The sequence below is a fragment of the Centropristis striata genome, chromosome 9 (genome assembly GCF_030273125.1).
Source record: "Centropristis striata isolate RG_2023a ecotype Rhode Island chromosome 9, C.striata_1.0, whole genome shotgun sequence".
NCBI classification, from domain to species: domain Eukaryota; kingdom Metazoa; phylum Chordata; class Actinopteri; order Perciformes; family Serranidae; genus Centropristis; species Centropristis striata.
Window position 1 is genome coordinate 1963386 of NC_081525.1, and position 128504 is coordinate 2091889.

The 128504-nt window shown below is 38.1% G+C and overlaps 6 protein-coding genes and 1 non-coding gene across 8 annotated transcripts; 1 reads left to right on the top strand and 6 right to left on the bottom strand.

Moving 5' to 3' along the window:
* Positions 1 to 5870: 5870 nt before the first annotated feature.
* Positions 5871 to 8338, bottom strand: LOC131977768 (interferon-induced protein with tetratricopeptide repeats 2-like). Its single transcript, XM_059341196.1, has 2 exons — positions 8226 to 8338; positions 5871 to 7182 (listed from the first exon to the last, which is right to left on the bottom strand). The coding sequence occupies exons 1-2, from the start codon at positions 8336 to 8338 to the stop codon at positions 5871 to 5873; spliced, it is 1425 nt and encodes a 474-aa protein (XP_059197179.1).
* Positions 8339 to 13881: 5543 nt separating this feature from the next.
* On the bottom strand, positions 13882 to 16169 carry LOC131977769 (interferon-induced protein with tetratricopeptide repeats 1-like). The gene is made up of 3 exons (XM_059341197.1): positions 16154 to 16169; positions 15806 to 15932; positions 13882 to 15193 (listed from the first exon to the last, which is right to left on the bottom strand). The coding sequence occupies exons 1-3, from the start codon at positions 16167 to 16169 to the stop codon at positions 13882 to 13884; spliced, it is 1455 nt and encodes a 484-aa protein (XP_059197180.1).
* A 2429-nt stretch (positions 16170 to 18598) lies between these two features.
* On the bottom strand, positions 18599 to 25513 carry LOC131978122 (stonustoxin subunit beta-like). The gene is made up of 3 exons (XM_059341641.1): positions 25419 to 25513; positions 23872 to 23971; positions 18599 to 20579 (listed from the first exon to the last, which is right to left on the bottom strand). Exons 2-3 carry the CDS (start codon positions 23960 to 23962, stop codon positions 19141 to 19143), a joined length of 1530 nt encoding a protein of 509 aa, XP_059197624.1. The 5' UTR covers positions 23963 to 23971; positions 25419 to 25513; the 3' UTR covers positions 18599 to 19140.
* Positions 25514 to 27435: 1922 nt separating this feature from the next.
* On the bottom strand, positions 27436 to 64681 carry LOC131978124 (interferon-induced protein with tetratricopeptide repeats 1-like). 2 transcript variants are annotated; one of them, XM_059341644.1, is made up of 2 exons: positions 64550 to 64666; positions 27436 to 29376 (listed from the first exon to the last, which is right to left on the bottom strand). In XM_059341644.1, the coding sequence occupies exons 1-2, from the start codon at positions 64552 to 64554 to the stop codon at positions 28065 to 28067; spliced, it is 1317 nt and encodes a 438-aa protein (XP_059197627.1). In that variant the 5' UTR covers positions 64555 to 64666; the 3' UTR covers positions 27436 to 28064. The 2 variants fall into 2 exon arrangements, with proteins under 2 accessions (XP_059197627.1, XP_059197626.1); XM_059341643.1 differs by lacking the exon at positions 27436 to 29376 and adding an exon at positions 56727 to 58732 and having other exon boundaries at positions 64550 to 64681.
* An 829-nt stretch (positions 64682 to 65510) lies between these two features.
* Positions 65511 to 71138, bottom strand: LOC131978123 (interferon-induced protein with tetratricopeptide repeats 1-like). Its single transcript, XM_059341642.1, has 2 exons — positions 71003 to 71138; positions 65511 to 68267 (listed from the first exon to the last, which is right to left on the bottom strand). Exons 1-2 carry the CDS (start codon positions 71005 to 71007, stop codon positions 66947 to 66949), a joined length of 1326 nt encoding a protein of 441 aa, XP_059197625.1. The 5' UTR covers positions 71008 to 71138; the 3' UTR covers positions 65511 to 66946.
* A 4262-nt stretch (positions 71139 to 75400) lies between these two features.
* Positions 75401 to 96617, top strand: orc1 (origin recognition complex, subunit 1). The gene is made up of 18 exons (XM_059341640.1): positions 75401 to 75692; positions 76481 to 76608; positions 78749 to 78921; positions 79895 to 80333; positions 81088 to 81328; positions 82681 to 82791; positions 83848 to 83910; positions 84726 to 84836; positions 84922 to 85186; positions 88130 to 88236; positions 89136 to 89237; positions 91210 to 91381; positions 92073 to 92180; positions 92575 to 92724; positions 93203 to 93322; positions 93819 to 93997; positions 94084 to 94171; positions 96204 to 96617. The coding sequence occupies exons 1-18, from the start codon at positions 75598 to 75600 to the stop codon at positions 96396 to 96398; spliced, it is 2847 nt and encodes a 948-aa protein (XP_059197623.1). The 5' UTR covers positions 75401 to 75597; the 3' UTR covers positions 96399 to 96617.
* Positions 96618 to 101982: 5365 nt separating this feature from the next.
* Positions 101983 to 102180, bottom strand: LOC131978448 (U2 spliceosomal RNA). Its single transcript, XR_009394964.1, has one exon. It is a non-coding gene; the product is annotated as a U2 spliceosomal RNA (small nuclear RNA).
* Positions 102181 to 128504: the final 26324 nt, after the last annotated feature.

Sequence of the window (128504 nt, forward strand, 5' to 3'; positions counted from 1 at the left end):
CCGATCTGCTAACGGTAGCCAAGCAGCTAACGGTAGCCTAGCTGCTAACGGTAGCCAAGCTACTAACGGTAGCCAAGCTACTAATTGTAGCCAAGCTGCTAACGGTAGCCGAGCTGCTAATGGTAGCCAAGCTGCTAATGGTAGTCAAGCTGCTAATGGTAGTCAAGCTAACTGTAGTCAAGCTGCTAGAGGTGTGAATTAGCGTATTGGCCACACGATACGATTTTATCCCAATACCTGAGTCATGATACGTTATTATTGCGATTTTAAGATTTTATTTTGCAATATGGTGCAACCTCATTCCCAAAGCGTAATATACCGACGATTTGTCACACCCCTAGACGTATCATACTGACGCAAAGGGTACCCTTCCACGTCTGTGTGAAACGCTCTGGGTTCTCAATTGACTCCAATATAAACCTGCTCGCGGCGCTGAGAAACGCTTAGAGCAGAGGCTTACAGCCGTTTATTCACTCCAATAATATCCCAACCACGGCCCTCCATGACGCTGCGAGCGACAATCTGATTGGAGAACCGAGGACCCTGTGCACGGAAGTATTTTTCTCCCTATTTTAAGGATTTCTTTTAATGACATCGTCAACATTTCTCAACACAAACACATCAAAGTCTCACTGATAATTCAACAATAAAATAGCTTCATGTTGTGGCTCTCAGTATCATTTTTTCTCCTTCGATTCTGAGAAATAAACTTTTATTCGTTTGTTTTACGGGACTCCGCTGGCGGACATTTCTCTCATTTTTAGTGAAAAAAAAAAAATATTTTGACTTAGTTTCTGCATAAAAATGGATTTTGATTACATTTCTAGCGAGAAATATATGTTTTATTTTCTTAATATTCACTCAGTGAATGTACATAATCACTTTGTGGCGAAGATCTCGCCAGAAAAAGACGATCCGCTGTGTTTTATTTTGAAATCTGTTTTATTTTGTAATCTACCGCGATCATACCGGATGTGGTCCTATCCTCCCGGATGTGCTGTGCGGTCTCATTGAATCGCGCTTCACTGTAAATGGCCCCGACTCTGCTCTCCTGTTTTAGTTAAAATATCTTCATTAAACAAACATTGTTGTCTTTTTTTAGTATAGATAATATACATACAGTATAATTATTTATTAGACAGTGTGTGATATTCGATATATTGGGTAGAAATAGGTTTTCACAACCCTAATACGGAAGAACTACAAAACGAGAGGTCTAGGGAGTTGTAGTTTTTTTTATAAAACAGGTTTTCCCCTAAAATTGGAAGTTGGAAATACTTAATTAGTGGCTTTCCAGGGGTTTGAGGGGATGTCAATCACATTTTTGGCATCAGAATTTAAATATTGTCTTGTTCAATGGGGGATTTGTTATTTTTTCAGCATATCCTAAAGCCCCCCCACTCCCACCCCTTAGTGTCACCCATGTCAACACCTTTCTATAACAGTAGGTCTCATGTCTGTAACCCTTTTTGTCTCTTAGTTATAATCATTTAAATATGCCCCAGGGTTAAGGTTCAAAGGTCAATATCTCAAAGCAAGAATATTATAGAACCTTGAAATTGATATATGTTACTCTCCAGGCCAAGACCTTTTCTGGTGATGTATTTGGTTTAGCTCTATGACAAAGTTTTATTTTTTTCAAACCTTGGAAATCTGCCCTAACAGACTTAGATTCCCACAGCCCTTTGAGTGCTCTGAGTGCGAGATGTGAAAAAATTAAACTTTGTCATAGAGCTAAACCAAATACATCACCGGAAAGGTCTTGGCCTGGAGAGTAACATATATCAATTTCAAGGTTCTATAATATTCTTGCTTTAGGATATGCTGAAAAAATAACAAATCCCCCATTGAACAAGACAATATTTAAATTCACAGCGGATCGTCTTTTTCTGGCGAGATCTTCGCCACAAAGTGATTATGTACATTCACTGAGTGAATATTAAGAAAATAAAACATATATTTCTCGCTAGAAATGTAATCAAAATCCATTTTTATGCAGAAACAAAGTAAAAATATATATTTTTTTTTTTCACTAAAAATGAGAGAAATGTCCGCCAGCGGAATCCTGTAAAACAAACGAATAAAAGTTTATTTCTCAGAATCGAAGGAGAAAAAAATGATACTGAGAGCCACAACATGAAGCTATTTTATTGTTGAATTATCAGTGAGACTTTGATGTGTTTGTGTTGAAACGTAAATGTTGACGATGTCATTAAACGAAATCCTTATAATAGGGAGAAAAATACTTCCTCGCACAGGGTCCTCTGTTCTCCAATCAGATTGTCGCTCGCAGCGTCATGGAGGGCCGTGGTCGGGATATTATTGGAGTGAATAGACGGCTGTAGCCTCTGCTCTAAGCGTTTCTCAGCGCCGCGAGCGGGTTTATATTGGAGTCAATTGAGAACCCAGAGCGTTTCACACAGACGTGGAAGGGTACCCTTTGCGTCAGTATGATACGTCTAGGGGTGTGACAAATCGTCTGTATATTACGCTTTGGGAATGAGAACGGGTTGCATGGTGAGTATTGTGATAAGCTACATTACCAGTCAATATAGTTATAAAAAATGTAACTTTACCTCTTCTGTAAACATGCTGACTTCTTCACTCTTATTGACAGAGTACCGTTGTCTTTAGGGGCAGCACCAATAATAACACACGGAAATGCTTTGGGGTGCTAAAGGGGGAAAAGTTCAAATGCTGCCTGTTGCCACCATCCGTCCATCCATCATCCATCCATTCATCATTCATTGAGAGGTGGGGTCCACCTGGACAGGTCTCCAGACTATCACAGGGCCGACACATAGAGATAGACAACCATTCACACTCTCATTCACTCCTACGGGACATTTAGAGTCACCAGTTAAACCTAAGCTGCATGTCTTTGGACTGTAACTGAATGCATACAATGGTAAAACAAGTGAGTGAAAGATTTGGGATCATTGCAAAAACATCATTTATTATCAATCTGTAAGAATCTAGGTTGGTTGGATATATATGGTGTAATATGGTAATTACCATGCTCTCTGCCAATCAATATCTATTATCCCTAAAAGGTTTTCCTCTCAGAGAAATGTGGCTGCAGTGATGTTGGTCCAGGTGGACTCCTGTACCTTGTGACATCACTGTGGGTGTGGTTACCTTCCTCAGCACACCTGATCACACTGAGGTCCAAGAGAACTGTAGAGGCGGGGAATTCACAGATAAAGAAGCTGTTTAACCTGAAATGCACTTTGACTTTAGTTTCTCATGAAATGAAACCTACAGACACACACCTGGTGTTAAAAGCATAACTCATCAAATGTGTTTTTATCTTGAAGACATAATATGATGGCACATTTTTATAGTTGCATGTTCCCATCAAATGCAAATATTAAGATGCCAAGAGCTGGGCCAGCTGTTACCTGGACACACCTGCTTCATAACAGATCTGTCTAGCTGAAAAACAATTCTTCTAGACACAAAAAGCTCATATTCATAATTTCTCAACTGTTCACATATCTTAACAAGATGTTTTCATACAACTATGTGTTTAATGCTCATCGGTGTTGCCTTAAAATAAAATAAAAACTATGTTTTGCAGCAGTTTTAAAAAGTTATAGTTGAGCTTGAGTGGATCTGATGGAACAGTTTAATCCAAAACCTGAGTGGATAAAAAGCCTAAACTGTAAGCACACCTCAAGGAATGATTTACATCTAAAGTCTTCAATTCAATCTTAAAATACACTTTGACTTCTGTTTCCCAGGAACTGAAACCTGCAGACACACACCTGGGATCAAAATATCATCATCAAGGTGTTTATATTGATATTTAAAGTTAGAGACATTTCTTATTGAAGATATAATAAACTGCCACATTGAGTGAAGTATTCAAACCTAAATGCCACATTTACCCCCATCAAATAGAAATATTAAGGTGCCAAGAGCTGGGCCAGCTGTTACCTGGATACACCTGCATTATGACACTGCTGCCACCTACAGGTGTACCCAGGTTACTGTTTTCTGTTTAACTGACACAAAAAGCTCATATTCAATCATTTCTCACCTGTTCATGTATTGTAATGATATGTTTTCATACAACTATGTGTTTAATGATCATCTGTGTTGACATAAAATTAAAAAAAAATTGGCAGCAGCTTTTAAAAGTTGTAGTTTGATTAAAGTCCATCATTGTTTTGTGTGCAGCTGTGTAGAGTACATGAATTTACCCAACAAAACCAAACACTTGAAGATTGTAAGTGTACAAAATGTTTATTTAATGAAAGAAAATCACAGACACCGTTTCTACCAACATTCTTTCTATTGTAGATACAAATTGCCTCCCACACAGGGCACCAAATGTGTAATGGTAAAAGATTTATTTAGATCAATCTTGCTATCAAAAATTGACTAAATTAATATTCATACTTTAAATAAATTATAGTTCCTCGGGCCACCATCCCTTTTTCTTAGAAAGGGCAAAGATAGCAACATCATAGTAAATCAGTCTCATAAAGTTACTAAACTATCAATTTGGAACACTGATTTTACTATACTCACATTTAGTACTAGTTGAAGGAATTTGGAGTTCTTTTCATAGCAGACGTTGGCATATCACTCATTCATGTGCAACATTAAAAGGAACAGCGTGTTTAGTCCAAAAACATATTTATTCTACAACAAAGCAAACAAGCAAAGTACACAACTAACCTAAAAGACTATTTACAGTGATAATGTGTAAGAAAATACCTACTGGATCAACATTTTGAACCCATGAACACAATAAAAACATAAAATCTGAACACAATCCTGCTCAATGACGAATTTTAAATGTTGGTTCCAAATCTCACATCTAAGAGGTATAATATTTACCTACCTACCTTATCCTAAACATGTTTGTCTTTATTTCTTAATTGTCCCATTGTTGGGGTTTCCATATGCTTTTAACCTGAGCACCACTTGTGTGGGTCCAAAAAGTATTTATTCATAAAATGCAAAGTAAAGCAAAGGTCGAAGTACAGACGTCTACACAGTCTATTTACAAACAATCCATTACATCTGCAGATAATATTCAGCTTCGACATTATTTTAGTTATTACATAACCAACATCAGAGCTTACAACAAAGCAGGTTTCATATCAGGGCAGCAGGCAGGACTTTATCGAGTCCAAGTCAAGAGTTTTTAATGCTACTGTAGTAATTATGGTCTCATTACTCATTATTAACTCATACAGAATGGATAAAAATAATAATTTAACGGGATTAATCGTTCTTTGATTAACAAGATTACTCGACCTAATTAACCAAACGCATCCTGCTGGTTGTAACTGTGATAAACTGATTTGAGTTTAATTTTGTTGAAGAAAAACTGGTGTGAGCTGTGAGTTGTGTTTTTTAATTGAAAGAAATAACTGAACTTAAAGAGATATAGAACCTGTTGTGGATCTTGAGTTGGATTCCCTTTGGTTTTGTGGACTTTTGTGTCCAGACTGAGGAGGGATTCTGTTTTTCATTTCTGATCAAATACATGCTTTTGGTTTTGAAGCTGAACTTTGATCGTGTTATTCTTGTGTTGTTTATTGTGCAGGGTGTGTGTTTAACTGTAATTATGATATGCATGCATCCAAACCAACAAATCTAATCTAAGACTTAACTATGTTAAATGTCAGGAGAGAAACCTGGCTGGCACCCTCTAAAAAACAAACACAAATAAAAGAAAGCATTGAAGGCAAAGTGTTACTTTGTGCAACAATCTGATCGAAAACCATCAGAGAAAAACATTTTTTTTTCATGTGAATGTCATCAAATTTATGAATGTACTCATTTGAATAGTTTTGCTGATGCAATACCTAGATTCTTTTCTCCTGGATTTAGAACCGCTGTTGTTAAAAACACTAGTATGGCTCTGGCAGGTTTCTCAGAAACTCTGCTACTTTCGCTCTAGTTTCTCGGCTCCTGCTTTTGTCTCTAGTGTCCCTCAGAGCTTTGATGCTGTTCTTGCGAAAGTGTGATTGGTGCGGTATCTCTGCTGACTTCATGTTATATTCTATCGACCTGTTGTAATCTTTTAGTATGATGTACAGATATTTTGCATACCATGTGTACAGCATCTGTTTGTCTGCAGGGTCCAGGTCACTTTTTAACAGTTCCTGGTAGATCTGCTCAGCTTTAGCCAGACTGTTACTTGACTTTGCGTATATTTTTGCGAGGTCTAATTTCTTCCTGAGAGAAGAATGAGGGTAAAGAGAAATCACCTCCTTGTGGAGAGTGATTGCTCTGTCGATCACACTTTGCTCTGGGTCACTGTATCTGCACCAAAAAATCTTCTGTTTGTAGCAGAGGGCAGCACATTTCTTCAGATAACGCTCATCGGGATGTTTTTCCAGAGCCTCCTCTACCAAATCAATAGCCTCATCAACAGATAAACAGTATCTGTAAATGCTAAGTAATGGTCCAATACCGTTGTAGCAGCTGACAGGATTTCTCAAAACCTTTTTTGCTAACTCACGAGCTTCATCTTCAACCTTTTCTCCTTTTTTAGCACGTTGCTCAAAGTAGTATGCAGCGAGATACAAGTTCTCTGGATCCTGTTCCTTGGCGATTCTCATTTTCTCCAAGACCTCAGCCTTCAGCCCTGTGCTGCTGTACTTACAACTTTTTGCCAAACCCAAGACGTAGCTGGTCTTCCACGCCACCATGTCCGGCTGCATCCTGATGGCTCTCTGGAAGTAAACTGCAGCCAGATTCTTCACTGCAGTGAACTTCATCAGGGTCCAGGCTTTTTCAGCGTAGATCTCCGGATGGAGCTCGTCCTGGGATGGAGACGGGTATTTATTCATCAGGGCGTCGACCTTTGACAGGTAAGCCTCGCTCTCTGCTTCGTCCCCCAGGTGGTGGTGCAGCCAAGCCAGGTTCCCGTAGTTCACCACCAACCAGGGACCCTCGTCTGCGTTTCTCAGCTGGCAGAAGGCCTCTGCAGCCTTGTTGAAAAAGCTCTGGCTGTCTTCAATGAGGCCCACCTTGTACTGAATGAACCCCCGCAGGTTGTAAATGTGACCCAGCCAGCTGTTTCCCTCCTCGGTGCCGATGTCCTCCAGGTGGTCCCGCAGACCAAGAAGTTTGGACCTGCTGGGGTCCAGATCCCAGATGAAGTGGCACTGCAGGGCCTCCAGTTTGGACACCAGCGTAGTTTGACTCTGAGCAGCACTGATGGAGAATAAAATAACAACTATTAAAACATGGGTAACGTATTTAAATATACAAATATACAAATATTAGTTGGATGTGAGACAGATCAGTCAAACAAATCCTGGACTGTTTGTTTGTGTTGTTGTTTTATCTACTGTAGCAAATTGGAGTAGCAGTTGTTTTGTGATCCAACCCTGCTCTTTTTATCTGGCCTCAACTAGTAGTTCTGTTTAATTCTTTCCTGACTGCCAGTAGCAGTAACAAAGTGGACATGTCCTTGCGCTCTGTGCACGCAGGGATTCTGTATGAACAAAGTAGCGCAACTGACATAGACTACATGTGAGTCGAAAATATCATGAGGTAGCCCACAGCCGGCCTATTAGATCTTCTTGCCATTAGCCTGGAGTTTACCACTGGTTAATGACTCCATAGATCTGTATTTCAGTTCTGTGTTTTACACTAGGACCTTGGCTGCTATGCATAATGTGGAGGAACATGGTCTTGTTCATGTGCCTCCAGTGGACCAGTGTATTGCTCCACTGATTCTGTCACCAGATGAGGTAGTGAAGGATAAAGTCCATTGCCTGCTCTCAAACGCATTGGGAACTCCCTCTCTAATCTCCTCCTCCCCCAGTCCACAATGGTGCTGCCAGATCGTGAAGGGAAAGAGATGGCCAAACGATGCAGCTCTCCACTCCTTTGGGCTTAGGACCAGAGATTTAGGTTGGTTGATGTCAACCCTAGTGGTGACCCTACGTCAGGTATGGCTTGCGTAGGCGCCTCTGTCAGATGACTGCAGACATGCCTTGTGAAAGTTTTCTATTGTGCCTAGCCAGTTATTTGGGCCGGAGACAGAACGAGCATTGGAGGAAGGAACAATCCAGCCAGGCTTCAGAAGCCTGGGGACCCCGAGGTTGGGGTATGGGTGCCACAGCCTTTTCAAGGCCACATGTATCAGTTTTGCCAGGACCATTGGGGCCTCAGTGGAGGGGATACCCTATCAGACAATACTTCAGTGGTTTTTCATATCAACCATCAGGTTGTCAAAAGGTCAATGGAACCATGCTAATGTGGCTTCAGGATCTGCCCTGGCATCAGTTATTCTACCATTGGCACTGACGATGAACCAGAAGGTGGGTGTGTCTTTACTGGTGACACTGCTGGTGTGAACCATCTACTTTGTTACTGCTACTGACAGTCAGGAAGGAATGAAATGGAACAGAGGTTACGTATGTAACCATGGTTCTGTGAATTCCTGGGTTGCTGCCAGTCATGCCGACCATTTTTCTGAGGGGCGAAAAGTTCTGAAGAGGCTGTTTTGCTTAATACAAAACACAATGGCCCTCATTTATGAAACGAGCTCAGATCTGATCGTATATTTCGTCTTACGACAGGGTTCGCGTGTGATTTATCAAATGATCGTATCTCTCCAATCACAGCGTGACAATGATCGGCTGTGATAAATGTGGCGGCTCAAAACAAGCAAAATTTAAATACCACGCCCCAATATATATATATATAATATATTTATATATAACATATATAATATATACCGATTCAGAAGGCTCGCCTCCAGAGTTTACGACACCAAAGGACGCAATACGGCCAAAGAGAGTTTTTTTTTTTCATTTTCTTTTTTTGATTTACCTTTATTTGCAAAGTGCACCGACACAAATAACAACAGGAGGAAATAGACATTTTACAGAAATACGCAGTGACGGAGGTTTATGAAATAAAAGTACTTATAGTTATAAACTCAAACAAGTTCGGTGAAAATTTCACATTTGGAGCACAGACTTAAAAGTTTTCACAGCTTTTTGGTTGCAGCCAGGAGGTATTAGTAATTAGGGCCTTGGGGCAATCGCACCGAGCACTGGTCCCATACAGCAATAGCTGTAGGGCTCAGATCTGATCGTATATTTTCGTCTTACGACAGGGTTCTGGTCCCATACAGCAATAGCTGTAGGGACCAGTGCTGCACTACTGTTATACTGTGGATTTTTTCTTATTCCTCTTCCGGACGCAATTTCGTCCCGCTACTAGTCCTACAACTTGAAGAGTTGCAGGACAAATTATATATCAAAACGTGCGGTTTGATCGGGATTGGTGTGCTATTACTTTTCTCTACAGAATACGAATTTTTCGTGACGTAAGTCCCGAAAAACTGCCCAAAATTTTGCATTGAAATGAATGGGACGGGCGACAAAAATGAGCGAAAAAGAACAATAATTGGAGATTTTTAAACGTCTACTTCTCCGGCATAATTTCACCTAGAGACTCCATTTAAACTTTAAACAGTAGACACAAGTCTTGTGTATTGGTGTATTAATTTGCGTTTCGATAGGTCATATAGTTTTTTATCAATCCCTGTTCAATGACCATGATCATTTTTTGAGAAATTCTGAGATTATAATGGGTGTGTATTGCACGGAATGTTCGTGTCACAGTGTGTGATGTCATCGCTCAGAGTGTAGAGGGAGAGAAAAAATTGTCAAAAAATAAATTTGAAAACTGCGCTCCAGGCCGCAAATTCCACTCTACAGAAATAATTTATAGATAGAAATGTAGGAAAATTTGTCTTCTCACTCACAATCCTCTGGTAAAGCTGTCAGAGTTATAGTTTGTGCGTACGATGCACAGATTCGCCACCAAAACCACCAACAGCCTCATTGGCTCCCATATTAAAAACGCAGATTTCGGAGATTTTGGAAAAAGGGAAGATGGAACAGTTTTTTTAGATCGCTCTAACAAAGCTATTTTTTCATTTTTCTTTAAAAAAAAATCACATGTAGACGTTCAGGAAGAACTCGGGACGCTCAAAGTGAAGTCGGATCAGTGATAGGTATTATGGTTTTGCCAAAAATGCTTTCTGTTCGAGGCCAGAAATTTCAGTCCACCTCTGGCTGCTGTCACTCTTTCATTAACAGGTGGTGTCAGTTAATTCTGTTGATTGCTTTGATCTGATTGCCTTTGATCTTTGATTTGATTACAGTTACAGATACACACACACACACATGCGCGTAAGCACACTCCTCACACATGCATACACATGCTTCAAACACATGCATGCGCACACACACACACACACACACACACACACACACAGTAACTTTATGTGATTTTAATTACACACACACACACACACACACCGGCAGTAGCCCCCGTGGCCCTTTCAAAATTTCCCTAGAGGAAATTTTCTAGTTTTAAGATTATTATGGCACTGGCTGAAGGGGAAGAAGACAGAAACAAAAATTAAAGAAAGAAAGAAAGAAAGAAAGGACATTTAGAAAAACAAGAGGAATAAAATAATGGGGAATGAACAAGTGATTCAAGACATGAATGTATTTGTAGGATCTAAAAAGTTAATATTTCAGTCTCTAGTACATAATCAGATATGAAATAACTCACAGTCATTATCTCATTATAAACTCATACAGTGATTTAAATGTATAAGCAGCCTCTTACCTCATCATTCAGCTGTTTTCTAAATATCAGACCAGTTGTTGCTCCTGATGCTTTGAGTTCGCTGGTGTGAAGTCACAGATGTCCAACTTTTGCTTTTATGTAAATGATGTGATGTTGTTGGGCACCCAGCATTTGCATATATATGCCAACACCCTTTCTCTGGACATTTGTGTGGACATAGGTCCTATTAAGTAGTAATGGAAACCTGCAGCCACATATCTAACAGGAAAACTTAAACATGACTCATGGAAAGTTTTTATTGCTCATTAAGTTATAAAATAAAGCCACATTGAAGTCAAATTTTCAAGTCTAAGATGACAATGTGTCATACACTTTCCAATGAAATAGAAGTATTAAGCTGTTGTACATGATTTTTAACATACTTTTTCATATTTATGGACACCTTAAGCTGCAACTGCGTGCAATTGGGAGCCTAGTAATTGTTAAACATGTCATTAAGAAAAATACATTTTAAAATTCCTGTGGTAGTGGCTGAGGAGGAAGAATACAGAAACAAAGACATCAAGATACACAGAAGAGAAAAAAAAATAAGAAAAAGCAGGTAATGGAGAAAAAAAATGCATAAAATAAGTGTGAATGAACAAGTGATTCAAGACAACATGATGTATTTGTAGGATCAGAGAATTTAATATTTCTCCAGGACTTAATAATATATTACATAACTCAGTGACACTCATAATATTATATAATATTATATCATACAGTGATTGAAATGTTGAGCAGCTTCTCATCTCATTGTTTAGCTGTTTTCTAAATATTGGACCAGTTGTTGCTCCTGATGCTCTGAGTTCGCTGGTGTGAAGTCACAGGTAATAAATTATCTGACGTTGAGCAGCCAACATTTGCATCAATATGCAAACACCGTTTCTCTGGACAAGTCTGGTGTTCTGTTTCCCAGGAATGGAAACCTGCAGCCACATATCTAACAAGTAAACTTAAACACGACTCATCAACTGTTGTGATTAGTTAATTTAAAATGATAAACAGTTTTTATTGTTCCTAAAGCTATAAAATGAAGCCACAGTGAGTCAAATTTTCAAACCAAAACCATCAAATGATTTAATTTAATATTATTGTACAACTGAGACACAGCTTGACCTACTTTCTGTTGGTTGCATGTGACTTTAATATTCAGGTCATACTTTAATTTTCGACAACATTAAGAATCAGAGAGTTTTATTATTCTCACAGTAGAACATACAGTATTTCAAATACATGTTTTATACGGGCTTCACATAGAATACAGTAAAAATCACCACAGCAGAAATATAGCAGCCTAAACACTGTGGTTACGTTTATGTCTATTTGAATGAATCATGTTATTGACAGAATTATGTTGAATATATTTGAACATGGCCACAGTGGAAGTTATTTCTTGGGATCTCACATGGGGTCTACTGTAAAGAGCCAGAGCCCCCTCTGACCTCTCTCTTTCACCTCTGCTTGCCAATGTGACAACACCTCACCTAATCTTGATTTACATAGACATTACGTCTTACATGCAGATTAATTCTACCAACTTACTTGATTTGCTCACACTCTAATTCACACACAGTATACTTTAAATTGGCTTTCAACAGACATACAGCTTTGTAGAAGCTTACACAGCAACACATGGCCCATTGTCCTCTAAGGCAGGAAAGGCAATTCTTTACACCAACACCATGTTTATGGTTTTATGACTCTTTTTTCTGAAGACATGCGGTTTTGCCTTCCCCACAAACACACACATATACACACACATTTTCTCTGTTGCAACCTTACACCGTAAATAATCTTAGATTAGATCTTTATAATCTATAGATTCTGTGTTTTTATTTGCTTTGCTTTGTTTATTTAGAATAAATACCTTTTTGGAATATACATGCTGTCCATTTAATGTTGTTTAACGATATGTTAGCCTCTTGTATGAAAAGATTTCCAAATTCCTTCAACCAATACTAAATATGAATATGGTAATTTGATTATAATTATTATGTTAATTATTGATTAGCGTTCTAAATTGAAAGTTTAGTAACTTTATGAGACTGATTTAGGTGAATTGGCTCTTTTCTCTGTTTTACTGAATGGTGCACCAACTAGAGGTGGCTTAGAGTAAATCAAGTCATATAATCTATTATAATTAATTATTATTATTATTATTATTAATTATTATTATTATTTTTTGGCTTAATTAATTTTTTAACTTTTGAACTGTGTGACCAACACAAGTGTTGCTCAGGTTCACCCATACATATTTGATTTCCCCATGGGAGGGATGGCATTTATGGCAATGCCCTTTACAACATGAATGGTGTCCCATTGTGAGATATAATTTATTTGTAATTCTATGTTCCCAATATAAATGGTGCCCCGTTTAGAGGTATCCATACACATATTTTGGGACATTCTAATTTCCTTACATTATTGGTGCCCCGTGTGAGGCACAGTACAGTTGGCATTCATAATTAATATATCAGCATATTCACATTTGGTCCATGACAAAAAAAATGATTCTGATTCTAGACTTGCTAGAATTTTCTACATTTTACACCAGTAGTCTGCTACAGGAGTAGATCCATCATTCATCATCTTCATTAATTTGGTAAAAGCCATTAAAGAGATTTGTGTATTGGTAGTTACCACCTTTAAACCATTCATTGTGCTAAATTAGCCACTTGCTGTTGATAACTATCTGAGTTAAACCTCCTCTGTAGAAGTTTAAGAAGTTTGGTTCAGCATTTGAATACAGGGTATTCAATGCAACCAATATACACTATTATCTCTTTGTTTTAACGATGAAAAAAAAACAACAACAATTAATTAATTATTTATTACAGGGTTTGGGATGTTGCAGCCTTCTTCTCTTCTAATGTAAATAGTGGAGAAGAAAAGATGATAAACCTCCACATTTAAGTGGTTTTCAATGAAGACCCAATGGAAGCAAATAACCAACATTTATGTATTTCCCTGTGAATTTAACATTCTGGTTCATGCATACTGGCTAATGCTCACATTTATAAAAGCAAAATCAATCTGTTCCAGTGGAATCACCATCATTAGATTCACTTCCTGGGATAAAGTTAACCTCTAATTATTCGCTCTGAGTAAGGCCAAACTTTACCTCCTGCCACGCAGCTATCAGCAGCTCATTAACGCAATTTGCACAAATTTTCCTTTGTATGTAATTCATATGTAATTATACATTTTTCAGGGTAATGCAATACCTACAGTTTATTTCTGAATTTAGAATCAGTGCTGATAAAAACACTGTGGCTCCTGCAGGTTGCGCAGAAACTCCTGTATTTCTCTACGCATTCTGCCTTTAATCTTCTCCAGAACTCTAATGCTGCCGTCACGATAGAGGGACTGGTGTGGTATCTCGGCCGCCTTCATGTTATATCGCAGTGAACTTTCGAACTCGTCTCGATCAAAGTGTAAATACTTTGCGTAGTTGTAGTAAAGCATCTGTTTGTCTGCAGGTTCCAGGTCACGTTCTAACAGCTCCTGGTAGATCTGCTCAGCTTTAGCCAGACCATAACCTGACTTTGCGTATATGTTTGCAAGGTTTATTTTCATCAGAAGTGAAGAATGAGGATAAAGAGAAATCACCTCCTTGTGGAGAGTGATTGCTCTGTCTATCACGCTTTGCTTTGGCTTTCTTTGCTCTTTGCAAATGATCTTCCATTTGTAGCAGAGTGCAGCACATCTCTTCAGATAACACTCATCTGGATGTTTTTCCAGAGCCTCATCTACCAAATCAGTAGCCTCATCAACAGAAATAAAGTTTCTGTAAAGCCGAATTAATGCTTTAATACCACTGTAGCTGCTGACAGGATTTCTCAAAACCTTTTGTGCTAACTCACGAGCTTCATCGTCAACCTTTTCTCCTTTTTTAGCACGTTGCTCAAGGTAGTAAACAGCGAGGTACAAGTTCTCTGGATCTTGCTCCTTGGCGATTCTCATTTTCTCCAAGACCTCAGCCTCCAGCCCTGTGCTGTTGTACTTACAATTTTTGACCAACACCAAGAAGTAGCTGGAGTTCCACTCCACCATGTCCGGCTGCATCCTGATGGCTCTCTGGAAGTAATCAGCAGCCAGCTTTTTATCTGCGCTCAACTCCATCAGGGACCAGGCTTTTTCAGCGTAGATCTCCGGATGGAGCTCATCCTGGGATGGAGACGGGTATTTATTCATCAGGGCGTCGACCTTTGACAGGTAAGCCTCACTCTCTGCTTCGTCCCCCAGGTGGTGGTGCAGCCAAGCCAGGTTCCCGTAGTTCACCACCAACCAGGGACCCTCGTCTGCGTTTCTCAGCTGGCAGAAGGCCTCTGCAGCCTTGTTGAACAAACTCTTGGCATTTTCTATGTTTTTCATCTTGTATTCAACAAACCCCTGCAGGTTGTGAATGTGACCCAGCCACCTGTTTCCCTCCTCGGTGCCGATGTCCTTCAGTTGGTCCCGAAGACGGAGAAGTTTGGACTTGCTGGGCTCCAGATCCCAGGTGAAGTGGCACTGCAGGGTCTCCAGTTTGGACACCAGTGTAGTTTGACTCTGAGCAGCACTGATGGAGAATGAAATACAAAATATTAGTGGGATGTGAGACAGATCAGTCAAACAAATCCTGGACCTTGACTTAAAAGATATCAGAGAAAGAGAGTTTGTGTTGTTGTTTTACATGCAAATTAACTTTTGTAAGTCACATTCTACTTCATATCTACATCACCGACGTCCAACTGTCAAGTACGGTAGCACTTTGGAGTCGTTGTTGTTTTCAGATCCAACCCTGCTCTTTTTATCTGGCATAAACTTGTAGTTTGTTTCAATCCTTCCTGACTGCCAGTAGCAGTAACAAAGTGGACATGTCCTTGCGCTCTGTGCACGCAGGGATTCTGTATAAACAAAGTTACGCGACTGACATAGAATACATGTGAGTATATAAATATCATGAGGTAGCCTACAGCCGGCCTATTAGATCTTCTTGCCATTAGCCTGGAGTTTACCACTGGTTAATGACTCCATAGATCTGTATTTCAGTTCTGTGTTTTACACTAGGACCTTGGCTGCTATGCATAATGTGGAGGAACATGGTCTGGTTCATGTGCCTCCAGTGGACCAGTGTATTGCTCCACTGATTCTGTCACCAGATGAGGTAGTGAAGGATAAAGTCCATTGCCTGCTCTCAAACGCATTGGGAACTCCCTCTCTAATCTCCTCCTCCCCCAGTCCACAATGTAGGTACAAGTTCTCTGGATCCTGTTCCTTGGTGATTCTCATTTTCTCAAAGATGTCAGCCTCCACCCCTGTGGAAGAATGAGGGTAAAGACAAATCACCTCCTCATGGAGAGTGATTGCTGTGTTTGCTCTATGCAACTGTATCTGCACCAAAAGATCTTCTGTTTGTAGCAGAGTGCAGCACGACTCACTTATCTTCTTAAAGATATAATATGGTTCCACATTTTTATATCCGCACATTCCCGTCAAATAGAAATATTAAGGTGCCAAGAGCTGGGCCAGCTGTTACCTGGACACACCTGCATTACGACACTGCTGCCACCTACAGGTGTACCCAGGTTACTGTTTTCTGTTGAACTGACCCAAAAAGCTCATAATCAATCATTTCTCACCTGTTCATGTATCATAACGAGATGTTTTCATACAACTATGTGTTTAATGCTCATATGTGTTGACATAAAAGTTAAAAAATATTTGTCAGCAGCTTTAAAAGTTGTAGTTTGATTAAAGTCCATGAATTTACCCACCAAAACCAAAAACTTGAACATTGTCAGTGTACAAAATGATTATTTATTGAAAGAAAATCACAGGCACAGTTCAATATTCTTTCTATTGTAGATACAAATTGCCTCCCACAGGAAGCACCAAATGTGTAACGGTAAAAGCTTATTTAGATCAATCTTGCTATCAGAAATTGACTAAATTAATAATCATACTTTAAATAAATTAAAGTTATTCGGGGCACTATTCCCTTTTTCTTAGAAAGGGGAAAGATAGCAAACTCACGGTAAATCAGTCTCATAAAGTTGCTAAACTATCAATTTGGAACACTGATTTTTACCATACTCATATTTAGTATTGGTTGAAGGAATTTGGAGTTCTTTTCATAGCAGAGGTTGGCATATCACTCATTCATGTGCCACATTAAAAGCAACAGCGTGTTAAGTCCAAAAACATATTTATTAAAAAAAAAAAAGCAAACAAGCAAAGTACACAACTAACCTAAAAGACTATTTACAGTGAAAATGTGGAAGAAAAGATTATGTGTGTGTGTTTGTGTACAAAATACCAACCGAGGGCAGACAACGAACCAAATCAAAATGACGGAGCCCTTTTGTTCTTGGGGGAACAATAGACATGCTGACTTGAAAATCTGTGTTTTTAAAGGAAAGCCTGTTTAAAGTATGTTGTATGTGAATCAGTGTGTGAGCAAATCAGAGAAATTGGGGGGGTAACGTGTAACTTGTACTCCTTTCTTTGCTCACCTGGCTGCAGTTAATTACATTTTTATTTATTTAGTTTTAAAAGATGACCCTATTCACCTTTAGTGTCTCTCCTTAACAAACTTTATTTGCAGACAAACAAGAATTTGACGTTATATAGAGAATAGGAAAAAAAATGAAATAAAACAAATGGAGTAAATAAAGGAGAAAATTAGAATAAAAAAAAGGCATACCTCATTCTGCAATAAGTGCATTATACATTTTCAGTTTTATCACTAAGAGTTTTTATATAAATTCATGCATAAATCCAATTAAATTATTTTGGTTATTTTAAATGTATGTATGTAAAACTTAACACAAACAAATCATGTTCATAATATATAATGATACTTTTACAGTCAATATTAATCCTCTGACTCGTTTTACACAATATGTAATTAAAGAATGCATACAATGGTAAAACAAGCGTGTTAAAGATTCAGGATCATCTATCATCTACATTCATTATTGTTAGGTTTTTTTTTTGCAGAACAGATGAGAGGAGAGTAAAATCCTTTTAACTATTTATTGAAGACAGTAATGAAAGAGTGAATGATGTACATCGACCTTCTCTGTTCAGCTGTAACCACTTCCCAGAGAAGGATTCCTAACTTACTTTTACACAGAGTTTTATAATGTAAATGTGGGACTATCTGATTGGTCAAAACTGTTGGGGCAGCACCATGGTTTAGACTCGGCCCGCCCATTTTGTTGGCACGCAGGCTAGTCCTAGCCTCTTGGTGCTTCAGCTTCTGGTCACCGCCCTGTGGAAGGAAAAAAGCTAACAGCACACTTCTGTATCTTGTCTAGTGTTCGTCAGTGGCTGTCTCCACCTGGTCAGTGGCTGTCTCCACCTGGTCAGTGGCTTTCTCCACCTGGGCCTGTGGCCTTGAATTGGAGCACAAAGAGTGCTTCAGTTTTTTATCTACTTGCCCTCAAATAATGTGGCGAGGTGCCAAGCGTTATCAGTATATGTTCTTTCTTTTGATTCTCTTTATTTCTGTGTGCTGTGCCTGGCATGACCTTAAGTAAGAACGCTGCTAATACTTTTCTAAGCAGCGTTCTTACTAAAGGTCATAATACAGATTATTGCTATTTTAACAGCAGTTAGCTGTAACCACCTACAGAAAAGGATGCCTAATTTTACTTTTACACAGAGCTTTATAATATGAATGTGCGAATATCTAATTGGTCAAAACGGTTGGAGCAGCACCATGGTTTAGACTCGGCCCGCCCTTGATGACACGCGCAGGCTAGTCCTAGCCTCTTGGTGCTTCCGGTTAGCGCCTGTTGAAGAAATACAATCTATGCACATTTCTCCTTATCTGGCCCTTCTCTGACTGTACCTTGTGTTCCTCAGTGCTTTCCCCCTCAGAGCCCTAAACCTTGAAAATACCTACAAATGTGTCTATGTCCTATGAATCTGTCTCTGTGTTACATCTGCCTGCCCTCAAATATGTGCTTATGTACAAAGTATTATCAGTATGCCCTTTCTGTTGATACTCCTCATTCCTGTGTGCTGTGACTGGCAGATTAAATGTGTGTTTTATGCTTTGCTAAATACATTTCTAAGCAGCACTCTACTAAAGGTCATAATGCAGATAATTGCTCATTTTTATCGATCCCTAACATTGTCAGTCTCTAAGAATCTAGTTTGGTTGAATACATATGGTGTAACATTTGGATGTGCACTTCCCTCATCCTATTGACATTTCTGAGTTCTCCTCAATACGTCAAATATATGTTTGAAAAATTCACATGAAAGCAGATTTTTTTTGTGGCAGCTTCTACCAAGAATATCTCATTTATGTGTTGGGGGATTTTAGTTCTGCTGCACCTTAAACATTGAAGTTATTGTTAATTTAATGGCATGATAAGAATCAGGTTGTAGCTGCAGTAACTGTTGGATAGAAAACAATGTTCCTCTGATGATTTATTGAATCTGTGAACATCTCTACAACTCAAAAAGTGACTTTATTCTTTGCTTTATTAAACGACGCACAGTGCATGAAATCTATTCTGTCTGTGATGATGTCAGCATCAGATTGTTTTTGACCTGTACATTGGGATTTACCAACTCGCTGTCAATGTAATAGTTGATGGTTGCTCCTGTGTATGCCTCATTTGCAATGGCTGCTATGAAGCAATGATACTGATGCTGTGTTTTGATAAACTCTTGGATAAATCTGGCTTTCTTTCTCATCTTGGTGACAACTTCAGTTGAGTAGTACCACTGGTCTTCAGTTGTTGTGTCTGCATTTTTGCTTGGGTCCAAGTAGTGGGCCATCTCATCCAGGAAGGGGTCAGTATTCTTCAGGGAGGTGAAGACAAAGCACAGAACCTCGTTTCTACCTGGATCAAGAACCTCTCTGTCCAGCTCTGACTGACTCAGGACAATCTTTGCTCCCTCCATGATAGCAACACAGGATCTGATGACGTTGATTTCTCGCTCTTTGTGATCCAGCCACCTGCTCAGTTTCTCATGGCTGAATGGTGACTCGTCCTTGGCAATGAAGAGATCTCTTGTTGAGTTCTCTTCTTCTTTCCCTTCACGGGTGGAGGGAAGATTCTTTGCCAGGGCCTGCTTGAGGGTGATTGCATAATAAGCACATAACTTTTGGAAAGTGCTCAGCTGTTCTTGAATCGGAGGAAAATTCTTGACCTCGTCCAGAGAATCGCTGCATCTTATTTCTAGGTGCCTTATATCTTCAAGAGTATCATGCACCATGCTCACTAATTCAATGCTGATCTCCCTTGTCAGCTCAGCAGCTTCAGAGTATAAATATGTCAGCGGCATCAGCCAGACCTTCAGAGGAACACCATTCTCTCCATTTTTTCCAATTAGCTGCGGAAGTTGTGCGTAGGTCTTCACTGCATCTTCAAATGAGGCAGGGTTGCTTTCCAGAAGGAAGTCTCCGTGGAATTTGCAGGAGAATTTCTGAGTCAGGGCTTTTTCTTCATCAGTCAGCTTGATGTCAACCTTCCCACTAATACTGAATGAAGGGATCTTCTTTATCACAGCTTCCATGCTGCCATTGATGTCCTGAACGCTGCTGGTGTCTAGCTTCTGACTGTCAAACACAAAGAAAGCATTGGCCCCATAAAGGATGCCTGTGACTACATGTGTTGCAAAGCCCTTGTGAATCATGTCTAATTGTTGGGGTTGCTTGGTATCGAGGTCGATCATTGACAGCTGCTTGAAGTTGGTGGTAGCTTTGTACTGACAGGTCACTCTGCTCTGATTGTGGGATTTCTTCTGGTCATTCAGATACTTGGCAGATCCTCCAACTTCAATCAGTCCACTCAGGAAGCTGGCCTTCAGAGAAGCGTCAACATCCAGCAGAGTGGACTTGGAGTCAGTGTTGTCAGATGCAGAAATGTTAAACACACTGCTGTGCTGAGACCTTTCAACTGTGTTCTCTTCTACAGTTTTCTCATTCCACAATGAGAAACCTATGGGAATTGGAAAACACCAGTCGTCAATCACTCAAACAAATTTTATTTATTTATTTTATTTCTTACAACAACAACACAACATAGAGAAGAAAGGCACATGAGTAGGTAAAGTTATCAAAGATAATTATTTATTATTATTATTATTATTATTATTATTAAGGCAACTGACTTGGACACAGGAGACTGGGGTACGCATCCTGGTCAGGACAAAGGACATCCAGTGCGGGTCCTTTGGCAAGACTCCTAATGCTATACCAGCCTACCTCAATCATAACTGATCAGAGTAATGATAGAGTAATTCCAGCTCAGACGTCACCCAGGTCAACAAGGTCCGCATCAGTTGCTAGTGAACTAGGGCATATTGATGAAAAGTGGGCTACAGGAACAAGAAAAATGTTCTCGGCTTTCAACTTGCTCCTCTATCCTCCACCCCAGCCTCCCTCCACTCTGCTAACTCCTGACATGTTTGCCTCCTTTTTCACCGAAAAAGTTGCCGCCATCAGCAACCAGTTCTTTAAGCCTGACTAGCGACAGCTGCTGCCACCACCCAACTGGGCTTCTCTGGGCTGCAACTTGTACCCACAAGCTCTGCACGAAACTTGGGTGTCATGATTGACGACCAACTGATCTTCAAGGTTCATGTGTCCTCAATTGCCCGATCTTGTTGATTCTCCCTGTACAACATCAGGAAAATTAGACCATACCTGACCCAGCAATCAACACAACTCCTGGTTCAGGCCCTTGTGTTATCCCGTTTAGACTACTGCAACTCTCTAGTGGCAGTTCTTCCTGCTGCACCACCAAGCCTCTGCAGATGATCCGTCTGGTCTTCAACCAGCCCAGGAGAGCTCGTGTCATTCCACTCCTCATCTCTCTCTCTGGCTCCCGGTCACAGCAGCATCAAAATCAAAGCCTTGTCTCTTGCCTGCAAAATAGCAATGGACGCTTGTATCCAAAGTGACTTACAGGAAGAAAAAAAGCAAACAATCAAGGTATAGTGCAAAAAGAGCTATTAGTGCATTAATAAGTGCTAGTGACAATTCTTTAAGGAGTAGAATTATCGTGTGGTGCTAGGAGAGAAGATGATCTCTGAAGGTCTTCAGGAGTTTTTTAAAGGTAGAGAGGGACGCCCCTGCTCTGGTTGGAACTGGTAGTGTGTTCCACCAGCGGGGAACAAGAAATGCAAAGAGTCTGGATTGTCTTGGACCAACGAGGGCCAGAGCCAGGCGCCGTTCATTGGAAGAGCGCAGCGTTCGTGAGGTAGCATATGTCTGAATCAGGGCGTTCAGGTAGGTAGGAGCAGTACCAGAGACAACTTTGTAGGCAGCATTAGAGATTTGAATTTGATGCGGGCTGCAACAGGTAGCCAGTGGAGTTCAATGAGCAGCGGTGTGACATGTGACCTTTTTGGCTGGTTGTAGACCAGGCACGCCGCCGCGTTCTGGATCATCTGAAGCAGTTTTATTGTGCAGGCTGGCAGGCCTGTCAGGAGGGCGTTACAGTAGTCAAGTCTAGAGATGACAACAGCTTGTGTCAAGAGTTTAGTGGCATGTTGAGTTAGGTAAGGTCTGATTTTTCTGATGTTGTAAAGTGCAAAGCGGCATGACCGGGCAACTGAGGCGACATGACTGGAAAAGGTGAGTTGGTCATCAATCATCACCCCTAAGTTTCTCAGCACCTGGTTGGGGCAAGACACAGGAAGTCAGTGTTGATGTTGGTGTTGTGGTGTATTGTAGGTTTAGCAGGGAGGACCAGCAGTTCAGTTTTTGAAAGGTTCAGCTGGAGGTGATGTGCCTTCATCCGTGTGTTGATGTCAGAGAGGCATCAGAGACCCGAGCAGAGACCGATGGGTCATCAGGAGGAAATGACAGATAGAGCTGAGTGTCATCTGAATAGCAGTGATAGGAAAAGCCATGTGAGCGGATAATCCGACCCAGAGAGGTGGTGTAGGTAGCGAATAGCAGGGGTCCCATCACTGAGCCCTGGGGAACTCCTGTGGAGAGGCAATGCAAAGTAGACAACTATCCATGCCAGGATACACTGAATGAACGTCCTTTCAGGTAGGAATCAAACCAGGACAGAGCCAAGCCAGAGATGCCCATTTTAGAGAGAGTAGAGAGGAGGATGCGATGGTTAACTGTGTTGAACGCAGCTGACAAATCAAGCGGAATGAGAACTGAGGACTTTGCTGCAAACCCTCACAAACCCTCCCGTCCACTACGCTCCTGGAGTTAAAGACATCTGGCTCCTCCACCACTGAAGGCCTCTACGTCTCAAACAAGACTCTTCTCCTCTGTAGAGCCCCTATAGGTGGTGGAACCAACTTCCAAAGTCCATCCGTTCCGCTGAGTCCTTCTCAATCTTTAAGTCTGAAGAGTCTGAAGACCAACACTTTACTGAATACCTTCACTCTTGATCTACACTGACGACTATGACAAGTATCGCACTGACCGCTCTCACGACCTATAAAGCACTTGTGTCCTAATGGATTCGAATTTCTTTATATATTCTCAGGTTTCTATATGTATTCTCATGTTTTTAATATGTATTCTCAGGTTTCTTTATATATTCTCAGGTTTCTATATGTATTCTCATGTTTTTAATATATATTCTCATGTTTTTAACATATATTCTCATGTTTTCAATATATATTCTCAGGTTTCTATATATATTCTCATGTTTTTCAATATATATTCTCAGGTTTCTTAATATATTCTCAGGTTTAAATATATATGTTCTCATGTTTTCAATTTATATTCTCATGTTGTCAATATATATTCTCAGGTTTCTTTATATATTCTCCGGTTTAAATATATATATTCTCACGTTTTTAATATATATTCTCAGGTTTCTTTATATATTCTCAGGTTTCTATATATATTCTCATGTTTTTAATATATATTCTCAGGTTTCTTTATATATTCTCAGGTTTCTATATATATTCTCATGTTTTTAATGTATATTCTCAGGTTTTTTTATATATTCTCAGGTTTAAATATATATCTCCCTATCCAAAGAGTTGCTGCCTCTATCCTGCACCTGGCTGTTTATCCTACACACAGAGGCCCTGCTGCTCCAGTCAGCCCTTCCAGTTCTTGCTACCACTAGACTGCAGCTGCTTTATTTAATGTTTAGAAACACACAGCTTCAGTTTTTCCTTCCACAGCAGTGTAGGTTATTGTGGTATGCATGCATATTTTTCATAAGTTCCTGTGAGCAGAGCTGTGACAGGCAGATATATTTAGAGATGTTTTTTTTAAATAACAACGTAGTCAAAGTGAAGACTCACCTGGAACCAGTTGGTCTTTCCGAGCATCATAGAGCATCCCCAGGGTGAAAGGTCGACCGAGAGCTGCAGTTACCATGGTATCCGAGGCCATTTCTCCAACCTGTTGAGAGATGTGACCACACAGCCTTCAGTGTTTGATTTAAACTTGTGGTGCAGTTGTTGAGAGTTTATAACGCTTGGGGGTCAACTCTTCTTCGTCACACAAACAAAAAAACTGAAAACAACAACAGAAGAACAATCTGTGTATCATTCGTTTATTCATTTTCAATTGGCAATCAAAATCAAATAATGAAAAATTGACTGGTTATTTTGTTATTTGTTGTCTATTATTAAACAAAAACGAAAAAAATGCTTGCTTTTTCATATTCAATCTTAGGCTCAGACCAAAAATACGAAATGGAAAAACGGACACCGGGAATTAATTTGATTTTAATATTTATATTTTATATATATATATATATATATATATATATATATATATATATATATATATATATATATACATAATATTGGTCGAGTTTACGTGACCCGGAAGTTTGACTGTGGTCAAGTGAGTCGTCATTCGCTTCTCCGTAGTCAAACCAGCTGTCTATGTAACATAGTGCGCTCGTATTGTGATATTTACGGTAAATTCATTGAGACTGCTCAGAGTGAGCTGACATGAAGGATAAACACTTTACTGTCATTCTTTCTCACTTTTTTTCAGTATAAAACTCTTACCAGCAGAGAGGAGATGAAATATTAACTTTACATCAACACACCACGTGAAATAATTAAATTGCATCGCGCCGAAAATGTATTTGATGTGTCGACGTGCGCTTTTCAGAATAAAGTGTTACACAACCAGGCCAAAAAACAGATAAATATGGAAATAAGATTAATGTCATGACAGTTTCAATGAATTTACCATAAATATCACAATACGGGCGCACTACCTTATATATTATTATTACTATATATTATTATTATTATTATAATTATATAGGGACGGCTGGTTTGACTACGGAGAAGCGAATGACGGCTCACTGGACTGCAGTCAAACCTCCGGGTCACGTAAACCCGACCAATTAAATATTAAAATCAAATTAATTCCTGGTGCCCGTTTTTCCATTTCGTATTTTTGATCCGAGCCTAAAAACAAGCATTTTATTCGTTTTTTGTGTTATAATAAAAAAACAAATAACAAAATAACCAGTCAGTTTTTCATTAATTGATTTTTGATTGCCAATTGAAAATGGAAAGAACAAATGATACACGGATTAAGAATGTGTATTTTGTAGAGTTAACAAAGTGAGGATTTCCAAACAAGATGCCTTCAAGAAAAACTGGCGCAGTTACAGATGAGGAAGGTGAAGAGATAAAGAAATCACTCAATATTATGTCATATATAAAGTATTTAAAGTAAACATATACATAAAGTAGTACAGTTACAGCTACAGTTAATAACAGACACTCTGCTGCACTGAGACACATTAAACATTGTTCATACAGAACAACAACAGTAAAAATCAGTTTTTCTAACCTTTTCTGTTCTAGTTTGTCCTCACCTGGTGAAGTCGTGTAGATCAGCTGAGTGAGAGTCTTCTTACTTCCAACAAGGCTTCCAGTGAGGTCGTCTGTGAAACTGCAAGATTATTTTTATCCTGTTATATACTCTCTTCTACTGACTCCTCCCATTAAATGACACTAACCCTCAGGCCTGCAGCCACAATATAATGTCCTTATGTCAATAACAGGGAAATAATAAGACACGCAGTGGACTTTTGTCTTGTAAATTGTGTTATTTTTCTTGTAAATTTGTGTTTTTTTCTTGTAAATTTGTTGTTATTTTTCTTGTAAATTTGTGTTTTTTTCTTGTAAATTTGTTGTTTTTTTTCTTGTAAATTTGTGTTTTTTTCTTGTAAATGTGTTTTTTTCTTGTAAATTTGTTTTTTCTTGTAAATTTGTGTTTTTGTCTTATAAATGTGTTTTTTTTTCTTGTAAATTTTTTTTCTCATAAATGTGTTTTTTTCTTGTAAATTTGTTTTTTTCTTATAAATGTGTTTTTTTTCTTGTAAATTTGTGTTTTTTTCCTTGTAAATTGATGTTTGTTCCTTGTAAAGTTCTGTTATTTTTCTTATGATTATGTGAGTTTTTCCTCTGAATATTAATCACAAATTCAGACACATTTATTGCTTGGTGTGTGTGTGTGTGTGTGTGTGTGTGTGTGTGTGTGTAAATAGTTTCTGTTTAGTTAATGAGTGACTGCTGAAACAACAGACAGGTCTGAACCTGGGATAGAACGTGGACAGAGGGCATTCTGCAGACATACAGTATTGTTCGTAGTACTTATTTCTCGTAAATTTGTGAGTTTTTTTTCCTGTAAATTTCTGTTATTTTATATAGCGTTCATTTATTTTTTTTTAATTGCATGTTCTGTGTCTGTTGTTAACTGTTTGTTTGTAAAAATCTGCTTTTATCTGTTTCATATGCCGAGATGTATCACACTGACACACAGATAACATGAATACAGCCAGCACAACACGATTTACAGTAGTAAATATATGACGACTTGACACATTTACTGTGAAATTTGACTATAAAGGAAGTTAAGTGACATGCAGTTATTAAAGCAAGTTCAAGTTTGTGCAGAAAAACATTTATAGTAAAAACCAAACAAACTAATAATATTTGTAATTCTACATAAAATTACTTAATATTACTGTGTACAAGTGAGACACAGCTTGACGTAATTTAATTTTCAGGTCATACTTTAATTTACAACAACATTAAGAATCAGAGAGTTTTATTATCCTCACAGTAGAACATACAGTATTTCAAATACATGTTTAATACAGGCTTCACATGGAATAGAGTAAAAATCACCACAGCAGCAGGAATATATATAACAATATGCTAGCCACAGGGTATTCAATGCAACCAATATACACTATTATCTGAATTGAAAATAATAAAAAACAACAATGAAAAATTAATTATTACAGGGTTTAAGTAAGATGTCGCAGCCTTCTTCTCTTCTAATTTAAATACTGGAGAAGAAAAGATGATAAACCTCCATATTTAAGTGGTTTCCAATGAAGACCCAAAGGACACAAATAAGCAACATTTATGTATTTTTTGATGAATTTAACATTCTGGTTCATGCATACTGGATAATGTTCACATTTATAAAAGCGAAATCAATTTGTTCCAGTGGAATCGCCATCATTAGATTCACTTCCTGGGATAAAGTTAACCTCTAATTATTCGCACTGGATAAGGCCAAACTTTACTCCTGCCGTTCAGCGATCAGCAGCTCATTAACGCAATTTGCACAAATTTTGCGTTGTACGTTATCCATATGTTGTTATTCTTCTCTGGCTGTCTAAGGAGGCGGCCCCACTTTTTCCCCCCTCTCCCTCTGTGTGTTTTCCTGCTTCACTCCTCTTGTCTTGTCTTCTGTCTTACTTTGGAAGACTCTTTCTACACTGCTCTCAAAACTAAAAAAAACATGGATTTGATCAACTGGTCTCTCAATGCAATTGACACAATCTTCTCGACGAGAAGCCAGGATTCGGGGGAACCCTCTTGCCCTGACGGGACATTTGCAGCTGGCTACACGATGGACGAGTGGGAGAGTTGGCGTGCCGTGTGCCTGGCGGCTCTTTCCGTTGAGGATATTGAAGATCTCTATCTATTCGGAACCTTGATAACAGGGCTTTTGCTGATTGGATTAGGCTTTGCTCTGGTTTATCGAGATATACAGAAAACGGTGACAGCTGTCCAAAGCCCCATAAGGCTGTCAGAGATGATTGATACGATGGGCAGAGCTGTGGGAACTCAGACTGTGGTCACAAACCACACTTTGGATAAAATCAAGGAGCGACTGACGGCCCTGGAAAAGCCACAAGATCGATCCGGAGACCAGAATGGACATTATCAAGAAGATTAATAGCAGAAAATTGCTTCCACTTTCGCCTACAGCCCAAATCCCAATCTTATCTGGCCTCCCCCCATACAGCCCTGACTCAAGGTCTTTTGGACAAGTTCCCATGTTGAGTGCTGCAGCGAGACTCTCCCTGTTTTTATACGTTTTGGACGGGTTCATGGCAAATTTCGTTGTACTACAATGACAATAAAGGCTTCTGATTCTGATTCTGATTATACATTTTTGGGGGTAATGCAATACCTACAGTTTATTTCTGAATTTAGATTCAGTGCTGATAAAAACACTGTGGCTCCTGCAGGTTTTGCAGAAACTCCTGTATTTCTCGACGCATTCTGCCCTGAATCTTCTTCAGAGCTCTGATGCTGTTGTCACGATAGAGGGACTGGTGCGGTATCTCGGCCGCCTTCATGTGATAGCGCAGTGAACTTTGGAACTCGTCTCGATCAAAGCATAAATACTTTGCGTAGTTGTTGTAAAGCAGCTGTTTGTCTGCAGGTCCAAGGTTGATTTCTAACAGTTCCTGGTAGATCTGCTCAGCTTTAGTCAGACCGTAACCTGACTTTGCGTATATGTTTGCGAGGTCTATTTTTATCAGAAGGGAAGAATGAGGGCAGAGAGAAATCACCTCCTTGTGGAGAGTGATTGCTCTGTTGATCACACTTTGCTTTGGCTTTCTTTGCTCTTTGGAAATGATCTTCCATTTGTAGCAGAGTGCAGCACATCTCTTCAGATAACACTCATCTGGATGTTTTTCCAGAGCCTCCTCTATCAAATCAATAGCCTCGTCAAGACATAAATAGTTTCTGTAAACCCTAAGCAATGGGTTAATTCCATTGTAGCTGCTGACAGGATTTCTCAAAACCTTTTGTGCTAACTCACGAGCTTCATCTTCAACCTTTTCTCCTTTTTTAGCACGTTGCTCAAGGTAGTAAACAGCGAGGTACAAGTTCTCTGGATCTTGTTCCTTGGCGATTCTCATTTTCTCCAAGACCTCAGCCTCCACCCCTGTGCTGCAGTACTTAAAATCTTTCGCCAACCATAAGACGTAGCTGGAGTTCCACTCCACCCTGTCCGGCTGCATCCTGATGGCTCTCTGGAAGTAATCTGCAGCCAGCTTTTTATCTGCACTCAACTCCATCAGGGTCCAGGCCTTTTCAGCGTAGATCTCCGGATGGAGCTCGTCCTGGGATGGAGACGGGTATTTATTCATCAGGGCGTCGACCTTTGACAGGTAAGCCTCACTCTCTGCTTCGTCCCCCAGGTGGTGGTGCAGCCAAGCCAGGTTCCCGTAGTTCACCACCAACCAGGGACCCTCGTCTGCGTTTCTCAGCTGGCAGAAGGCCTCTGTAGCCTTGTTGAAGAAGCTCTGGGCATTTTCTATGTTTTTCATCTTGTATTCAACAAACCCCTGCAGGTTGTGAATGTGACCCAGCCAGCTGTTTCCCTCCTCGGTGCCGATGTTTTCCAGTTTGTCCTGGAGACGGTGAAGTTTGAACCTGCTGGCCTCCAGATCCCAGGTGAAGTGGCACTGCAGGGCCTCCAGTTTGGACACCAGTGTAGTTTGACTCTGAGCAGCACTGATGGAGAATAAAATAACAACTATTAAAACATACAGTAGTGTTCAGTATAATAGCAGTCCAATGTGACTAACCAGATTAATCCAGGTTTTTAGTATATTTTTTATTGCTACATGGCAAACAAGGTACCAGTAGGTGCAGAAGATTCTCAGTAAGACCCAGCATTGGTGATATGCAGCTCTTAAGACTGTGCACTTGGGCAATTAGTTGAAAGGGGTGTGTTCAAAAATATAGCAGTGTGGCATTCAATCAGTGAGGTCATCAATTTTGTGAAAAAACAGGTGTGAAAGCCTGAGGAAAATCGGTCGTTCAAGACATTGTTCAGAAGAACAGCGTACTTTGATTAAAAAGTTGATTGAAGAGGGGAAAGAGGTGCAAACAATTATAGGCTGTTCAGCTAAAATGATCTCCAATGCTTTAAAATGGAGAGAAAACCAGAGACACGTGGCAGAAAACGGAAGACAACCATCAAAATGGATGGAAGAATAAGCAGAATGGCAAAGGCTCAGCCAATGATCAGCTCCAGGATGATCAGAGACAGTCTGGAGTTACCTGGAAGTGCTGTGACAGTTAGAAGACGTCTGTGTGAAGCTAATCTATTGACAAGAATCCCCCGCAAAGTCCCTCTGTTAAAAAAAAGGCATGTGGAGAAGAAGTTACAATCTGCCAAAGAACACATCAACTGGCCTAAAGAGAAATGGAGGAACATTTTGTGGACTGATGAGAGTCAAGTTGTTCTTTTTGGGTCCGAGGGCCGCAGACAGTTTGTGAGACGAGCCCCAAACTCTGAATTCAACCCCAGAACACAGTGAAGACAGTGAAGCATCATGATATGTTTCATGTTTCTCTACTATGGTGTTGGGCCTATTTATCACATACCAGGGATCATGGATCAGTTTGCATTTGTCAAAATACTTGAAGAGGTCATGTTGCCTTATGCTGAAGAGGACATGTGCTTGAAATGGGTGTTTCAACAAGACAATGACCCCAAACACACTAGTAAACCAGCAAAACCTTGGTTCCAAACCAACAACATTGATGTTATGGAGTGGCCAGCCCAATCCAAGGACCTTAATCCAATTGAGAACTTGTGGGGTGACATCAGAGCTGTGGCTCAGTTGGTAGAGTGGGTTGATCCCTGACCGTCGCAGCCTACTTTACAAACTCAAAGCTATTTTGTACATGTTGAAGTATCCTTGAGCAAGATAGTGAACCCCACATTGCTCCCGATGCTGCGTTCATCGGTGTGTGAATGAATTCCCAATGGTGGCAGGTGGCACCGTTTAGGGTAGCCTCTGCCACCAGTATGAATGTGTGTGTGAAAGGGTGAATGAGCGCAGTCTGCAGTGTAAATCGCTTTGAGTGGTCGCAAAGCGACTAGAAGAGTGATATATAAGTGCAGGTCCATTTACCATTTACCATCAAAAATGCTGTTTCTGAAGCAAAACCAAGAAATGTAAATGAATTGATGAATGTTGTTAGACAATGTTGGAGTGGAATAACAGCTGAAAGATGCCACAAGTTGGTTGATTCCATGCCACACAGATGTGAAGCAGTTATAAAAAAAACTGTGGTCATACAACTAAATATTAGACTAGTGATACACAGGATTGAGAAATCCTAGAAACAAAAAAGTTTGTACAAAATAGTTTTGTTCCAGTGCACAGCCTTAAGAGCTGCATATCACCAATGCTGGGTCTTGTTGGTTTTCTGAGAATCTACTGCACCTACTGGTACCTTGTTTGCCATGTAGCAATAAAAACTAGAAAATGTCCTCCCCCCCGGTGTGTACTCTATGATAAGATTCTTCAGAGATTTCAAACTATGCCCTTGAACCTCAAAATGTGTGTGTGTGTGTGTGTGTGTGTGTGTGTGTGTGTGTGTGTGTGTGTGTGTGTGTGAAAAGTGTATCTGGAGGAGTGGGCGCGCGCTTATGCACGCATTTGTGTGTGTGTGTGTGTGGCGAAAATCACATAAAGTTACCTGTGTGTGTGTTTGAAGCATGTGTATTCATGTGTGAGGAGTGTGTGCGCTTACGCGCGCGCGCGTGTGTGTGTGTGTGTGTGTGTGTGTGTGTGTGTGTGTGCGCGTATCTGTAACTGTAATCACATCAAAGATCAAAGGCAATCAGATCAAAGCAATCAACAGAATTAACTGACACCTGTTCAGCAGAGGTGGACAGACTGGAATTTCTGGCCTCGAACAGAAAGCATTTTTGGCAAAACCATAATACCTATCATTGATCCAACTTCACTTTGAGCGTCCTGATTTCTTCCTGAACGTCTACATATGTTTGGTTTTTTTTCAGAAAAATGAAAAAATAGCTTTGTTAGAGCGATCTAAAAAAACTGTTCCATCTCCCTTTTTCCGAAATCTTTCTGCGTTTTTAATATGGGAGCCAATAAGGCTGTTGGTGCGTGTTGGTGGATCATCTGTGCGTCCTACGCCCAAACTATAACTGTGACAGCTTTACCAGAGGATTGTGAGGGAGAAGACTAATTTTCCTACGTTTCTATGTATAAATTATTTCTGTAGAGTGGAATTTAAAGTTTAAATGGAGTCTCAGTAGTGCAGCACTGGTCCCTACAGCTATTGCTGTATGGGACCAGTGCTTGGTGCGATTGCCCCAAGGCCCTAAATATACTAAAAACCTGGATTAATCTGGTTAGTCACATTGGACTGCTATTATATTGAACACTACTGTATCATCAGTAAAATAATATAATAAGCTCTCAAGTCTTCTATGTTTAGATAACTGTTCTTCTCATTAATTCAGTTCTCATTCTCATTCATTTTTACTTCCTTTTCCCAGAAAATGGAAACCTGCAGCCACATCTCTAACAAGAAAACTCAAACATGACTCATCGAATTGTAAAGTTTGTATTGTTCATGAAGCTATAAAATGAAGCCTCATTGAAATATAAATATATGTATTCAAACCTAAGATGCCACATGACACCATCCAATCAAATAGAAATATTAAAGTGTTGTTCATTGTTATAATCATATTTGTTTATGGACACGTTTAGCAACTGTGTGCCATTGGTAGCCTAGTAATAAATATAAATATAATAAAGTAATTACACATTTTAAAATTGCCGGTGGCAGTGGCTGAAGAGGAAAAAACAGAAATGAAGACATCAAGAATCACAGAAGAGAAAGTAAAGAAAAAGGAGGAAATGGAGAAAAAAAGGCATAAAATAATGGAGGATGAACAAGTGATTCAATACATTATTATGTATTTGTAGGATCTAAACCAGGGGTCTCAAACTCAAATTACCTTGGGGCCGCTGGAGGCAGTATCAAAATGACCAAAAAAAGACAAAAAATAAATAAAAAAAGACACAAAATTACAAAAAAAAGACAAAAAATGACCAAAAAAGACAAAAAATGACTGAAAAAACACTAAATTAATTTAAAAAAGACACAAAATTACAAAAGAAGACATAAAATGACCAAAAAATACAGTGTTGTCAAAAAAGACATACAATTATTTAAAAAATACACAAAATTACCAAAGAAGACACAAAATGGCAGAAAAAAACTAAATTACTTAAAAAATAAACAAAATGACCAAAAAAGACACAAAATTATTTTTAAAAATAAACAAAATTACCCAAAAAGACACAAAATTACCCAAAAAAAAGCCAAAAAAAGTACTGAAAAAAACACAGAATTACCAAAAAACACACAAAATTATTTAAAAAGACACAAAATTATTTTAAGAAAAAGACACAAAATGACTGAAAAAACACAGCATTACCAAAAAAGACACATCTTTTAAAAAGACATACAATTATTTTAAAAAGACACAAAATTACCAAAGAAGACACAAAATGGCAGAAAAAAACTAAATTACTTAAAAAATAAACAAAATGACCAAAAAAGACACAGAATTACCAAAAAAGACACAAAATTATTTAAAAAATAAACAAAATGACACATGAAAGACACAAAATGACCCAAAAAATACACAAAATTACAAAAAAAAGAGAATTTTTTTCAAAAAGACACAAAATTACCAAAAAGGAGACACAAAATTACCAAAGACGAAAAAAACTAAGTTCCCTAAAAAATGAACAAAATGACCAAAAAAGACACAAAATTATTTTAAAAAAGACACAAAATGACCAAAGAAATACACAAAATTACTAAAAAAGACAAATTATTTAAAGAAAGACACAAAATTATTAAAAAAGACACAACATCACCAAAAAAAGTAATTAAAGGGACCTTCCACACACAACACGGTAAAGTACCATTCATATAAAACTCACATTAAACTTTCATATCAAGGTGGGGGCCACAAAATATCACGAGGGCCACAATGGGCCCGCGGGCCGCCAGTTTGAGACCCATCATTTAAATATTTAATATTTCAGATTCTAGGACTAGCAAGAAATGAAATAACTCTGTGATAATCATTATTAACTCATACAGTGATTGAAATATATAAGTATCTTCTCACCTCATTGTTCAGCTGTTTTCTAAATGTTAGACCAGTTGTTGCTCCTGATGCTTTTGGTGTGAAGTCACAGATAATAATCGATCTGATGATGAGCAGCCAACATTCACATTTATATGGAAATGCAAATGCACTTTCTCTGGAAATGTGTGATTTGTTCTCATTTATTTTTGTGTTCTGTTTTTACTTCCTTTTCCCAGCAATGGAAACCTGCAGACAAATATCTAAAAAGAGAACTCAAACACGACTCAGGGGAATCAAGGGGCATTTCCCCAGAAAATATGTCATAAATTCAAACGGTGAGTCATGTTGAATTGATGTGAATATTTTAACGCTAAAAAACCCCAATTATAGTACCTTATATTGCACAGCAAAATGAATGTTAGATATGCAAAAGTGGAAATTTTGTTAAAGAATAACATCCTTTCCCTTCCCTTTTAACACAAAAGAGACCTGTGTTTGTTTTTAAACAAAGATTATTACTTTTACTTTAAATGCCTTTTGTTTTGTTCTGTTTTTTAAAGAAGTCTGTTAAAGAGGAAGTGATAGATTTGTGCTGACGGAGGTATTAATAAATGCATTATTATCTGAATGAAACATCTTTCTCCAGATGTTCAAATATCTAGTTGAGATGTTGCAAACCAAAGGCCATAGAATATTATTTTTATTATATTATTTTATTATTATGAGCACTTTGGGGCTTCCTTTGATGTGAAGTGCATTGTAAATAAAATTTATTTATTATTATTATTTTTATTATTATTTTTATTATTTTTATTTTTATTATTATTATTATTTTATCTTGATTTTACCAGAATATGTGGTAATTATGCTAATAACACAAATTGCCAAGCATGCAACTCTTATTGATCAGAATCAGAAGAACTTTATTTATCCCTTTATGTTAATGTGTATCACTGCAGTGGTATGAGGGGCCGTACAAGCCATAATTCATTCTGGTCCTCTCACACACATACATTCTCCTTACACATACATATATTTTCACTTTCACACACATACATTCTCCTTTCACATACATATATTTTCACTCTCACACACATACATTCTCCTCTCACATACATATATTTTCACTCTCACACACATACATACATTCTCCTTTCACATACATATATTTTCACTCTCACACACATACATACATTTTCCTTTCACATACATATATTTTCACTCACACATACATATATTTTCACTCTCATATTTATACATTTTCATATTATAAGTAATATACGTATGTAAAAGGAAAATGTATGTATGTGTGAGTGAAAATATATGTATGTGAAAGGAGAATGTATGTGTGTGAGAGGAGAATGTATGTGTGTGAGAGGAGAATGTATGTATGTGTGAGTAAAAGTATAGTGGAAACGGAAGGCAGCATTTATCGTCTACATACTCCGGTACAGTAGGTGGCGGTATACACCTAATAAGCAATGGTTGCAACCCGCCATAAAACCGAAGGAAGAGGAAGAAGAGGGTAATTTATCGCTCTGTGATTGGCTGAGAAGCTCAAGCAGAGTCACGTTCAGGTCAGGTCACAATCAGCATGGAGGGGGGAGATGAGACGCTGTATCTACACTGTAACAAATTGCTGTAAAAATACGGGCTATTTTGCACAGTAGTGTACCGTTTTCCATTAATACAGTTGAATACTGTAAATTCTGATGTTTTTGAGGAACAAAATATTAACGGCAAGCTCCTGTAAAATCTTACGGTAAAGAGCAGTATTATTTGTTTTTTGTTTTTTTACAGCAAGCTACCTTTAATCTTACGGTATAATACAGTATTTTCTTTCTTTTTCAGTTAACTTTAAATCAGACTTGATCTTCGGTCTGTTTAATAGTTCATCTGAGCAAAATAAAAAAAATAATGAAATTAAAGATAGGCCTACACATCAGTGTTTTTATTTGAGATTGAGGGCACAATAACAAGAAGATGAAGAATTAGTTTTCATCCGGACCCTTGAAAGCACCGAACTGGATCGAGCACTTGAGGCATCACCTGCTGCTATCCTCACCATTCTCCCCTCAACTGCGCAGTGGACCCTCATCCGTCCTGCCCCCGTGGCTTTCTTAAGAAGGTAAATATAATCTTGCAAAAGTCAGCATAATGCTAATGTGATTTTGTGTTTGATTAACATTTTATTGACTGTTTTTTGCCGTAAAGATTGAGTCAAAAGTATGTGCCGCACGCTAGCATACGTTACTCTCATTTAGCAACTATGTGGACAAAAGTTTAGCTTTCTGTTGAAGCACATTACTTAAGTTAGCATAAGTTGGCTTGGGCATTTGAGTTGTTGTCAGATCTAATTAAGGTGGGCTACAAGATTCTATTTTACCATTTGTTGTTTTACTTTTTCAAGTAAAACGGTTTATGGGAGTTTATAGGGAGAAGCTTGTTATGCAGGTTGATGCAAAAAGCTAAAAAGTAGCTTCAAATATGCACTAATGTAATATACAGCTAAGCTGTATATTACATTAGTGCAAGCTGGTCCACAAAAAGGCAACAACGGTGAATCCTCATGTGGCCACGCTGCTTTATGGATTTTGTACTGATACTGAAAATGTTCAGCTTTAATAAATGCCTAATGTTGTAAGGCCATCTCTTGTCTGAGCCATTTCTGTCATAGCTATTTTCATGTGTTATTATTATTATTATTATTATTATTATTATTATTTCAGGGGTTTTCATTTTTAAATGTAAAACGTTTAAATCAGTTTATATCACTGTGAAGATCACATTCTACAGTTTTACAGTAATAAGCTGTTAATGGAGAATACAGTAGGAACTGTAAAATAAAAGTATAATTGACAGTATAATACTGTAATGTTTATTTTCCATACAGCACAGTACTGTAATATTTTTACAGTACTAAACTGTCGTTGTAGATCACAGTAGGTACACTGTAGAATAACAGTTTCAAGCTGGCAACTTTAGCTGCCAGTATTTTACTGTAATTTAACAGGAAATTTTGTTACAGTGTAGGTCTGCCCTGATGTCCAGTCATAACAGGTGGAGGCAACAGAGCATAACTGTTGTCAGCCCTGGTTCTTTGTCTTTCATGGTTTCATGAGCAGTAAGCAAACACTGAAGACATCCATACAAGGACTCTAATGTATTGACTGCAACTCTATTTCTTGAATCTTCAACAAATCTTGAGATCGACAGAAATCCAGATAAGGTTTGAATGTGATCACGAAGTTGTCCATACAGCCTTTCATGAACAAAAGAATCTGTAGTTTCTCCTTGCAGTCGTTCAATACATTGTAAGACATTGTTAAAAAAATGTCTAATGTCATCTTCATTGCTACTTACTCCAAAAATTAAAAACTGCAACAAATAAGAAAACAGGAAAACTCTGAATAGCTTCATTGTAAACTTCTGCTATTTAATATCAAGTTAGGATAAGCTGAGTAAGTCTTGCGTATGCATTTCCTGGTTTGAGAGTGACTTCCTGCTCCAGGAGGAGGAGCTATATATGTGAGAAGTATATATGTGTATGTGAAAGGAGAATGTATGTATGTGAGAGTGAAATATATACGTATGTGTGTGAGAGTGAAAATATATGTATGTGAAAGGAGAATGTATGTATGTGAGAGTGAAATATATACGTATGTGTGAGGAGAATGTATGTATGTGTGTGAGGGTGAAAATATATGCATGTGTAAGGAGAATGTATGTGTGTGAGAGTGAAAATATATGTGTGTGAGAGGAGAATGTATGTGTGTGAGAGTGAAAATATATGTATGTGAAAGGAGAATGTATGTGTGTGAGAGTGAAAATATATGTATGTGAAAGGAGAATGTATGTGTGTGAGAGGACCAGAATGAATTATGGCTTGTACGGCCCCTCATACAGTGGCTCAGCCAAGAGAGAAAAATACAAATAAACAGGAGAGTAAATCTGAACTAGCAAATAGATAAATAAATACTAAACTATACAAGAATAATCAATGGAACTAACAACTAACTAATACCAACATGAATAAAATAATCACTGCATTTCATCTGTGAATACTTGTAGATATATAACTATATATCAACACAATGTTTCCATATTTATATACATATTTTATTATTATTAGGGCCACGGGGCAATCACACCGAGCTGCACTACTGTTATACTGTGGAATTTTTCTTCTTCCTCTTCTGGACGCAATTTCGTCCCGCTACTAGTAACTTATGTAATTACACACACGCATGCGCGCACACGCACACACACACACACACACACACACGTAACTTATGTGATTACACACACGCACGAGCACACACACACACACACACGTAACATATGTGATTACACACAAGCACACACACACACACACGTAACATATGTGATCGCACACACACACGTAACTTATGTAATTACACACACGCACGCGCACGCACACATACACACACGTAACTTTTGTGATTACACGCACGCACACACACACGCACGCACACACACACACACACACACACACGTAACTTATGTGATTACGCACACGCACACACATAACTTAATTGTTATACATCTCTGAAGAATCTCATCATAGTGTACACACACCGGCAGTAGCCCCCGTGGCCCTTTCAGAATTTCCCCAGAGGAAATTTTCTAGTTTTGTGTGCTTGCTTGCAAAAGCACACTAATTGTTATTCCTCGGGCTTATTTTGTGTGCTTGCTTGCAAAAGCACACTAACTACTATTCACCGGGACTATTTTTATTTTGTGTGCTTGCTTGCAAAAGCACACTAACTACTATTCACCGGGACTATTTTTATTATTATTTTGTGTGCTTGCTTGCAAAAGCACACTAACTACTATTCACCGGGCTTATTCTTATTCTTACGTTTCTTCCGTGTCATTTTTCGGTTGACTACTCCTCCCAGAGTTTTGGCCGCACATACACAAAAAAGGTATCAAACCGACCGGCTCGCCCATGACAAGTGTGCTATGACTTTTCTAAGGGTTTCGACATACGGTTTTCAAATTATTGGGAAAAAACACGTCAAAAAATCCCCCCAATGTAACCCTATGGAGAGTCTAGAGTGGGGAAGTCATCAAACAGAGTGTAGAGGGAGAGAAAGAATTGTCAAAAAATAAATTTGAAAACTGCGCTCCAGGCCGCAAATTTCACTCTACAGAAATAATTTATACATAGAAACGTAGGAAAATTAGTCTTCTCCCTCACAATCCTCTGGTAAAGCTGTCAGAGTTATAGTTTGGGCGCAGGACGCACAGATGCTCAAACAAAATGCACCAACTGCCGCATCGGCTCCCATATTAAAAATGAAGGAAGATTTCTCAAAAAAAAAATTTAACAGTTTTTTAAAATCGCTCTAACAAAGCTATTTTTTCATTTTTCTTAAAAAAAAACATATGGAGATGTTCAGGAAGAACTCAGGACGCTCAAAGTAAAGTCGGATCAATGATAGGTATTATGGTTTTGCCGAAAATGCTTTCTGTTCGAGGCCAGAATTTTCAGTTTGTCGACCTCTGTCTGCTCACTTTGGAACTGTCTCCATCGTCAGTTAATTTCAGTTGATTGCTCTGCTCTGATTGGTCGACTCCACCTGGCCACGTGGTTGCTTAGCTACCAAAGCCCCCCCCCTCCTCCAACACAGACATTCTAACTGATAACTGTCAGTTTACTCTAAGTAAACAGACATGGCTTTCTTCATAAAATACGAGACTTTATAACTTGACCATACGTTGTCCAATCTGCCTCAAACTTGTCATGCATGATGATGGTTCATCACTTTTCAGTTCTACATAACAATAATTCATAAATTCCCGCCCTTTTTATTAGCCACGCCCCCTTTTACTAACTAATGAACCGTTTGTCCTAGAAACTTGTATAAGATGTCAGATTACTCAGCATAGAGTCCGTTTAACTGGTGATTGATAATCCCGCCCCTTTTGATAAGCCACGCCCATTTTACTAACTTGTGAACCGTTTGTCCTACAGACTTGTATGAGGTATCTGTGAACTCAGGACAGAGTCACTGTTTGACTGTTGATTTGAGCCACGAGAATGATGGTCCAGAGGCAAGCACACAATCAAAATTTCTTTAGAAATTTTCTAGTTTTGTGTGCTTGCTTGCAAAAGCACACTAACTACTATTCACCGGGACTATTTTTATTTTGTGTGCTTGCAAAAGCACACTAACTACTATTCACCGGGACTATTTTTATTATTCTTCCGTTTCTTCCGTGTCATTTTTCGGTCGACTACTCCTCCCAGAGTTTTGGTCGCACATACACAAAAAAGGTATCAAACCGACCGGCTCGCCCATGACAAGTGTGCTATGACTTTTCTAAGGGTTTCGACAAACGGTTTTCAAATTATTGGGCAAAAACACGTCAAAAAATCCCCCCAATGTAACCCTATGGAGAGTCTAGAGTGGAGAAGTCATCAAACAGAGTGTAGAGGGAGAGAAAGAATTGTCAAAAAATAAATTTGAAAACTGCGCTCCAGGCCGCAAATTTCACTCTACAGAAATAATTTATACATAGAAACGTAGGAAAATTTGTCCTCTCACTCACAATCCTCTGGTAAAGCTGTCAGAGTTATAGTTTGGGCGTAGGACGCACAGATGCTCAAACAAAATGCACCAACTGCCGCATCGGCTCCCATATTAAAAATGAAGGAAGATTTCTCAAAAAAAAAATTTAACAGTTTTTTAAAATCGCTCTAACAAAGCTATTTTTTCATCTTTCTTAAAAAAAAACATATGTAGATGTTCAGGAAGAACTCAGGACGCTCAAAGTGAAGTCGGATCAATGACAGGTATTATGGTTTTGCCAAAAATGCTTTCTGTTCGAGGCCAGAAATTTCAGTTTGTCCACCTCTGTCTGCGGAACTTTCTCCAACAGCAGTTAATTTCAGTTGATTGCTCTGCTCTTATTGGTCGACTCCACCTGGCCACGTGGTTGCTTAGCTACCAAAGCCTCCCCCCTCCCCCCTCCCTCCTCCAACACAGACATTCTAACTGATAACTGTCAGTTTACTCTAAGTAAACAGACATGTTGTTCTTCATAAAACATGAGACCTTATAACTTGACCATACATTGTCCAATCTGCCTCAAACTTGTCAAGCATGATGATGGTTCATCACTGACCACTTATACATAACAATATTTCATAAATTCCCGCCCTTTTTGATTAGCCACGCCCCCTTTCATAACCAATGAACCGTTTGTCCTAGAAACTTGTATGAGGTGTCAGTGCACTCAGCAGAAAGTCCCTGTTTAATCCGTGCCCCTTTTGATAAGCCACGAGAGTCACGGTCCAGAGGCAAGCACACAATCAAAATTTCTTTAGAAATTTTCTAGTTTTGTGTGCTTGCTTGCAAAAGCACACTAACTACTCTTCACCGGGACTATTTTTATTTTTATTATTTTTAATCTTCCGTTTCTTCCGTGTCATTTTTCGGTCGACTACTCCTCCCAGAGTTTTGGTCGCACATACACAAAAAAGGTATCAAACCGACCGGCTCGCTCATGACAAGTGTGCTATGACTTTTATAAGGGTTTCGACAAACGGTTTTCAAATTATTGGGCAAAAACACGTCAAAAAATCCCCCCAATGTAACCCTATGGAGAGTCTAGAGTGGAGAAGTCATCAAACAGAGTGTAGAGGGAGAGAACGAATTGTCAAAAAATAAATTTGAAAACTGCGCTCCAGGCCGCAAATTTCACTCTACAGAAATAATTTATACATAGAAACGTAGGAAAATTTGTCCTCTCACTCACAATCCTCTGGTAAAGCTGTCAGAGTTATAGTTTTGGCGCAGGACGCACAGATGCTCAAACAAAATGCACCAACTGCCGCATCGGCTCCCATATTAAAAATGAAGGAAGATTTCTCAAAAAAAAATGTAACAGTTTTTTAAAATCGCTCTAACAAAGCTATTTTTTCATTTTTCTTAAAAAAAAATATATGTAGACGTTCAGGAAGAACTCAGGACGCTCAAAGTGAAGTCGGATCAATGATAGCTATTATGGTTTTGCCAAAAATGCTTTCTGTTCGAGGCCAGAATTTTCAGTTTGTCGACCTCTGTCTGCTCACTGTGAAGGAACTGTCAGTTAATTTCAGTTGATTGCTCTGCTCTGATTGGTCGACTCCACCTGGCCACCTGGTTGCTTAGCTACCAAAGCCTCCCCCCTCCCCCCTCCCTCCTCCAACACAGACATTCTAACTGATAACTGTCAGTTTACTCTAAGTAAACAGACTTCATAAAACATGAGACCTTATAACTTGACCATACATTGTCCAATCTTCCTCAAACTTGCCAAGCATGATGATGGTTCATCACTGACCACTTATACATAATAATGTTTCATAAATTCCTGCCCTTTTTGATTAGCCACGCCCCCTTTCATAACTAATGAACCGTTTGTCCTAGAAACTTGTATAAAGTGTCAGATTACTCGGCATGAAGTCCCTGTTTAACTGGTGATTGATAACTCCGCCCCTTTTGATTAGCCACGCCCCCTTTCATAACTAATGAACCGTTTGTCCTAGAGACTTGTATGAGGTGTCTGTGAACTCAGGACAGAGTCCCTGTTTAACTGCTGATTCAAGCCACGCCCCCTTTGAGTGACCACGCCCCCTTTTACTAACTTGTGAACCGTTTGTCCTACAGACTTGTATGAGGTATCTGTGAACTCAGGACAGAGTCACTGTTTGACTGTTGATTTGAGCCACGAGAATGATGGTCCAGAGGCAAGCACACAATCAAAATTTCTTTAGAAATTTTCTAGTTATTTTTAATCTTCCGTTTCTTCCGTGTCATTTTTCGGTCGACTACTCCTCCCAGAGTTTTGGCCGCACATACACAAAAAAGGTATCAAATCGACCGGCTCGCCCATGACAAGTGTGCTATGACTTTTCTAAGGGTTTCGACATACGGTTTTCAAATTATTGGGCAAAAACACGTCAAAAAATCCCCCCAATGTAACCCTATGGAGAGTCTAGAGTGGGGAAGTCATCAAACAGAGTGTAGAGGGAGAGAAAGAATTGTCAAAAAATAAATTTGAAAACTGCGCTCCAGGCCGCAAATTTCACTCTACAGAAATAATTTATACATAGAAACGTAGGAAAATTTGTCCTCTCACTCACAATCCTCTGGTAAAGCTGTCAGAGTTATAGTTTGGGCGCAGGACGCACAGATGCTCAAACAAAATGCACCAACTGCCGCATCGGCTCCCATATTAAAAATGAAGGAAGATTTCTCAAAAAAAAAATTTAACAGTTTTTTAAAATCGCTCTAACAAAGCTATTTTTTCATTTTTCTTAAAAAAAAAACATATGGAGATGTTCAGGAAGAACTCAGGACGCTCAAAGTGAAGTCGGATCAATGATACGTATTATGGTTTTGCCGAAAATGCTTTCTGTTCGAGGCCAGAATTTCAAGTTTGTCGACCTCTGTCTGCTCACTTTGATGGAACTGTCTCCATCGTCAGTTAATTTCAGTTGATTGCTCTGCTCTGATTGGTCGACTCCACCTGGCCACGTGGTTGCTTAGCTACCAAAGCCCCCCCCTCCTCCAACACAGACATTCTAACTGATAACTGTCAGTTTACTCTAAGTAAACAGACATGGCTTTCTTCATAAAACACGAGACCTTATAACTTGACCATACATTGTCCAATCTGCCTCAAACTTGTCATGCATGATGATGGTTCATCACTTTTCAGTTCTACATAACAATAATTCATAAATTCCCGCCCTTTTTATTAGCCACGCCCCCTTTTACTAACTAATGAACCGTTTGTCCTAGAAACTTGTATAAGATGTCAGATTACTCAGCATAGAGTCCGTTTAACTGGTGATTGATAACCCCGCCCCTTTTGATAAGCCACGAGAGTCACGGTCCAGAGGCAAGCACACAATCAAAATTTCTTTAGGAATTTTCTAGTTTTGTGTGCTTGCTTGCAAAAGCACACTAACTACTATTCACCGGGCTTATTTCTACTTTTTATTATTCTTCCGTTTCTTCCGTGTCATTTTTCGGTCGACTACTCCTCCCAGAGTTTTGCTCGCACATACACAAAAAAGGTATCAAATCGACCGGCTCGCCCATGACAAGTGTGCTATGACTTTTATAAGGGTTCCGACAAACGGTTTTCAAATTATTGGGCAAAAACACGTCAAAAAATCCCCCCAATGTAACCCTATGGAGAGTCTAGAGTGGGGATTTCATCAAACAGAGTGTAGAGAGAGAGAACGAATTGTCAAAAAATAAATTTGAAAACTGCGCTCCAGGCCGCAAATTTCACTCTACAGAAATAATTTATACATAGAAACGTAGGAAAATTTGTCCTCTCACTCACAATCCTCTGGTAAAGCTGTCAGAGTTATAGTTTGGGCGCAGGACGCACAGATGCACAAACAAAACACATCAACTGCCTCATTGGCTCCCATATTAAAAATGCAGGAAGATTTCTCCCCAAAATTTTTTTTACAGTTTTTTAAAATCGCTCTAACAAAGCTATTTTTTCATCTTTCTTTAAAAAAAATATATGTAGACGTTCAGGAAGAACTCAGGACGCTCAAAGTGCAGTCGGATCAATGATAGGTATTATGGTTTTGTCAAAAATGCTTTCTGTCCGAGGCCAGAAATTTCAATTTTTCCACCTCTGGCCACTCTTCCGGAACATTCCGTTGATTGCTCTGCTCTGATTGGTCGACCCCACCTGGCCATCGGGTTGCTTAGCTACCAAAGCCTCCCCCAGCCCCCCCCCCCCCCCTCCAACACAGACATTTTAACTGAAAACGGTTAACTCTAACTGTCACAGACATGGCATTTTTGAGACCTTATAACTTGACCATACATTGTCCAATCTGCCTCAAACTTGTTATGCATGATGATGGTTCATCACTGACCATTTCTACATAACAATATTTCATAAAGTCCCGCCCTTTTGATTAGCCACGCCCCCTTTCATAACCAATGAACCGTTTGTCCTAGAGACTTGTATGAGGTGTCTGTGAACTCAGGACAGAGTCCCTGTTCAACTGCTGATTGAAGCCACGCCCCCTTGAGTAGCCACGCCCCCTTTTACTAACTTTTGAACCGTTTGGCCTACAGACTTGGATGAGGTGTCTGTGAACTCAGGACAGAGTCCCTGTTTAAGTGCTGATTTAAGCAATGAGAGTCACGGTCCAGAGGCAAGCACACAATCAAAATTTCTTTAGAAATTTTCTAGTTTTTCTTCCGTTTCTTCCGTGTCATTTTTCGGTCGACTACTCCTCCCAGAGTTTTGCTCGCACATACACAAAAAAGGTATCAAATCGACCGGCTCACCCATGACAAGTGTGCTATGACTTTTATAAGGGTTCCGACAAACGGTTTTCAAATTATTGGGAAAAAACACGTCAAAAAATCCCCCCAATGTAACCCTATGGAGAGTCTAGAGTGGGGATGTAATCAAACAGAGTGTAGAGGGAGAGAACGAATTGTCAAAAAATAAATTTGAAAACTGCGCTCCAGGCCGCAAATTTCACTCTACAGAAATAATTTATACATAGAAACGTAGGAAAATTTGTCCTCTCACTCACAATCCTCTGGTAAAGCTGTCAGAGTTATAGTTTTGGCGCAGGACGCACAGATGCACAAACAAAACACATCAACTGCCTCATTGGCTCCCATATTAAAAATGCAGGAAGATTTCTCCCCAAAATTTTTTTTACAGTTTTTTAAAATCGCTCTAACAAAGCTATTTTTTCATCTTTCTTTAAAAAAAATATATGTAGACGTTCAGGAAGAACTCAGGACGCTCAAAGTGAAGTCGGATCAATGATAGCTATTATGGTTTTGCCAAAAATGCTTTCTGTTCGAGGCCAGAAATTTCAGTTTGTCCACCTCTGTCTGCTCACTGTGAAGGAACTGTCAGTTAATTTCAGTTGATTGCTCTGCTCTTATTGGTCGACTCCACCTGGCCACGTGGTTGCTTAGCTACCAAAGCCCCCCCTCCCCCCTCCCTCCTCCAACACAGACATTCTAACTGATAACTGTCAGGTTACTCTAAGTAAACAGACTTCATAAAACATGAGACCTTATAACTTGACCATACATTGTCCAATCTTCCTCAAACTTGCCAAGCATGATGATGGTTCATCACTGACCACTTATACATAATAATGTTTCATAAATTCCCGCCCTTTTTGATTAGCCACGCCCCCTTTCATAACTAATGAACCGTTTGTCCTAGAAACTTGTATAAAGTGTCAGATTACTCGGCATGAAGTCCCTGTTTAACTGGTGATTGATAACTCCGCCCCTTTTGATTAGCCACGCCCCCTTTCATAACTAATGAACCGTTTCTCCTAGATACTTGTATGAGGTGTCTGTGAACTCAGGACAGAGTCCCTGTTTAACTGCTGATTCAAGCCACGCCCCCTTTGAGTGACCACGCCCCCTTTTACTAACTTGTGAACCGTTTGTCCTACAGACTTGTATGAGGTATCTGTGAACTCAGGACAGAGTCACTGTTTGACTGTTGATTTGAGCCACGAGAATGATGGTCCAGAGGCAAGCACACAATCAAAATTTCTTTAGAAATTTTCTAGTTTTGTGTGCTTGCTTGCAAAAGCACACTAATTGTTATTCCGTGGGCTTATGTCTTATTATTATTCTTCCGTTTCTTCCGTGGTGTTTTTTCGGTCGACTACTCCTCCCAGAGTTTTGGTCGCACATACACAAAAAAGGTATCAAATCGACTGGCTCGCCCATGACAAGTGTGCTATGACTTTTATAAGGGTTTCGACAAACGGTTTTCAAATTATTGGGCAAAGACACGTCAAAAAATCCCCCCAATGTAACCCTATGGAGAGTCTAGAGCGGTGATGTCATCAAACAGAGTGTAGAGGGAGAGAAGGAATTGTCAAAAAATTAATTTGAAAACTGCGCTCCAGGCCGCAAATTTCACTCTACAGAAATAATTTATACATAGAAACGTAGGAAAATTTGTCCTCTCACTCACAATCCTCTGGTAAAGCTGTCAGAGTTATAGTTTTGGCGCAGGACGCACAGATGCACAAACAAAACGCACCAACTGCCGCATCGGCTCCCATATTAAAAATGCAGGAAGATTTCTCAAAAAAAAATTTTTAACAGTTTTTTAAAATCGCTCTAACGAAGCTATTTTTTCATTTTTCTTAAAAAAAAATATATGTAGACGTTGAGGAAGAACTCAGGACGCTCAAAGTGAAGTCGGATCAATGATAGGTATTATGGTTTTGCCAAAAATGCTTTCTGTTCGAGGCCAGAATTTTCAGTTTGTCCACCTCTGTCTGTGGAACTGTGTCCAACATCAGTTAATTTCAGTTGATTGCTCTGCTCTTATTGGTCGACTCCACCTGGCCACGTGGTTGCTTAGCTACCAAAGCCTCCCCCCTCCCCCCCCTCCCTCCTCCAACACAGACATTCTAACTGATAACTGTCAGTTTACTCTAAGTGAACAGACTTCATAAAACATGAGACCTTATAACTTGACCATACATTGTCCAATCTTCCTCAAACTTGCCAAGCATGATGATGGTTCATCACTGACCACTTATACATAACAATATTTCATAAATTCCCGCCCTTTTTGATTAGCCACGCCCCCTTTCATAACCAATGAACCGTTTGTCCTAGAAACTTGTATGAAGTGTCTGTGAACTCAGGATAGAGTCCCTGTTTAACTGCTGATTGATTACCCCGCCCCTTTTTGTTAGCCACGCCCCCTTTTACTAACTAGTGAACCGTTTGTCCTAGAGACTTGTCCGAGGTGTCAGTGTATTCAGCAGAAAGTCCCTGTTTAATCCGTGCCCCTTTTGATAAGCCACGAGAGTCACGGTCCAGAGGCAAGCACACAATCAAAATTTCTTTAGAAATTTTCTAGTTATTTTTAATCTTCCGTTTCTTCCGTGTCATTTTTCGGTCGACTACTCCTCCCAGAGTTTTGGTCGCACATTCACAAAAAAGGTATCAAATCGACCGGCTCGGCCATGACAAGTGTGCTATGACTTTTCTAAGGGTTTCGACAAACGGTTTTCAAATTATTGGGCAAAAACACGTCAAAAAATCCCCCCAATGTAACCCTATGGAGAGTCTAGAGCGGTGATGTCATCAAACAGAGTGTAGAGGGAGAGAAGGAATTGTCAAAAAATTAATTTGAAAACTGCACTCCAGGCCGCAAATTTCACTCTACAGAAATAATTTATACATAGAAACGTAGGGAAATTTGTCCTCTCACTCACAATCCTCTGGTAAAGCTGTCAGAGTTATAGTTTGGGCGCAGGATGCACAGATGCACAAACAAAACGCACCAACTGCCTCATTGGCTCCAATATTAAAAATGCAGGAAGATTTCTCCCCAAAAAAAATTTAACCGTTTTTTTAAATCGCTCTAACAAAGCTATTTTTTCATCTTTCTTAAAAAAAAATATATGTAGATGTTCAGGAAGAACTCAGGACGCTCAAAGTGAAGTCGGATCAATGATAGGTATTATGGTTTTGCCAAAAATGCTTTCTGTTCGAGGCCAGAAATTTCAGTTTGTCCACCTCTGTCTGCGGAACTTTCTCCAACAGCAGTTAATTTCAGTTGATTGCTCTGCTCTTATTGGTCGACTCCACCTGGCCACGTGGTTGCTTAGCTACCAAAGCCTCCCCCCTCCCCCCTCCCCTCCTCCAACACAGACATTCTAACTGATAACTGTCAGTTTACTCTAAGTAAACAGACTTCATAAAACATGAGACCTTATAACTTGACCATACATTGTCCAATCTTCCTCAAACTTGTCAAGCATGATGATGGTTCATCACTGACCACTTATACATAACAATATTTCATAAATTCCCGCCCTTTTTGATTAGCCACGCCCCCTTTCATAACCAATGAACCGTTTGTCCTAGAGACTTGTATGAGGTGTGAGTGTACTCAGCAGAAAGTCCCTGTTTAATCCCTGCCCCTTTTGATAAGCCACGAGAGTCACGGTCCAGAGGCAAGCACACAATCAAAATTTCTTTAGGAATTTTCTAGTTTTGTGTGCTTGCTTGCAAAAGCACACTAATTGTTATTCCGTGGGCTTATGTCTCTTTATTATTATTCTTCCGTTTCTTCCGTGGTGTTTTTTCGGTCGACTACTCCTCCCAGAGTTTTGGTCACACATATACAAAAAAGGTATCAAATCGACCGGCTCGCCCATGACAAGTGTGCTATGACTTTTATAAGGGTTTCGACAAACGGTTTTCAAATTATTGGGCAAAAACACGTCAAAAAATCCCCCCAATGTAACCCTATGGAGACTCTAGAGTGGTGATGCCATCAAACAGAGTGTAGAGGGAGAGAAAGAATTGTCAAAAAATAAATTTGAAAACTGCGCTCCAGGCCGCAAATTTCACTCTACAGAAATAATTTATACATAGAAACGTAGGAAAATTTGTCCTCTCACTCACAATCCTCTGGTAAAGCTGTCAGAGTTATAGTTTTGGCGCAGGACACACAGATGCACAAACAAAACGCACCAACTGCCTCATTGGCTCCCATATTAAAAACGCAGGAAAATTTCATAAAAAAGTAGATGTAAGTGTTTTTTTAAATCGCTCTAACAAAGCTATTTTTTCATTTTTCTTAAAAAAAAATATATGTAGACGTTGAGGAAGAACTCAGGACGCTCAAAGTGAAGTCAGATCAATGATAGGTATTATGGTTTTGCCAAAAATGCTTTCTGTTCGAGGCCAGAATTTTCAGTTTGTCCACCTCTGTCTGCGGAAGCAGCAGTTAATTTCAGTTGATTGCTCTGCTCTGATTGGTCGACTCCACCTGGCCACGTGGTTGCTTAGCTACCAAAGCCTCCCCCCTCCCCCCTCCCCTCCTCCAACACAGACATTCTAACTGATAACTGTCAGTTTACTCTAAGTAAACAGACATGTTGTTCTTCATAAAACATGAGACCTTATAACTTGACCATACATTGTCCAATCTTCCTCAAACTTGTCAAGCATGATGATGGTTCATCACTGACCACTTATACATAACAATATTTCATAAATTCCCGCCCTTTTTGATTAGCCACGCCCCCTTTCATAACCAATGAACCGTTTGTCCTAGAGACTTGTATGAGGTGTCAGTGTACTCAGCAGAAAGTCCCTGTTTAATCCCTGCCCCTTTTGATAAGCCACGAGAGTCACGGTCCAGAGGCAAGCACACAATCAAAATTTCTTTAGAAATTTTCTAGTTATTCTTCCGTTTCTTCCGTGTCATTTTTCGGTCGACTACTCCTCCCAGAGTTTTGGCCGCACATACACGAAAAAGGTATCAAATCGACCGGCTCGCCCATGACAAGTGTGCTATGACTTTTATAAGGGTTTCGACAAACGGTTTTCAAATTATTGGGCAAAAACACGTCAAAAAATCCCCCCAATGTAACCCTATGGAGAGTCTAGAGTGGAGAAGTCATCAAACAGAGTGTAGAGGGAGAGAAAGAATTGTCAAAAAATAAATTTGAAAACTGCGCTCCAGGCCGCAAATTTCACTCTACAGAAATAATTTATACATAGAAACGTAGGAAAATTTGTCCTCTCACTCACAATCCTCTGGTAAAGCTGTCAGAGTTATAGTTTGGGCGCAGGACGCACAGATGCTCAAACAAAATGCACCAACTGCCGCATCGGCTCCCATATTAAAAATGAAGGAAGATTTCTCAAAAAAAAAATTTAACAGTTTTTTAAAATCGCTCTAACAAAGCTATTTTTTCATTTTTCTTAAAAAAAACAACATATGTAGACGTTCAGGAAGAACTCAGGACGCTCAAAGTGAAGTCAGATCAATGATAGGTATTATGGTTTTGCCGAAAATGCTTTCTGTTCGAGGCCAGAATTTCAAGTTTGTCAACCTCTGTCTGCTCACTTTGATGGAACTGTCTCCATCGTCAGTTAATTTCAGTTGATTGCTCTGCTCTGATTGGTCGACTCCACCTGGCCATGTGGTTGCTTAGCTACCAAAGCCCCCCCCCCCCCCCTCCTCCAACACAGACATTCTAACTGATAACTGTCAGTTTACTCTAAGTAAACAAACATGGCGTTTTCTTCATAAAACACGAGACCTTATAACTTGACCATACATTGTCCAATCTGCCTCAAACTTGTCATGCATGATGATGGTTCATCACTTTTCAGTTCTACATAACAATAATTCATAAATTCCCGCCCTTTTTATTAGCCACGCCCCCTTTTACTAACTAATGAATCGTTTGTCCTAGAAACTTGTATAAGATGTCAGATTACTCAGCATAGAGTCCCTGTTTAATCCGTGCCCCTTTTGATAAGCCACGAGAGTCACGGTCCAGAGGCAAGCACACAATCAAAATTTCTTTAGGAATTTTCTAGTTATTCTTCCGTTTCTTCCGTGTCATTTTTCGGTCGACTACTCCTCCCAGAGTTCTGGTTGCACATACACAAAAAAGGTATCAAATCGACCGGCTTGCCCATGACAAGTGTGCTATGACTTTTATAAGGTTTTCGACAAACGGTTTTCAAATTATTGGGCAAAAACACGTCAAAAAATCCCCCCAATGTAACCCTATGGAGAGTCTAGAGTGGAGAAGTCATCAAACAGAGTGTAGAGGGAGAGAAAGAATTGTCAAAAAATAAATTTGAAAACTGCGCTCCAGGCCGCAAATTTCACTCTACAGAAATAATTTATACATAGAAACATAGGAAAATTAGTCTTCTCACTCACAATCCTCTGGTAAAGCTGTCAGAGTTATAGTTTAGGCGCAGGATGCACAGATGCTCAAACAAAATGCACCAACTGCCGCATCGGCTCCCATATTAAAAATGAAGGAAGATTTCTCAAAAAAAAAATTTAACAGTTTTTTAAAATCGCTCTAACAAAGCTATTTTTTCATTTTTTTTTTTTTCATATGTAGATGTTCAGGAAGAACTCAGGACGCTCAAAGTGAAGTCGGATCAATGATAGGTATTATGGTTTTGCCGAAAATGCTTTCTGTTCGAGGCCAGAATTTCAAGTTTGTCGACCTCTGTCTGCACACTTTGATGGAACTGTCTCCATCGTCAGTTAATTTCAGTTGATTGCTCTGCTCTGATTGGTCGACTCCACCTGGCCACGTGGTTGCTTAGCTACCAAAGCCCCCCCCTCCTCCAACACAGACATTCTAACTGATAACTGTCAGTTTACTCTAAGTAAACAGACATGGCTTTCTTCATAAAACACGAGACCTTATAACTTGACCATACATTGTCCAATCTGCCTCAAACTTGTCATGCATGATGATGGTTCATCACTTTTCAGTTCTACATAACAATAATTCATAAATTCCCGCCCTTTTTATTAGCCACGCCCCCTTTTACTAACTCATGAACCGTTTGTCCTAGAAACTTGTATAAGATGTCAGATTACTCAGCATAGAGTCCCTGTTTAACTGGTGATTGATAACCCCGCCCCTTTGATAAGCCACGCCCATTTTACTAACTAGTGAACCGTTTGTCCTAGAGACTTGTATGAGGTGTGATTGTACTCAGCAGAAAGTCCCTGTTTAATCCCTGCCCCTTTTGATAAGCCACGAGAGTCACGGTCCAGAGGCAAGCACACAATCAAAATTTCTTTAGGAATTTTCTAGTTATTGCTATTATATTATATTATATTATATTATATTATATTATATTATATTATAGTGGCACTGTTGGGAAAGAATAAAGGGCCTGAAACTGCAGCACATTCACATTTATATGTAAATACAAAAGCACTTTCTCTGGAAATGTGTGATTAGTTCTCATTCATTCTTGTGTTCTGTTAAAAAGAGAACTCAAACATGACTCATAAATGTGTGAGAAGGGGAATCCTGCCAATCCAGGACCACAAGGGGCATTTCAGGCAACTCTCATGTCACGCAAAGTCTGTTAATTCTGTTGAGCATGTCTAGTTAAAATCACTCATGTCTAGTCTTGGTGTTCACTTCCTGTTTTATGTTGTACTCACCTTTCCCCTCTCGTTTCAGCCTCTTGACTTCCTTCCATTGTGTGATTTTCCCTCCACTGTGATTAGCTGTGTCCCAAAGTCAAGGAAGGATCCTCAAACGGCTGAATTTGAAGGATTCTACGTCATCGACTGTCCCAATCAAGTTCAAGTTCAAGTTCCTTTATTTGTACCCAGAGGAAGACTTTATTTGCAGTATGGAGTCCTGATACACACACACAAAAGAGGCACATATCACACATCATTCAACATATTCATATTTATTCTGCACTGGAATTCTACTCCTTAATACATACTCCTTCTTTAGACACTTTATTTTTTATTGTATTTTAATTGTATTTTTATATGTTATTGGTTGAAGTATGCCTAGGTTGTTCTTTTTATTTAATTGTGTTGTTATTGTCTCTGTGTGTAATGCTGCTGCTACACTATAATGGGATAAATAAAGTATATCTATCTATCTATCCATCCATCCATCCATCCATCCATCCTTCCTTCCTTCCATCCATCCATCCATCCATCCATCCATCCATCCTTCCTTCCTTCCTTCCTTCCATCCATCCATCCATCCATCCATCCATCCATCCATCCTTCCTTCCTTCCTTCCATCCATCCATCCATCCATCCATCCATCCATCCTTCCTTCCTTCCTTCCTTCCTTCCTTCCATCCATCATCCATCCATCCATCCATCCATCCATCCTTCCTTCCTTCCTTCCTTCCATCCATCCATCCATCCATCCATCCTTCCTTCCTTCCTTCCTTCCATCCATCCATCCATCCATCCATCCTTCCTTCCTTCCTTCCTTCCTTCCATCCATCCATCCATCCATCCATCCATATCCATCCATCCATCCATCCATCCATCCATCCATCCATCCATCCATCCATCCTTCCTTCCTTCCTTCCTTCCTTCCATCCATCCATCCATCCATCCATCCATCCATCCATCCTTCCTTCCTTCCTTCCTTCCTTCCTTCCTTCCATCCATCCATCATCCATCCATCCATCCATCCATCCATCCATCATCCATCCATCCATCCATCCATCCATCCATCCATCCATCCTTCCTTCCTTCCTTCCTTCCTTCCTTCCTTCCTTCCTTCCTTCCTTCCATCCATCCATCCATCCATCCATCCATCCATCCATTAAGACAGTGGGAGTTAAGAAATGGCAAATTAAATAAAAATTAAATTAAAAATTAAAAGTTCTTACAGGTCCAGACTATACTTAGATATTGATGTGAACTAAAATACGAATAGCAAAAAAAAAAAAAAACTAAACATCTGTGCAAAGGAGGACAGAGTCCTTCTTTTGCCCAAATTCTAAGGATGCATGTGTGTATCCTCCGTGTGCTCCGACTACCCATAATGCCTTGCTCACACCGTTCTACCGGGAGATTTAAAAATGGCGACCAATTGTGGCCCTCGTGATGATATTTTGTGGCCCCCACCTTGATATGAAAGTTTAATGTGAGTTTTATATGAATGGCACTTTACCGTGTTGTGTGTGGAAGGTCCCTTTAATTACTGTTTTGTTAATTTTGTGTCTTTTTTGGGTCATTTAGTGTCTTTTTTGGGTCATTTTGTGTCTTTTTTGGTCATTTTGTGTCTTTTTTAATTAATTTAGTTATTTTTTCTGTCATTTTGTGTCTTTTTTAAGTAATTTAGTTATTATTTCCGTCATTTTGTGTCTTTTTTAAGTAATTTAGTTATTTTTTCTGTCATTTTGTGTCTTTTTTTTTTGTAATTTTGTGTCTTTTTTTGGGCATTTTCATCCTGCCTCCAGCGGCCCCCAGGTAACTTGAGTTTGAGACCCCTGAAGTAAAACATTTTGTTAACCATTCTGCCGGCTTCTGAGTTTTTCTTCCCCGTTATCTGAGTCAAGTCTCCGACAGCAACAAGTGCATTTCTCCAGAAGATATGTCTGACATCAAACAGTGAGTTAGGGTGAATTGATGTGAATTTTTTAATGCTAAAAAAAACAATTATATTGTCTTATATTGCACAGCAACATTAATGTTAGATATACAAAAGTGGAAATTTTGTTAAAGAATAAGGTCCTTAAAGGACCTACGTCATAATCACCAGTGTTTGTTTTTCAACAAAGATTATTACTTTTACTTTAAATAGTTTTTGTTTTGTGAAAGAGGAAATAAATTAAATAAATTATTCAACAATAAATCCTAAACATGACTCATAAACAGCTTCTAACTTCATCGTTCAGCTGTTTTCTAAATATCAGACCAGTTGTTGCTCCTGATGCTTTGAGTTCGCTGGTGTGAAGTCACAGATGTCCAACTTCTGCTTTTCTGTAAATGATGTGATGCTGTTGAGAACCCAGAATTTGCATATATATATATATATATATATGCAAACACCCTTTCTCTGGACTTTTGTGTGGGCATAGGTCCTATTAAGTCTGGTGTTCTGTTTCCCAGTAATGGAAACCTGCAGCCACATATCTAACAATGAAACTCAAACATGACTTATCAGATTGTAAAGTTTTTATTGCTCATGAAGTAATAAAATGAAGCCACAGTGAAATATAAATATATATATTGAAACCTAAGATGCCACATGACACCATCCAATCAAACATAAATAAATTGACATTTGTAATTCCAACTTTACTTTGCTTTGTTGTTTTATTGTAATTTTTTTCTGTCTTCCACTATGTTTTTATCTCTTGCCTGTAAAGCACTTTGTAACTTTGTTAAGAAAAGTGCTACACAAATAAAGTTTATTATTATTATTATTATTATTATTATTACATGTGTTGTGCATCATTTAAAACACATTTGTATGTATCTCTGTGCTGCAGCTGTCTGCAGCGTGTTGCTATGAAGAATTACCTGAACACACCTGCATTATGACATCATGACACTGCTGCCACCTGCAGGTGTGACCAGGTTTGGTTTCCACTTCACCCTGACTGAAAAACACTTCTTTTCCACATAAAAGCTCATATTTGGTGTATTTTTCACCTGTTCACACATCACACGTTAACGCTCATATATATGTGGACTTAAATGTTTAAAGTGAAAGTTAAATTAAATTTGTCAGAGCAGCCTGAAACAGTTGGTGTCTGATTTCTGTCACTGTCCTGTGTAGTGAAGGCAAGTCTGTGTGCAGCAGCATTTATGAACAATAAATGATAAATGAAACAAATATAAGATTTCTTGGTGTACATACAATTTTTTATTATTGTGTACAACTGACACACAGCTTGACACACTTTCTGTGTACAATTGGTTTCATCTGACTAATATTCAGCCTATACATCAATTAATAATAACATTATGATTCAATCTTTCTATTTTCTCACAATAGAAAAGAACAAAGAACATAGTATTTTATATGGAGTTTTCTTTTATCAGTTAAACTGAAAATACATTGCAAAGACAACATTATTCATATAGGAGTAGTAGCCTAAACACAAGTTACATACAAGTTATTATTTTAATAGATGGATGCTGTGAGTGATGTAGCACTGGCATGCTAGCAAGCAGCACGCTAATAAGACATTGTGTTATTAACAACTTTCATGTATTTTGTGATTTTGTGGCTAGCAGAACATTGTTTGTGTTTACTCATAAAAAGTTAAAGCTAAATTATCTACAAATCTCTGCCTAGTATCTGTTTCTAGATACTTGGTAGTGATACAAACATAGTAGTTGGTAGCAGCTGTAGCTAGCAAACGGGCTAACAAGCTAGCAAGCACTTTGTTTTAAGGACTGTTCATCATTTAATTAAGTAAAGAGTTACTGAAGAGGGGAAAAGGCAGTCCGAGCTAACAGGCTAATAAGCTAGCCAGCACTTTGTTTGAAGGACTGTTCATCATTTAATTAAGTAAAGAGTTACTAAAGAGGGGAAAAGGTGGTCCAAGCTAACTTGCTAACGGGTTATGGCTAGAAAGGATTGGTAAATTGTGACGTCATGTTCTTGTTCTCACCACTGTTGGCAACTTTAAGTGACTTTTCAGACCCTCATAGTGACTTTATTCACGAAAAGCAACTTGCGACAAATTTATCAACTATTTTAAACGAACTGGGAACAGGAGAGAACGTAAAACATGCTATGGTGAGCTCGTTCTTTTACAGGTGAGAGACAGGAGATGTCTTTTTTTGACATCTACGGTGAATTTGTACCGGAACAACAACATTAAAGCAGAACTATGCAGCATTTTCAACTTAATAAAACAGTTTAGAAATCATTGTGATGGTAAAATGACCTAAAAGACCTAAGAAACGGTGTTCGGAGGAGGATGTGAGGGAGAGGAACCGCACAGAGTGAGTGAATATGAGTGAATATGCAAATTAGCAATTTAAGTCATCTGGCGACTTTTGGAGCTTCTTTCATTGGAAAACACTGGACAGACTCAGGATCTCTTTGGATGTGTCTTTCGTTTTTCTGACCCACTTTAAATGAGACGGTTGTGTTTAGTTGTTGTGGGAAATCACTGGGTGAATTTAGTGTTTATCGGATCACAAATAAACAAGAATTAGCGAGTTTGCTAATGAGCCAAATGTGAAAAGTTAACCTCCTGTATAGATTGCCACTTCGGTCTGCAATGCCACTAAAACTAATGGTTTTTGCTGAGAAGTTCCAATTTTTCCAGAAACTCCTCTATTTCTCTACACATTCGGTTCCTGTTTCTGCCTTTAATCTTCTCCAGAACTTTGATGCTGTTGTCTCGAAAGAAGGATTGTTGGGGTATCGCAGCTGCCTTCATGTGATATCGTACAGACCTGTTGCAATCCTGTCGATCAAAGTTTAAAAACTTTGCATAGCTGTTGTAAAGCATCTGTTTGTCTGTAGGTTCCAGGTCCCGTTCTAACAGTTCCTGGTAGATCTGCTCAGCTTTAGCTAGACCGTTACTTGACTTTGCGTATATGTTGGCGAGGTCTATTTTCTTCACAAGTGAAGAATGTGGGTAAAGAGAAATCACCTCCTTGTGGAGAGTGATTGCTCTGTCTATCATGCTTTGCTTTGGATGACTTTCCCTGAAAAAAATGATCTTCCACTTATAGCAGAGTGCAGCACATTTCTTCAGATAACGCTCATCTGGATGGTTCTCCAGAGCCTCCTCTACCAAATCAATAGCCTCATCGACAGAAACGTAGTTTCTGTAAACCCGAATCAATGCTTTAAAGCCGCTGTAGCTGCTGACAGGATTTATGAAAACCCTTTGTGCTAACTCACGAGCTTCATCTTCAACCCTTTCTCCTTTTTTAGCACGTTCGTCAAGGTACTTAACAGCGAGGTACAAGTTCTCTGGATCTTGTTCCTTAGCGATTCTCAATTTCTCCAAGACCTCAGCCTCCACCCCTGTGCTGTTGTAATTCAAATCATTCACCAACCCCAAGACGTAGCTGGAGTTCCACTCCACCATGTCCGGCTGCATCCTGATGGCTCTCTGGAAGTAATCTGCAGCCAGCAGCTTCTTCTCTGCAGTGAACTTCCTCAGGGTCCAGGCTTTTTCAGCGTAGATCTCCGGATGGAGCTCGTCCTGGGATGGAGACGGGTATTTATTCATCAGGGCGTCGACCTTTGACAGGTAAGCCTCACTCTCTGCTTCGTCCCCCAGGTGGTGGTGCAGCCAAGCCAGGTTCCCGTAGTTCACCACCAACCAGGGACCCTCGTCTGCGTTTCTCAGCTGGCAGAAGGCCTCTGCAGCCTTGTTGAAGAAGCTCTGGGCATTTTCTATGTTTTTCATCTTGTATTCAACAAACCCCTGCAGGTTGTGAATGTGACCCAGCCAGCTGATTCCCTCCTCGGTGCCGATGTCCTTCAGTCGGTCCCGGAGACGGAAAAGTTTGGACCTGCTGAGGTCCAGATCCCAGGTGAAGTGGCACTGCAGGGCCTCCAGTTTGGACATCAGTGTAGTTTGACTCTGAGCAGCACTGATGGAGAATAAAATATTACAACACACCATCAGTACATTTATATAATATGCATTAAAGTGTTCTTTGTTTGGATGACCACTGTTCATCTCATGAGGAGGAAGGAAGGTAGAAAAGATGGAAAGATAGAAATGGAGCTTTGAATTGAATGACGTAGGACGCACAGATACACCACCAACACCACCAACAGCCTCATTGGCTCCCATATTAAAAACGCAGGAAGATTTCTGTAGAAAAGCATATTTAAGAGTTTTTCAGATCGCTCTTACAAAGCTATTTCTTAAATTTTCTTCACAAAAAACATATACAGCTGTTCAGGAAGAACTCAGGACGCTCAAAGTGAAGTCGGATCAATGATAGGTATTATGGTTTTGCCAAAAATGCTTCCTGTTCGAGGCCAGAAATTCCAGTCTGTCCACCTCTGCTGTCACTGTGCTAGAAGATTCCTCAGCTGTTAATTCTGTTGATTGCTCTGCTCTGATTGGTCGACCCCAACGCTTTGATGCTTTGATGTGATTACAGTTACAGATACACGCACACACACACACACACACACACACACACACACACACACACACACACACACAGGTAACTTTATGTAAAAATACTGGATCAGCAGATAGAAATGGATGGATAGGGGAGTTTTTCCTCCTTCAGGACACCTGAACCCTGGACCTGAGACTTCCAACATCTATACCTCACTACGCATCATTTATAACTAAAAATTACATTTAATCCCCATACATTTTATTTGATATCTACTGGTTATTTTTTTAAATTTTATTTCTGAAAGTCGTTGGTGGTTGTTTATGGTTATAAATGCACCTTGTTTCATTGCATGTTGCATTTGTTGGTTGTTTTATTGTTTCTTATGTAAAACATTATAGTATTCTGTTGTATTTTGTCATTTATTTCTTATGATTCGATTATATATGATCTGTAATAAGGAAGGAAAGATTTATTTATTCCCTGTTTATTGTTTATAGTGATTACAGAACAAGTGAAGACAAGGAATGAAAGGCACGTGGAGCCAAATAATTAAAAAGTTAAAAAAAAAGAAAGGGTATAAAAACTATTTATGACAAAGAAGCATATGGAAGAAAATAAAATAAAACTGATCCAAACACCACCAATAAATTAAAAAAAAAAAAAAAATTTAGAGGGAAAAATGAGGAGAAAACATGAAAAACGAGTGGATGTTAAAGTAAAAATAAAGGATGTGGGAACTCCACAATGAGTTCATGAACACATCAGAAGTGGTTTGGTGTTGATATCTATAAAAACAAGAGAGCTATTACAAAATAAAAGGCTTAAATATTGTACACACTGAATAAAAATAATTGAAAAGGTGTGTATTGAAAATAAAGGGTGTGGGAACTCCACAGTGAGTTCATGAACACATCAGAAGTCGTTTGGTGTTTATTGGATGAATTTCCAGTGAGTTATTAAAAATTGAAAAGAAAGACGTTGCACTTTTGCGACGGTCCCTAAGCACTCTGGCTGCCGTCGGGCACTAGGACGTATATTCGGCGCGGTTACTTTAATCTTTCGCCAGACTCGCTGATTTTGGTGAGTTGATCGAGCCTGTGAAATGTCAGTCTTAGTTTTCTGTACAAAATAATATCATCCTGGGGGAAATTGGTGCGGTTTTCGTGACGCTATTCCAGTTAGAACGCTGGAAAATAGGCGAATATCGAATATAAAACCAATTTCACCCCGCTATGGAAAAGACAGAATAAAATAAATGTGAGGACTAAAGGAGGGGAGGAATAGATAAGAAAAGGAGTGCAAGAATGGAGAAAAGATAAAAACAAGAAACAGGAGGAAACGAGTGGATGAGGTATCCAATAAATAAATATTACTAATAATAGTAAGAGGAAGGATTCAGCATTATGTTCTTTGCTGTGCAGAATAAAATCATCAGTAATAATTTTTCAAGATGGAAAAGAAAAATAAACACAGAGGAGAGAAATCTGTGTTCATTTGCTTATTTATTTACTTTTGTTACAATTTCCTGATTTATTTACTTTTCTATTTAATTTGACTCTGGAACTGTCAGTCTGCATGTCGCAAGTCTGAGTTCATCTCTGGCTTTGCTGCTCAGCAACCACTGGACTTCCTTGCCCTCACTGAGACATGGTTAACACCAACCAACTCCTCCACTCCTGCAGCTCTTTCTGCTGCCTTCTCCTTCTCTCACACTCCTAGACACACTGGTAGGGGTGGAGGAACAGGTCTTCTTATCAACCGTGACTGGAAGTTCTCCCTCCATCCACTCCCACAGTTCTCTCCACGGTTCTTTGAATTCCACGCTGTCTCCATAACCTCTCCCTCACCAATAACCATTGTTGTTCTCTACCGCCCACCTGGTCCCCTTGGAGAATTTCTGGAGGAGCTTGACGTCCTACTGTCATACTTCCCTGAAGATGGTCCACCACTTGTCCTTCTCGGGGACTTCAACATCCAGCCCGAGAAGTCAGCAGACCTACTACTTCTACTCTCCTCCTTCGCTCTCTTGCTCACTCCATCACCCCCTACTCACAAAGCTGGCAACCTCCTCGATCTCATTTTCACCAGGAGTTGCTCGACTACCCATCTCTCTGTAACCCCACTTCATGTCTCTGACCACTACTTTGTCAACTTCTCCCTCCCTCTCTCCCGATCGGACTGTCTGTCCTCACCGACAGATACTGCACTGGTCCGCCGCAACATTTGCTCTCTCTCTCCTCCTGCTCTGGCCTCAACTGTTCTCTCATCCCTCCCTTCATCGGACTCATTCTCACTTCTGCAGCCCAACTCTGCAACCGACACTCTCCTTGCCACCCTCTCCTCCTCTCTTGACTCACTCTGTCCTCTCACTCCTCGGAAAGTGCGCAAGTCCTCCCCTGCCCCCTGGCTGTCGGACTCTGTGCGTGCCACCAGAGCTCCCCTACGGGCAGCAGAACGGAAGTGGCAGAAAACTAAACACCCTGAGGACCTACACAACTACCAATCTCTTCTTGCTGCCTTCTCATCTTTAATCTCAGCTGAAAAAAGCTCTTTCTATCAGACCAAAATCCAATCCTCATTCTCCAACCCCAAGAAGCTCTACTCCATCTTTACAAACCTCCTGGTCCCTCCAACTCCCCCTCCTACCTCCTCCCTCCTACCAACCCACTTTGTCAACCATTTCCTGAAAAAGATTGAGGACATACGCTCGTCATTTACCCATCCAGTTTCACAACCTGCCTCTCCTCCCTCCCCATCAGTGTCTCCCACCCTCTCAGCATTCACTCCACTGTCTCCTCCTCAAATGCTCAGCCTTGTAACCTCTGCCCGTCCTACCACTTGTCAGCTGGATCCTATTCCCTCCCACCTGTTTCAGTCTATTGCTCCGGATCTCCTCCTGTTCCTCTTCCATCTTGTCAACACTTCCTTGACTACTGGCTGCTTTCCTAACTCTCTGAAGGAAGCAAGGGTGAATCCTCTCCTAAAGAGATCCACCCTCGACCCATCCTTAGTGGACAATTACAGACCCGTCTCTCTCCTGCCGTTCCTCTCCAAAACTCTGGAACGGGCTATCTTCAATCAGCTGTCCTCCTATCTGCATGGGAACAACCTCCTTGACCCTCACCAGTCTGGTTTCAAGAAGGGCCACTCAACAGAGACTGCCCTTCTCGCTGTGACTGAACAGCTTCACAAGGCGAAGGCGGCCTCTCTCTCATCTGTTGTGGTTCTACTGGACCTTTCTGCAGCTTTTGACACTGTGGATCACCAGATCCTCATCTCCACCCTTCACCACCTTGGAGTATCTGGCTCTGCCTTGTCTCTGCTCAAATCCTACCTCAAGGACCGCACCTTCCGTGTAACTTGGAGGGGTTCTGTTTCAGAACCCTGTCTACTCACCACCGGGGTCCCTCAAGGCTCGGTCCTTGGTCCGCTCCTCTTCTCGATTTACACCAACTCCCTTGGCTCCCTCATCCACTCGCATGGCTTCTCCTATCATAGCTATGCCGACGACACCCAGCTAATCTTCTCATTTCCCCAGTCTGAAACACGTGCAGCAGCACGTATCTCTGCATGTCTGGCCGACATCTCCCAGTGGATGTCCTCGCACCACCTCAAACTCAACCTGGGAAAGACTGAGCTACTTTACCTCCCAGGGAAGGGCTCTCCCACCACTGACTTCCACATCACTGTCCAGGACACAGTGGTTGCCTCCACAGAAACCGCCAAAAACCTTGGCGTAACTCTTAACAACCAACTGTCCCTCTCAACAAACATCACCGCCACTACCAGATCTTGCAGATTCTTGCTGCATAACATCAGGAGAATCCGCCCGTTTCTCACCCAGAAGGCAGCTCAGGTCCTGGTCCAGGCGCTGGTCATCTCACGCCTGGACTACTGCAACTCCCTCATGGCAGGTCTGCCTGCCAAAGCCATCCGACCTCTGCAACTCATCCAGAATGCAGCTGCTCGATTGGTCTTCAATCTTCCCAAATTTTCACACACAACACCCCTCCTCCGCTCCCTCCACTGGCTACCAGTGGCTGCTCGGATACGCTTCAAGACTCTAGCTCTGGCGTACTCTGCTGCTAACAGTTCAGGTCCTACTTACATCCAGGACCTTGTCAAACTCTACACTCCTGCCCGTCCTCTCCGCTCTGCATCAGCCAAACAGCTGGCGACTCCCACCTTGTGTGGGTCAACTCGCCTCAAAACCACTTCCAGACTTTTCTCTGTCTTGGCTCCCAAATGGTGGAACGAGCTCCCCACCGACATCAGGACCTCAGACAGCCTGTACATCTTCCGCCGCAGGCTGAAGACCTATCTCTTCCAACAATACCTCGGTTAAGTCATGGTCACCTAACAGATATATATATTTAAAAAAAAAAAAAAAAAAAAAAAATTCTTATTCTTTTCTCTTCTTTTCTTCTTATATAGCACATATAGCACTCCTTAGCAATGACAGTTAGCTCTTAAAGTTATGTACTTACTTGATTCCTATGGTCTATGTCTAGTACCATCAGGTTGATGCACTTATTGTAAGTCGCTTTGGACAAAAGCGTCTGCTAAATGACATGTAATGCAATGTAATGTCATGTAATAATTTTAAAAAATCAATTTCTAAATGCATTTATGTATTTTCATTTAAATATATAGTGTTGTTATATATTGCGTGTGCAGTTTTTTTTTTCAGTTACGTCATCAGGAAGAGCTGCAGAGAAAAATAAAAGAAATCAAACACATCACACAATTGAAGAAGTGTTTTTGTGTGTTTTATGTGTGTTTTTGTAATTTATTTGTGTGTTTTTACTGTGTGGTTCTTTGTGTTTTTGTGTGTGTTTTTTGAATTTTTTTGTAAAAAAAATAAATATGTTTTCGGTTTGTTTTGTATTTTTTTTGTAATTTTGTGTGTGTTTTGGGGTTTTTGTGTGTGTTTTTTGTATTTATGTGTTTTTGTGTTTTCTGTAAAAAAAAATATGTTTTTGGTTTGTTTTTGTATGTTTTTTTTGTGTGTTTTGTGTTTTTTTGGTGTGGTTTTTGTAATTTTTTGTATGTGTTTTTGTGTTTTTTCTAAGAAGAAAAAAAAATGTTTGTGTATTTTGTATTTTTTGTGTTTTTTGTATTTTTTTTGTGTTCAAAATGTTGATCCAGTAAGTCAAAAATGAAAAAAGAAAAGAGAGAGAAAAGTAAAGGAAGAAAGAAAGAAATGAGTAAAAACACAATATCATTGACTCCATAATGTTAGTGTTTCAGGCTCTGAGACTCAATAATATTGATAAAATCGATCATTCTGATAGTCAGTGGATACAGAGAGCAGAAGCAGCTACTCACCTCATGATTCAGCAGCTTCCTCCACTCACTACTTCTTTAAATCTCTCTTAGTTTGGTTGGTTTTGGCTCTTGACGCTGATTAAAGTCGCTGGTTTGAAGTCAGACTAAAGTTCTGTCTGTAAATGATGTGATGATGTTGAGAACCCAGCGTTTGCATATATACATGCAACCACCCTTTTTCATGACATTTGTGTGGACTTTGGTATCATTAAGTCTGGTGTTCTGTTTCCCAGTAATGGAAACCTGCAGCCACGTATCTAACAATGAAACTCAAACATGACTCATCAGATTGTAAAGTTTGTATTGCTCAAGAAGTAATAAAATGAAGCCACAGTGAAATATAAATATATAAATTCAAACCTAAGATGCCACATGACACCATCCAAACAAACATAAATAAATTGACATTTGTAATTCCAACTTTACTTTGCTTTGTTGTTTTATTGTAATTTTTTTCTGTCTTCCACTATGTTTTTATCTCTTGCCTGTAAAGCACTTTGTAACTTTGTTAAGAAAAGTGCTACGCAAATAAAGTTTATTATTATTATTATTATTATATGTGTTGTGCATCATTTAAAACACATTTGTATGTATCTCTGTGCTGCAGCTGTCTGCAGCGTGTTGCAATGAAGAATTACCTGAACACACCTGCATTATGACATTGTGACACTGCTGCCACCTGCAGGTGTGACCAGGTTTGGTTTCCACTTCACCCTGACTGAAAAACACTTCTTTTCCACATGAAAGCTCATATTTGGTGTATTTTTCACCTGTTCACACATCACACATTAACGCTCATATATATGTGGACTTAAATGTTTCAAGTGAAAGTTAAATTAAATTTGTCAGAGCAGCCTGAAACAGTTAGTGTCTGATTTCTGTCACTGTCCTGTGTAGTGAAGGCAAGTCTGTGTACAGCAGCATTTATGAACAATAAATGATAAATGAAACAAATACATGATTTCTTGGTGTACATACAATTTTTTATTATTGTGTACAACTGACACACAGCTTGACACACTTTCTGTGTACAATTGGTTGCATCTGACTAATATTCAGCCTATACATCAATTAATAATAACATTATGAATCAATCTTTCTATTTTCTCACAATACAAAAGAACAAAGAACATAGTATTTTATATGGAGTTTTCTTTTATCAGTTAAACTGAAAATACATTGCAAAGACAATATTATTCATATAGGAGTAGTAGCCTAAACACAAGTTACATAAAAGTTATTATTTTAATAGATTAATGTTGTGAGTGATGTAGCACTGGCATGCTAGCAAGCAGCACGCTAATAAGACATTGTGTTATTAAAAACTTTCATGTATTTCTCAAACATTTTGTGATTTTGTGGCTAGCAGAACATTGTTTGTGTTTACTCATAAAAAGTTAAAGCTAAATTATCTACAAATCTCTGCCTAGTATCTGTTTCTAGATACTAGAACTTACTTAGTAGTGATACTAACATAGAAGTTGGTAGCAGCTGTAGCTAGCAAACGGGCTAACAAGCTAGCAAGCACTTTGTTTTAAGGACTGCTCATCATTTAATTAAGTAAAGAGTTATTGAAGAGGGGAAAAGGCGGTCCGAGCTAACAGGCTAACAAGCTAGCCAGCACTTTGTTTGAAGGACTGTTCATCATTTAATTAAGTAAAGAGTTACTAAAGAGGGGAAAAGGTGGTCCGAGCTAACAGGCTAACTTGCTAACGGGTTATGGCTAGAAAGGATTGGGAAATTGTGACATCATGTTCTTGTTCTCACCACTGTTGGCAACTTTTAGTGACTTTTCAGACCCTCATGGCGACTTTATTCACAAAAAGCAACTAGCGACAAATTTATCAACTATTTTAGACGAACTGGGAACAGGAGAGAACGTAAAACATGCTATGGTGAGCTCGTTCTTTTACAGGTGAGAGACAGGAGATGTCTTTTTTTGACATCTACGGTGAATTTGTACCGGAACAACAACATTAAAGCAGAACTATGCAGCATTTTCAACTTAATAAAACAGTTTAGAAATCATTGTGATGGTAAAATGACCTAAAAGACCTAAGAAACGGTGTTCGGAGGAGGATGTGAGGGAGAGGAACCGCACAGAGTGAGTGAATATGAGTGAATATGCAAATTAGCAATTTAAGTCATCTGGCGACTTTTGGAGCTTCTTTCATTGGAAAACACTGGACAGACTCAGGATCTCTTTGGATGTGTCTTTCGTTTTTCTGACCCACTTTAAATGAGACAGTTGTGTTTAGTTGTTGTGGGAAATCATTGGGTGAATTTAGTGTTTATCGGATCACAAATAAACAAGAATTAGCGAGTTTGCTAATGAGCCAAATGTGAAAATTTAACCTCCTGTATAGATTGCCACTTCGGTCTGCAATGCCACTAAAACTAATGGTTTTTGCTGAGAGGTTCCATTTTTTCCAGAAAGTCCTCTATTTCTCTACACATTCGGTTCCTGTTTCTGCCTTTAATCTTCTCCAGAACTTTGATGCTGTTGTCTCGAAAGAAGGATTGTTGGGGTATCGCAGCTGCCTTCATGTGATATCGTACAGACCTGTTGCGATCCTGTCGATCAAAGTTTAAATACTTTGCGTAGCTATTATAAAGCAACTGTTTGTCTGCAGGTTCCAGGTCACGTTCTAACAGTTCCTGGTAGATCTGCTCAGCTTTAGCCAGACCGTTACTTGACTTTGCGTATATGTTTGCGAGGTCTATTTTCTTCACAAGTGAAGAATGAGGATAAAGAGAAATCACCTCCTTGTGGAGAGTGATTGCTCTGTCTATCATGCTTTGCTTTGGACGACTTTCCCTGAAAAAAATGATCTTCCACTTATAGCAGAGTGCAGCACATCTCTTCAGATAACGCTCATCTGGATGGTTCTCCAGAGCCTCCTCTGCTAAATCAATAGCCTCATCGACAGAAACGTAGTTTCTGTAAACCCGAATCAATGCTTTAAAACCGCTGTAGCTGCTGACAGGATTTATGAAAACCCTTTGAGCTAACTCACGAGCTTCATCTTCAACCCTTTCTCCTTTTTTAGCACGTTGATCAAGGTAGTTAGCAGCGAGGTACAAGTTCTCTGGATCTTGCTCCTTGGCGATTCTCATTTTCTCCAAGACCTCAGCCTCCAACCCTGTGCTGCTGTGCTTAGAAGCATTCACCAACCCCAAGACGTAGCTGGAGTTCCACTCCACCATGTCCAGCTGCATCCTGATGGCTCTCTGGAAGTAATCTGCAGCCAGCAGCTTCTTCTCTGCGGTGAACTTCATCAGGGTCCAGGCTTTTTCAGCGTAGATCTCCGGATGAAGCTCGTCCTGGGATGGAGACGGGTATTTATTCATCAGGGCGTCGACCTTTGACAGGTAAGCCTCACTCTCTGCTTCGTCCCCCAGGTGGTGGTGCAGCCAAGCCAGGTTCCCGTAGTTCACCACCAACCAGGGACCCTCGTCTGCGTTTCTCAGCTGGCAGAAGGCCTCTGCAGCCTTGTTGAAGAAGCTCTGGGCATTTTCTATGTTTTTCATCTTGTATTCAACAAACCCCTGCAGGTTGTAAATGTGACCCAGCCAGCTGTTTCCCTCCTCGGTGCCGATGTCCTTCAGTTGGTCCCGGAGACGGAAAAGTTTGGACCTGCTGAGCTCCAGATCCCAGGTGAAGTGGCACTGCAGGGCCTCCAGTTTGGACATCAGTGTAGTTTGACTCTGAGCAGCACTGATGGAGAATAAAATAATACAACACACCATCAGTACATTTATATAATATGCATTAAAGTGTTCTTTGTTTGGATGACCACTGTTCATCTCATGAGGAGTAAGGAAGGTAGAAAAGATGGAAAGATAGAAATGGAGCTTTGAATTGAATGACGTAGGACGCACAGATGCGGCACCAACACCACCAACAGCCTCATTGGCTCCCATATTAAAAACGCAGGAAGATTTCTGTAGAAAAGCATATTTAAGAGTTTTTCAGATCGCTCTTACAAAGCTATTTCTTAAATTTTCTTCACAAAAAACATATGCAGCTGTTCAGGAAGAACTCAGGACGCTCAACGTGAAGTCGGATCATTGATAGGTATTATGGTTTTGCCAAAAATGCTTTCTGTTCGAGGCCAGAAATTCCAGTCTGTCCACCTCTGGCTGCTGTCACTGTTCCGGAACATTCCACAGCTGTTAATTCCGTTGATTGCTCTGCTCTGATTGGTCGACCACAAAGGCTTTGATGCTTTGATGTGATTACAGTTACAGATACACGCATGCACACACACACACACACACACACACACACACACAGGTAACTTTATGTAAAAATACTGTATCAGCAGATAGAAATGGATGGATAGGGGAGTTTTTCCTCCTTCAGGACATCTGAACCCTGAACCTGAGACTTCCTACATCTATACCTCACTACGCATCATTTATAACTAAAAATTACATTTAATCCCCATACATTTTATTTGATATCTACTGGTTATTTATTAAATTTTATTTCTGAAAGTCGTTGGTGGTTGTTTATGGTTATAAATGCACCTCATTTCATTGCATGTTGCATTTGTTGGTTGTTTTATTGTTTCTTATGTGAAATATTATAGTATTCTGTTGTATTTTGTCATTTATTTCTTATGATTTGATTATATATGATCTGTAATAAGGAAGGAAAGATTTATTTATTCCCGGTTTATTGTTTATAGTGATTACAGAACAAGTGAAGACAAGGAATGAAAGGCACGTGGAGCCAAATAATTAAAAAGTAAAAAATAAAAAAATAAAAGGGTATAAAAACTATTTATGACAAAGAAGCATATGGAAGAAAATAAAATAAAACTGATCCAAACACCACCAATAAATAAAAAAAAAAAAATCAAATTTAGAGGGAAAAATGAGGAGAAAACATGAAAAACGAGTGGATGTAAAAGTAAAAATAAAGGATGTGGGAACTCCACAATGAGTTCATGAACACATCAGAAGTGGTTTGGTGTTGATATCTATAAAAACAAGAGAGCTATTACAAAATAAAAGGCTTAAATATTGTACACACTGAATAAAAATAATTGAAAAGGTGTGTATTGAAAATAAAGGGTGTGGTTTCTGTACAAAATAAAACCATCCTGGGGGAAATTGGTGCGGTTTTCGTGACGCTATTCCAGTTAGAAGGCCGGAAAATAGGCGAATATCGAATATAAAACCAATTTCACCCCGCTATGGAAGCGACAGAATAAAATAAATGTGAGGACTAAAGGAGGGGAGGAATAGATAAGAAAAGGAGTGCAAGAATGGAGAAAAGATAAAAACAAGAAACAGGAGGAAACGGGTGGATGAGGTATCCAATTAATAAATATTACTAATAATAGTAAGAGGAAGGATTCAGCATTATGTTCTTGGCTGTGCAGAATAAAATCATCAGTAATAATTGTTCAAGATGGAAAAGAAAAATAAACACAGAGGAGAGAAATCTGTGTTCATTTGCTTATTTATTTACTTTTCTTACAATCCTTGATTTATTTACTTTTATATTTAATTTTTTAAAAATCAATTTCTAAATGCATTTATGTATTTTCATTTATATATAGCGTTGTTATTTTGGATGTTTTTTTTCAGTTACGTCATCAGGAAGAGCTGCAGAGAAAAATAAAAGAAATCAAACACATCACACAATTGAAGAAGTGTTTTTGTGTGTTTTTGTAATTTATTTGTGTGTTTTTACTGTGTGGTTCTTTGTGTCTTTGTGTGGTTTTTTGAATTATTTTTGTTAAAAAAAATAAATATGTTTTTGGTTTGTTTTTGTATTTTTTTTTATTTTGTGTGGGTTTTCTGTATTTATGTGTTTTTGTGTTTTTTGTATTTTTTTGTAAAAAAAATATGTTTTTGGTTTGTTTTTGTATGTTTTTTTGTATGTTTTGGGGGTTTTTTGGTGTGGTTTTTGTAATTTTTTGTATGTGTTTTTGTGTTTTTTGTATAAAAAAAATTGTGCGTGTATTTTGTATTTTTTTTTTTTAATTTAAAAATTTAATTTAATTTGCTTTAATATCTTTTTATTTATTCAACCAAACTAATTGATTTCTATGTTGTTTAATATTTCTAATCCTATTTTAGATACTTTAATTAATGAATATTATTTTAGCTTTCCCTTTATGAGATTATTTATTCATATTTTATATATATATATATATATATATATATATAGGCCTATATATATACAAATTGTGTGTGTATTTTGTATTTTTTTTTTAAATTTAATTTAATTTTGTGTTCAAAATGTTGACCCAGTAAGTCAAAATGAAAAAAGAAAAGAGAGAGAAAAGTAAAGAAAGGAAGAAAGAAAGAAATGAGTAAAAACACATTATTATTGACTCCATAATGTTAGTGTTTCAGGCTCTGAGACTCAATAATATTGATAAAATCGATCATTCTGATAGTGAGTGGATACAGAGAGCAGAAGCAGCTACTCACCTCATGATTCAGCAGCTTCCTCCACTCACTACTTCTTTAAATCTCTCTTAGTTTGGTTGGTTTTGGCTCTTGACGCTGATTAAAGTCGCTGGTTTGAAGTCAGACTAAAGTTCTGTCTGTAAATGATGATGATGTTGTTGTTCAGTTTGAAACTGAAGTGATGTGAAGAGGAGGGGCACATGGCTTAACTTTCGTTTTTCAGGAATGGAAACTTAAAGCGACAGAAAACAAAAGTCATCCTCAGATTTTATCATTTTATTTTCTCTAAAGTTCATTTAAGGTTGCAGACACTTTTCTTTTTTTTTTCTTGAAGCAACAATATGAAGCCAAAGACATAATATATTTTATACATAGGACTATACTATATTATTGTTGCTGTTGTTATTATTATTATAATTATATTATATTGCATTATTTTGTTCGCCTTAAGGAGGCCGACCGCTCCAGTGTTTTTTTTTTTTAATTTTTTAAATAATTTATTAATTTAATTTACTTGTTTATTTTTTTTTAAAATGAAATCCAACGTACGTTTACAAACGCCGCAGTTTTATGTATAAATTATGAAATATTGTGCTTATTATGTGATGTTATATTAGGACTACACTATATTGTTGTTGTTGTTGTTGTTGTTGTTATTAATATTATGTTATATAACATTTTTATACGCCTTAAGGAGGTCGACCTCTCCAGTGTTTTTTTATTTTTTTATTTTTTTAAGTGAGTCCACCTTGTGGAATCCAACCGGAACACACGTTTATAAACTCCGCAATTTTATATATAAATTAGGAAATATTGTGCTTCCTATATATATGATTTGTATATTAGGACAAGTTGTTGTTATTAATATTATGTTATATAACATTATTTTGTACGCCTTAAGGAGGCCGACCGCTCCAGTGTTTTTAATTTAATTTAATTTAATTTTTATTATTATTATTATTATTTATTTTTTAAGTGAGTCCACTTTGTGAAATCCAACCGGAACGTACGTTTACAAACTCCGCAGTTTTAAATATAAATTAGGAAATATAGTGTGTTTATTATATGATGTTATATTAGGACTACACTATATTATTATTATTATTATTATTATTATTATTGTTGTTGTTGTTGTTGTTATTAATATTATATTATCAAAAAATATTTTGTAAGCCGCTCCAGTGTTTTTTTATTTATTTATTTTTATTTTATTTTATTCTTAAGCGAGTCTCCTTTGTGAAATCCAACCGGAACGTACGTTTACAAACTTTGCAGTTTTATGTATACATTATGAGATATTGTGCTTATTATATGATGTCATATTATGGGATAGTATTTCGCTCTTGACGCTGAAACTGAAGTGATGTGAAGAGGAGGGGCACAAGTCTTAACTTTCGTTTTTCAGGAATGGAAACTTAAAGCGACAGAAAACAAAAGTCATCCTCAGATTTTATCATTTTATTTTCTCTAAAGTTCATTTAAGGTTGCAGACACTTTTCTTTTTTCTTCTTGAAGCAACAATATGAAGCCAAAGAGATAATATCTTTTATACATAGGACTATACTATATTATTGTTGCTGTTGTTATTATTATTATAATTATATTATATTGCATTATTTTGTTCGCCTTAAGGAGGCCGACCGCTCCAGTGTTTTATATATTTTTTTAAATAATTTATTAATTTAATTTACTTATTTATTTATTTTTTTGAAGTGAAATCCAACCGGAACGTACGTTGACAAACTCCGCAGTTTATGTATAAATAAGGAAATATAGTGTGTTTATTATATGATGTCATATTAGGACTATACTATATTATTATTGTTGTTGTTGTTGTTGTTGTTAATATTAGCCTGTGTTATATAACATTTTTATACGCCTTAAGGAGGTCGACCTCTCCAGTGTTTTTTTATTTTTTTATTTTTTTTATTTTTTTAAGTGAGTCCACCTTGTGGAATCCAACCGGAACACACGTTTATAAACTCCGCAATTTTATATATAAATTAGGAAATATTGTGCTTCCTATATATATGATTAGTATATTAGGACAAGTTGTTGTTATTAATATTATGTTATATAACATTATTTTGTACGCCTTAAGGAGGCCGACCGCTCCAGTGTTTTTAATTTAATTTAATTTAATTTTTTTATTATTATTATTTTATTTTTTTTAAGTGAGTCCACTTTGTGAAATCCAACCGGAACGTACGTTTACAAACTCCGCAGTTTTAAATATAAATTAGGAAATATATAGTGTTTATTATATGACGTTATATCAGGACTACCCTATATTATTATTATTGTTGTTGTTATTAATATTATATTAAATAACATTATTTTGTAAGCCGCTCCAGTGTTTTTCATTTTATTTTATTTTATTTTATTTATTTTATTTTATTTTATTTTATTTTATTTTATTTTATTTTATTTTATTTTATTTATTCATTTATTCATTTTTTTTTATTTTTAAGCGTACGTTTACAAACTTTGCAGTTTTATGTATACATTATGAGATATTGTGCTTATTATATGATGTCATATTATGGGATAGTATTTCGCTCTTGACGCTGAAACTGAAGTGATGTGAAGAGGAGGGGCACAAGTCTTAACTTTCGTTTTTCAGGAATGGAAACTTAAAGCGACAGAAAACAAAAGTCATCCTCAGATTCAATATCTGACTCTGCAGATTCAGACCTGCAGCTCTGGAGCCCTTTTATTTCCCGCCACCGCCCCCTACTGGACGGCTGTAAAACTGCAACTAAATCAGCATCAAACCCAAACAACACTTTTTAAAATAAGTTATAAGTTATATATATATATATATATATATATATATATATATATATATATATATATATTTATATATATACACACGTACACGCACAGTAAATAAATAAATACGAAAACTAAATAATACATTAAACGTATATGCAACAGTAAACAAATGCCTTTAAAAAGTAAAATAAAAACCCATAAATAATATTTTCAGAGTGTTAATACTTTATTTTTCTTCTTGTCTAAATTGTCAATACTTCATTTATTTTATTTATTGTTATTTCATTGATACTTTTTGCTGATGTTACACTGAAAATGTCCCGATGGTTTGACTAATAAAGGAATATCTCATCTAAATAAATATATATGTATATGTATGTATGTATATATATATATATATATATATATATATATATATATATATTTCTATATATTAACACTCTGAACAATATTATTTATGTTTTTTTATTTTACTTTTTAAAGGCATTTAGTGTTGCATATATGTTTAATGTATTATTTAGTTTTTGTATTTATTTATCTACTGTGTATGTATTTATTGACTTTTCCATTACAATTAAATATGCCAAAAATTATATTTTATAAATATATAAATAGATTAATGAATAAAATTTGCCATAATTTGATTGCTTATTTATTTACTTTTGTTACAATTCCCTGATTTATTAACTTTTCTATTAAATTTTTAAAAATCAATCTCTAAATGCATTTATTTATTTTCATTTATATATAGTGTTGTTTTATATTGTGTGTGCAGGGTTTTTTTCCAGTTACATCATCAGGAAGAGCTGCAGAGAAAAAGAAATGAAATCAAACACATTACAAAGCTGAAGTGTTTTTGTGTGTATTTTTGTGTTGTTTTTGTAAAAAAATATATGTTTATGGTTTGTTTTTGTATGTTTTTTTGTATTTTTTGTGTGTTTTTATTTGTATTTTTTGTGTGTTTTTATGTGTGTTTTCATGCGTTTTAATGTGTGTTTTTGTGTGTGGTTCTTTGTGTGTGTTTTTACATGTTTTTGTGTGTGTTTTTTGTAATTTTTTTGTTAAAAAAAATTATGCTTTTGGTTTGTTTTTGTATGTTTTTTGTAATTTTGTGTGTGTTTTTTCTATTTTTTGTGTGTTTTTATGTGTGTTTTTTGTAACTTTTTATGTGTGGTTCTTTGTGTTTTTTTGTGTGTGTTTTCATGTGTTTTGTGTGTGTTTTTATGTGTGTTTTTGTGTGTGTTTTTGTAATTTTTTGTTTAAAAAATATGTTTTTGGTTTGTTTTTGTATACTTTTTGTAATTTTGTGTGTGTTTTTGTAATTTTTGTGTGTTTTATTTGTTTTGTGTTTTTTATTTATTTTTTGTGTGTTTTTTTGTATTTTGTATTTTTATTTTTTTGTGTTCAATATGTTGATCCAGCAAGTCAAAATGAAAAAGTAATAGTAATAATAATAATAATAATAATAATAATAATAATCAGGTCATATAGGTGAGGTTGTGCTGAAAACAATGATACCAACACGTCATGGTAAAGATTTTTAAGTGGTTTATAAAATGGTTATTAAAAAAGTCTTCTTCTGCTGTAGTCCTGAGGTGTGATGCTCTCCGGGGCAGCAGGGGGCAGCACTATACTTTATTTCCCGCCATTTAAACAAGAGAAGAAGAAACCGGAAATGACGCAATTTTTTTCGCGGGAAATGTAGACAGCGGCGGTGTGACTTTCTGATGCTGTAAAATCTTCGTTTTTTACGCTCCGTGTGTTGAATTAAAGCAAGAAAACGCACAAGGCGAGTTTATATTGATTATTGATTATTGGTGAAGAGTTTTGGAGGCCACAGGATGAAATATTTCACCAGACTGAGAGTCCGGAGGGTTTACCGGTGGAGAGGAGAGCCGCTCGGCTTCAACAGAAAGTTAAAAACACAAGAATACGGGTCAGTAGGTCACTTTATTCTCCTAATAATCATCTAATTTATACTCCTAAAACACTGAGAACATGTTAAAGTCCTGCCTGCACAATCCTGTTAAAAAGTATTAAAGTATTATCATCTAAATGTACTTAAATTAGTAAATATAATGCAATAATATCACATATTATCACTCTGAAACGGGCCATTGTGCTTAATCAATACTTGTGTTCAGTGATGATTATTATTATTATTATTATTATTATATGGAGTAAAACTGACAGAATATAAATAAAAACAAATAAATGTGCCATAAATTGATATTTCTGTGTTAATTTGCTTATTTATTTACCTTTTGCTTTAATTCCTTTTTATTTATTCAACCAAACTAATTGATTTCTATGTTTTTTAATATTTTTAATCCTATTTTAGATACTTTAATTAATGAATATTATTTTAGCTTTCCCTTTATGAGATTTATTCATATTATATATATATATATATATATATATATATATATACATATATACATACACGTGTGTATATATGTATATGTATGTGTGTGTATATATATATATATATAATGTATATGTATGTGTGTGTGTGTGTGTGTGTGTGTGTGTGTGTGTGTGTGTCAACATAGAAAACAAATAATAGAAGTTGTCCTGATGCAGAACGGCTCAGTTCAGATTAATGTGTGATGATGTTGCGTTCTGATTATTGATCCATGAATAATTGATTTCTGAGTTATTAATGTGATGTGTGTGTGTGTGTGTGTGTGTGTGTGTGTGTGTGTGTGTGTGTGTGTGTGTCAGCTCGTTGGCCATCAGTGTGGAGGGTCTCCCCCGGGTCACCGTCATCACCACGGGGCAGCACATCCTGATCGAGGGCGAGGACGAGGACCAGCCCTACGTGGCCCGAGTGGTCCGCCTCTTCGGAGACGGTGAGTCCATGAGACGACTCGATGAGACGACTCGATGAGACGACTCGACGACACGACGACACGACGAGACGACACGACTCGACGAGACGACTCGACGAGACGACTCGACGACACGACTCGACGACTCGACGACACGACTCGACGACACGACTCGACGAGACGACTCGACGAGACGACTACACGACTCGACGAGACGACTCGACGACACGACTCGACGAGACGACTCGACGACACGACTCGACGACACGACTCGACGACTCGACGACACGACTCGACGACACGACTCGACGAGACGACTCGACGAGACGACTACACGACTCGACGACACGACTCGACGACACGACTCGACGAGACGACTCGACGACACGACTCGACGACACGACTCGACGACACGACACGACTCGACGACACGACTCGACGACACGACTCGACGAGACGACTCGACGACACGACTCGACGACACGACTCGACGACACGACACGACTCGACGACACGACTCGACGACACGACGAGACGAGACGACTCGACGACACGACTCGACGACACGACACGACTCGACGACACGACTCGACGACACGACTCGACGAGACGACTCGACGAGACGACTCGACGAGACGACTCCACGACTCGACGAGACGACTCCACGACACGACTCGACGACACGACTCCACGACTCGACTCCACGACTCGACGAGACGACTCGACGACACGACTCGACGACACGACTCCACGACTCGACTCGACGACTCGACGAGACGACTCGACGACACGACTCGACGAGACGACTCGACGACACGACTCGACGACACGACTCGACGAGACGACTCGACGACACGACTCGGCAAGACGACTCGACGACACGACTCGACGACACGACTCGACGACACGACTCGACGACACGACTCGATGCTGTAATCGTCTCTGTTTTTGCCGTGGGTGTACTTTATGGGGGGGGTTGCAACCAAGGTTATAATATTTCTGGATTTTTCATTAGTTTTAGTTTTTATTTCGTTGTGAATTATTGTTTTCAAACTCAGTTAGTTTTAATGAGTTTTTAGAGTGAGTTTGCTAGTTTTAGTTTAGTTTTTATTAGTTTTACTTTAGTTTTAGTTTAGTATATAATAGTTTTAGTGTTAGTTTTAGTTTAGTCTTTATTAGTGTTAGTTTTTTTGTGTGTTAGGTGCCAGATTCAAAGAGGTCATAATTAGGGTTGTCACCATACTAACATGTTCAACTGGATACCGATACTCAGGAAAATATTCAATACTAGATACCATTTTCGATACCACACGGATAAAAACAGACCCCAAAATTTAACAGAAATATTTTTATTAACAAGAAAAATGCAACAGAACCAAACAGGTTAAATATTTATAATAAAAACAGTTGTGCAAAAAGAAACTACAACTATGATAACAAGCTTCAGGTCTGAGGTAGTGCAAAAAATAAATAAATACAATAAACAATAACAGTTAGAACAATAAATAACAATCGATACTTTTGAAAATGAGTATCGTATTCTATTCTATTCTATTCTATCATATTCTATTCTATTCTATCATATTCTATTCTATTCTATTCTATCATATTCTATCCTATTCTATCCTATTCTATTCTATTCTATCCTATTCTATTCTATCCTATTCTATTCTATTCTATCATATTCTATTCTATCCTATTCTATTCTATCATATTCTATCCTATTTTATTCTATTCTATTCTATTCTATCATATTCTATCCTATTCTATTCTATTCTATCATATCCTATTCTATTCTATTCTATCCTATCATATTCTATTCTATCATATTCTATTCTATCATATTCTATCCTATTCTATTCTATTCTATCATATCCTATTCTATCCTATTCTATTCTATTCTATCATATTCTATTCTATCATATTCTATTCTATCATATTCTATTCTATTCTATTCTATCCTATTCTATTCTATTCTATCCTATTCTATTCTATTCTATTCTATGTATTCTGCTGGATTTTCAGCGCTGCTGGATAGAATAAATCTGATTTGTAACATCATGGTTGAATATTTTCACAGTGAAAACACAACATCCAAAGTTTCCAGACTGTTGCCGCGGCGACGCTCTGACCATAATAACGAGCCTCCTGTGTGTTCCAGAGAGCGGGCAGCAGAAGAAGGCGGTGGTCCAGTGGTTCGTCCGGGTGTCGGAGGTTCCTCCCACCAAGCTGAAGCTGCTGGGCCGAGCCCCCCACCCCCAGGAGATCTTCTACTACCAGGGCCGGAGCTGTGACGACGAGGTCAACGCAGAGTCCATCCTCAGACCCGTCACGGTGGGAAACGGCTGCTTTCAGCCTCTCAGAGAGGGAGATTTCCTGCTTTTCTTCTCATTTCATTTACAAATAAAACACAGTCAGAGACGAACCTGTTTCTGCTGAAACGTTCCAGACTCCTGACTTCATCTGCTGCAGGAGAATAAAACCAAAGGAAAACAGAGAAAGAAACAGTAAAAACAGGCGTTATCGTCAGAGTTAGAACTTTCTGACGGTGCTTGAACGCATCATCAGTTATAAAAAGTGACCGTTAATGTTAATATTAGTGTCAGAATCTCTTTATTCTACATGTGTCATTTAAAATAAACCAGATAAACCAGTTAAAAACATTAAATTCTCCTCAGAGACACTGAAGACATGATTGATTCTGCTGAGAATCTGTTTACACAGAGCAGAGAGGAGAGGACAGGAGAGGCTGTTTACACAGAGCTGAGAGGAGAGGACATTAGTGTTTTTGTGTGTTTTTTCTAATTTCTGTGTTTTTTGTGTGTGTTTTGTAATTTTTTTGTTACAAAAAATATCTTTTTGGTTTGTTTTTGTATGTTTTTTGTAATTTTGTGTGTGTTTTGGGTGTTTTTTTTTGTATTTTTTTTTTTTTTGTGGGTATTTTTTTTATTTTTATATTTGTCACGGTCACGTGACAAACATTCACTGAGAATCTGTTTACACAGAGCAGAGAGGAGAGGACAGGTTTTTTTTTTTTGTAATTTCTTTATGTGTTTTTGTTTGTGTTGTAATTTTTTTGTTTAAAAAAATATGTTTGGGGGGGTTTTGTGTGTGTTTTTGTAATTTTTTTGTCTTGTATTTTTTTGTGTGTCTCTTGGAAAAGTGTTTATACATAAATTCTGTTTTATTGCAATTTGATAAAACAGAGGAGAAATGTCTTGTTTTTCTGATTTCTGTCATTCTAACTTTCTCTGAGTTGTTCCTACTTCCTGTCGTGACTCTCTGACCTTTGACCTTTGGCCTGCAGGTGAAGCAGCTGGACGCGGCGTCTCCGTTCCCGGACTCTGGAGATAACGAGACGCTGTACGTGAAGTTCTCCTGGGACTCCAAGACCTTCAGGGTGATGGAGTCTGCTCCGGAGTCTGAAGCTCCGCCCCCTCCTCCTCGCTGTCCCCGCCCCTCCCTGCCGCCCTCGCCGCCCGTCTCGCCGCCTGCAGCCGCTGCGGCGCCTCGCGGTCCGGCCCGCCGCGCCCTGCCGACCCCGGACCTCACCATCATGCGGCGGGCGGCGGCAGCGGGCGGGGCGAGGTGCGTCCGCGGCGCCGCCAGCGCGGGGAAGGCCGGCGCCGCCGAGGCCGAGTCGCTGCACTCCGCCTCCAAACTGTCGGCGTCCAAATGTCTCAGCGCCAAGAGGAGGAACGCCACGGCGAGGACGCCCGGCGTCCGCAAGAAGCTGCAGCTCAACAGTGAGTCAGGAAATAAATAATGAAAATATGAAATGATCATAAATAGATTAATGTTCAACATCCTACCTCATTAGCATACAAACACATAAATTAATAAATTTAACAGATATCAGGATAAATAAATGCATAACTAAACTGAGGGTAGATACACACACATATATATAAATAATCAATAAATAATTAATATATATTATGATCATAAATAGATTAATGTTCAACATCCTACCTCATTAAAATGTACATAAATGTACAAATTAATAAATTAAATAGATATACAAATAAATAAATGCTTTGAGATACAATTATATTAAATAACTAATAAATCAATAAGTGAATGCTAAATTTACAAATAATAATTTATTGATTGTATGTCCTATTAAATAAGGAACTTTTATATATATATAAATTAATAAATGCTTAAATAAACTGAGGTTAAATACAGATATATTAAATAATAAATAATTTAAAAAAAATGCTGAAATAATACTTAAACATTTACAAATAATGCAATAAATTAATTAATTTAATTAATTGTATGTCCTATCAAATAATGAACTATTATTTCTTTAAGCATTTATTTTCTTTATTTCTCTATTTATTGTTTTATTCCGAATTCATTAGCAATGTATTTGTCTTTTTTCCCCCTTTTTTTTAATATTTAAGTCATATTTTGACAGCCAGATATTGTAACATGTAGTTATTAATCTGTTGATGCGTCACTGAGATAATAAATCTTTTTAAATCGTCCCGTCAGGTCCGGAGGACGAGCCGACGCTGAGCGAGGACGTCCTGAGCCGTCTGCTGGACGAGGACCAGGAGCCGGTGCTGGTCCTGGCCCAGAGGCTGTCGGCGTCCCCCCCCCGGGACCCCCGGGACCCCCGGAGCCCCGCCCCCCTCAGGACGGCCCGCCGCGCCCCCGTCGACATGAAGCCGTCCTCCGTCGTCCTCAACAAACTGTCTCCGACTGAGATCTGCTGTCCCCCAGAGTCCAGCAGGTCAGAGTCCTCACACACACACACACACAGACACTTTTTATTTGTGTCAGCGTTCATTTATTTTTTTATTTCAGCCTTTTTTTTAATTTCACAATTTATTTGTTAAATAAATTTTAAAAATTAAAAAAATGTTCAGCATTTTTTTTATTTCAGCATTTTTTTTATTTCAGCATTTTTTTTATTTATTTCAGCATTTATCTGTTATTTTTTATTTTAGCATTTATTTGTAAAAAAAATGTATCAGCATTTATTTGCCAATATTTATTTCAGAATTCGTTTATTTCAACATTTATTTCTTTTACTTATTTGTTATTTTATTTATTTCAGCATTTTTTTATTTCAGCATCTTTATTTAATTTATTTCAGCATTTATATATATTTTTTATTTAAGCGTTTATTAATTTTATTTATTTCAGCATTTATCAGCTATTTTATTTATTACAGTATTTATATCAATCTTATTTGTCAGCCTTTATTTATATTTTATTTATTTCAGTATTTACATTTTTTTTTTTTTTGAACATTTATTCATCATTTTATTCATTTCATCATTTTTCATTTTATTTATTTCAGCATTTTTTTTTTATTATTTCAGCATTTATCTGTTATTTTTTTATTTTAGCATTTATTTGTTAAAAAAATGTATCAGCATTTATTTGCCAATATTTATTTCAGAATTCATTTATTTTATTTATTTCAACATTTATTTCTTTTACTTATTTCAGCATTTATTTGTTATTTTATTTATTTCAGCATTTTTATTTTATTTATTTCAGCATTTATATATTTTTTTATTTAAGCATTTATTTATTTTATTAATTTCAGCATTTATCTGTTATTTTATTTATTTCAGTATTTATATCAATTTTATTTGTCAGCATTTATTTATATTTTATTTATTTCAGTATTTACTTATAATTTTTTATTTGAACATTTATTCATTTTTTTATTTCAGCTTTTATTCATCATTTTATTTATTTCATCATTTTTTATTTTATTTATTTCAGCTTTTATTTATTTCGGCATATATTTGTTAATATTTATTTTTTATCTTACATTTTTTGTTTTTTATCTCAGCATTTATTTATTGTTTTATTCATGAATTCATTACAGATCTATTTATCTTTAAAAACATATAAAAACATAAAAACATATATATATATATATATATATATATATATATTGAAGTCACATTTTGTTGGGTAGCCCAGTTGGAAGATATTTTGACTCCTGGAGTCAAATAAAAGACAAACGAAGAGAAAAATGTCGACTGGAAACTCTGGAAAAGATTTATTTTAAAGAGTTTAAATGAGAGACGCTGCGTTCACTGCTGCCTTCCTGTTGGATCAAAGTCCTCAGCAGGGGTCAGGTGAGCTGGAGGCGGAGCTTCACAGCAGCTCAGGTAGGACGCCCAGAAGAAGAACGGCCACGCCACGACGCCAGAACGCCACCAGGGGGCAGAAGTGAGTCACTGCAGGCTGATAGACTCACAGTGGTGTTATTATTTGGGTGGAGTTAAACACTGTGAGGTCCCTGAACGTCTCACGGGTTTTATTTTCTGGGTGGAGTTAAACACTGAGGTCCTTGAACGTCTCATAGGTTTTATTTTCTGGGTGGAGTTTAACACTGTGAAGTCCCTGAACATCTCACAGGTTTTGTTTCTGGGTGGAGTTAAACACTGAGGTCCCTGAACGTCTCATAGGTTTTATTTTCTGGGTGGAGTTAAACACTGAGGTCCCTGAACGTCTCATAGGTTTTATTTTCTGGGTGGAGTTAAACACTGAGGTTCCTGAACGTCTCATAGGTTTTATTTTCTGGGTGGAGTTAAACACTGAGGTCCTTGAACGTCTCACGGGTTTTATTTCTGGGTGGAGTTAAACACTGAGGTCACTGAACGTCTCACGGGTTTTATTTCTGGGTGGAGTTAAACACTGAGGTCCTTGAACGTCTCACAGGTTTTATTTTCTGGGTGGAGTTAAACACTGAGGTCCCTGAACGTCTCATAGGTTTTATTTTCTGGTGGAGTTAAACACACTGAGGTCCCTGAACGTCTCATAGGTTTTATTTTCTGGGTGGAGTTAAACACTGAGGTCCTTGAACGTCTCATAGGTTTTATTTCCTGGTGGAGTTAAACACTGAGGTCCCTGAACGTCTCATAGGTTTTATTTTCTGGGTGGAGTTAAACACTGTGAGGTCACTGAACGTCTCACGGGTTTTATTTTCTGGGTGGAGTTAAACACTGAGGTCCCTGAACGTCTCACGGGTTTTATTATCTGGTGGAGTTAAACACTGTGAGGTCCCTGAACATCTCACGGGTTTTATTTCTGGGTGGAGTTAAACACTGAGGTCCCTGAACATCTCACAGGTTTTATTTTCTGGGGGAGTTAAACACTGTGAGGTCCCTGAACATCTCATAGGTTTTATTTCTGGGTGGAGTTAAACACTGAGGTCCCTGAACGTCTCACAGGTTTGATTGTTCTGCTGCTCAGACGTTTAACATCCTCCGTGTCTCCTCACAGAGCGAGCACGCCGTCACGGAGAAAAGAGGTGAAGACGCTGAAGGAGCCGGCGCTGGGCGTCCTGTGAGTACCGCCACACTCCTTATAAGGTCGAACAGGTGAAATACATAATAGATAAAGGTATTAATAATTAAATACATAAATAAAATAATTAATGCTTAAATAATAACATAAATCAAATAAATAATGCCTAAATAATTAATGCTAAAATATATACATTGATCAATTAATGCTTAAATGAATGCATGAATAAAAAAAAAGAATACTTAAATTAAAATCATTAATACTTGAATAAATACATAATAAATAGCTAAAATAATGAATGCTTAAATAAGTAAATAAAATAATGAATGTTTAAATAAATAAAATAATTCATGCTTCAATAAATAAATAAAATGTTTACATAAATAAAATAATTCATGCTTAAATAAAACAATGAATGTTTAAATAAATAATTTAAATAATGAATGTTTAAATAAATTAATAAAATAATGAATGCTTAAATAAATAAATAAAATAATGTTTAAATAAATAAAATAATTCACGCTTGAATAAATATATGAAATAATTCATGTTTAAATAAGTAAATAAAATAATGACTGTTTAAATAAATAAAATAATTCATGCTTCAATAAATAAATAAAATGTTTAAATAATAAATAAAATAATGAATGTATAAATAAAATAATGAATGCTTAAATAAATAAATGAATGAAATAATTAATGTTTAAATAAATAAATAAAATAATTAATGTATAAATAAATAAAATAATTAATGCTTAAATAAATAAATGAATAAAAATAATTAATGTTTAAATAAATAAATAAAATGCTGCATGCTGACTCGGGGCCCGTCTCCTGCTGTGTGATGCGTTCAGGGCCGAGGTGGATAATGAAAACTCTCCGATGCTGCCGCTGGCCGCCGCCACGCCGCGGAGCTCCAAGAGGAAGTCGGCGGCGCTGGTGTCGTCTCTGATCAGGAAACAGCTGTGAGTCCCGAGCGGGCCGCAGGCCGCCGATCGACCCGATTATTGATTAACGAAAGAGTCCTGAAGCTTCTGGTCCTCTCACCAGGAACCTGTCCCTCGACCTGAACTCTGACGGCTCCGACCAGGACGAGTTCCTTCCCTCCAAGAAGGAGCTGCAGAGCAGCAGCGAGGAGGAGGAGGAGCAGGAGGACGAAGAGGAGGAGCAGCAGGAGGAGGAGCAGGAGCTGGACAGCGACGAGGAGGTCGTGTCTAAAAAGCGCCGATCAGCTGCTGCAGGGAGCCGCACGCCGCGATCCAAACAGAAAACTCGCTCCTCCAGCAGAACGCCACGAAAAACTCCCAACAAGAAGGTAGAGAGATACATGAATTAATGAATAAGATGATTAATTCTTGAATAAATAAAAATAATGCTTAAATAAATACAGAAATAAATGGATATAATTAGTGCTCAAATACATTAATTAATAAATAATATAATTCTTAAATAAATCAATAAAAATAATGCTTAAATAAATACAGAAATAAATTAATATAGTTAGTGCTTAAATACAATAATTAATAAATAGGATAATTCATTCTTTTTTGTTTTTTTTGAACATTGTGTTTATTGGATTTTGTCGTGTTAACATATAACATGGCAAGTCATATATTGAACATCCTATTTTGTTTTACCCTGCCCCCCCTCCCATTCCCTCCCCCCATTTCCCTTTACTGGTACACATAGTTATAAAGATATGCATATACATATATGTTCATATATACATACATACATCTACATACACATACACACATACAGTTTAAAAAAAAAAACAAAAAAAAAACAGCAAGACAATCAAAACTTCAAAAGCAAATGGATAAATAAAATAAAATACAATAAAATAAATAAATAAACCTATATAAAAATGGAAATTAACTGAAGGTATATAAAAATCCAAAGGTAAAGTCACGAATGAAAAAAAAAAATATATATATATATATAAAAATAATAATAATAATAGTTACCTTTTGCTCATCAGCAACTATGTCTTATTTTGGTTTCACTCTTTAATTATCTATGTCTGCTGTATTCAAATGCTCAATCAGATTACCCCATACTCCTTCAAATTTGTCCGGTCTTTGTTTTAGATTATACATTATTTTCTCACTGGGGATGCAGGAGGTTAATTCAATAAGCCAAAGAGAGGGTAGGGGCGCGTCCTTGCTTTTCCATTTGAAACCTATGCATTTATTGGCTATGGTCAAAGCTATTCTTATGAACCTGACTTTACTGCCCTCCACAGATAGCATTGAGGTGTCCCCTAGCAGGGCTAACCTTGGTTCGGATGGTATTTTCATTTTTGTTACTTTGGATATGGTTTTAAGTATTGTTTCCCAGTAGTTGGACAGTTGTGAACAAGACCAGAACATGTGGATCAGAGAGCCAACCTCCGATTTACACCTTGGACAGTATTGAGAGATTGTCTGACTTATATTATGCAACCTCTCCAGGGTATAATAAATTCTGTGAATCAAGTTGTATTGAGTTATTATGTGTTTACTGTTGTAGGAGAAGCCTTTTCACATAACTCGATCCAGTCATCATCTTCAAAATTGTGACATAGATCGACCTCCCATGTTCCTCTAGCCTTAAGCACTTCTTTTTCCAACATACTGTTAATACCTTTATACATGTGAGATATAAATCCCTTGAGTTCCTTCTTGCTACTCAGTACACTATCCAGGGGTTGTGTTGTGATAGGTAAAAGTCTGCCACCCTGTTCCGATTGAATATAATGCCTAAGTTGTAGAAATTTGAAAAAGTGTCTCCGGTCAAGGCTGTATTTATCTGCAAGGTCTTCAAATGACTCCAAGGCCCCATCTTTGTACAAATCCCCGAACGTCTTGATGCCCTTTTGTAAACCATACATGGGTGATACCATCTCTTAGAACTTTAGGTAGAAGGGGGTTTGTATGAAAGGGGGTAAGGTTATATAGGGGTTGATCACTTTGGGTCTTTTTACGCAATTCAGACCATGTTTTATAAGTTTGTTTTATGAATGGGTTTGTTGTCAGCGTATGAAGCTGTTTGAGTGAGGGAACATACGGGATTGAGGAAAGACACATAGAATTTATATCGTGTTGTTCCATCTGTAGCCAGGAGGGGGCGTTGCTGTAGGTTTGTTTTCCATAACCAGACTGTTGGGCATTGTGCTGCCCAATAATAAGTTTCAAAGTTAGGGAGTTTCAATCCCCCTTCCTGAGGTGTACCCTGGAGGACTCGTAACTTAATTCTGGGGGTCTTAGTCTTCCATATAAACCTAGATATCGTTGAGTTCAGCTGTCTAAAAAAGTGTTTAGGTATTACAATGGGTAGCATTTGAAACAGAAAGAGAAACTTTGGCAGGATATTCATTTTAACACAATTAATACGACCTATCAAAGACAAAGGAAGGTTTGCCCACCTGTTGAGTTCTGCTCCAGTTTTTTTAAGTAAAGGTAAATAGTTCAAAGAGAAGGTCCTTGAACGTGCATTGGGAATCTGAAGGCCTAAATATGTTAATTTTTCTTGACTCCATTGAAAGGGTACACTGTGTCTTGATATTTTAGTCCCAGCTGCGTTGAGTGGCATGACTACACTTTTATTAAGATTTATCTTGTATCCAGAAATAACACTGTATTCAGTTAGTGTTTCTAATAATGCGGGTATTGATGATCCCGGTTCCGTTAAATAAATTAAGACATCATCTGCATATAACGAAATTTTATGAGTGGCCCCTCCTATCTGTTTCCCTTGAGCTTGAGCTTGAGGCACGGAGAATTTCTGCAGACGGAAAAAAGATTCCTGAATTATGTCTGAGTTCTAGCTGCAGAACTCAAACTCTGCAGTGAATTTAACAGGATAAAAATTTAGAAAAAATACTTTTATTTTTCTTTTATCTTTAACAAATGAATCACTGTAAATGAATGCTTAAATTGATATAAATAATAAATAAATGCACACACAACTAAACTGAGGTCCGACCTCATTAACATTCAGACACTTAAATAAATGAAAAAATAAATAAATAAGTGCTTAAATATAGATATAAAAATAATAAATAAATGCTTAAATAAATCTAAAAGACAAAAAATAGATCAATATAGACGCAATGAATTAAAAAAAAAACATTTAAAACATTCATTTATTAATTTTATGTAAATTATGAACTTTTATTTCATTTCAGCATTTATTTATTTATTAAGAAAATAAATATATATATTAATTTACAAAGATGTTTTAAATAATGTAATAATATGTTTTCTCGTGTCTCCAGGTGGTTGCCGTGGCGCCGCGGACGCCTCGCCGCGCCACGCCGAGCATCCCCGGCAGGACGGCGCCCACCAGGAGACCCGCCAACGTCCTGGAGGAGGCCCGGATCAGGTGACCTCTGACCCCTGAACACACACACACACACACGCACACACACACTAACACTAAATAAAGCACACACAGGGAAACACACTAAAACACACACTTACAATAACACACACACACTAACATGCAGTCACACAGACACACACACTAAAACACGCACACACACACACTTCATAAAGCACACATAGGGAAACACACTAACACACACACACACACACACACTAAATAAAGCACACAGACACCCACACTAACACACACATTCACACACACACACACACATTAACACATACACAAAAGAAAGCACACACACTTACATTAACACACTAAATAAAGCACACACACAGTCACACATGGATGGACACACACTAACACGCACACACTAAAACATACTAACACACATGGACACACACACACACACACACGCGCGCGTGCGCACACTAACACTAAATAAAGCACACACAGGGAAACACACACTTACAATAACACACACACACACTAACATGCAGTCACACAGACACACACACTAAAACACGCACACACACACACTTCATAAAGCACACATAGGGAAACACACTAACACACACACACACACACTAAATAAAGCACACAGACACCCACACTAACACACATTCACACACACACACATTAACACATACACAAAAGAAAGCACACACACTTACATTAACACACTAAATAAAGCACACACACAGTCACACATGGATGGACACACACTAACACACATGGACACACACACACTAACACACATACACACGGACACACACACACACACACACACACACACACACACACACACACACACAGAGGCTGTTGTTAAACGTGTGTGTGTGTGTGTGTGTGTGTGTGTGTGTGTGTGTGTGTGTGTGTGTGTGTGTGTGTGTGTGTAGGCTCCACGTGTCCTCGGTCCCTGAGTCTCTCCCCTGCAGGGAGCAGGAGTTCCAGGACATCTACAGCTTCGTGGAGAGCAAAATCACCGACGGCACCGGAGGGTAAGACCCCAGACCTGGTCCTGGTCCTAAACCTGGTCCTCATTCTGGTCCTGGTCCTCATTCCTTTTCCTGGTACTAAACCTGGTCCTCATTCTGGTCCTGGTCCTCATTCCTTTTCCTGGTACTAAACCTGGTCCTGGTCCTAAACCTGGTCCAGGTCCTAAACCTGGTCCTCATTCTGGTCCTGGTCCTAAACCTGGTCCTCATTCTGGTCCTGGTCCTCATTCCTTTTCCTGGTACTAAACCTGGTCCTCATTCTGGTCCTGGTCCTCATTCCTTTTCCTGGTACTAAACCTGGTCCTGGTCCTAAACCTGGTCCAGGTCCTAAACCTGGTCCTCATTCTGGTCCTGGTCCTAAACCTGGTCCTCATTCTGGTCCTGGTCCTCATTCCTTTTCCTGGTACTAAACCTGGTCCTGGTCCTAAACCTGGTCCAGGTCCTAAACCTGGTCCTCATTCTGGTCCTGGTCCTCATTCCTTTTCCCGGTACTAAACCTGGTCCTCATTCTGGTCCTGGTCCTCATTCCTTTTCCTGGTACTAAACCTGGTCCTGGTCCTAAACCTGGTCCAGGTCCTAAACCTGGTCCTCATTCTGGTCCTGGTCCTAAACCTGGTCCTCATTCTGGTCCTGGTCCTCATTCCTTTTCCTGGTACTAAACCTGGTCCTGGTCCTAAACCTTGTCCAGGTCCTAAACCTGGTCCTCATTCTGGTCCTGGTCCTAAACCTGGTCCTCATTCTGGTCCTGGTCCTCATTCCTTTTCCTGGTACTAAACCTGGTCCTGGTCCTCATTCCTTTTCCTGGTACTAAACCTGGTCCTCATTCTGGTCCTGGTCCTCATTCCTTTTCCTGGTACTAAACCTGGTCCTGGTCCTCATTCTGGTCCTGGTCTCAGTTTTTATGATCTCTAGTTGTGATAAATGGTGAACATTTGGATATTTTTTTTAATAAAACACACTGGCTGTGCAGCGTCTTCCTCCTGTAGGGGGCGCCACACACACACACACACACACACCTGTCAGGTTGGAGGAGAGCTTATGAAAATTATCAAGAAAAGTCAAATATTCCAAAAATATAAGTAAAATATATTTTTTAAAACATTTAAAAAATGTCCAAAAAGATCTGGAGAACACGCGTACAGTCTGAATAACATTGGTTAAAATCTACTAAAATGAATAAAATTTGTAAAAGGAAAAGTGACATAAATAAAAGTGAATGTGAACAAAAATGTCTGCAGGAACAAGCGAAAAAATTAGTAAAATGTTCCAAAATTATAAGTAAAAAGTTACAAATGAATGTTAACAAAATTTCCAAAAATAGCTTAAAAACTTAAATAACGTCTTAAAAATAATAACGTCCTCTGGAGTGTTTATAAAAATGTCTGGGGGAAGAGGGAAAGCTTGGAGCGTCTTCCTCCTGCAGGGGGCGCCACACAATAATTAATGCTTAAAGAAATACAGAAATAAATTTTAAAAATACAGAAATAAATAAATAAGATAACAAATGCATGAATACAGAAATTAATGAAAGTAATTAATTTAAAAAATGCTGACAAAGAGGAAAATAAATAAATGAATTAATTAATGCTGAAATAAATGAATAAATAAATAAGATAATGCTTAAGTAAATAAAAATGAATTAATGAAAAAATATGTGGGAATAAATAAAATTAATTGTAAAATAAATACATAAATAAATAAAATAATTAACGCTTAAACACAAATAAAAAATAAATATATAAAATTATTAATGCTTAAATAAATAAATAAATAAAATAATGAATACATAGACAAATAAATAAAATAATTTATTCTTGTATTAATAAATACATAAAATAATTAATACTTGTATAAATACATAAATAAACAAATAAAATAATTAACACTTAAAAAGACACATAAATGAAATAAATAAATACAATTATTAATGCTTAAATAAATAATGTTGTTGTTGTTGTTGTTGTTTGTGTCTCAGGTGCATGTACATCTCGGGCGTGCCGGGCACGGGGAAGACGGCCACGGTGCACGAGGTGATGCGCTGCCTGCAGCACGCCGCCGAGGTGGACGAGATCTCGCCGTTCACCTTCATCGAGATCAACGGGATGAAGATGACGGATCCTCATCAGGCCTACGTCCAGATCCTGCAGGTGGAGCAAATCCTCCTCCACGTTTCACCTGCTGCTGGCGGCCGCAGTGGGCGTCTTTAGGACGATAACATACAGATCTCAGAGGAAACGGGCAGATTTGTGCTACATGAGAAAAACGAAGTGGTTTTTGCCTTAAACTGAATGTTATCAGCATAAATAACCGAACTTAGCAACGTTTTTTCAACAACTTCCCCAGATGGTATCCAACATTCTTGGGCTCTATAGATTCCTTAGATTTATATTTAGTTTCCTCCTGAAATTAAACCAGCTACAACCTCTGGGGCAAAAAAATGCTGAGTATCATTCAGCCGGCCCACCTGCTGGACTTCTGAATAGTAACGTGTTTATTTCGTAAAGTTATTAAGTAAAGTCTCAACAGAAGACCTTTTTTTTTACTTTTAGCTGACTCGGCTCTTCTGATTCGAGACGACAGGAGACAAAAAACATGTTTTTATCTAAAATCTGATGTTTTGGTGCGTTCAGGGACCGAGGGTTAAGGGGTCGTGGTGCGTTCATGGACCGAGGGTTAAGGGGTTGTAGTGCGTTCACTGACTGAGGGTAAACAGGTTGTGGTGCGTTCAGGGTCGTGGTGCGTTCAGGGTCGTGGTGCATTCAGGGTCGTGGTGCGTTCACTGACCGATGTTTAAAGGGTCGTGGTGCGTTCACTGACAGACCGACTCTCGTTCTGCAGAAGCTGACGGGTCAGAAGGCGACGGCCGACCACGCCGCGGCGCTGCTGGAGAAAAGGTTCAGCCACGCGGCGCCCAGGAAGGAGACCACGGTGCTGCTGGTCGACGAGGTGACGATAACTGGTTTTATTTATATTTAGATAATAACTCACCTGTATAATAACTCACCTGTATAATAACTCACCTGTATAATAACTCACCTGTATAATAACTCACCTGTATAATAACCTACCTGTATAATAACTCACCTGTATAATAACCCACCTGTATAATAACTCACCTGTATAATAACTCACCTGTATAATAACTCACCTGTATAATAACTCACCTGTATAATAACCCACCTGTATAATAACTCACCTGTATAATAACCCACCTGTATAATAACTCACCTGTATAATAACTCACCTGTATAATAACCCACCTGTATAATAACTCACCTGTATAATAACTCACCTGTATAATAACTCACCTGTATAATAACCCACCTGGTCCCGTGTGCAGCTGGACCTGCTGTGGACGAGGAAGCAGAACGTGATGTACAACCTGTTCGACTGGCCGACGCGGCGCCACGCCCGCCTCGTGGTCCTGACCATCGCCAACACCATGGACCTGCCCGAGAGGATCATGATCAACAGGGTCGCCAGCAGACTGGTGAGACCTGAGACCTGGTCTACAGGACCTGAGACCTGAGACTAGGTCTACAGGACCTGAGACCTGGTCTACAGGACCTGAGACCTGAGACTAGGTCTACAGGACCTGAGACCGGGTCTACAGGACCTGAGACCTGAGACCGGGTCTACAGGACCTGAGACCAGGTCCTCTGCCCTCAGCTCTGTGTAAACGTGTCTCCTGTCCTCTCCCCTGGTGTCTGTGTAACGTGTCCTCTCCCCTGGTGTCTGTGTAACGTGTCCTCTCCCCTGGTGTCTGTGTAACGTGTCCTCTCCCCTGGTGTCTGTGTAACGTGTCCTCTCCCCTGGTGTCTGTGTAATGTGTCCTCTCCCCTGGTGTCTGTGTAACGTGTCCTCTCCCCTGGTGTCTGTGTAACGTGTCCTCTCCCCTGGTGTCTGTGTAACGTGTCCTCTCCCCTGGTGTCTGTGTAACGAGTCCTCTCCCCTGGTGTCTGTGTAAGGGTCTGACCAGGATGTCCTTCCAGCCGTACAGCTTCAAGCAGCTGCAGCAGATCATCACGTCTCGTCTCAACAAGCTGAAGGCCTTCGATGAGGACGCTCTGCAGCTGGTCTCCAGGAAGGTAACTCCTCCTCACCTCCTCCTCCTCACCTCCTCCTCTCCCCCGGCACTCCCTCTCCTCTCCTCTCCTCTCCTCCTCACCACCTCTCCTCCTCCTCGCCTCCTCCTCTCCTCTCCTCCTCACATCTCCTCTCCTCACCTCCCCACATCTCCTCCTCCTCTCCTCTCCTCTCCTCCTCACATCTCCTCCTCCTCACCTCCTCCTCTCCTCACCTCCTCACATCTCTTCCTCCTCCTCTCCTCTCCTCCTCACATCTCCTCCTCCTCTCTTCTCCTCACCTCCTCACATCTCCTCCTCTCCTCTCCTCCTCACATCTCCTCCTCCTCACCTCCTCCTCTCCTCACCTCCTCCTCTCCTCAACTCCTCACATCTCCTCCTCTCCTCAACTCCTCACATCTCCTCCTCACATCTCCTCTCCTCCTCACATCTCCTCTCCTCCTCACATCTCCTCCTCCTCACATCTCATCACCTCCTCTCCTCTCCTCTCCTCCTGCAGGTTGCTGCTCTGTCTGGTGATGCTCGTCGTTGTCTGGATATCTGCCGCAGGGCGACGGAGATCTGTGAGCTCTCCTCCTCCTCCTCCTCCTCCTCCTCCTCCTCGGGGCTGGTGGGGATGAGTCACGTGATGGAGGCGCTCAACGAGATGTTCTCCTCCTCCTACATCACCGCCATCAAGTGAGACTCGCAGCTCGCCGGCATGCAGGATGGGAGGTGGAGGAGGTGCTCTGAGCTAACCTGTGTGTGTGTGTGTGTGTGTGCAGGAGCGCGTCGCTGCAGGAGCAGCTCCTCCTCCGCGCCGTCATCGCTGAGTTCAGGCGTCTGGGGCTGGAGGAGGCCACCTTCCAACAGGTACACACACAAGAAATAGAAATAAAATAAAAATATATATACATCTTTATTGGAAAAAAGAGAAAAAAAAGGGTAAAATGTATATAAAACATATATAAAATCATGGGTAAATGCATAAATATTTATTTAGGTGATTTATTTTATTTATCAAATTATTTTCAAAGAAAATCCACATATTTTGATCATTGATGATATTTCTTTTAGTGTCTGTATATTTATTTTATTTATATTTTTTTATTATTATTTTTATTAGTATCTTTTTATTTTTTTTACTTTTTTACTATTTTTGTTTTGGTGGAATTATTTTTTGTTTCAAGAAACTTTAAAAAATATGTTTCAAGTATTTAAAAATGTAAAAAAAAAAAAAAAAAAAATAGACCACAATCATGGTCAAAATATGAAAAGAAATGTCAGCGAAACATTGAAATTTATGGAAAAAAAATAGCAGAGAAAAAAAATACCAAGAAAAAAATAAGAATAAAGGTCTGCAGAACATTATTGAAAAAGATGAAAAAATGTTTGTAAAATGTAAGAAGAATTTCTAAAAAAAAAAAAAAAAAAAAAAAAGAAATCCACTTATTTTGATCATTTTATGTCCTTTATTTTAATGTTTATTTTATATATTATTATTTTTTAACATTTTTTGGTAGAATTATTTCATGTTTTAATACAATTAAAGTTAAAATTAAATTATATATATTTAGATGACTTTATTGATATTATTATTATTATTATATATTATTATCATTTTTTAATGTGTGTATATTTAGTAATATTTATTTACTTTTTTTTTTACTATATTTGTTTTGGTGGAATATTTTTATGTTTCAAGAAAATAAAAAATGTAAAAAGAAAAAAGAATAGCCCAAAAACATTGTCAAAATAAAAAAAAATGTCTGCAAAACATTATTGAAAAAGATGAAAAAATGTTTGTAAAATGTATGAAGAATTAAAAAAAAAAAAAAAAAAAAGAAGAAAAAAAAAAGAAATCCACTTATTTTGATCAAATTCATGTTCTTTATTTTAATGTTTATTCTGTATATTATTATTTTTTAACATTTTTTGGTAGAATTATTTCATGTTTTAATACAATTAAAGTTAAAATTAAATTATATATATTTAGATGACTTTATTGATATTATTATTATTATTATATATTATTATAATTTTTTTAATGTGTGTATATTTAGTAATATTTATTTACTTTTTTTTTTACTATATTTGTTTTGGTGGAATATTTTTATGTTTCAAGAAAATAAAAAATGTAAAAAGAAAAAAGAATAGCCCAAAAACATTGTCAGAATAAAAAAAAATGTCTGCAAAACATTATTGAAAAAGATGAAAAAATTTTTGTAAAATGTATGAAGAATTTAAAAAAAAAAAAAAAAGAAGAAAAAAAAAAAGAAATCCACTTATTTTGATCAAATTCATGTTCTTTATTTTAATGTTTATTTTGTATATTATTATTTTTTAACATTTTTTGGTTGAATTATTTCATGTTTTAATACAATTAAAGTTAAAATTAAATTATATATATTTAGATGACTTTATTGATATTATTATTATTATTATTACATATTATTATAATTTTTTTAATGTGTGTATATTTAGTCATATTTATTTACTTTTTTTTTTTACTATATTTGTTTTGGTGGAATATTTTTATGTTTCAAGAAAATAAAAAATGTAAAGAGAAAAAAGTATAGCCCAAAAACATTGTCAGAATAAAAAAAAATGTCTGCAAAACATTATTGAAAAAGATGAAAAATTTTTTGTAAAATGTATGAATAATTTCCCAAAAAAAAAATAAAAAAGAAGAAAATAAAGAAATCCACTTATTTTGATCAAATTCATTTTTTTTGTTTTGGTAGAATTATCTCTAATAAAATTAAAGGTAAAATTAAATGATATATATTTAGATGACTTTATTTATCATGTATTAATATTATTAATATTTTATTGAAATGCTGTTTTCTGAGACTTGATGTGGAGCAGGCCGGGTGGTAAATGTTCCCTCCTTCTGGTCTTGCAGGTGTTGGTGCAGCACCAGGCTCTGTGCCGGGTGGAGGGCCTGCAGCCCGTCAGCGTGTCGGAGGGCCTGGCCGTCTGCCAGCGTCTGGGGGCCTGCAGGCTGCTGCTGCTGGAGCCCAGCCGCCTGGGGGTCCTGCAGAGGGTCCGCCTCAACGTGAGCCAGGACGACGTGCTGTACGCCCTGAAGGCCGACTGACAGGAAGAACACCAAACAACCGAGACACAATTCAGTTTTTAAACTAAGACTCTGTGTGCCAGAATTCCCCCAGAGGTAAAAGTTCAGTTTTTAGTTTGTGATGTTCCAGGTTTAAGAATGAGATTCTGCTCTTTCTGAATTATTTTAACTTTGTATAGAACGTTTTATGTCAATGTTTCAATAGCTGAATATGCAATAAAAGTCCACCTTTAATATGAACTGTAATGTTGTTAATGAGAGAGACAGACAGACAGACTGACCCACCCAGGTCTTTGTCCCTGTGTGCAATTGCAAACTGTAATCTGGCTTTTTTATGTTTCTTTTGGAGTCTTGGCTTCTTCCTGGCAGACTTTCAGCCCAAGTCTCAGGACTCGGACTACAGATATCAAGAGGTCTGAGCTTCCTTTTTGTAGAGAGCGTCTGTGTTTAGGGACCAGTCCAACTTAGTATCTAGGTATACACCTAGATACTTATAGCTTGGCACCACCTCAAGACACTAAATGCTCAAAAAAGACACAAAATGACAAAAAAAAGACACTAAATGACCAAAAAAAGATACTAAATGACCCAAAAAGACACAAAATGACAAAAAAAAGACTCTAAATGACCAAAAAAGACACCAAATTACCAAAAAAAAAGACACTAAATGACCCAAAAAGACACGATATAACCAAAAAAAAGACACTATGATCAAAAAAGACATTATATGATAAAAAAGACACAAAATGACAAAAAAAAGACACAAAATGACCAAAAAAAACCACTAAATGATCAAAAAAGACAAAATTATCGAAGACACTAAATGACCATAAAAGACACTAAATGATCAAAAAAGACACTAAATGATCAAAAAAAGACACTAAATTACCAAAATAAGACACTTGTAGAGAGCGTCAGTGTTTACATTCGGGGCTATAGCCCCGGATGTTTTTTAATTAGCCCCGAATATTAATAATAATACTTTTTTTTTTTTTTTTTTTAAAAGATCACATCCTCAAACTTCGGTTATCTTATGTTGATGCTTCGATAAAACAGTGTTTTGGACAGGTTTGAGTAACAATTAATTATTTTATTTTTTAAAAAGCCACTAATTTGGCTTTGGCACACAAGTGGTTAACACCTCCAGGTCGCACGTGACGTCATTCACCCAAAACAGCGACGTCAGGCAGCAGGCAGCTTGACAACAGGAAGCTTGACAACAGCAAGATGTTCAGCTGAAGTGTAACAAGTCATCATGTCACCAAAAAATATTTCCGTGTTTTTCCCCCCAAAGGTGGTCAGCAATCAAAGAGGTAATGGGAATAGAAATATAATAAATAATAAAAAAATAATAAAATAGAAAGTATTTAAAAATGTATAATTTCAAAAGAGAGTTGCAGCTGGAACTACTAGAGGGAAGTAGCTAACGTTAGCTAGCTAGCAGCTAGTTGATATTACATGGGGAAAAAAACTATATTTTATTATTAGCATCTGTCTGTAAATGCAATTGTAGTGTGTACCTAAAAATAATTTAGCCTGGGCTTCTTCTAGACTCTAGAAGAAGCCCAGGCTTAATTATTTTTAGGTACACAATCTATGAATCTAGAGGGGAAAGTAGCTAAAGTTAATGTTAGGCTATAACGTCGAACCATCTTGTTTATTTTCTTTTTCATGCATGATAGCAGCTAGCTAGCTAGCATACAGGGATCCTGCACAGCCTGCCTCTTTTACTGTAGCTGCTAATGTGTTAAATGGAAAAACAATGTGTTGTTACCTAGCTAGCTAATGCCAGTACATGGGTGCAAACTAAACTCAAAATGGGTCATTCATTTGATGATCTGTGGTTATGGGATTGCATCGTTTTCACCTTTTTCACCTGTGATATGACAGGTTTGCAGTGCGCCCCTGTACTTCACCAAGCATTCGTCTCTGAATGCAAGTGTAGTGTGAATTGTGTGTTCTTAGGCTATGTGGAGAATGTCTCCACGTCTAAAAATGACGGTGCGCGATCTGCGCGCGCATCTTCTTGACTCTTCCGGGCTGAGAATCCGGAGCGGACTTTTGATGGGACTTTTTTTGGGACTTTTTTTGGCCCTGTGGAGGAGCAGGTTGTTATTCTGTAACGAGCAAATAAAGGTGGTTTGAAAAATCAAAAATCTCTCTCAGTAATAACTCCACATTTGTAGTTCAGAATCTCATTATTGAACACACCCATTAAAGCCTCAGAGAGCTGGAGGAACAAACTGTTATCCATTAATATCCTCATTCCAAACCACATAATAACTGATGGGAGGTTTGTTGCTGCAGGTGAACATGACTCACCTGTCTGTGGGAACATGCATGGAAATCTGAATGAGGATCTTTCTCTGGGATCTCAAATATTTATAGTCATTGTCTTGCAGGTGTTGAGGTATTTAGGTATGTTGGCAGGACAACAAACTTTCTGTCACTCCTGCAAGGAAAACCCCTGTCAGTGTGTGTGAACTGGGGCTAGGGTAAGCACATTGGTTATGATAGCTATGTGAGGCATCACTCACTCACTCACTCACTCACACACACACTTTACTCTTTTGGACACACGTCATTCACAATAGGATGAATGCAAAAGTCCCATTCACCACTAACACAAACATGTGACTCACATCAAAATCTTCATCTAAAAATAGAAAATCAAACAGACTTTATTTATCCCTGAGGGTAAATCTAGCTCTGTCCTGCAACGGAGAGATTGTGTGTGTGTGTGTGTGTGTGTGTGTGTGTGTGTGTGTGTGTGTGTGTGTGCGCCGTCATCGCTGAGTTCAGGCGTCTGGGTCTGGAGGAGGCCACCTTCCAACAGGTACACACACAAGAAATAGAAATAAAATAAAAAAATATATATACATCTTTAAACATTCTTAGTAAAAATGGACCAAAAGTTAAAAATCAATGAATAAAAAATGATTAAAGCCCAAAAAACATGGTCAAAACAAGACAAAAATGTCTGCAAAACATTATTGAATGAAATATTTGAAATATGTTTTTAAAATGTATCAGGATTTTAAAAAAGAGAGGAAAAAAAAGTGTAAAATGTATAAAAAATGTTTTTTAAATATCTAGGAAAATAGCCAAAATTCATGGGTAAAATAAATTTTATCTATTTAAATGCGTAAATATTTATTTAGATTAATTTCATTTATCAATTTTTTTCAAAGAACATCCATATATTTTGATCATTGGTGATATTTTTTTAATGCCTGTATATATATATATATATATATATTTTTTTTTAGTATCTTTTTATTTATTTATTATTTGATATTTTTGTTTTGGTGGAATTATTTTAAGTTTCAAGAAAATTTAAAAAATATATTTTAAGTATTTAAAACTGTAAAAAAAAAAAAAAAAAGCCCAAAAACATGTTCAAAATACAAAAAAATGTCTGCAAAACGTTTTTGAAATTTCTGAAAAAAGTTTGAAAAATGTATGAAGAATTTCATTAAAAACAAGAAATGTTTTAAATATACAGAAAAATATCTAGAAATCATGGGAAGAATACATTTTATTTATTTAAATGCATAAATATTGATTTAGATTTATTTTATCCATCAACATTTTCAAGAAAATCCACTTATTTTGATGAACTTTGTATAGAACGTTTTATGTCAATGTTTCAATAGCTGAATATGCAATAAAAGTCCGTCTTTAATATGAACTGTAATGTTGTTAATGAGAGAGACAGACAGACTGACCCACCCAGGTCTTTGTCCCTGTGTGCAATTGCAAACTGTAATCTGGCTTTTTTATGTTTCTTTTGGAGTCTTGGCTTCTTCCTGGCAGACTTTCAGCCCAAGTCTCAGGACTCGGACTACAGATATCAAGAGGTCTGAGCTTCCTTTTTGTAGAGAGCGTCTGTGTTTAGGGACCAGTCCAACTTAGTATCTAGGTATACACCTAGATACTTATAGCTTGGCACCACCTCAAGACACTAAATGACCCAAAAAGACACTAAATGACCAAAAACAGATACTAAATGACCCAAAAAGACACAAAATGACAAAAAAAGACAGAGAATGGCCAAAAAGACACTAAATGACCAAAAAAGACACTAAATTACCACAAAAAAGACACTAAATGACAAAAAAGACACTAAATGACCCAAAAAGACACTATATGATAAAAAAGACACAAAATGACAAAAAAAAGACACAAAATGGCCAAAAAAAGAAATAAAATGACCCAAAAAAGACAGTAAATGACCAAAAAAAGACACTAAATGACAAAAAAAGACACAAAATAACCCAAAAAAACCCACTAAATGATCCAAAAAGACAAAATTATCGAAGACACTAAATGACCAAAAAATACACTTAATGACCAAAAAAGACATTAAATTCCCAAAAAAAGACACAAAATAACCAAAAAAACCACTAAATGATCAAAAAAAGACACTAAATGACAAAAAATGCACTAAATTACCAAAATAAGACACTTGTAGAGAGCGTCTGTGTTTAGGGACCAGTCCAACCTATTATCCAGGTAAACACCTAGATACTTATAACTTGGCACCACCTCCATGTCCACCCCACAGGTATTCACTGGCTGAAGAGGGCTTGAACCTGTAGAAATCTATGATCATTTCTTAGTCTTTGAGGTGTTCAGTAGGAGATAGTTCTTCTGAAGGCTTTTATCAGATCCCTATATTCAGATTCCTGTCCATTCCTGATACACGCCACAGTAGCAGTGTCGTCGTAGTACTTCTGGATGTGGCAGGACTCAGAGTTGTATTTGAAGTCCGCTGTGTACAGTGTGAACAGGAGTGGAGCCAGAACAGTGCCTTGTGGAGCCCCTGTGCTGCTTATTAATGTCCCAGAAACACAGTTCCCCAACCTGACATACTGGCTGTGTCCCAATATCAAGGAAGGATGCTCAAACGGCTGGATTTGAAGGACACTACGTCATCGACATCCGCCGAAGGACTGTCCCAATGTCGAGGATGCTCCGGAGGACAGAGTCCTTCTTTTGCCCAAATTCCAAGGATGCATGTGTGTATCCTCCGTGCGCTCCGACTACCCATAAAGCATTGGGCACACCGGTCTACCGGGAGATTTAAAAATGGCGAGCGTAGAAACAGCGACGCCGGCGGCGCAATATGCATTTAAATAAGTATTTACAGTTTACACTGAATGTTGTCACATAACTTACAAAACGTGTGTTCAAAGTCAAGCAAAAACATATGAATAAGCCAATGCCAGAATATTAAGCTAAAGATAATAAACGTCATCTTGATACATTGCCGGTTAAGTTAATTAATGCGTCTCAGTTGCTAAAGTTATTGTTAATTAATTTATATGCGTCAGATGATGATGAACTATGTGCAACTATGCCATTCAGAAAGTTATACATTTCTTTATTGTGTTTACAGGGACCGAAAGTCCGCCATTATCCGTTATTGTTATTTATAAATAACTGTTATTGTACTGTACTAAAAAATAAAAAATCACAGAACATATTTCCATGATGAATTATGCGCCGCTGCATTCATGGCACTAAGTAGCGGCCGAATTCAGCCAGGATCAGTTAAATATTCAGGTTTAATCCACTTTATGGTTTTTACTTGATAAATCGTGGAAATTCAACCTTAAAGCATCTTCTTCCATTTTTACAAATATGTGTCAGAGTGCTGATGCCAGAGACACATCCATGTCGTGAACTGTTTTTGAAATTGCGGCGCTGAATTGATTTATTTATGTATTTATTTATTTTTATTAAACTGATAAGAACAGATACTACACTTGATCTTAGCCAAAAGGATGAGAGCGGCGCTGAACTTAAGCAGGACGTCCAATTACGCAATGACGCACAGCTGCACACTCCGAAGGCTGTCCCATTAGTGCGTTACACCAGTCAAAGGAAGGACTCTTGCCTCGTCTCCGGAGGACCCGACTCCGAAGGAAGGATCCTACCAAGGAAGGATCCTTGACATTGGGACACAGCCAGTGTGGTCTTCCTGTCAGCTAATCTGTGATCCAGGAGATGAAGGAAGGATCCATTCCATCTCTGTCAGATGGTTTTTAGAGTACGTTGGGTTGGATGTTGATTCTCACAGAAGCACCAGTTTGAGCCGTGCTTTGTCACCATCTCTAAAAGCTGCCTTCTTCTCACTGAGGATTGCCTTAAAATCACTAGCAATCTGACCGTGTCTCGACAGAAGTTGATGTAATCAGTGAAGCAGTCAACCTGTTGGCCAATGTCCACACTGTTCTCCTCTGTTTCCAGTAAGTAAGTACAAATATGCAATTTGTGTATTCAGTCACCTTTTCAGATACAAGTCCCGTAAACCAAAGACTCCCTCTTTGCAGGCTTCAACAAGCCTCTGGTGTTGTGTATAAAGTAAAGCGAAAAACAAATAAGAGACAGGAAGATGAAACCACAGAGTTGGTACCAAAGAGGAACGACTTGAGAAGACAGCTGACACTTTTTCTTCTTCTGGCAATGTTTCCACAGTCATTTCCACAGTTGTTTCCGCACAAACAACTGAAACTTCTACTACCCCATCCTTGCACTGCACATTTGCGGTCATACAGTCATAATATTGAGTCATATGGGCTCTGATAATGTGATGTGAATGTGAATGAATACGTGGGTGTGTGCGTTCATCTGTCATCGAGTTTCCTGGTAATCTGCAGAGAGAGAGCTGGGCGCGTCAAGTTCTAAATTTGGCACAACACCTCCAACCAAGCAGACAGCAAGGAGGTAAAATGCCTTTTTCACATGTACCTGGTGACACAAGCACACACACACACACACACACACACACACACATACACACATCCACCCACGCCCACCCAGTCATCCTAATCGTGTGTGTGTGTGTGTGTTTCTGTAGCTGTGTGTTTCTGTGGCTGTGTGTTTGTGTGTGTGTGTGTGTGTGTGTGTTTGTGTGTGTGTGTGTGTGTGTGTGTGTGTCTTGCTCATGGCACGAAGGTGTGCATCCTCGATTTTGAAGATTTCTGAATTCATTTTTCTAAATATCATTATTTATTTATTAGGACGTGTTGCAGCATTGCACTGTTTCTGATGGGATGCCTTTTAGCTCCGCCCCCTTTTAGCTCCGCCCCCTTGTGTGATAGGCCTACAGCTGCTCAGTAACACAGTAATTCTCTCTGGATTTCCACCCTGACTCATCTCATCTGAAGTCTATTTAGCCTACCTATCTTTAGGAGGTTTAAAGTGGCTACAAGGTTACATTTTACAATAATATTCTAATAGTTTCCAATGAATATCAGTGTTTAATGTGTATGTGCTGGATGGTGTGGTACCTTATGAACAGTAAGTGTTTTATGGAGTTGCAGACGTTGGCCATAACTGAAAACTCTTTTTAATCTCCCACTATATGAATACATACTTCCTACGGGCACTGCACTAGTATATATAATGTTCATAAGCATACCATTCATTATCATTTTGTTTTGATCTTTACAATTTAACAAATATATATTTGATGTTGGTTGCAGTAAAGTAAAGTTCAGGCTGTTACTATTAATATCCTGTAGGCCAGGGGTCTCAAACTCAAATTACCTGGAGGCAGTATCAAAATGACCAAAAAAAGACACAAAATTACCAAAAAATGACAGAAAAAAATTACTTAAAAAAGACACAAAATTATTCAAAAAAGACACAATTATTTTTTTTAAAAGACACAAAATTATTCAAAAAAGACACAAAATGACAAAAAAAAGACAAATTGACCAAAAAAAGACACAAAATTACCCAAAAAGACACAAAATGACAGAAAAAAAATACTTAAGAAAGACACATAATTACCAAAAAAAGACACAAAATTATTCAAAAAAGACACAAAATGACAAAAAAAAGACAAATTGACCAAAAAAAAGACAGTTGACCAAAAAAAGACAGTTGACCAAAAAAAAGACACATAATTACCAAAAAAAGACACAAAATTATTTTTTTTAAAAGACACAAAATTAAAAGGACCTTCCACACACAACACGGTAAAGTGCCATTCATATAAAACTCACATTAAACTTTCATATCAAGGTGGGGACCACAAAATATCGTCACGAGGGCCACAATTGGCCCGCGGGCCACAAGTTTGAGACCCCCTCTGTAGGCCATAGTCTACTATTATAGTCAACTTTATGTCTTATTTGCTTATAATTTCCACACATGGTAACAGGTGAAAAAACAAAAAAATATGTTTATTTAGTCTATTTTAAGACTAAAAAACACTCAAATCGCCAACTCACCAAATTAAAAATTAAACCTTGTATCCCCTTACAGTCAGCAGATGATTCTTGTGAATATCAAACTCAAAAATGTTTTACAGGTCAACGTATCTCTTCTAATAATAATAATAATAATAATAATAATAATAATAATAATAAACACCACTCACATCTCATTTCATGGTTAGGACTCGTCAGCCAAAGGGTTCTCTTACTTTTTCTCATTTCATATACATATTAAATAAAGACATGACATATTATAATTGTTTGCATGGTATTAGGTTAAGCACGTTGTGTTTGTCTGTACTTGGGACTCTCATTTTACTCATTTTATGACAAATTAAAGGGTTCACATAGCCTGGGTATACCCAGACTGCCTTGCGCACTCGAATTTAATTTCGAACCTCCATCCAGTCTGGAATCCAGGAAGGATTCTTAGCCCTGTTTTAGGGATCCAATCACAGAGCGGGGAGGGACGGTGAGACGATGACGCGTACTACTCGGCACTTGGAAGCTTGTAGTTTTCCGGATCCAACATGGCTGCTGCAGACGCAAAACTCTCTTTAGCTGTAGATGGTGTTTTAAATAGTTTAGAGCGAAAGTTGAAAGGTGAAAGGTCTCTCGGCGGCTCCGCTGAGATCACCGGCGTTATGGTAGCGGGGCTATTAGCGTCGCTAGCGGCTAATAGCCCCGCTACCGCGGACAGTGGAGCCCCCAGAGACCCGCAGCAGCTTGTTTATTGCCCATAAAATCAGTGGATGTGTGGCTGAATGACATGAGGGGGAATAAAGCGTGAAAATAAATAATCTTGCAGAAAGCGAGAACTGGAGAAGCAAAGCAGCAGCAACACTCTCTCACAGACACACACACAACAAACATCCATCTCTGTTGCTCTACTACGTCATCTGGTATAACTGATCTGATTGGCTAAGAGCTACCTACAGACGCTTTGATAGACATTCTAAGCGCCCAATAAACGGCTCTGGAGGATCGTAAACCACACCTCCTCTACGGAGAAATGCATTGCTAGTTTCCAGACTAGCCCTCATTTGAGAATAGTCTGGTGTTAGCCAGGCTAGGGTTCACGTGCTTTTTCTTGCAACTGTATCTGAAACTGTGACTCACGTTTTTCTTTTTGAAATCTTTCACATTCCTGTGAGTGAAAAGCCTGACTTTAACTCTACATGCTTTTACTCCCAGTGTGTAATGTTACAGTCTTACTGTTATTATTAAATGAGTCATATAGTGGAAATCCTCATGTTTTGATCACGTCTTCCAGGTGCTATACTTTATGTGCATTATACGTTATATTCTCACAGTATTATATATTTTCACATGTATTTATCTCATTTATGTTTCATCCAGCCAGTGTGAGCAACAAAGTTTAGTTCAAAAATGTGTCATTGATGTAAAGCTTGAATGACAATAAACAAAAAAAACAGCAGCATAAATAGAAAATATGAAGAGAAAAAAAAATCAGCGTAGAAATAATATTTTAAAAACATAATAGTAGAATTTTTTTGTTATTTAAATGCGGGAATGAGCTGTGAAAGTTCACAGTAGAGACGCAATCAAAACGAGGATTTCCACTATATGACTCATTTAATAATAGTCATATATGACTGCAACATTACACACTGGCAGTAAAAACGTGTCAAGTCACGTCTCACTCACCGTGAACCCCCTAATTTGAATATGAGCCGTCCGGAGCGGACTTTTTTTGGGACTTTTTTTGGCCCTGTGGAGGAGCAGGTTGTTACTCTGTAACGAGCAAATAAAGGTGGTTTGAAAAATCAAAAATCTCTCTCAGTAATGACTCCACATTTGTAGTTCAGAATCTCATTATTGAACACACCCATTAAAGCCTCAGAGAGCTGGAGGAACAAACTGTTATCCATTAATATCCTCATTCCAAACCACATAGTAACTGATGGGAGGTTTGTTGCTGCAGGTGAACATGACTCACCTGTCTGTGGGAACATGCATGGAAATCTGAATGAAGATCTTTCTCTGGGATCTCAAATATTTATAGTCATTGTCTTGCAGGTGTTGAGGTATTTAGGTATGTTGGCAGGACAACAAACTTTCTGTCACTCCTGCAAAGAAAACCCCTGTCAGTGTGTGTGCCTGGGCCTAGGGTAAGCACAATGGCCCTCATTTATCAAGCGAGCGTAGAAACGAGTGCAGATCTGAGTGTATATTTCGTCTTACGACAGGGTTCACGTGTGATTTATCAAACGATCGTATCTCGCCAATCACAGCGTAAAAATGATCGGCTGTTGATAAATGTTGCGGCTGGAAACAAGCGTCATTTAAATACCACGCCCTGATATATAAAATATATATATAATATATACCTGATTCAGAAGACTCGCCTTCAGAGTTTACGACACTGAAGGGCGCAATACGGCCAAAAAGAGGATTTTTTCACCTTCTAAAGTCAGCTTTATTAGCAAAGTGCACCGTTACAATTAACAATAGGGGCAATATAGACATATTACAGAAATATGCAGCGACGGAGGTTTATGAAATAAAAGTACTTATAGTTATAAACTCAAACAAGTCCAGTGATTATTTTACATTTGGAGCACGGACTTAGAAGTTTTCAGCTTTTTGGTTGAAGGAGGTAAACAATGTTTTAAAGTAAGTTTTAATTCTAAAAGAAGAGGAATTTCTCAGTCAGAAAGTGAAACGCTGACGTCCAACAGCTGCAACACAACAAACTAGTTTTGTTTGGCAGCAAAAAAAGTGAAAAGGAAGGAAATCAGTGGTGCTGTCAGCAGAGTAGCGGACTATTAAACTCCCGGCGAGGTTTGAGTAATTAATTTATACATCGTGATATATAAAACCTAATAATCTATATAATATCCGAATATTGCTATTATTATGATGGATAGATATTATTAAACTCTTTACATTTAATAATAATGATGTCCTAGTCAGAGGAGCGTGTGGCAGCGCTGATTGGAAATGTTTCTATTCGGGCAGCACCGGCGGTGGAGGAGACGCTGACGCTCAGATGTCCAGCAGGATAATAATAATAATAATAATAATAATAATAATAATAACAGTAAACAGCAGAAGACAACAACATTAAATATCCTCAGCTGGTATTCTGTTTAAAGAATTTCACGATCGCAGGGTTTATTTATTTATGGATTATGTTTTAATGATAAATTATGCAGTCTAAACATGTTTTGCTTTGCCACTATTAAAAATCAAAACACCACAGAGTTTTATCAGCTCCAGGCATTGATACTATAGTCTCAGATCAATTCTCTGACTCAGACGTGTGGACTTCACGCTGACTCAGATTTGCGTACACGAGCTGAGAGCAGACGTGAGATCTGATCGTACCCTCCGCTCACGTCCAAATTGATAAATGCCGAGGCTTGCGTAGAAATTATCTTACGCCCACTTTACGCTCACTTTCTGACGTACGCTCGTTTGATAAATGAGGGCCATTGTGTTTGTCTATACTTAGAATGAATGCAGAAAACCAGGTCATTTCAAAGGGTTCACCTGAAGAGGACTGCACGTAGAAAAGACAAATATATAAAAGGAATAGAGAGTTTACAGCAGAGGATCAGTGCAGTATCTGTTGCTTGTCTGGTGTCCTACAACACCAGACAAGCTTATATTCTCTCTCTCTAGTCTTCTGTTCCTGTTTTGGGCCAATTTAAAATGTTATCAATAGTCTCTGTTTCTGTCCTTTACCCATTCATAGGGACCTTTTTCTTTTGGTACATGTCTTAATTTAAAAACATTTAGAACAGAGCAGATAAATAAGTGTACTCTATGTCAAAATATGACACCCCTAAAATAAAAAATAAAAAACACAAAATAGTTCCTCATGATCATAGACCTCAGATCAAAGGCGCTCTTCCCATTACGCACATAACAACACCAGGCAACACACAACCACACAACATTACTGCCATGTACAGGACGATACATATATTATGGCAGAGACAGAAAGCTCAAATAGCCAGCCCTTGCAGTATTAATTAAAATATAGGTAACCGCATATTTTTACAAATGAAACTATCAACCAGCGCATCCAGAGTCCCATTAATACTCTCTCTCCCTCGCGCTGGCCGCCGCCATAGACGCACTGACACACACAAATACAGCACATGCCATGGAGGAGTCATGTTGTAATGGTAATAAACAAAATGCACTAAATCACACTAATATGTTCAGACCGACCGACCGACCGGGGGGTCGAACACGGTACTCAGATACCGGCTACAGTCCTAGAAACTACTCACCTAAACCTCCGGCTCTTTCCTGGTCTTCTTCGAGGAAAAGTCCTTGATAAAGTAATCACAGTCCAACTCTCTGACCAGTTTGGTGGTTTCAGCCGTTTCACCTTTTTCTTCCCTCTGTTTTCGTTTAGTTGATCCACTGAGCGCCCACGTCTCCATTTTAAAAACGCACTTTTTTCACCTTTGACCCCAGCGACCAGCGTATTGTCTCATCACACATTACTGATTTAATCTTATAATTTCTAAAGCATTTAATTGATTTTATTATCATACTACATTTTCAAAGCCACATTCATTCCAATATATTTTTAAATTGTACAAAAAAATAAAAAATAAAAATCTGAAGGCCAAGGGCCCCTATTGGCTCTCGGGCCCTGGGCACACGCCCACTTTGCCCATGCGGTAATCCGTCTATGGCGGCGGCCAGCGTGAGGGAGAGAGAGAGTATTAATGGGACTCTGGATGCGCTGGTTGATAGTTTCATTTGTAAAAATAGGCGGTTACCTATATTTTAATTAATACTGCAAGGGCTGGCTATTTGAGCTTTCTGTCTCTGCCATAATATATGTATCGTCCTGTACATGGCAGTAATGTTGTGTGGTTGTGTGTGCCGGTGTTGTTATGTGCGAAATGAGCGCCGTTGCACACTGACATAATGCGTGTGTAGACAGGCTCGTGGTCATGATAATCCGTCTCTGTGTAAATCGTCCTGTTCGGGCAGGTGCCAAACAAAACAGACCTAAAATGACAGTAATGTTGTGTGGTTGTGTGTTGCCTGGTGTTGTTATGTGCGTAATGGGAAGAGCGCCTTTGATCTGAGGTCTATGATCATGAGGAACTATTTTGTGCACTTTTTTTTTGTTTTAGGGTTTTCAGATTTTGACATAAGTACACTTATTTATCTGCTCTGTTAAATTAAGAAATGTACCAAGAGAAAAAGGTCCCTATGAATGGGTAAAGGACAGAAACAGAGACTGTTGATAACATTTTAAATTGGCCCAAAACTGGAACAGAAGACTAGAGAGTGATAATCTAGTCTAGATGATCTTGTTTTAAGAGTTAATTTCTTATTTTAAGTGTTCAACATGCTTATTTCTAGATTTAATAATCTTAATTTAATAAATCTTGTCAAGGTAAATTATCTGTCCATGCAGCAAGATCATTTCCCTCAGATTTACTGTTTGATCTGGTTTTAGACCTTTAGATTTACTGTTTGATCTGGTTTTAGACCTTTAGATTTACTGTTTGATCTGGTTTTTAGACTAAACACCTTTTTTGCAGTGTGTTAGCATATCCCTTTCTTCCACAGGTTGGCCCAGCAACAGTTAGAGGGATGTTCAGGGTCATATTAGATACAGTGCTACAACAAATAAGAGACAGGAACATAAACAGAGGAACTCTTTGGTTTCCTCAGCTTGTATAGTTGCAGGTAAAAGTATGTGAACCCTTTGAAATGACCTGGTTTTCTGCATTCATTCCTCATAAAATGTGATCTGATCTGCATCTAAGTTGCAAGTATAGACAAACACAATGTGCTTAACCTAGCCCCAGTCACACACACACACACACACACACACACACACACACACATTCTTGTACTTCTATCTTTGTGAGGACCCTCATTGGAACAGTGAATTCCCTTGCAAGGTTATAATAGTTTGGGATTTTTAGTTTTAGTTTTAATTTTGTTTTCAAATTCAGTTACTTTTAATGACTTTTTAGAGTGAGTTTGCTAGTTTTAGTTTATTTTTTATTTTTTTGAAATGCTTTAGTTTTAGTTTAGTTTTTATTAGTTGTAGTGTTTTGTAATGGGGTATTTGTTGGGTGGGAGATTAAAAGAGGTCACAGTAAATTTTGCCTTTATTTCCTTTGTCTGATCCATCTTCATTATGTATGAAAAAAGTTGACAAAGGAAAACGAAGGACATTTTCACTATAATTGTAGTTAGTTTTAGTTAGTAACCACACAATACAGTTTCAGTTAATTATCATTATCATGTAACCTTTAACCCTTAAAACAAAGTCTGGAATCCGAAAAAAGCCTTTAAAGAAGTGAGGACCGGCCGAAATGTCCTCACTTTGGAAAAATGTCCTCACTCTGTTGGTTAAAAACGTGTTCTGGTCCCCACTATGTTGGAAGTACAAGAACACACACACACACACACACACACACTCAAAGTCCAAGTTCACACACACTCTCTGGCTGGGCTGAGAGCCAGAGTGTCTTTGTTTTTCTTTGAGTTTTCCTTGTAAGATACCTTCAGTATTTCCACATAGTGGCCCTCATTTATCAATCTGTCATCTTGTTTACGTTGGAAACATAAAACCTTCTCAGAGACTCGACCAGCTGTTGGCCCGTCTATATCACAGCTAACTGGCCACCAGGGTTTGGTTCGGTTTGTGTCAGTCCAACCTCTACAAGAATGAAAATGTGAACTGTGTCTAAGAGGGGGGCTCACTCTGACTGGGACCCTGCAGAGCTGACTGAGTCAGTCTGATGAACTAATGAACCCTGAGACCTACTAAAAGGCCTGCTACCAGTCTTCTTCTCTGCTGTGTGTTTACTTCCAATTCACCAACCTGCCTTTACATTTCAGTTGTGAACTTTTAGTCTTGGCTTTCATCTTGGCAGACTGAGCTTTGGCCCTGTTTCAACCTCCTTTCTATGGGACATCTTTCCCACAACCTCTGGATGTGTCTGCAGACACCAGGAGCTCCTCCTGCACCAGTCAGGCTTCAATAACCCTCATCACTGCAGACATCAAACAAACCCAGCTGTGGACATTCCAGCAGAGTGTCCTATTATAAGCATCTAAATCAGTGAGGTGAAGGTGACGAGCAATAAAAAGAAAAAGAAACCTGTCTTGTTGTTTGTCTTGTGAGGTTGTTTCTCCCTGAGTCACTTTACTCTTTTGGACACACGTCATGAAAGTTTCACAATATATTAGATATATTCAGAAGAGAAGGGTGACAGGGGGTCACATTCACCACCTTGTGTGTGTGTGTGTGTGTGTGTGTGTGTGTGTGTGTGTGTGTGTGTGTGTGTGTGTGTGTGTGTGTGTGTGTGTGTGTGTGTGTGTGTGTGTGTGTGTGTGTGTGTGTGTGTGTGTGTGTGTGTGTGTGTGTGTGTGTGTGTGTGTGTGTGTGTGTGTGTGCAGGAAACAGGGGCAGTGTGTGAGCTCTTTAGTGAGGTGGATTCCCTGAACCAGGTCTGGGAGCATCACCTGATAGTCCATTAAACTGTGTCAAGTTAATTGTGGGTTAATAGCATTTGTTACACACATTTTGCAATAAAAACAAGCTTACACAGATGTAACATGAGGCAGGCTGAAGAGTATATGAGTGGGAAGAGAGAGAGAGAGAGAGAGAGAGAGAGAGAGAGAGAGAGAGAGAGAGAATAACAGGAAGTGTGTTGCGTTAGTCGGCTGTTTCTGTGGATGTGAAGACTGATCGAGGAGGAGAAGACAGAAGACAGAAATCAGACTTTTGGTGGACAATGCGCTCCAACATGTCTCCTCTCTGCTGCTGCTGCACATTATTGAGACAAAACGTCGACTGGAAGTCTCAGAAACACAAACAGACTCTTGTTCCTCGGAGCAGACGCTTTGGAGTTTTGCGTAAAACAGGATTTTTTATTTCATTTTTTATTCTGACATGGAGTTTGGGAAGCTGCTCGGTGTTTCCTGGTTGGTTTTGAACAGAATTTAATGGAATACGAGCTGCTTTTTGTGGTTTGGCAGGACGCACGAGACACTTCCTCATTAAGAGGCTGCAGAGAGAGAGAGCGTCACGTTTGGCGGAATTTAATTTTTGCCCCTCCTCCTTTTGCCCCCCCCCCCCCCCCCCCCCCTCCTTCCTCTTCATTACCATACGACACTATAATAAAGAGAGCCTGAGGATTATCACTCCATCACTTTCCTGCCTCCAGCCAAGCAGACAGCGATACTCCAGAGTGAGTAAAATACCTTCTTACTTCTTTATTTGTCTATTTAAACTCTAATCTGAAACCTTCACTTCATGAATGAAAACCTGCATGAATAAAAAGTTGTGCAGTTTGTTTGTTCAGCTGTAAGAGAAGAGAGCAGCAGAGACATGAGAGGCTGTTAAACACACCGGACTCATGATATGTTTCTAATCACTATTACTGTTGTTGTTGTTTGTTTGTTTTCATGAAATTGTCCACATGAAAAAAGTGTGCTGGTCAGGATGTTGTCCTCTCAACCTTGAAACATGTCAATGACTCTCAGAACTTTAACAAATATTTAAAACTCAGTCTGAGCTGCTGAGGCTCCGGGGAGACCCCCGAAACATAGTTAACGTGTGTATCTTTGTGTAGATGCTGGTCAACAAGGTGAAAAACCTTCTTAAATATTGTTTTTAATGCTTTTTTGTGTGCAGCGGACATCCGAAACATCCGAAACATCCGAAACATCTACCTGCCTGTAGGCTGCAGATGACTCTCAACTTCAAAAATATTTAAAAATTCAGTCTTAGCTGCTGAAGTTCTGGGAAGACCACCAAAAAATAGTTAACATGTGTATCTTTGTGTAGATGCTGGTCAACACGGTGAAAAACCTTTTAAAATGTTTTTTAATGATTGTTTTGTGCAGCGGTCATAACGCGCTCTTATCATCTTATCGAGCATGAAACAGGATGTCAGACTGCTGGACAGATGACTCTCTGAACTTTAACAGATATTAAAAACTCAGTCTGAGCTGCTGAGGCTCCGGGGAGACCCCCACTGTGTAGATAACGGGTCAAAATATTTTAGTTTTGAGTTATTTTTTATTAATTCTTTTGTGTTTCGTCGTAGCTACAGGCTGTTTGCTCACTCATATATAAAAAGGTTGTGCAGGGATTATCAGAGAAGGAGACACAGGACAGATATGAGGCATATTTTAACAGATAACATAGAAATAATTAGTCCGGGAGACTGTTGGCTTGTGCAAACGCCAGACGGGTAACTGTTCGGTTTGTGGGTCATCCCCGAAGAAAACCTTTTTTGGTTTTCAGGCCTCTGCTCCACGGCCAGAGTGCAGCTTCTGAAGCTGCGCATTTTTACGCATCAAATGAGATGAAAGAATGCGATGCGCACCGCGGCGACCTCTTCATGACTCAGTTCTCAGAACTTCAGACTCAGTTCTCAGTGGTTACAACTAACAACAAAAGTGTGAACAATCTCAGCGCAATGCAAGGTAATACATGGACAGTGTAAACTACAGGTGACGGAAATAAAATGCCACGACGTGTCGGGTTTGTGTTCTCACTACAAAGAGTCAGGAAGTGAAGCGGTTAGATTCTCCTCTCTGCTGTCAGACTACAGCAGCGGTCTGCAACCTTTACTAGCAAAAGTTGGCCAAAAAAAGAGAATAAATGGAGCCACAAACCTTATTTTCAGCCTTATAATGGAGGTAAAACTGCCTATTAAGTCTATGGAATTATATTTGTGCCAGTATTCTGAGCACACAATGAGAGATTTTGAGCACAGAAAAATATTTTTGCAAGCACATCAATTCTATGTCTTTTTTTTTTTTTTTGGATTTCCCTTTTTTTAGTAGTCAGTAGCTATCTATTACAAAAGTATTTGCTTATTTAAAATATACTATAAAAATACATACTTTTCTTTGGTATTTAAAAAAAATGTTTTCATTCATTCGACAGGCAAAAGTACATACAGTGAGCAATAAGGACTATTTCTTTTTCCAGAAACAACAACAAACCCTTTCCCCCTCCCAGTCCTACATAATACATTACATTACATTACATTACATTACATTATATGTCATTTAGCAGACGCTTTTGTCCAAAGCGACTTACAATAAGTGATTCAACCTGAAGGTACTAGACATAGACCACAGGAATCAAGTCAGTACAGAACTTTAAGAGCCAACTGTCATCGCTACAGGAGTGCTATATGTTAAAGAAGAAAAGAAGAAGAGAAAAAAGAAGCACTTTTTTAAAAAATATATATATTTTAGGTGACCATGACCTAACCGAGGTATTGTTGAAGAGACTGGGTGGGGGTTGCCAGCCATAGTCTTGTTACAGATCAGAGAAAGTGAGAAATAATACACATCCTTCCTTTTTTTTCACCGTAAGCAGATAAACAAATAAATGAGTACATAGAAAACAACAACATGCAGAGAAGTAGCATTGTCCACGGGTTGAAATGAGACAGAGAGGGAAATGAAATATGGTGTACAGTGAAAAACCTTAAATAGGCTATTGTTTTTCAATGATTGTTTTGTGCAGCGGTCATAACGTGCTCTTATGATCTCATCGAGCATGAAACAGGATGTGAGTGTCAGACTACTGTACAGATGACTCTCAGAACTTTAACAGATATTAAAAACTCAGTCTGAGCTGCTGAGGCTCCGGGGAGACCCCCACTGTGTAGATAACGGGTTAAAATATTTTAGTTTTTAGTTATTTTTGATTAATTATTTAGTGTTTCGTCGTAGCTACAGGCTGTTTGCTCACTCATATATAAAAAGGTTGTGCAGGGATTATCATAGAAGGAGACACAGGACAGATATGAGACATATTTTAACAGATAACATAGAAATAATTAGTCCGGGAGACTGTTGGCTTGTTTGCACCAAACGCCAGTTCTTGTTGGCTTGTGCAGCCGTCAGACAGGTTACTGTGGTTTAGGTCATCCACGAAGGAAACCCCCCTCCCTTCTCTGTTGCCAAATGAGATGAAAGAATGCGCACCTCGGCGACCTCCTCATGACTCGGTTAGAGTTCTCTGTGGTTCACCACAGAGAACTCTAACCGAGTCATGAAGAGGTACTGATAAATCAGTGAGTCAACCACTGATAAGAAATATTAATGTAATATCTGATGTGAAAGTGTAGATCACTTCCCTTTATTCAGCCCTCAGCTGTTATTCTCTACAGCATGGGTCTCAAACTCGTGGCCCATGGGCCGATTGGTGGCCCTCGTGACGATATTTTGTGGCCCCCACCTTGATATGAAAGTTTAATGTGAGTTTTATATGAATGGCACTTTACCGTGTTGTGTGTGGAAGGTCCCTTTAATTCCTTTTTTTTTTCTTGGTAATTTTGTGTCTTTTTTTTAAAGTAATTTAGTGATTTTTCAGTCATTTTGTGTCTTTTTTTTAGTAATTTTGTCTCTTTATTTTTGCAAATTTGTCTGTTTTTGTAATCTTTTGTCTTTTTTTTCGTAATTTTGTGTCTTTTTGGTCATTTTGTGTCTTTTTTTTAAGTAATTTCGTGATGTTTCAGTCATTTTGCGTCTTTTTTTAGTAATTTTGTCTCTTTTTTGTAATTTTGTCTTTTTTTTTTAGTAATTTTGTGTCTTTTTGGTCATTTTGCGTCTTTTTTTAGTAATTTGCCACTCTGCAGTAGGATGTCAGAGTAACAACTCTTATAATAATAATTAATAATTCATTTTATTTAATAGGGCGCCTTTCAAGGCACTCAAGGTCGCCTTACAACATGGAAAAAACAAAACACAAGCAGAACATCATACATATCATACAATCTAAACAAATCAGGATATTTACAAATACATTACAATAAAGGAGGGGAGTTTGTGCGGAGGATCAGATGGAGTGAGCGAGTCTGAACAGGTATGTCTTGAGTTGTGATTTTAATTGATTGAGAGATGTGATGTTGCGAAGGGAAGGGGGAAGGGAATTCCAGAGCATGGGAGCAGAGCTTTCAGTCGCTCTGCCCCATGGTCCCATGGTAACCAGACGGGCAGGGGGGACGGAGAGGTGGGTGGAGGAAGAAGATCTGAGTGGGTGGGCGGGTGTGGCCCTCCAGAGCAGTTTTTCTTGCTCTGGAGGGCATGTAACTACACCGGTCCCACGAAATGAATGGCCACGATTCATACAGATGTCTCGAAGCTTTATTTTCTCTCTCTCTCTCTCTGTACTTCAGCTGACACCGTGAAAACTACAATAAATAAAGACAAACAAATTTGAAAACATATGCAACTCCCACTCACTGTTAATTATCATTGTAAACATATAAACAGAAAGTTACCGTGTGCGCCACTGGGACCACATGTAGAATACTCTACAGCCTCTACAGCCTTTTCTGCAGCACAATGCCCTAAAATCAGACCCTTACATTTCACATTAAAAGTCCCTCAAAAAGAAATACATTTAACCAAACATTTTATGACATATTAATAAACCATCTTATTTATTGTAGTTTTAATCACCTTTTAATAACCAGGAACCTGAATGACCATGAATATGTATAAACAAAACAAGCACATATAAACTGTTTCAGAGACGGTTACAGGGCACATTGTCATCATTTAATGTACAAAGGGGCACCCAATCATTTTTTCCATGTGTAAAGGGCAGCAAATAAGATAAGAGTCAACAAAAATTCTTTCGGAGTCGTCTGAGAACAAAGATCCCCTTTACTGCCGAGGATCAGGGCGAGGCAGGAGGAAAAGATGATGGCATATGCACTTAAAAAGTAGTAATGTGGACAATCAAGTCACCTTTTGAGTTGGTGAAACAATCTAATACGTCTAATATATTTGTCTAAAAAATGTTGCAAGCAGATTTCCCCAAAAACAATAGTTGTGAACATCTTGACAACTTTTTTCTCAAACTGCATAATGAGAAATCCATTTTTTTTTCCTTACCTGGCCCCATTCCTCTTCCTGTAGCACAGGGCTCTCAAACTGAAATTACCTGGGGGCCGCTGGAGGCAGTATCATGACCAATAAAAGACACAAAATTACTAAAAAACAGACACAAAATGACCAAAAAAGACATAAAATTACAAAACAGACACAGAATTACCAAAAAAGACACAAAATTACCTAAGATGACACAAAATTATTTTAAAAAGACACAAAATTATTTTAAAAAATAAACAAAATGACCAAAAAAGACACAAAATTATTTAAAAAAGACACTAAATTTAAAAAAAAAGACACAAAATGACCCAAAAAAATAATTCAAGGGACCTTCCTCACACAACAAGTGCCATTCATATAAAACTCACATTAAACTTTCATATCAAGGTGGGGGCCACAAAATATCGTCACGAGGGCCACAGTTGGCCCGCGGGCCGCCAGTTTGAGACCCCTGCTGTAGCAGAACGCTCATTAACGATGTGAAGACTCAGTTTGTTGGTTTTTGTGCAGAACTGAACAGGACTTTCCTCCCTCAGGATGTCTGACTGCTACAGCTCTGATGATGTCGGTGCGATAAAAGCCACCCAGGTGTTCTCACTGTCTGACGACCACGGGAACCTCTGGGGAAGGAGGAGTCAGGAGGTCCCGTTGTCTCCCTGCTCCTCCTGCTCTGCTCCTCCTGACTCCCGCTGCCTCGTCTGCCTCGATGAAGGAGTCAGAGTCGTGTGCAGCAACCTGACAAAGGGAGTGCAAATCGTGTTAGAGGGACCAGGGAAAGAGTTCAAACTCTCTAACAGCGGTAAGAAGCTCTTTCTGCATCCTGATAATTCCACATTAACCTCTTTAACAAACTACTATAAACCTATTTTTTGTCTGTTTAAACTTGTCGTCATAAATCTGTAATAACCGGTCGTGTTCCAGTCAGGTGTCTTTTAAAATATGAAAAGTGTACGAAGGTTTATGATACGAGTATATGAAGTCCATTCTCATGTGCAGATATGTCTCTTAAGTTGTTGCTAGGGCCGGGACTTTTAACACATTAATTAAGATTAATTAATTACAGTATAAATAGTATAAAAACTCCTCCAGAATCTCACATTCAGACTCCAAGACCTTTAGAGCAGCAGAGAAAAATCCATGCTGTGATCTGGTTTCAGAAACACATTTTACTGCCTTTCTCCTGGAACGTTAATGTGGTTGGTACCAATGAATTAGAGGACCCAGAATGGAGCCCTGCAGAACTCCGCATGTCATTTTTGCTCGATATCTACGAGAAATCCTGCATGGTTTCTACCGGCAAACGACATTTGATTTGCATAAAGTGGGCGGTCTGTAAAGAGGAGACTTTTGGGCACAAATAGAACACATTTTTATTCAGATATCTGGAGGTCAGAGGTCAAGAGTCTCAGCTTTCCAGTCAGACCCGATTTATGCAGCTCTGCAACTATTTAGGGATCCCAGGATGAACAAAGATTCACACACAAGAGGACACAATAACACATTTGTAGTTCATGAGAAAAACTGCAGGATTTCTGCTCTAACTGCATGAGATTTGCATAAAGTGGGCGTGTCTGTAAAGACATCTTGAGGTCAGAGGTCAGGCTAAAAATGGTTAAAATGTGTCCAAACTTTGGAGCATTACTTCACCTCCTTCCTGACAAGATATCAGACATGTTTGGTACCAATAGATTCATTAGATTACAGTCTCAGCTTTCCAGTCAGACCCGATTTATGCAGCTCACAGACTGTTTAGGGACCCCAGGATGCACAAAGACTCACACACAAGAGGACTCAACAAGACATTTTACTGCAGGAGAAACACTGCATGGGTTCAGCCCCAAACAGCTTCTGATAAAGTGCATAAAGTGGGCATGTCATGTCTAAAAACAGCCCAAATATTTAATAAAGTATCAGATGAAACAGAGAGAAGCAGCCAGGGTTCACACACAGATTTCTGTCCTGTTGTATCTCCTGATTTCTGCAGCTCACAGAGTGTTTAGAGACCCCAGTGTGCACTAATATTCACATGCAACTTTATAGAATAGGCAAAAATAGCACATTTATCTGCATGGGATCAGCATAAAGTGGGCATGTCTGTAAAGAGGAGACTTGTGGGTACCTAGAGAACCCATTTTCATTCAGATATATTGATGTCAGAGGTCAGAGGGAGCCCTTGAGGAAAATTAATAGTTAGGCTCATTGAATCCACAACAGTCTCAGCTTCACAGTCAGACCCGATTTATGCAGCTCACAGACTGTTTAGGGACCCCAGGATGCACAAAGACTCACACACAAGAGGACACAATAACACATTTTACACTGCATGGGTTCAGCCCCAAACAGCTTCTGATAACGTGCATAAAGTGGGCATGTCAGGTCTAAAAACAGCCCAAATATTTAATAAAGTATCAGATGAAACAGAGAGAAGCAGCCAGGGTTCACACACATATTTCTGTCCTGTTGTATCTCCTGATTTATTCATCTTAGGATGCACAAAGATTCACCTCCAAGAGGACAAAGTAACAGTGTAACTGATGGATGTGATGTCATGCTGTTTGATGTTTAACCATGAGCTTTCTTTTTTCCCAGAATGCCCCACACTTCACACTGAGGGTAAGTCTTGTTTATATGTCGCTGCTTTACAGTTGGTGTGAATATCAGCTGTGTTACTTTCCTCCCAGCTGGACAAACTATCTGTTCTCTTTTTAAGTTAAACAAAAACTTGTTCTACTTTTTTACAAGTATATACAATGTATACAATGTACAATGTATACAAGTATACAAGTGTTTTCTGCAAAGTCTGCAAGTCTTTAATATGTCGTATATGGAGAAAACAAAACAAAAAAACTATTCCATCCCTGTGGCATCACATGCAAAAGTTTTTGGATTTGCATATTAAACTTTTTTTCCTAATGAAACAGCTAATGCTTCATGAAACGTATAAAAGCTTTTTTATTTCAGGTTCAGTCTGAAATCAAAGACTCCTCATTTGGATTTAAAGTGAACATGACGACCCTCAAAATACATGTCCAAACATTTATTGTTTTGTTATTGAAAGATAATATTTCAAATTATAATATTAAGTATTTCAGATAAAAACAACCTGCTTTACTAAATCATAAGTGAGTTCAGCTTTGTTTTTATCATGTCATGCTTTCCCCCTAAACTGTTTGTAGTTTTATCTTATTTACAGTTGAAGCCAGAAGACATCATTATTTTTTCCTCACTGTCTGACCTTCAATCAGAATAAACTTTTCCTGCTTTAGCTCAGTCAGGATTACCAACATTATTTCTATTGGCTAAATACCAGAATAATGAGTCACAGGTTTACATACACTAAGACGCCTTTGAACCGTTTGGGAAGTCATCATCATGGGAAAATCAAAAGAATCCAGCTGAGATATCAGAGAGGGTGTGTGCCAGCTGGGAAACCCACAAACCGGTTACACCACTTCTGTGTTCTGCAGACGTTGAAGAAAGCAACAAAAAAATGTCTCTGTTAAATTCTCTCTCTCATTATTCTGGCATTTAGCAAATAGAAATAATGTTGGTAATCCTGACTGAGCTAAAGCAGGAAAAGTTTATTCTGATTTAAGGTCAGACAGTGAGGAAAAAAAGCTTGTGTGTCTTTTTATTCAGTGCATGTAAACAGTTTTTTTTTTGTGGTTCTGCATGTTTCATGATTCCTGTTGAAGTTTGTGTCAAGTCAAAACATTTCCATCTTCCAAGTGTTTCCTCGTGTCTCACTGCTGTCTGTCTGTCTGTCTCTCTGTCTGTCTGTCTGTCTGTCTGTCTGTCTGACAGATGCTGAACAGTGGAAGGTTCCTGTCATCATCGTGTCCATCCTCATCTTCATCATCCTCATGGCAGCTTTGGGCTTCTACATTCATAGGAAACGCAGCAGGAACACAGGAGGGTAGGTGTGGTTGTTTCTGACTCCTCCTCGTCCTTTACAACAACTCCACATTATGCACTGAGAGCTTCATTCAGACGCACTTTTAAACATCAAATTTCACCAGTAATGTCTGTTTTTACAGCTTCTGTCTATGATAAACGCTGGATTTTTGGCGTGTCGGTGGGGTACAAGGTCACAAAATACATGACCCGACAATCCAAACTGTCACAGAAACGTCTAAATCAGAGAGCACAAACACTCACAGCCACGTCACCGCGTTTTGAGATTAAAGTGGCAAATCTACGAGAAAAAAGTAGCAAATTTATGAAATTAAAGTGGCAAATCTACAAGAAAAAAGTTGCAAATCTATTAAATTAAAGTGGCAAATCTACAAGAAAAAAAGTAACAAATTTATGAGATTAAAGTGGCAAATCTACAAGAAAAAAGTAGCAAATTTATGAAATTAAAGTGGCAAATCTACAAGAAAAAAGTAGCAAATTTATGAGATTAAAATGGCAAATCTACCAGAAAAAAAGTAGCAAATTTATTAAATTAAAGTGGCAAATCTACAAGAAAAAAGTAGCAAATGAATGAAATTAGAATGGCAAATCTAGGGGAAAAAAGTAGCAAATTTATGAGATTAAAGTGGCAAATCTACAAGAAAAAAGTAGCAAATTTATGAGATTAAAGTGGCAAATCTACCAGAAAAAAGTAGCAAATTTATGAAATTAAAGTGGCAAATCTACAAGAAAAAAGTCGCAAATCTATTAAATTAAAGTGGCAAATCTACCAGAAAAAAGTCGCAAATTTATTAAATTAAAGTGGCAAATCTACAAGAAAAAAGTAGCAAATTTATGAGATCAAAAGTGGCAAATCTACGAGAAAAAAAGTAACAAATTTATGAGATTAAAGTGGCAAATCTACAAGAAAAAAGTAGCAAATTTATGAGATTAAAGTGACAAATCTACCAGAAAAAAGTAGCAAATTTATGAAATTAAAGTGGCAAATCTACAAGAAAAAAGTAGCAAATGAATGAAATTAGAATGGCAAATCTATGAGAAAAAAGTAGCAAATTTATGAAATTAAAGTGGCAAATCTACGAGAAAAAAAGTAACAAATTCATGAGATTAAAGTGGCAAATTTACGAGAAAAAAGTCACAAATCTATTAAATTAAAGTGGCAAATCTACAAGAAAAAAGTATCAAATTTATTAAATTAAAGTGGCAAATCTACGAGAAAAAAGTATCAAATTTATGAGATCAAAAGTGGCAAATCTACGAGAAAAAAAGTAACAAATTTATGAGATTAAAGTGGCAAATCTACGGGAAAAAAGTACCAAATTTATGAGATTAAAAGTGGCAAATCTACGGGAAAAAAGTAGCAAATTTATTAAATTAAAGTGGCAAATCTATGAGAAAAAAATTGCAAATTTATGAGATTAAAAGTGGCAAATCTATGAGAAAAAAGTAGCAAATTTATTAAATTAAAGTGGCAAATGTATAAGAAAAAAGTAGCAAATTTCTGAGAAAAAAGTTGGGAAAATAGGTTCCTTGACAAAGACAAAACACTATGAGTTTTTTTCTCATACATCCGGGACTTTTTTCTCCCAAATTTGCCACTGTTAATCTTGGAAAAGTGCTACTTTTTTCTCAAAATATTATCTCCCTCCCCTGGGTCTGTATTTTTTAATTTTTATTTTTCAAACTTGGCCCTAATACACCGTCGTAGGAAAGTACCTGGAGAAAGTGAGAAAATATTAATTTTGTAGTTTCATAGTATTAATATTTTGCTCTTCTGCACGTTCATGTTTCCTGTTGAAGTTTGTGTCAAATCAAAACATTTCCATCTTCCAGAAGCTTTAAACATTTGATCCATCATCTCTTTTCTGAATGTGATTTATCTCATAAATGTTCAGTTCAACTCAGCAGAGCAGCAACTTTAATTAGCAGCAGTGATGAAGAAATGATTCAGATTCAGAAAAATGAACATTTTAAAAATCTCTGCTCAACATCATGTTGTTCTTTGCTTGGAAACACAAATTAACTCCAGCGGTGAAACTCTCTTGTGTTCACAGGCAGAACGACGAAGAAGAAGGAAACAAAGAAGAGAGTTCCTCTTTCACAACTTCATCAGTGAACTGAGATCCTCTCACAGACTCCATCAAATCAGTTTTCAAGCTGGTGCTATTGATATATTATTACATGTAGGAGTTGTTTTTTTTTACTATACTGCCAATAAAATTGGAGTAAAAAACAACAAACTGTGAGTGTGTGATATTTAAACTTCTGCTGCAGCTGATAAAATCTATATTTACCTTCTTTTTTGAGTAGTTTAGTTTTTACAAACGCGTCTTTAACTTCTCCTCGTGCAGATTTATTATTATTTACTTTGGATTTGGAAATTAAACTTTTGATTTACAAACAAATCTTTTGGATTTAGAAGAAGAAGAAGAAGAAGAAGAAGAAGAAGAAGGGTCCTCCTTCTCTGACAGCCTCCTCTTTTTCTAACTTTTCTGATTTTACCAAACTTACATTTTAAACCAATATGTATACCAATCTATAAAAGCAAGAATCGTCTTGAAGCCTACCTATCTTTCAGAGTTTTAAAGTGCGCTACAAGGTTCAATTTTCCAATAATATTCTAATAGTTTCCAAGCGAAAATCAATGTTCAATGTGTATGTGCTGGATGGCAAAAAATGACAAAAAAAAGACACAAAATTACTAAAAAAAAGACACAAAATTACTAAAAAAAGACACAAAATTACTAAAAAATGACAAAAAAAAACACCACAATGACTAAAAATGACACAAAATGACCAGAAAAGATACAAAATGACAAAAAAATAACACAATGTGACCAAAAAAGTGACACAAAATGACCAAAAGACACAAAATTACTAAAAAAATTACACAAAATGACAAAAAGACACAAAATTACCATAAAAAGATACAAAATGACAAAAAAAGACAAAAAAATAATACAAAGTGACACAAAATGACACAAAAGACACAAAATAAAAAAATGACACAAAATAACTAAAAAAAGACACAAAAGGACCAAAAATTTACACAAAATGACAAAAAAAGACACGACAAAAATAGACACAAAGTGACCAAAAAAAGACACAAAATAATGTCTAATAATGGCTATATCTATGAAATCTAACAACCATTTATTTAGGATAACAAATGAGGGAGTTTCCATCTACATGCTATCAGCCTTTTAGCGGCAGTGAGACCAGCCAGAAAAAGGCGTTTAAGTTTAGTGGGCAGGTTCAAACCAGAAGAGTCGTTAAGTAATAAAATGGTCGGTGAGTAATGCTCCCGATACACCAGAAGACTGTGAAAAGATTTGGAAAGACTCCTGGAAAACTATCAGCTCACATCTAAAGACAAGAGTTTAGAGTTTCTAGTCTCACACTGAGATTCAGGGTCACTATTTACAAGACTACAACTAGATTTCCTTCAGCATTTTTTACCTACCATGCATTTTTGTGTGCACAGTGGTTTGTGTTGGAAAAGAAAACAACAAAAAGAAGAGAAGACGCCACAAAATGCTCCTCACAAAGCTGAAAAAAGGGGTTTCTGTTTTATCACATGAAAAGTTGATTATTTTACAGTAAAAATAGATATAAGGAAGAATAAAGGAGTCTTTTGGTGTTTCGGGAGCATTAGGAATCTGCTTAGACAATATTTTTTTTCACCACTTTTTGTGACATCTTATTGGCTGTTCCATGATGGATTAATCCAGGCTGCTTATATATTTGTATATCCTGGTTGAGTAAGAGTTGACTCGCCTCGCTGAGCTGCGTTGGTGGAACGGCCCTCAGCTGTTGGAAGCTCTGAGTCATCACCTGAACAATCCCTCTGTTTATTATCTGATCCTCTTCAAACACAAAGTTATTTAACTGATGTTTTGATTTCAGCGTTGATTTATTTAAAGCGCTCAGATTTATTTCTTGATTGTGGAATCAAAAATGACTGGTTCCAGACTGGTTCCTGACTGCTTCCAGACTGGTTCCTAACTGGTTCCTGACTGCTTCCAGACTGGTTCCTGACTGCTTCCTGACAGGTTCCTGACTGCTTCCAGACTGGTTCCTGACAGGTTCCTGACTGCTTCCAGACAGGTTCCTGACTGCTTCCAGACTGCTTCCAGACTGGTTCCAGACTGGTTCCTAACTGGTTCCTGACTGGTTCCAGACTGGTTCCTGACTGCTTCCAGACTGCTTCCTGACTGGTTCCTGACTGCTTCCAGACTGCTTCCAGACTGGTTCCTAACTGGTTCCTGACTGCTTCCAGACTGGTTCCTGACTGCTTCCAGACTGCTTCCTGACTGGTTCCTGATTGGTTCCTAACTGGTTCCTAACTGGTTCCTGACTGGTTCCAGACTGGTTCCTGACAGGTTCCTGACTGCTTCCAGACTGCTTCCAGACTGGTTCCTAACTGGTTCCTGACTGCTTCCAGACTGGTTCCTGACTGCTTCCAGACTGCTTCCTGACTGGTTCCTGACTGGTTCCAGACTGCTTCCAGACTGGTTCCTAAATGGTTCTTGACTGCTTCCAGACTGGTTCCTGACTGGTTCCAGACTGGTTCCTGACTGGTTCCTGACTGCTTCCAGACTGGTTCCTAACTGGTTCCTAACTGGTTCCTGACTGGTTCCTGACTGGTTCCAGACTGGTTCCTGACTGGTCCCTCACTGGTTCCTGACTGCTTCCAGACTGGTTCCTGACTGGTTCCTGACCGCTCAGATTTATTTCTTGATTGTGGAATCAAAAATGTTCTCAAATTTCTCTCAAAACAATAATATCAATGCAAATCAAAGGCTGGTGAGCAAATCTAGAACTTTATTTTGGATCGAAAAGTTTTAACAGCAAGAACATTTGGAGATTAAAAAGAAAAAAATGTAATTTTTTTTAGTGAAATGTTTGACAAAGACATAAAGTTCATATGGGAATACTATTATTTAATTTTCTAATATTTTATGAACTTAAATGGGGAAAAAAAATAATAAAAAAGCATTTTTATTAAATAAAATAAAGAAAAAATATATAATTAAATTATTAAAAAATACTTCAATAGCAAAAAAAGTTATATTTAAATGAAAAAAATATTTTTTATAATAAATGAAAACATCTGATGTCAACAAATTAAATCATCGCCAAATATTAACAAATAAAAACTATTTGACAGCAATAACAAACTCTGGTCCGAATGTTTTAAATATCAGCTGAAGTTTATTAAATGATAATATTTCTGAATATGAGAAGATTTTAACATTTTAACTTTAGTGAATCTTTGAATGTTTGTTTTTTTTCTGTTGAAGAAAAACACCGGAGAGACATTTAAAACATTTTTTTTATTATTTAGCAGAAAATATTCCAGCACAGATGATCCGTGAGCAACAATTTGATTGGTACAAAGACAAAAAACAACAAATAAACCTTTTTTTTTTTTTTTAAATCATACCCTAAACAACAAAAACCTTCATTTAGATTTTTACACAAATCAATCAATAGAGACACATTCAGAGATCAAGAACAATAATCAATAATTTACACAATCAAAAGATTTCTATTCTCAAAAATAAAAGCAAGCACATTCATAAAAACCTGACGAGACATTCACTGCAGTTAAAGCTGCATTAATAAATATATATAATAATATTTTTTATATTTTAAAATTCTTTATATTTATTATAAATATTTAATTTATCTTCATTTAATTGAGCAAAATATGCTAAATATTTGCTGCTCAAATGTGCAAAAACATTCTTGTCAAAATAAATCTCTTAACTTGTGAAATTGGCAGATTTTTTTTTTTTTTTAATTATTGCGAGCAAAGTCACCTTATATTCATTTTTATTATAATTTACTTTTCTTTTACGTGACTTTTTTTCAAGAGGAAGATGTGATTTTTTTTTCTCTTTATTATATATGATAATAAACTGTATTTCTTAGAACAATCTTCACTTTACAGACCAAAAAAAATATAATAAATAATTTTAAAAATTCTTTAGTTGCAGCCCTACTGTCCATTGTTTTGTTTTTTTAGAGCAAAACCCTAAAAAAAAAAAAAAAAAAAAAACTAATAATAATAATAATGCAGCTTTAACTAGCAGAGAGTCAAAAACACCTTAAAATAAACAAGTTTTTTTTCTTTTTCTTTTATGGCTCCCCCCCCCCAGTACTTTTTTCTCTTTATTATATATGATAATAAACTGTATTTATTTAACTCAGATTTAAAGAAAGGCAACATTGGCTTTGTGCAAAACTTTCTTCCACTTTACAGACAAAACAATTGATAAAAAAATCATCTTATAAACTCTATAAATGCAGCCCTAATGGCTGAAGAGGGTTTTTCACCCAAAAAAAGAAATAATAATCATAATAATGCAGCTTTAAGTAGCACAGAGTTGCACAAAGATCCCTGCAGATAAAACCCAATAAAAAGATGTAAGACAAGAGTTCACCATATAACCATAACGTCTATTTTAAAATGAATAAAAGCAGAATAAACAGCTCTGCATGTCACAGTAATGTCATATATATATAAAATATATATTTAACTGTTGACAAACTGCATGTTTGTGCTTTCACCTGAAGTCCTCTGGCTTCAGGTGATTTATAAATCTTTATACATAATTATATTATATTATAATTATTACTAAAGAACCTCCCAACTTCCACAGCGGGAGACTGATGGATTATTATTCCTATCAGTCGGAGCTCTGACCGTCCACATCATGGGATTTATTGTCAGATATTTGTTTCCCGTTCCCTTATTTATCATCCATGGATCATTTTTTATTTATTTTTGGGGTCCCGCTTTCTTTTTTTGTGTGCGGTGACCTCTGACCCTTTGACTGGAGACATTTAGGATTCAGGAATCTGCGTCTGTTTGATCTGTTGCTGGAGCTGAAGCCCTGATACACCCAGACAACACCTTGTTTGTTTGTTTGTTTGTCTGTTTGTCTGTTTTTGGTTTTCCAGGAGATCACAAATCGTCGGATCGGTTTCCCTCTTAAAGCTGCATTAGTGCATATTTTTACATCAAAAATACATCAAAATCAGATTTTTATTCTTTAAAACAGGAGCTTTTTAGTCTCTTTTA

Coding starts and splice junctions, on each gene's coding strand:
- LOC131977768 (XM_059341196.1), bottom strand. CDS start 8,338: ATGGTTCACACCAGCAGTGTCACCAGTAAAGACACACCCACCTTCTGG. Junction 7,183..8,225: donor CCTGAAGCCACATTAGCATG/GTTCCATTGACC, acceptor ATTCTCCATCAG/TGCTGCTCAGAGTCAAACTA.
- LOC131977769 (XM_059341197.1), bottom strand. Junction 15,194..15,805: donor CCCAATGCGTTTGAGAGCAG/GCAATGGACTTT, acceptor ATTCTCCATCAG/TGCTGCTCAGAGTCAAACTA.
- LOC131978122 (XM_059341641.1), bottom strand. CDS start 23,962: ATGGCCTCGGATACCATGGTAACTGCAGCTCTCGGTCGACCTTTCACC. Junction 20,580..23,871: donor GAAAGACCAACTGGTTCCAG/GTGAGTCTTCAC, acceptor CAATTCCCATAG/GTTTCTCATTGTGGAATGAG.
- orc1 (XM_059341640.1), top strand. CDS start 75,598: ATGAAATATTTCACCAGACTGAGAGTCCGGAGGGTTTACCGGTGGAGA. Junction 78,922..79,894: donor CCATCCTCAGACCCGTCACG/GTGGGAAACGGC, acceptor TTTGGCCTGCAG/GTGAAGCAGCTGGACGCGGC. Junction 84,837..84,921: donor TCTCTGATCAGGAAACAGCT/GTGAGTCCCGAG, acceptor TCCTCTCACCAG/GAACCTGTCCCTCGACCTGA.